General features: G+C 38.5%; 3 protein-coding genes and 2 long non-coding RNA genes across 36 annotated transcripts; 1 reads left to right on the forward strand and 4 right to left on the reverse strand.

The window, feature by feature from the left end:
* Nucleotides 1-1,240: 1,240 nt before the first annotated feature.
* npy2r (neuropeptide Y receptor Y2) lies at nt 1,241-5,282 on the forward strand. The gene is made up of 2 exons (XM_008404299.3): nt 1,241-1,624; nt 4,100-5,282. Exon 2 carries the CDS (start codon nt 4,114-4,116, stop codon nt 5,197-5,199), a length of 1,086 nt encoding a protein of 361 aa, XP_008402521.1. The 5' UTR covers nt 1,241-1,624; nt 4,100-4,113; the 3' UTR covers nt 5,200-5,282.
* Nucleotides 5,283-10,711: 5,429 nt separating this feature from the next.
* On the reverse strand, nt 10,712-36,611 carry LOC103461896 (PDZ and LIM domain protein 3). 2 transcript variants are annotated; one of them, XM_008404286.3, is made up of 7 exons: nt 35,864-36,279; nt 29,475-29,626; nt 28,693-28,777; nt 28,435-28,622; nt 26,007-26,134; nt 12,526-12,637; nt 10,712-11,098 (listed from the first exon to the last, which is right to left on the reverse strand). In XM_008404286.3, exons 1-7 carry the CDS (start codon nt 35,954-35,956, stop codon nt 10,909-10,911), a joined length of 948 nt encoding a protein of 315 aa, XP_008402508.1. In that variant the 5' UTR covers nt 35,957-36,279; the 3' UTR covers nt 10,712-10,908. The 2 variants fall into 2 exon arrangements, with proteins under 2 accessions (XP_008402508.1, XP_081468271.1); XM_081612145.1 differs by lacking the exon at nt 12,526-12,637 and having other exon boundaries at nt 35,864-36,611.
* LOC145553571 (uncharacterized) lies at nt 13,751-16,184 on the reverse strand. Its single transcript, XR_014089607.1, has 3 exons — nt 16,051-16,184; nt 14,936-15,007; nt 13,751-14,134 (listed from the first exon to the last, which is right to left on the reverse strand). It is a non-coding gene; the product is annotated as an uncharacterized LOC145553571 (long non-coding RNA).
* On the reverse strand, nt 19,752-21,982 carry LOC145553580 (uncharacterized). The gene is made up of 3 exons (XR_014089625.1): nt 20,962-21,982; nt 20,385-20,452; nt 19,752-19,990 (listed from the first exon to the last, which is right to left on the reverse strand). It is a non-coding gene; the product is annotated as an uncharacterized LOC145553580 (long non-coding RNA).
* Nucleotides 36,612-39,130: 2,519 nt separating the features above from the next.
* sorbs2a (sorbin and SH3 domain containing 2a) lies at nt 39,131-111,142 on the reverse strand. 31 transcript variants are annotated; one of them, XM_081611340.1, is made up of 31 exons: nt 110,648-111,142; nt 109,756-109,769; nt 91,501-91,651; nt 78,506-78,561; nt 77,477-77,566; nt 75,077-75,103; nt 73,706-73,830; nt 72,783-73,424; nt 71,087-71,515; nt 68,223-68,349; nt 66,792-66,967; nt 64,671-64,737; nt 63,584-63,634; nt 63,245-63,449; nt 62,441-62,555; nt 58,646-58,717; nt 55,736-55,792; nt 54,375-54,424; nt 52,796-52,971; nt 50,673-52,472; nt 48,834-48,913; nt 47,660-47,757; nt 47,246-47,360; nt 47,019-47,147; nt 46,721-46,909; nt 45,036-46,040; nt 44,104-44,571; nt 42,866-42,949; nt 42,567-42,604; nt 41,957-42,063; nt 39,131-40,549 (listed from the first exon to the last, which is right to left on the reverse strand). In XM_081611340.1, the coding sequence occupies exons 4-31, from the start codon at nt 78,513-78,515 to the stop codon at nt 40,488-40,490; spliced, it is 6,594 nt and encodes a 2,197-aa protein (XP_081467466.1). In that variant the 5' UTR covers nt 78,516-78,561; nt 91,501-91,651; nt 109,756-109,769; nt 110,648-111,142; the 3' UTR covers nt 39,131-40,487. The 31 variants fall into 31 exon arrangements, with proteins under 31 accessions (XP_081467466.1, XP_081467441.1, XP_081467414.1 ...); XM_081611315.1 differs by lacking the exon at nt 110,648-111,142 and adding an exon at nt 110,530-110,621; XM_081611288.1 differs by lacking the exon at nt 109,756-109,769.
* Between the last annotated feature and the right edge of the window lie 5,081 nt (nt 111,143-116,223).

Consider the following 116,223-nt stretch of genomic DNA (forward strand, 5'->3'; position numbering starts at 1 on the left):
CAGGTGAATTGATGCAGCATCTGCAGTGATGTGCTGGTCTGTTGTGGTGAAGAGGGAGATGAGTCAAAAAGCGAGGCTCTCAATTTACCGGTCAATCTAATTCCTACCTTCATTTATGGTCATGACCAAAAGAACGAGGTCACAGGTACAAGCGGCTGAAATAAGTTTTCCTCGTAGGGTGTCTGGGCTCTCCCTTAGAGATAGGGTGAGAGACTCAATCATCCAGGAGGGACTCAGAGTAGAGCAGCTGCTCCTTCACATTGAGAGGAGCCGGTTGAGGTGGCTCGGACATCTGGTCAAGATTCCTCCTGGGCGCCTCCCTGGTGAGGTTTTCTAGGCATGTCCCCCCCCCCCACACACACACACACACACGCATGGTAAACATAGCACAATAGAATATGGACAGTAATATTAGCTTGACTAGCTAGCTAGTTTCACAAATTATAAAATAGGAAAATTTGAGGAGAAACATGCTCTTTCTCTCTCACACATACACATAATGAACGTTTACATTGTACCATTCCTCTTGTAAAATTGTAATTTCATTGTTTTAAAAATGTTCTGTAAATGTTTAAAAAAAAATTTTTAAATATGAAATAATTACTGTGTAGAATAAAACATAGTAGAATATTATAGTAGTATAATATTTTTTACTGCCACTGCCTGTGGCTACAGCTGCATTTCTAAACTTTTGAAACTTCCTGGGAGCAAACTGGAGGCTGTTCAGCAGATGTAGCCTGGTGACAGCCACTTCCTTGTTCTAAGCTTTGCCTGCTTTCATTAAATATAATGAAAAGATGATATTTGCAATTAGATGCTACATCACACCAATAATAAAAAATAATTTTTAATACAGTTTTGGAGGTTTGTGAGGAACAATAACGTTTCCTTCTCTGAAATGTAACTAAACATTAGACAGATATTAAACTTTTGGGTTAACCAAGTCTCCATTTGAGACATTCTTGAAACATTTCAGTCTCCTTTTAAAGCACATTCTTAAACTGGGATTACATTTTTCTCATTCAAATTAAAAAATGGCACAATCAAGCATTTTGGTTTAAATGTTGGGATCTTCAAATCTGGAATAAAACATCTTTGATTTTTAAAATACACTTTACCACCACAGAGCCAGGCTGACAGATTTTCAATTATATTGCTCTGCAGCATTAAAATGTCATATTCTGCATGTATTGTCATGTTCTCAACCGGATGGGGCTTTACAGCGCTTTGCATCAGCTTTCCCTTCAGATTTTTTATATTGCAAACTTGCACGAAAAGGAGCGTATAGAAAACGACCCTTTGTGATGCAAAGAACTATCATTTCTCCATTCGTTTCCACTTTGTAATTCAGACAGCCTAATCTCTTCCCTCTCAGCGACAAAAGGCAGTGAAGGCACTGTCAATGCCAACCGGACCGCAGTGCGCACAAGGGAGACGCTGCGCGCCGCGGTGCTGCGCTGCTGCGCGCACCATGACCACCATCGGAAGACGGATGCGGATCGGTTGCTGTTCAATCAGGCTTATAATGTCTTATTCGCGTTTTTATCAGCTGTGGAACTAAGACAAAAGTTTACAAGAAGCGCAAACAATGGCCCGAGTCTAAATAGAATACCGCTTCACTGAGGTAAGTTCATTTATTTATTCATTGTAACAAATGACCACATGACTCGTACTAGTTTAGGGAGAAAACCTTTGGTTATGCTGGTAAGTTCCAGTATTTAATCCTGGTTATACTTTAACTTTATTGGGCAAAATTTTATTATATTTTTTTCGCAAATTTTGTGCTATTGTGAAGCTGAATCAATCGTCTTGATTCAGTATATAAACTGATTCAGTGTATAAACTGATTCAGTATATAAACTGCCCTGACCTAATTGTTGACGGGCTAATTACAATATGACCATTAATGATTATATCATTTATTAGAAGTCTTAGTGTGAGAATTTCATTGATTTTAAAGTATATTTTCCTCACATAGATTGTTATCAGCCTGTGATTTAGACCCATTTGAGATTTAATGACAACCTAAAAACACTCTTTGCTGTCCAGAACGGTGTTGAACAGGCAATTTGGGGTTTAAAATCGTTTTAACGATTCTTAATTTTGTGCAAGCATTAATCTTCCTATGAAATGTGAGATCATTAAAAGACAATTATACCCAATGACGCTTAAAACCCCTAACTGCTAACAATGTAAATCATTTTTGCTGTTTAACAACAAAATGATTATAATGACAACAGTTCTCTATCTGAAGCAATTTAGAGTAAATCACTGGAGAGTGGTTTTCACACTAAAAGCTGCCTTAATGTCAGCAGCTTTATATGATAATATACCTTAAATGTGTTTATATTTTATTATTTGTACCCCACAAGTAAAAACAAACAAAAAACACAATTAGTAATTTTGAAAAAAAAAAAATAGTCTGCTGTTTTTGGCTAAAGAGAAGCAGAATATTGTTGATTGTCATTGCTCAATTGTCATGAGCTAAAACAAAAATGTTTGTACTAAATGCCCTTTGGTGTCAAACAGAACTGTAACATGTACTGCAGTCATAATCTAGATCAGTTTATACTAGACATGCTGAGATGCAGGGATTTTCAGGTTCTGATCTAATCCTGATATCAGGTCACCAATATTTTCTAAAGAAAATGACTTTCACCAAAGTATTTGGTGTTGTTTTTAACATGTGGCCATAAGTGAACACATTAAGAATACAAAATGCCACACATATGTGAACTATGCAAATTTTGTCTGACTAATAATTGCAAAAGTTTCAGACAATCCTTTTGAGGTTCTCTTATATGGAGCTTCTAGATCCGTTTATCTCCTGACTTTTCAAACTAAGTAGCAGTTACTAAAACATCTGCTTCTGTCAAAACCTTTTAGGTAAATGTTTCATAAATGGTCTGAAAAGCCTCTATATCTAGAGACAAAAACACAGATAAGCTGTGTTGTTGTGCTGTCATGTTATTCATAAGCATAACTTTAACTAAATCATAAAACAGCTCACAACTTTTGCCAAACAAAGTGAAAGAGCATATGTTGGTAACATCATTAAGCTGTTCTTAACAACAGATAGCATACAGACGGCTAATCACAGCAGTCTTTGTGTAATTTGTTGTGTATAAATATTTATACATTTTTGTTCACGTCTGCCATAATGTGGCCATAAGGTTATCAGAAAAAACTTCCACTGCTCCAAATGTTTTACAATAAATGTTTATTTTGTATTTTTCCCATTTGGCCAAAAAGCTTTCATAACTACAACAGTTTAATATAGGGGCCAAATAAAAAAATGTTCATATTAAAGCTGCAGTATTAACTTTTATTCATTTTTCTACATATCTGTCAAAACCTATGTTGTGACAGTATAAAACAAATAATCTGTGAAAAAAAGGCACTCTTCTGCCTCTTCACCGTGGATGTGCTGTCATCTGAACAAATACACTGCTAAATCAGAAACAACCAATCAGAGCCAGGAGGCGGGTCTTAGTGCTGCCAATCACCCCTGCTCACAACTCCCCACAACCCTTTCAGCTTTCTGCTACGCAAAAGATGGTTCATCATAATGGAGTCTGATGTGAATGCTAAGGCTAGTTAGCATGGCCACCGATGACAGAGGATAAATTTTTTTTCCTCTAAAAGTAAGTTGTTTCTACACCATTAGCATATTTAGCAGCGCCTGCATGAGGGTGATTGACAGCGCTAAGCCCCTCCTCCTGGCTCTGATTGGCTGTTTGTGCCTGGAAGCGAAGCATTTCTGCAGATTGCAGCAGTGAGAGGAGGTGGAGGAGCTTGATCTAGTCACAGATTATCTGTCTGATAATCTGAAAATGTCCTGTCACTATGTCAGACCATTACATATTTTTTAAAATCTGTCACTATATAAAAAATATGCAAAAAACAGATTTTTGTAAAAGTTGCATACTGTAGCTTTAAAAGGTTTTATTTAGGCATGAATAAAGCTGGTGAGTTACTGTTATTTTAACTTCAAACTTCTCAGGCTTACAGTAAATTCTATTTTTGCCTGTATGTTCATTATAAAGATAGGATTGAAATCTTTACTGGTCCAACTAATGATTCACTATTTGTTCTACAGGCTGGCTGTTAGCCATGAACGAGGATGAACTAAACATGACTCAAAAGGAGCTCTTTACATTTGAAGATGAACATTTCGACTGCTGTATTGAAGAGAACCCCTGGACGTTGGATGACAGCACAAAGCTGGTTGGAGTTCAAGTTGTCCTCATCCTCTCTTACAGTACAATCATCTTGTTTGGAGTCACTGGAAACTCCTTGGTGATTTATGTCGTCTATAAATTTAAAAACCTACGCACAGTGACCAACTTCTTCATAGTGAACTTAGCTGTGGCTGACCTGCTGGTGAACACGCTGTGTTTGCCTTTCACTCTTGTCTACCTTCTCTATGACGACTGGCTGTTTGGTCAGGTGTTATGCTTTTTGCTGCCTTTCGCTCAAGGCATGGCTGTACACGTCTCCACCATCACTCTGAACATCATTGCTCTGGACCGCCACAGGAGCATCGTCCACCACATGGAAACCAAGATGTCCAGAGACATGTGTGCCGTGGTCATCGTCATCACGTGGGCGCTCAGCGCCTTACTGGCCAGCCCGCTTGCCATTTTCAGGGAGTTTGGGTCCTTTAACATTTCCACCGAAGAGACCCTGCAGGTGTGCGCAGAGAAGTGGCCGGACAGCAGCATGAATGGAAAGATCTACAGCTTCTCCATGCTGGTGGTCCAGGTTGTCATACCGTTGCTCATCAATTCTGTTGCATACATCCGCATATGGAACAAACTAAAGAAGCACATGATATGCGGCCGCAATGACAACCAGCGAAGGAAGAAGACCACCAAGATGATGCTGACCATGGTGGTGGTCTTTGCTGTGAGCTGGCTCCCCTTCCATGCATTTCAACTGGCTATAGACATTGATAACAGTGTGCTGAATATGAAAGACTTTAAGCTGGTTTTCACCGTGTTCCACATCATGGCCATGTGCTCAACCTGCGTCAATCCCATCCTGTATGGGTGGATGAACAACAACTACAGGACGGCCTTTTTGTCTGTGGTCAAATGTTACCGGCCCCTCGGTGTCAGATATAGATCCTCCAAAAATAGAGAGAAAGAAAAAGATGACGACAGGGACTGCACTGACTTCAGGTCAACAAACCTCTGAGAACAGGGGGAGTATTTATTTGCCGACTCAAAACGTACAGTCTCTCGGAACGTTTTTTTTTCCACTTTTACACATTTGTCATGTTACGGCAGATCAACAAACCGCATTGCATCAACTGGATGCATTAAGGTGTCTCGTGTCTAACTGAGCATTAGAATCACGGCGTTCTGAAGAACGAGTGGCCTGAAATGTTTGACTGGAAAAAGGTGTAGAGAGAAGGAAAAGACAGGAATCAAACTCAGGACTAAAACTTCTGCACATGGTGCACCTGCTCTACCCACTGAGCCACTCAGTACCTGACCAAAAATCATCCTTTGAATGTGGCAGTGCTGATAGTGCCGGATGGGTTTGACTGATGTACAGTGAATGGACCCAAAAACAGAAAAATGATCCGGTGAGCAGAACTTCAAATAGCTGTTGATGTCACAGTTAGAAGAAAATGTGCAGACTGCTTTGAGATGACAGAAAAGCAACAGTGGCTCAAACAATGACTTGTTACAATCAAGGTTTGTTAAATATAGCAGCAGCTCTGCTGGCTCAGTCATCTGAAGGGTATTTGAAGCAGCTGAATGATAGCTCCAATGAACACTCAATGTTTTTTAAGTTAAACTAGTAGCAGGAGTCAGAACGTGTGTTTTATTACATCAGAAATGTAACTATGTTAAATGTATTTTTCTGAAGATTACCAAACGTTTTATACATGTCCCTTAAAACTTGCTTTGCTGTTTGTTTGGGGAGCGTTATCTTAGAACCTGATTTCCGGTTTAAAGTTTTTTTGTTTTTTTATTCCTGTCATTGTAGCTGAATTTGCCTATTTATAATGAATGTGCTTCAAGGTCTACACTGTGTAAAAATCAATGCGAATAAAAATAATAAAACTGTAGTCTTTTAATACTTAAAAGCATTCGTGATATTGTTTCTGATGCATTTGTTGATCATTTAAACTAAGCTCGCAAAAAAAATTGCATGTTTTTTAATGCTTGAGGAGTTAATGATATTATTTTGTATTATTCATGTATTATTTTCATGAAGTATGGATTTTAATCTGAAAGTTCACATTGTAACTTTCATCATGGCTTCTTTTGTTCTATTAGATTAACACAAAATCTCAAATGAAAGAAGATTTATCTTAAAAAGGAAAAGTTTAGCATAAAAATGTGTAATCACTTGTCCCAATTACTTCATGTTTGTGGATGAAAATTACCCAAAACCAATCATTTACTAAAAATGAAGCTCATCAACAGTTTAAGATTATAAAAAAGTCAATTTAAGCAATGAGGTGTTGAGAAGTGTTATAAAAGATCCGTTTTTTTCCTCAAAAGTGGTAGAAAGGAACAGTGATAAGGTGCTGGGCAGCCAAAGTTCACTGAGGGAGTGAAGAAGAACAGGTTTGATCAGACAGATCATCTACTGAACCTCAACCTGCTGTAGAAGATGAATTAAAGCTCTGATAGACATCTGGATGCAGGATGTGAGGGACAAACAAGTAAAAGGAATTGCTGCTGTGCTTGTTGTTGACGTCACAGGACATTTAGGGCTCTTTTAAAAATGCCTTTGTGGCAGGAAGGAGGGGGAGGCTGCCCCTGCTGGCGGGGTAACTGCAGGCGAGCCAATGGCGCCAGAGGGCGCTCAGCATAAAAGCTGAGGTAGCTGCGGACCGACACGTGTTTGCTGTTGACACGTGTTGGGCTGTCCGTGTGCCGAGTACAGGTGAGGTTGGCTGCCTGCACAGTTAAAATTGCTCGTTCATTGTAGTCGTAAAACCTTCTACCAGCAGATTAGTACTGGCGTATTCACCTCCACGTTTGATCGTGGGTGGATGAAACGTGAAACTGCCGACGTTTGAGCGTTCCCGTTTGGGTGGGAGCGAGAGGAGCTGATCGGTGTGTGGACTTGGTGGTGAGCCTTATTTTTTATCTTTTTTCTCTAAATGTAACTTTTCTTATTAGGAGTCGCAGCCATCTAGCCGCAATAACCGCTGCTGCTTTGCCCGGATTGAGTTACCGCTTGACCTGACCGGTGTGTGGGACACGCCCCCCTGAGAGAAGAACGAGGAGCGGATGGTTTCGCTCAGTTCCGGATTGTATCTCCGATTGTGCTGTGCCTCATGAGCACAGGGACCTTTATTTATATATATATATAATTATCGTCTGTATTTTAACATTGTCTTTTATTTCTTTATCCTTTGTTTTCTCACAGGACCACCAGTGGTGGTTTGGGCCTGGATGGGGCGTCCCTTTTTGGAGTGACTGCAGTGATCAGCACAAATAGGTGGAGGGAAATTCAACGGGTGAGTGAGACTTCCCGGCTGTTTGTAGAAATTTCTTTTGATTTGGAGCCTCCTATCCAGGATCTGTCCGTACCCACTGGTAAGCCTAGTTGGATTTATTTAGTAATTTTCTTTCTTTCCTTTTTTGTTCTCATGCAGGCATTTTGTAATAAATTATTATTGTCTTGGTGTCTCTGGCTTATTGCGAAACTTACCTGTGTCCTTTACTGCTCCTTCCTGGGTGATACTCCTAGGTGTTTGTTGGCAAACAAATTTCATTGTATAGTTAAACCACTGAATGCCACCCTTTGTTTGGCTTAATGGGTCAGACAGTTTTGGGAGCAGGTGGGTGGGCCTAATGCCAGGTTAGCAAACTTTTTACATAAACACCTCACAGTAACACCATCTACCTGAGGCGGTGTGTGAACAGAGTGAAGTCCTCCCCTAAAATAAGTCTTGCTTTGGTTGAGTTGCAATGACATGGCATCCAGGAGTCTCTGCACATAGGCTCAATAAATGCATTTGTGTTGATGAAATTCTTCAAAGTTGTCAACAGGACATGTGTGTTTTTTCACTTGTGTCTACAGTAAAGGCAGTGTTCTTCTTATGTTTCAGCCAATCACTGGCTGCTTATTCATTCGGTCCAGTGGTCCGGTCCGGTCCGGTGCGGTGCAGGATTGGAAGGTCATGTTAAGCAGAGAACCTGTAAGAGGCTTTCTTGGAAAACCGAGGAACGCAGCCCCTCCTCTATCCTGCCCTTTGTTTGAGCGTTGTAATGGCTTTTACAGTGATTTTGCCGGCCTTCAGGTTTTGTAGAGCTCTTCCTGTTGACCACGTCCTCACTGATTAGCTTTGCATGTCCGTGAGGAGCTGAGGGATTGAGACATTAGATGCCCAGGTCTCCATTTTTAGAAAGCTATTGATAGTGCATTCAGCATCGAGTCAATAATTGTTTCTTTAGCTGTCCGACATTATTGAGCAGCTGCCCCTGACACAAAGCTAACCTTCAGGATGGAGCAGGCCACTCACTGCTCGAGTAAAATTAACAAAAGCTTGGAAAGTAAATTTAATTTACCCTTCTTCACTAATTGTCTTGTCTGTTGGCTTTTAAAGATGTATTGAAGTCGTCCTCCAAAAACTCCCTTGACTTTCAGCCCCATAAGTGGTATCATCTAATTCACCTCCTTTTAACAGTAATTAGATGGAGTCAGATGCAGAATAGAGACGTATTGATTTGAGATGGAGAAGCATCAGGAGGAGAGAAAGAAGACGGAGACCGGTGAACTCTTAATATGCAATGATAAAGTCTATATTGATATGTAGGGATTAGGAATATTGAGACTTAATTCAGTGAGTATTATGTAGAGTACTAGCCTGTTCCTTTACAACATCCTTCATGGCAGAAATGATGGAGCTCATTGAGATTGGTTTGTTAGCTGATATGAACCTGGAACAGTTCACACAGCCACCGCCTCAGTCTGCCGATGTCCAGCTCCAGTGTGTTTGGGATCGATTGTCCAGCAATGTCCACGTTTCAGCTAGCTACCTTCTAATTTCAGTTGCAGTCAAAGTTGGCTGTTGTCCCTCTTCTTCGTGCAATGTTCCAGAAGCGCTGCCATTTAAAGAGCCCCTCAGCATGAAGCTGCCACCATCGTGCTTTACAGCTGGTGCAGTGCTCTTAGCTCTGAAAGCTAAACGATTCATCCTAGCATGTGATTATGGCCAAATAGCTAAAACTTTCTCTCATCCACCCATAAAATGTGACGTTAGACAATGTTTGGCTTTTCCGTGTGACTAGTTGCTAATTTAAATTGAAAGTGTTGATTTTCATGCAGGTGATGTTTTCTCTTTAAGCACACACACACAGTCCATGTTGGTGGTATATTTGCTTCATTTAGGAGTCACTATGTCTCTCTCCGTCAAGCATGTCCCTTTAAGATACATACAATGTCAGTTTGTTGTTTCATTAAGGAAATGAACGGTTCGGGGATGAGGACACACTCCATTGTTTTCCCTTCTGCTCAAGGAGTGTTGGGTTGTGTGGGCTGAGAGAACACTTGGGTTGAATCAATGAATAAGGGGAATCTAATCAGCAACAACAACATTCACCTGTGGGCGGAGAAAACATTTTGAGACCTTACAGGTATGAGGAGGAGGTGATTTCTGCTCCGTCAGGGTCAACGGATCCCTGCTTCACCACAGCTGGTTTAACTAAGGGGTCATGTTGCAAAGGCATGTTTAGAACTTGACTCCTGAATAGTTTTAGGTCATTTTTCAGAGGTCATGAAGACCTGCAACTGCTATGAGTGTGTAAGAATAAAAAAAACATCTGTAGTTTTTGTTAACTTTATTCTTTAGCTATGTAGAAACAATGAAAAAAGATAGTTTAGAAATATCAATGTGTATTTCAGGGCTTTCTGCATTGTGAAAAAAATTAGTCTATAAATTTGGGATTTTTCTAACAGTAGATCTATGATGAACATTATATTCAATAAGCACATAATGGAATTCTATAATGTGGAGTTCTGAAAATTAAGAAAAAAGTAGCAGAAAAATGAATAGAATTTTGTTTCGATCATTTCCTTGTTCATTAATGCTCGATAAATCTTTATATATTGGCTTATTTGGTAACACTTTATTTGTAGGGGTGTGCATAAGGCTGACATGGTGTTATGACATAACACCTGTTATAAACATGAAGGAGTCTTTATGAATGGTCATGACTGTTGTCTTGACGTATCATTCCGTAAATAATGACACTTTTAGTTGCGTTAAAAGTGTCAACTTAGCATTTTCTGGTAAATAATGACAATTTATAGCAAAGTTACATTAAAATGTGTATAAAAATTTATTAAGTGTCATTTACCAAATAACACTTAATGACAATAGTCATAAATGTTCATGAAGACTCTTTTGTGTTCATAACGGGTGTCATGTTTATGACAGTATTTGCACACCCCTTCAGACAAAATGTTACCGTTCAGTTTTGCATTTAGTTCCTTTGGATTTATTTCCTACTTCTATGTTAGTCTTTTCCCCTTGGTTTACAACGTAAAACTTTGTAAATTACATACAATCACTTTAAATATGAATTTAAATGTTTTTTTTTACAGTTTGCAGGATAGTTTGACAACCTTGAAGCCTGGCTTTATTGCATTATTCTTTGCTTTGTTTCTAAATGTGTCAACATAGACGCTATGAGACACAGATTCCCTTTAGAGAACAAACAAAACTCTTTACCAGAAGATTTAAAAAAGGGTTTATAGTGGGATTTGCAGTGATGACCACCACACAGTGTTCAGTTGTCAGCTGCGAAATCTGGTTTACTGATTAAAAGGTTTCACACAGCTTTGGTTATTTTTGCACAAACATAAACAAAGTGCAAAAGAAAACTAAAACCCATGTAGGACCTGAGAGGAGGCGTTTGTGAGGGGAGGGATCTAGGAAGAGGGAAATGTGGTGACCAGATCGTGGCCCTCTGGTGGTCTCATTCTGGCTCGGGCGTGAACCTCACAGTACAGCTGGCTCTCAACGAAGAAATAGCCTTTCTGTTTCAGGTTGACGTCACAGTCAGCACACACAAAGCAGCCAGGGTGGCGATACTTGTCTCTGGCTTTAACCACTGTCCCGCTGCAGCATCAAAAATGGAAAAGAGGAGGTTATGAAAATATATAATAGTTTCACAGAAGTTAGAATTTTGATGCTTGCACTTTTAAACCCTTCAACTGACTAATTAAGCAGATTTACTTAGCAATAAGAGAATACAAACCACATAAAATAACATTTCACATTACACAGATGAGATTTCAATAGGATGAAAAAGGTTTTTATTAAACCAAAATAAGAGCTTTTCTGTTCCGAGGTGCAAACATTCAAGAATGATTTTTTTTCAAGGATTCTTCTTTGTTTCAGTCACTTGGTATCTCTTCTGTAAATCCATCCATCCATTTTCTTTACACCCTTGTCGCCCCCCTGGAGGGTTGCTGGTGCCTATCTCCAGCTAACGTACCGGGCGAGACCCTGGACAGGTCGCCAGTCGGTCGCAGGGCAACACAGAGACACACAACTATGCACACACACACACTCACACCTAGGGGCAATTTGGAGATGCCAATGAACCTGACAGTCATGTTTTTGGACTGTGGGAGGAAACCGGAGTACCTGGAGAAAACCCACGCATGCACAGGGAGAACATGCAAACTCCATGCAGAAAGACCGGGAATCGAACCCAGAACCTTCTTGCTGCAAGCAACATTCTGTAAATGTTTATGTTTATCTTTTTTCCTTTCCAAAACTTTACACTTTTCATATTTTGTGTTATTGTTTTGTGTTCCTGTCACACCTGACCTGTCACTGTCTGATGGAGCTATCACACCTGATATTCCTCTCCCTGGGCAAGAGAGCTGATGCACTTCAGTAGTTAAAGAAATGAAAATATTTTATTTTACTTGTTTAAAATATCCAGATGAACTGATAGATGAGGCACCCAATAAAGAAAAGACGAAAAAAAGAATTTGCAGCAAATTTTTCAGAAAGCCAGCAGTGAAGGAAACCATCCCACCCCCAGCCATCCTTTTGTTTTTCATTTCCTGTACCAACAAAAAACTCAGTTTTTAGCAGATGGTATTTTTTCCAGACAGCTTGCAGTAAAAGTGCCATGTTAACCGAAAATCCCAAGGAGTTTGCCCTGGCTGTAATGGACATGGATGTGCACAAATATGGTCAGGTTCCCCTCTAAAAACATTCCTGATGCTACAGAAACTGGTAGGACATCCATATCTTTTTTTCTTGGATAATGTTTAATGTTCATGTTTATTTGGATGCTTTTTGCTCCACGGGTCTTTTTGTGTACGTCCTCAACAAGTAGATTTTAACAATAAACTTGACTTTGTTAATCAAATACTTGGTAAATTTAAAACAAATCATCAAATATCCCATTAAATGTGTGTGTAAGCTCCTCTATTACAGCCGGATGGACATTCAGCTGATTCTTTTTGCTCGTGTTGTCAGTTGGATCTTAATGAGAACCACAGATGATCTGCTCTCTTTGTACTCACACAATGCCATTCCCACACTTGTCGCAGACAGGCAACTTCTGCAGGTTTCCTGAAGGCGCAGTGGGTTTAGTCGTGGGGGCTTTCACTGTGCGAGTCACAATGGGTCGAGTGCCTGGACGCATGACACAGAATCCTCTCAATAAAACAAGCTCTTGTGATCCGATCACATGAATTAAAACAAAACACTTAAAGCACACACTGCGGGAGCATCGAGGACCAGGGACTCTCAACGACCCCTTCAGTCCCATTTGATGCCTCCTTTGGCTTAAGTTCAACCAGGACTGTATTTTTCTGTGCAACCAAGGAAACGTGCAGGGAAGTGCTTTTGTATTGACAAAATATCCAACTTTAAGAGCACAGCATTTAATTAATAAGGAGAACACATTAGAGTGTGTCTTGGTGACGGATTGTTCGGCTGTCTGTGGTTCAGACGGTTGGTGTTCTGAGCAGCAAAACCCAGAATTACTCTTTCCAAAACCTGTTAATAAAGCTGCTTATCACATGTAAATTGGTTGCCACAGACATCCAACAAAATGGTCAAAAGACAAAAATAGGTCTAGCACATTATAAAGTTCACACAGTGTTTATAATATGACTCGGTCCAGTCTGACAGCATGCTGGTGTGGCAGTTGCACATAATTATCTTCAACACAAAAATTATTTCTTATTTTGCCTTTTGTATATATTTATATGTAAATGTCTCTATTGAGAGCGAAGTGGAACTGAAGTCATAATCTGGTTGCACCAAATTGGTGAATAAAGCTGATCCTAGTTCTGATCTTGTCAAGCAAACTATCCATCCATCCATTTTCTTCACACCCTTGTCCCTTGGTGGGGTCAGGAGGTGCTGGCGCCTATCTCCAGCGAGAGGCGGGGTCACCCTGGACAGGTCGCCAGTCTGTTGCAGGGCAACACAGAGACACACAGGACAAACAACCATGCACACACACACACACACACACACACACACACACACACACACACACACACACACACACACACATATACTGGTTTTGGTGTACTAGCAGGACACTTTTTTCAAACCAGTTTTTTGCAACACTAAACGGACACCCCTTTCCACTTATGCTAGAAAGACGTAGTAAGTTGTCAAAAATCTTGTTAGAGCTACACAACATAGATCTCACTTAAAAATTTAGATACACACTTCAGAACTCAAAATACAAGAATGTGACCCAATGCTGTATTAAAAGGACAAACGATAATGAGGTGCTTGGCTCCGCCCATGACACCAACAGTAATTGTCAGGGCCAATTTTATTTATCAGGACCATGGCATACACATACAAAAAACATAAAATTTATGTGCATTAAGAAGTCCAAAAATGGAAATATGGACTATAACTAGTCCATATTTCTGTGGAGTGCATTTGTCATCCCATGAGATGTCTGAATCATCTACGGAATCAGGAGCATACTCCTCTTCTGATGATATCGCTTCACTTGAACTTTGTTCTGGACAGACCTGTTGATTAAAAACATATTTTGTATACATTGAAAGCGTTTCAGCAAGAATATTTCTACTAAAAGCTTACCAGTGATGTCCTCCTTTTATTTACAATAACACATTTTGTGCAGGGACTGGTTGCAAACTAGACAGAGAAAAGTAAGAATTGACAAAGGGAGGTAGCATAAGTATTTAAAAAGTCAGTGCTGCACTATGACTCAATTTCAACATACAGCACAACTAGACATGGAAGATCATATTCAAAAGATGAACCCAATTCCCATTCTCAAAAAAATGACCTTTACATCACACACCACTCCATTTCAGAGGTGAAAACAGTCCTTCACATAAAACATTTTTCTAAACTTGACATTTCATCATGGATGATATCATGATCTCACACACAGTTAACCACTGTTAACCAAAAAAGTGTAATCTTAAAATAAGAATTTTATCCTGACACTTGTGTAGGTATCAAAACCAATGAATTGTTATGATTAATTGTTTTGAATCGTAATAACCATGTGTTTGAACAGTACTTAGTATTCTCATGACTATTTTAGAAAATAAAAAGGTCATTGAGATAAAACTTATGTCAGGTGAGTTGCCAGAAAATAATTTGCATGCATCCAACTCAGCAGCCTGACAAGGCATCTCTATGGAGAGCTAAAATGAAGGTATACACACTGAATGATTGTTTCTAAAAATAAAACAATGTCCACCTAATGTATGAACCTATCCAGTTTATTACAGAGGATCCATGTGTCTGTGCTCATCTGAACTTAACTTTCATTCTTTTCTACATGTAATTTCAAAACTCAGTCCTCCAAATTTCTGCACCTTACATGATGAGTATTACACAAGACCAGTGTGTTTGAATAGTACTTAATATTATTTCAATGACTTTATATAAGAAACAAAGTTGGTTGTCGGAGACTAAAATTACCTCTGGAGGGTTGGTTGAACAGGATCCGCATACATCCACGTCACCAGCCTGACACAGTTCATCTTTGGAAATCTGAAATGTAATGAACACTCACTAAATGTGAGTTTGTTGCCAATGTAGAGAACAGTCCTCCCTATTCCTGCACCTTACATTTTGAGTATTACACAGGACCTGTGTGTATGTGTGCTCCTCAATGTAACTTTCATTCTTATATACTTGTAATTTCAAAACTCAGTCCTCCCTATTCCTGCACCTTATATTTTGAGTACTACACAGGACCCGTATGTATGTGCGTTTCTAAATGTAATTTTCATTCTTTTCAACCTGTAATTTCAAAATTCAGGTTTCCAAATTTCTGCAACTTACATGATGAGTATTACATAAGACCTGTGTGTATGTGCACTCCTAAATGTGACTTTCATTTTTCTGTACTTGTAATTTCAATACTCAGTCCTCACTATTCCTGCACCTTATATTTTGAGTATTACACAGGACCTGTGTGTATGTGCGTTTCAAAATGTCATTTTCATTCTTTTCAACCTGTAATTTCAAAATTCAGGTTTCCAAATTTCTGCAACTTACATGATGAGTATTACACAAGACCAGTGTGTATGTGCACTCCTAAATGTGACTTTCATTTTTCTGTACTTGTAATTTCAATACTCAGTCCTCACTATTCCTGAACCTTATATTTTGAGTATTACACAGGACCTGTGTGTATGTGCGTTTCTTAATGTAATTTTCATTCTTTTCTACCTGTAATTTCAAAATTCAAGTTTCCAAATTTCTGCAACTTACATGATGAGTATTACACAAGACCAGTGTGTATGTGCACTCCTAAATGTGACTTTCATTTTTCTGTACTTGTAATTTCAATACTCAGTCCTCCCTATTCCTGCACCTTACATTTTGAGTATTACACAGGACCTGTGTGTATGTGCGCTTCTAAATGTAGCTTTCATTCTTTTGTACTTGTAATTTCAAACCTCAGTTCTCTCCTTTTATGCAGCTTACATATCAAGTGTTACGCAAGACTTGTGTGTTTGAACAGTACTTAACATCATATCAAAAACTGTATTTTAGAAAATAAGTTGGTCGTTGGAGACCAAAATTACCTCTGGATGGTTGATTGAACAGGACCCGCCTGAATCCACGTCACCAGCCTGACACGGTTCATCTTTGGAAATCTGAAATATAAAGAACACTCACTGAATATGAGTTTGTTCCCAATTTAGAAAACAGTCCTCCCTATTCCTGCTCCTTACATTTTGAGTATTACACAGGACCTGTGTGTATGATCGCTTCTAAAACAGCTTTCATTCTTCTGTACTTGTAATTTCAAAACGTAGTCCTCCTTATTCCAGCACCTTACATTTTGAGTATTACACTGGACCTGTGTGTATGTGCGTTTCTAAATGTCATTTTCATTCTTTTCTACCTGTAATTTCAAAATTCAGGTTTCCAAATTTCTGCAACTTACATGATGAGTATTACACAAGACCAGTGTGTATGTGCACTCCTAAATGTGACTTTCATTCTTCTGTACTTGTAATTTCAATACTCAGTCCTCACTATTCCTGCACCTTATATTTTGAGTATTACACAGGACCTGTGTGTATGTGCGTTTCTAAATGTCATTTTCATTCTTTTCAACCTGTAATTTCAAAATTCAGGTTTCCAAATTTCTGCAACTTACATGATGAGTATTACACAAGACCAGTGTGTATGTGCACTCCTAAATGTGACTTTCATTTTTCTGTACTTGTAATTTCAATACTCAGTCCTCACTATTCCTGCACCTTATATTTTGAGTATTACACAGGACCTGTGTATGTGCGTTTCTTAATGTAATTTTCATTCTTTTCTACCTGTAATTTCAAAATTCAAGTTTCCAAATTTCTGCAACTTACATGATGAGTATTACACAAGACCAGTGTGTATGTGCACTCCTAAATGTGACTTTTATTTTTCTGTACTTGTAATTTCAATACTCAGTCCTCCCTATTCCTGCACCTTACATTTTGAGTATTACACAGGACCTGTGTGTATGTGCGCTTCTAAATGTAGCTTTCATTCTTTTGTACTTGTAATTTCAAACCTCAGTTCTCTCCTTTTATGCAGCTTACATATCAAGTGTTACGCAAGACTTGTGTGTTTGAACTGTACTTAACATCATATCAAAAACTGTATTTTAGAAAATAAGTTGGTCGTTGGAGACCAAAATTACCTCTGGATGGTTGATTGAACAGGACCCGCCTGAATCCACGTCACCAGCCTGACACGGTTCATCTTTGGAAATCTGAAATATAAAGAACACTCACTGAATATGAGTTTGTTCCCAATTTAGAAAACAGTCCTCCCTATTCCTGCTCCTTACATTTTGAGTATTACACAGGACCTGTGTGTATGATTGCTTCTAAAACAGCTTTCATTCTTCTGTACTTGTAATTTCAAAACGTAGTCCTCCTTATTCCAGCACCTTACATTTTGAGTATTACACTGGACCTGTGTGTATGTGCGTTTCTAAATGTAACTTTCATTCTTTTGTACATGTAATTTCAAAACTCAGTCCTCCCTTTTTATGCAGCTTACATATCAAGTATTACACAAGACCTGTGTGTTTGAACCATACTTAACAGTCATCCCCAACCACAGGCCGCAGATCAGTACCAGTCCGTGAACCAATTGGTACCGGGCCGCACAAGAAAAATATTTTCGTGTTATATATTGTCTGAGTATGGAGGATCGTTTATTTTGAAAACCCTTTAACCGGATTCTCTCGGTTATGTCTTGCTCACTAACATTGAGCCCACAATGAGTAAGAAAGCGATATGTTTGGAAAGTTTCTTTGGAAAAGGGGAAAAGGACCAGAGACAGGAGAGTGGATTTATCCTGGACTTGTAGGTGACTCCCATGTTCCAAGCCCACTCTGCATAACATGTACCGGCTTACAAATGAGGCAATGGAGCTTCAAACTGCTTTGCCATTACACCCTCTGCATTGTGTGTCATCATTTCCAAGGTGGGATCATCTCATTGCAGAGAAACAAGCTCAGGACTCCCATTAATTTGTCATTGTCGTAAGTTAAAATTTTCATGAAAATAAATATTTGTTTTTGTGGCATTTTCAAATCTTATATTGAAGGGATGTGTGAACGTTAGCATAGCGACTAGAGTCAGAGAGCATTATGGCAGTGATCGAGACGAGAAACAAGGAGTATAGCTTGTAAGTCTTAAGTGTGGTTCACACGGCAAGATTTTAGGATTGTCAGACGATTTTCCAAATTCTGTGACCACAGAGCTGATAAAAGTACAACAGGTTTGTGTGTCCAGCCACATAACAGGAGCAAATCTTGCCATGTGAGCAGGCTTTAGTACAAAATGATGTCACAACTACAATCTACCTACAATGCATATAGCTAGTGTAAGCATCAAGCCTTGACTGAATGAATAGCCTTGTGTCACGTTAATTTAATGATGGATAGCTGAAAAGTTACCGGGTTTATCAACTGTGGTAGCAATTTTGCTCCAACTCCACTTGTCATCATTTCTGTGGATATTCTTTGTACGAAATGCTGAATAAACATTCATGCTGTTTCCACATATCTCCGATGTCCACCGGACTCATTTTGGGCATGTCAGCTCAGCTGTTTGGGATTCCCCTCCATGAGCTACGTCATAGCGCTTTCTGATTGGCTGCCTGTCAAATTGAACAGGTTGAGTTCTAGCTCCCAATCAAGGAAAACCCTACAAGCTGTGAGAATATGCCCGATTTTAGATCGGAGCAGTCCCAATGTTCCAACGACTGGATGCGATCAGTCTTAGCATGCCATAGATGGCAGGATGAACGGTTACGATTATCGCAAGCAACGTTCTAAGATTGTTGTAAGGGGAAATTCGGGGTAAAAAAAGAAGAACCCGAGCCACAGAAAAATGGCCAAGTCTTCACCGGTCCGCGGTGATAAAAAGGATGGGGACCACTGGTACTTAATATCATTTCAAAGACTTTATCTTAGAAAACAAGTTGGTCGATGGAGACCAAAATTACCTCTGCAAGGGTTGGTTGAACAGAATCCGCATGCATCCACGTCACCAGCCTGACACAGTTCATCTTTGGAAATCTGAAATGTAAAGAACACTCACTAAATGTGAGTTTGTTCCCAATGTAGAAAACAGTCCTCCCTATTCCTGCACCTTACATTTTGAGTATTACACAGGACCTGTGTGTATGTGTGCTCCTCAATGTAACTTTCATTCTTCTGTACCTGTAATTTCAAAACTCAGTCCTCCCTATTCCTGCACCTTACATTTTGAGTATTACACAGGACCTGTGTGTATGTGTGCTTCTAAATGTAATTTTCATTCTTCTATACTTGTAATTTCAAAACTCAGTCCTCCCTTTTAATCCAGCTAACATATTTAGTATTACACAACACCTATGTGTTTGAACAGTACTTAATATGATTTCAATTACTTTATTTTAGAGAATAAGTTGGTCGATGGAGACCAAAATTACCTCTGCAAGGGTTGGTTGAACAGAATCCGCATGCATCCACGTCACCAGCCTGACACAGTTCATCTTTAGAAATCTGAAATGTAAAGAACACTCACTATATGTGAGTTTGTTCCCAATGTAGAAAACAGTCCTCCCTATTCCTGCACCTTACATTTTGAGTATTACACAGGACCTGTGTGTATGTGTGCTCCTCAATGTAACTTTCATTCTTCTATACTTGTAATTTCAAAACTCAGTCCTCCCTATTCCTGCACCTTACATTTTGAGTATTACACAATACCTGTGTGTATGTGCGCTTCTAAATGTAATTTTCATTCTTCTATATTTGTCATTCCAAAACTCAGTCCTCCTTTTTATGCAGCTAACATATCTAGTATTACACAACACCTATGTGTTTGAACAGTACTTAATATGATTTCAATTACTTTATTTTAGAGAATAAGTTGGTCGATGGAGACCAAAATTACCTCTGCAAGGGTTGGTTGAACAGAATCCGCATGCATCCACGTCACCAGCCTGACACAGTTCATCTTTAGAAATCTGAAATGTAAAGAACACTCACTATATGTGAGTTTGTTCCCAATGTAGAAAACAGTCCTCCCTATTCCTGCACCTTACATTTTGAGTATTACACAGGACCTGTGTGTATGTGTGCTCCTCAATGTAACTTTCATTCTTCTATACTTGTAATTTCAAAACTCAGTCCTCCCTATTCCTGCACCTTACATTTTGAGTATTACACAGGACCTGTGTGTATGTGCGCTTCTAAATGTAATTTTCATTCTTCTATATTTGTCATTCCAAAACTCAGTCCTCCTTTTTATGCAGCTAACATATCTAGTATTACACAACACATGTGTGTTTGAACAATATTTAATATCATTTCAATTACTTTATTTTAGAGAATAAGTTGGTCGTTGGAGACCAAAATTACCTCTGGAGGGTTGGTTGAACAGGATCCGCATGTCCACATCACCAGCCTGACGGTTCAACTTTGGAAATCTGAAATGAAGGGATGTACACTGAATTATTCCATAAATAAAGTCCACCAACTGTATGAGCAAAGCACCTTTAGCTGAACACACCTCTACCTGTAGGTACACATAATAAGTAGGATAAACTTTAAACAATGCAGATATATCAAATAGTAGCAAATGAAATGAAAATTTTTCAAAATCAGTCAATTGATCTAAATGTATGTCTTTCTGTGGTTACTTAAACATTTTTTGTCAACTGAATGCAACTCATTATTTTGTAATTGTAATTTCAAAACTCAGTCCTCATATATATATATATATATATATATATATATATAATATAAGCTTTTGTATTTTGAGCAGTTGCTTGTCTCCTTTGGAAAAGAAAGGTATTTTGATTATAATGATCATCGAACATGATCTATGCTAATAATGTGTAGTATAAAATAGTTTAAAAGTGAAAAAGCAAAACAAAGGAAAAAACAATCCTTTAATAAACACTGGAATCCTATGCATAATAAAGTCACAACTCACCTTTAAATGAATTGGGGTATTTTACATCAAATCCTTCTTTATCTTCACCTAAGGAGCAATAACAATTGGAATCATGTTTGCTCTCTGAGACCTCTTTGCTGACATCTTCTGCAAAGATCAGAGAATGTGTTGCTGAGTAACAACATGATACTGTACACCAGGGGTGTCAAACTCCAGGCCTCCTGGGCCAGTGTACTGCAACTTTTACATGTCTGTCTGGTCTAAAACACCTTAAGTATATTACTGAAATAGCTTCTCAGTGCAGTCAAGTTGATGACCATCCCATCTGATCCAGCCATGTGACATCAGAAACACATCTAAATGTTGCTGGACACCAGCCCTCAAGACCTTGAGTTTGACACCCCTGCTGTACATAATATGATTTGGTGTTATTTTATGCGAAAATGATGTACTGAAGTACACAGTTCTACATAATTGACTTTCTATTGACAGGTTCTCAAAATCTTAAAAAAATTAAAACATCATCTTAATACTAATGATTACTATCTAGGATAATTTGTGCCTGTGAAACAATATCACTCACTGATGTACAGAAAATGACCAAATACAGTTTTATCTAATTCTGGAGTGAGCCACCTTCCCTTTAAACTCTGGTACACTGGCTAACATGGTTGGTAATTACTAGCTAAACTGCTGCAAATCAGATGCTTTGGTGTATCCAAGCATCAAGTAACCTACAACATTCTGCAAAATTACTAAACTATATGTACTTAAATGTCTTAAGAGATTCTGTATGAGTCTTACCTCTTTCTCCACGCAAAACAAATGAAACAAGTTAAATGAATACTAATGGCTTGCACCTGGACTTGTCGGATTGTACCAAGTTGATAGAGGAGGAGGGATATAACAAAAGGAGAATTCCATTTTGTTTCTGAAGCACACAAGGTCTGATTTTTTTCCAGGAACAAGAAAAAACTATTTGAGTAATATTTTGTAACTTTCATTCAATATTTCAAAGTTAAATAGTTTATCATACATTTTTCTTTAAGAGGCAACAGTTAGATGGTATCTCCCACCAGCAATGTTGTCACTTCTTTTAATCATGTTTATTTGTATAGCACATTTCAGCAGCAGGGCAGTTCCAAACACTATCATAAAAAGATCCAACATAAACTGTTGTCTAATGGCAGACACAACACCTGCAGAAAAAGGTTGGCTGATGTACCTGCCAATAGACAATTTAGACTACCTAGACAATCTACATGTATGCAGAGTAGCGACATTGAGATAACGACAAAATATACATTTTAAAAGTTTTGTGCTAACAGTAACATAAGTAATCATGATATTTTTGGCACTTTAAATATTTTTTAAATAAATGCTTTTTATTTTTATATTTGTAATTCTGTATTACTCCATGACTGGTTATCCCTTCTTTCAAATTCAAAAATACTTTATTGATCCTAAAAGGGAAATTAAATTTTAAAAAAAGCTTGGGTCCTCTACCACAAGCCTTGGAGCGTGAGTGGTCTTCACAGTATATTAGCAGTTCCCAAAGGTGTGCTTCTCTGTATCAAGAGGTCTGATGTATCTCCAGGTATTTGTTTGAGTCACTCTTCCAGTTTAGGGGTCATTACCCTGAGGGTTTCAGTGACCACAGGCACTACTGTTGACTTCAACTTCCACATTCTTTGTAACCACCTAAGACCCAAACTCTTGCATGGCATGCATTATTAATTCGTCTGATATTTGGGTTGATTGGGACCTAATGATTGCAAAAACAAAGAATTATCTTTTTACATGATATCTGGACATCATTTTTCTCAGAAAAATACTCATTCATTTTAAATCACCATGTTTAGCACCATGGTAAAGCTATACAGTTGCTAACTTTTGTAAACTTAAACAAAAGAAACACTGGACATCTTGAGTCTAACCTGTAATGTGTTATAATCTTCCACCACCACTAAGTCTTAAAATAATGGCCTAACGTGTGGACACCAGACCCCATCTAGAGCAAAATTTAGTATTGTGGACTAGACAGTCCAAAATAAGTCATCCACTTATGTGGACAAATTTTTTCTCAGGTTCTAGGAGGATGATGGTTCTTTTTAGTCTTTGGTATTTCTCTAGTTTTTTTCTGTACCTTCTGTTCATTCAGGATAGCTACATCATAACAACTGCTTTGCTCTGCTGCTCAATGATCACCATGTTCAGTTGGTTTGCTTTTCCTGTTTTGTCTTCCTGTATATGGAAGGCCCACAGAATCTTAGCTTGTTCGTTTTCTACCACCTTGTGTGGCATTTCCCATTTTAAAGAGGTGTGTTCAAGGTTATATTCCCTTCAGATGTTTCTTCACACTATTCTGGGTACTTGGTTGTGGCGTTCCATGTATTCTTATCATGCTACCATCTTGCATCCTGGTGTTAGCTACTAGATTGTCTCAGGGGACTCATTGCATAGCATTCACTGAATATCTTGCTTGGTATTACAAATCTGGGTCGTTATTGCTCTGGTTCTAGGGACCTGCTTATGTGCCATCATGAATACTGCCTCTGTGCTGTGGTTCAGTCTAAGACTTTGTCAAATGGAGCTGTCAGTGCATACCTGTTGATTGTCTGGACCTTGTTTCTGTCATTGGACTTGCCTTACTATTTGTAAGTACAGTGGCTTGCAAAAGTATCCATAGCCCTTGAACTTTTCCATATTTTGTCACAACTGCAAATATATTTTCACAGAATTTTATGGAAAATAAAAGCTAAAAGTCCAGTATTCAGCCCCCGTCCCCTGAATGCAACCAATTGTCTTCAGAAGTTGACTGCTAATGGTAAAAAATTCAACTCCTCTATGACTGCCACAAAAGTTGGCTAAGAGAATATTGGGGAACAAACAGCATGAAGTCCAAGGAACACACCAGACAGGACAGGGATAAAGTTGTGGAGAAGCTTAAAGCAGGCTTAGGCCATCTCACAGAGTACTGTTCCATTAATCATCTGGAAATGGAAAGAGCAAATCACACAGCTGTGAACCTACCAAGAAAAGGTCATCCACCTAAACTTACAGGCTGAGCAAGAAGAGCACTGATCAGAGATACAGCCAAGAGGCTCATGGTGGATCTGGATGAAATGCAGAGATATCCACACCTCAGGTGGGGGAATCTGTCCACATTATAACTTAGTCATGCACTGCAAAAATGTGGTTTTATGGAAGAGTGGCAATAGAAAAGCCATGGTATAAAGAAAACTATAAGAAGTCCCTATAACTATGAGAAGTTGCAGTTTGCCAAAAGCTAAATTGGGATACAGCAAAAATGATAAGACAAGACCAAAATGAACTTTTTGGCAAAAATGCAAAGCACTAATTGTGGTGGAGAACAAACACTGCACATCAATCTGAACACACCTTCCCCACTGACAAACATGGTGGTGGCAGCATCTTGCTCTGAGGGTGCTTCTTTTCTTCAGGGACAGGGAAAATTGTTAGAGTTGATTGTAAGATGGACTAAGCCAAATACAGGATAATCTTGGAAGAAAACCTGAACACACCTGAACCTGAAGTCTGCAAAAGACTTGAGGCTGGGGCAGAGGTTCACCTTCCAGAAGGACAACTACCCTAAACATAAAGCCAGATTTACAATGGAATGGTTTAAATAAAAACATATTTATGTTTTAGAAAGGCAAAGTCAAAGTCTAGACATAAACTCAGCAGAGATTCTTTGGCAAGATCTGAAAACTGCTGACAAGTCAATTTTATTTGTATAGCATATTTCAGCCACAAGGCCAAAGTGCTTTACATCAAAGAACTAAAAAGTAATAAAAATAACATACATTCACCATAAAAAGAAAAAAGAAATTAAATTCAAAGTAAAATCAAAATTAAAATCATATACATAAAATATATTGATACATCTACCAATGATTAAGATTCAGAAACAACTGTAAATTGGTGTGGTTTTAGCCTTGATTTAAAGGAATTCAACTGTGTTGCAGTTTTCTGGAAGTTTATTCAAGATTTGTGGTACATTGAAGCTAAATTCTGCTTCAAAATGCTTGGTTCTGGGGATGCAGAGCAGACCAGAATCAACAAACTGTTAGCAGTGGAATAGTTTGGTGAAAAAATTGCTTTATTATGGTTTATATTTATTTTAATCCATGCACTTATTCCACATATTTATTATTCATAATATTTTAATTAAACAAAATTTGATCAAAATATATATTAATTTCTGTATATTTTTAGGTGCCACATACATTCCAAGGTTGGGTTTAGGCATCCAACTAACCTTTATAAAATATTCAGTCTTATAGCACAGAGTAATCATATTGCCATCTCATCCCCAGTGTAAGAGTTGGCAATTTACACACAATTCATGTGTGTAAACAGCGACACGTGAATTAGAAAGACACTGTAGTAATTAGCAGGACCTTCCGGCAGACAACCAATCAGAATGAGAGGTTGTGTGAATATTCATGAGGTCCTGCTATTACACAAACCTGCCATAGGGGGCGCTGTGGTGATACACAGATTATACACAAAATCAGGTTTATGTGTATTAACCGGACATCTCGTTTTTTTTGCATTTTTGGGGTTATTAGACCAATAGAAACCTTTCTACGCTTTTAGATTTTTGTCAAAATTAGCAGGACACCGCTCCTGTCCCGTTAATTCAAAATGTCCTGCTAGTGTTGTGTGTATTCTGACGAAATGTCCTGCTAAACCACATTTACCAACGCACACACACACACACACACACACCTAGGGACAATTTGGAGAGGCCAATTAACCTGACAGTGACTGTGGGACTGTGGACTGTGAGAGGAAACCGGAGTACCCGGAGAAAATCCACCATGCACAGGGAGAACATGCAAACTCCATGCAGAAAGACTGGGAATCGAACCCAGAACAGGTAGCAGCTCTACCAACTGCGCCACTGTGCAGCCTGTCAAACAAACTAATCAATAATAAACAATAAACTGAATAAAACACATTGAGGAAACTTATTACATGCCACAATGAGTGGCAGTAAAGCTTCCAAATGGAAAAAGAAAAAGTTGCTGATTTTTGAAGGAAATGCATCATCTCACCATCACTGTCAATGAACTCCTGCAGGGCTTTAAATGAGCCGGACTGCCGAGGCTCCTGGGGGTCGTCCTGGTCTCTCTGCAGCATCTGGTACACATCAGATTCCTCGATGCTGGTCAGAGTCCTGGGACTGAGCAGGACATTCAGGAACATTCAGAGACATTTGGGGACATTCAGGGACAGAGATTTAGACCCCAATATAAAGTCTTCAATCAAATACGGAGGATGTGTTGAACTGGACACATAGAACATTATGTAGTCAGTTAATACATGTTTGACTTGCTGTATGTGGATGGAGCAGATTTAAAATATTATTTTACATCTTTAATTGGTTTTCAATTCCTCTAATAGGCTGCTAGTACAAAGGTATGCAGAACTATCCTTGTGAAGTTGTGACACGAAAATGTTAAACTACTCCTCACTATCTGCTGTTCTCACAGTTACTTACTGCATTCTAAATGACCAGATACGATCTGTATTACAATGTGGGTAATAATGGAGGACTAATATTGAATGACAACAATATTAACGTTATTATAAGAGAGGATTATGATCCATCATGTTTGATACAACTAACCAGACTTAGTCCTAGAGGTAGAGGGGATGGATGGATGGATGGATGGATGGATGGATGGATGGATGGATGGATGGATGGATGGATGGATGGATGGATGGATGGATGGATGGATATGGATGGATGGATGGATGGATATGGATGGATGGATGGATGGATGGATGGATGGATGGATGGATGGATGGATGGATGGATGGATGGATGGATGGATGGATGGATGGATGGATGGATGGATGGATGGATGGATGGATGGATGGATGGATGGATGGATGGATGGATGGATGGATGGATTATGAAACCAAACTATAAACTGGGTTTTTATAAAGTATTTTTCTTTTTTTGTTTTATTCAAGTTATGGGAATGCAAAGTTTGTCCTCTAGGTGGCACCAGAGCAGATGAGTTTAACGCTGAAAACAATAGACAATAACTCAGTTCTACACAGTTTTGGTCTAACTTCAAAGAATTCCTTCGGAGTCATTTTAAAGATCGAGTCCAAACTGAAGCCCAGTCTGCAGTTATGTCCACATTTTTAAAAATGAGTTATTTTCACTCTGGCTCTTTTATTTTCTTATTAATTACTATTAAAATCAGAGAGCAGCAGCTCTTCTCTTTTAAAACTCTAAGATGTGGAGTTTCAAAGGGTGATAGAGACTGAACTGAGCACTAAACTTTGAGGTCTTAAACAGAAGGAATGAATTCTGGATTCTTTTCAACATCAACGCTGTTTCCAAAATCTTACAAGATGAGGTTCAAACAGTTTTGATAACCTCAGGCATGCAATTAAAAATACAATGTGATAATATGCTAATATAATTTCTTCTTAGAGTATCATGAAGCTAAGCTCCCAGGATGTGAAAGCAAAGAGGATTCAGCTGCAGCTGAACTCCACAGTGAAGGTTTGTCTCTTTTTTAATGTACCGCCTTCAAACATCTTCAACCATAAGACCCAGACCCAGGAGTGATCTGCTACTGACACAAAAAACAACAACTGGAATTTAACAAAATGCACCCTGACACACTCCAGAGTTCCTGGAACAATGTCCTTTAAGCCGATGAGACAAAACCACAGCATTTTGGTCTCTTACGTCAGCTCCATGTTTCCAGAAGGTGATTTTTTTTTCCCTCTGCAGAAGAGAGGATGAGTTTTTGTTTAGATTTGAAGTTTTTATTTTGGTTCTGCTTTGCTGCGTCTGGGATGGAAAAACTTGGATCTGTTTGAGGCAGACTGACGTCCAAAGACTATCAAGATATCCTGGAGTTAAAAATACTTCTACTTCCCACTGTCAGAAAGCTCAGCCTCAGTGGCAGGTCAAGGGTCAATAAAAAGAATAATGACCAGGAATGTGGAGCTAAAAAAACCCAAGAATGAAGAATGTTTTAAAGTGATCCTGGCTGAGATCTGAGAAGATCATCATGCAGATGGTTCACTTCTAACCTGAGACGGGTCAGGATGAGAGGATCAGACTCCCACTTGGCACGTTATGAACCTGAATCTGCTGCCATAACATCTTAAACGGCAGGCATCATTTTTATTGTTATGAAATTTTATTTTGTTGTTGATTAATTAAATAACATGTTCACCTAAATCAATAATTAAAAGTAGTTTTTAGTCTGTGAAAATAAATAATGAGGAATTTTATTCGACTTGTCAGTTTCATACGACAGCGTATTAAGGCCTTTCATCCAAAAAGTCTTTTTACAGAAAATAATGGGAAAATTCTGAGTTTCAAAAGTTGAAAATGTTCCACTTTTTGTGAGTTTTTCTGAGATTTTTCGAAGAACTACTCAAACTTTTTAAATTATTATTATTATTTTTACTCTCTCCAATTGAAAATGATTTGTGATCTGTGGGCACCTCTCGGGTTTGGGAAGCACCAGGCCTCGGATCTGGCCCTGCATGGCGTCCTGGATGTTGCCGGAGGAGTACAGGCCGATGGGAGTGTTGTAGGACGTGCTGACCACCTGCCGCTTGTCGTCGATGTTTGCTGCTGCCACAAACGGCTGAGCTTTCCGGTTGTGAGCAGTACCGATCGGCTTGTATTCCTGCAGGAAGGAAAACCATTTAAAGCCGGACTTTTCCTTTTGTTGCACTGAAATAATATTTCCCACACACCTGCGGTTCTGATTCCAGGTTGAGTTTAAACGGATGAGCTCTTCCATCCTCCACAACCCGCGGGGACCACAGCCTTGATTCGTTCCTGGTAATTACACACAGATCTCCTTAGAGTTCACGTGTTTTAAAGAGGCAGTATTACCTGTTTTCCAGGCACATATGCCATTTATATCATAATTAAGTAACTATGCTACATACTAGTCTATACTAGCTCCTTCAGACAATACTAGTCTGAAGGAGCTGAGTGGGGGGGTGGAAGGAGCTGTGTCTTGAACTTGGTCCACCCAGGGGTTTTGCACAGCTGAATGGTTGCCATGGAGATTTAAAGATTTCTCAAACATGTATGAAAAAATAGAAGCAACTCTCCAGGCATGTTTTTGACAAGTTTTAATAAACTGTCAGAGCGCAACGTCTTTGAACCTTTGAAACACAGTTTAAACACATTCTATTGGCAGCTGAACATTTTTACACTTTAATGAAGAAATGTAGAAGACATTACCACAAACTATAAATAAATCCTTAGGGAATATGGAACATTTGCTGCAGCAACAGCTGACAAATCCATTACATCAAATTTAACTTAGAGAGTTTCAGCATATATGCTGATATAACTACTGGATGCAGGTAACATCCTGGACAGAGTTCTAGTTAACAACATTTCCAGACTCAGTTCAGTTTATTTTTATGGCCTCAACAACAAAAGTCATTCTTGGGGCTCAATACAAAGTCAGTAAAGACAAACTGTTAGTGTGTGTGTGTATGTGTGTGTTCATGGTCCTCACCTCTCCACAGTGAGGCAGAGCTGGTTGAAACACTCCTTGATCTTGCTCTGGGCCTCACAGTGCAGCATGTCTGCAGCCGGGGCCCCCTCGATGGCCAGAATGATGTCCCCAGCACATAAGTTGGCCCCTGATGCTTTACTGCCGGGAGTGATCTGGATGTGAAGAAGAAGAAGAAAAACAGGTAGAATTTATATTTCACCTTATTTTCTATTCATTGCGTCCCATCTAGATGTTGAGCAAACAGCATGGTGGGACCGGCTGCCTTTCAGTGTCGGAAGAAAATTTGCTCTACAATAGTGCAGCTGTACGATTGTAGATTTATCATTGGTAACATCAGATTTTGATTTAAATGAATTAATTCAACCAGGAAGATTGTTTCTGATAGGAAATCAGATTCAAAAATAAACAAAACAATGTAAAAGAAGTTTCCATTTGGACAAGAAATCTGCTGTTGTTAATGTTTTACATCAAAAGTGTCAGGTCAAAGGTTTTAACTCTTCTAAATAACCAGTTGATAAATTATTGATTGACATTACAGAATCAAACCCTTCTTATAATCATGGAACAACTTTTTGTATGTTAGTTTGGCTATTTTGGGGATTTATCTTTAGTGATGACCTCATTACCATCATGCTAACCTTTAGCTCTGTAGAAGATAGAAGTCAGGTCTCTGAAACATTAATAATGCTTCTAGCAGAAGAAACATGTTTATAAGATTCAAATATTACTTTCAGTCTTATTCTCCTATGTTGTGTGTGAGTATGAGTGTGTGGTTTGGCTTATTTATTCATTTCTATTATTTATAAGAATCTGACAATCAAAATAAAATAATCAAGCATCACTTCAGCATGTGGAGCAGATATTCTGGGTTACGTTTTTTAAAAGCTACATCACCTTATCATGCTTTACAATATTTGACAAATTCAGTTTTCATGAAAATTTGCTTCATTTCTGAACTTTATTTCAGATTTTCATATGTATTAGAGACACCGAAAGTCAGAGTAGATATTGTATGTTGAATGTGACTTCATGTACACACCTGTCTGTGTGAAAGTGGAATATAAATGAGTCAGAAAACACTTTGCTGTGCTAAACTAAACTCTGATGTTATGAGGATGAATCCTGGCTCTTTGCTGTTAGATCAGCAGAATTAATATTTAATAAATAAACATTTCGTTCTAACTATTCTGTAGAACAAGGCATTCAAGTGATTCAGGAAATGCAGATCTAACAATAAATACAGTTATTTACTGTAGATTATTAAGTCAGTGGTTTTACAGAACTAACATCCAGGAGAAGCAAAACTTTTCATCTTAAAATCCTTAAAAACTCTTTTTATGTTACTATACTTTGTCTTATTTGCAGTCTGTATTCTAAGGAAGCAGAACTTTTAAACCTAATCTTCATCTTCTGATTATTTAGCTTATCAATTTCAATCAATATCAATAAAACCCAACAACAACAAGTAATCTAGTCCATTTGAAGCTTCAGCTGCAAACAAAAACACAGAATCCACGACATTCAGAAAAGTGGCGACTGTCACTAGTTGGAGGGGTCATGAGAAAACTGTGACCTCTGAATGTTTTTAGTCTGATTGAGGAAAGCAGAAGGAGTTGCTGGGAGCAAAATCAGAATTTCTTTTTGTTTTGTGTCTTATTCGTATCAGAGGCTTTAATGTTGTACACATCCTCCCTCTCTCTCCTTCCCCCAAAGAAAGTTTATCTGCATAAAGATGACAGAAAGTTTTAGGAGGATGATGGCTCTGCATGTTTTCAATAACTTTATGTGAACAAATGTATTCATGTGTAATTCTAATTATTTAATGGAAACACCGCAATTGCGAAATTGTGTTGTTTTTTTCCTAACATTAGAGGAATACACACAAAGTTTTGTGCACATTTGTAATGGAAACGCTGCTCCTGTTAAACATAGTGGTGGTGGTGGCAGCATCATGCTGTGAGGAGAGACAGAGCAGCTGGTCAGTGTGGACAGAGTTAGATATAGAACGATCCTGGACAAAAACAGGACAGAGATAAAAAGGGATTTTGAGCGAAGCCTAGTCAAAGTAAAAGCCTAAATCCAATCAGAAGCAAAAAAATTCAAATTGAGGTTCAGAAACATTCATATAAAACTTTTCTTTCAAATTCATCTTTTCTTTACTGCCGTGTTTTGATCTGTCACAGGAAACCTGATGAAACTTTATGGACTGAAATCTGATACCTGCCTGCTGTAAACAGGACGACGTAGAGAGGAGGTGAAATGAAAACGCCTTTCAGTTTCATCTTTTGAAGTGAAGGTGATGGTCATTTTTGTCTTGTCTCATAATCCCAGATGCTTTCAGAACCCATCAGAACCTCCCGGTCCACGTTGGGTTCTGATCTCAGCGGCGCTCGTGTTCCTGTCAGCTGTTGTGATTTTGTTTTTGATGCAGGAATGTTGTTGTTTTGCTTCCTGTTCATGTTTACATGTCGTTTCTTTTCCCACATATGCTGTTCAAAGACATTCATTTTAGGTTAATAGTATATTCTACCTTGTGCTCACTAAGTACTGGGCTGATTTTGTTTCCATATTGCAGCAGCAAAGAACTTTTTTTGAGCGGTTTGTATGTCCATCCTCCTGATTATGTTGTTCTTCATACATATTGTTCTTCATAAATTCCTTCAAGATGGTGGAGACCTTTTGTCTGTTCTTCATTAGTTTCATGTCATCACTTTTCTCTGTTGTTGATCACTGGGGCTCCTGGTTCCCTTCTGGGAGAACACCTGGCCTAAATATGTCTCCAAAATACAAAAACCAGACTCCACCACAGAGCCCAACTATTCAGACAAATAACAGCAAAGACAATTTATTCATGACCTCAATCTGCATTTCAGTTCAGTCAGCAAAGCGGAGGCGTCTCACCAGGATGCTGCAGAGGCAGCGGCCCTGTTTCTGAACTTCATTGGCCTGCTGGGATTTAACGTGTGGAACCAGAGGAACTCGTCGTCACGGCAACAACAAAAGCATTTGCTGTGACAGCACACAGATGGAATATGTAATCTCATAACCAGGAAGTGATGAAGATGAGAAAGTAATTCCAGAGCAGCATCAAAGAAGATCTGAGCCAAGCGTTCCCACGGATACGACCCGGAGCATGACCCCGCTCTCTGTCGTAATGCGCTGCTGGACGTAGCAAGCTGAGCCACACTCAACTAAGACTTGGTCATCTGACTATAAATAACGGCGGATGAAAGTGCAGAGAGGATCTGTTGTCCTGCTGTCAGACCCCTCCACTGATTTAGTACCTGCAAACTTTATTTCTGTTCAGATATGATTTTTATAGATTATTATATATTTTTTTCATTTCATTACAGCTTGGTTCTGTGAAACGTCTTTTTAATAAAAGAACAACCCAGCTGGAGTGTGTTCATTTTGTGATAGTAACTTTTTCCTGGGTTTTCTGGGTTCAGTCGTCCAGATTTAGGTTTTCACTTTTATAAAGTTAGAAAAGAAACATAAATAAACAAATCCATCAGAAAAATAACAATGAAAAACATCCTGTGCTTTACAGATTGTATTCAGTGAGGGGAAGGCTGATCATGACATCATCACATCTACACTACTCTGCATGTGTGTGTGTGTGTGTGTGTGTGTGTGTGTGTGTGTGTGTGTGTGTGTGTGTGTGTGTGTGTGTGTGCGTGTGCGTGTGGGTGTGTGTGTGTGTGTGTTACAGGGATGGAGTGAGTTATAACATACCAAGGTTTTTTAAAAACACAGCTAAACTACTGGATGTGAATCCAGACTATAGATACACACTGCTCGTGGTTGTTCATTCACAACTCCAAACACCCCCAACAAACACACACACACACACACACACACACACACACACACACACACACACACACATACACACACACACACACACACACACACACACACACACACACACACACACACACACACACACACACACAGCTTCTTTTTCACCATCATGGGCTAAAAATACACAGATGGACAGGTGCTACATAGATTTATTGCCGTTTGGCAATAATCAGTTTGTGTTCCCATCTGAACAATTCAAATTTTAAAATTCAAACCTGAAAACATTTTTTTTTATTAAACCTGTTTATTTTCAGTCATAGTTCCTAATGTAGATTAGTCTACTAATTTAACTCCTTTTATTTTTAATTAATTGATTTATCTGTTCTGATTAAAATGACTTCTTCACGTCATTATTTCATCGTTATACAGATAATATCCAGAGTAGATGTCATAATTAATCTGTGTGTTCAAATCAAGCCGTGACTCTTAGAGCTGCAGTGGATTAAAATGTAGAACAGATCAGAAAATCCAACCAGCAGAAAAAAGTATTTCAGCAAAGAGTTTAATATCATCAAATAGCTGTATATATATTTTTAGCTTTTAAATGTATGGGTTTTGAAAGTATTCTAAGTTAAATTAATGCTTCGCAGGAAGGAGCGTTAGAGTTCATGCAGTAAAGTTAAAAGCGCAGTTTTACAAATAATAACTCCATTATTATTAATCAAGTTACTGATGTGTGACATGAGCTTCCCTGAACTACCAGCAACTTTTTCTCTGAGACACATTTCAAATGTTCCTGTTTCCCTCCACTGTCACCGTCTCATCCACGACGTGTCTCATAGTTGGAGAAAGTTTCCAGCGTTGGTTGTGAATGTGATCTGTGTGCGTGTGTGTCTGTGTGTGTATGTTCTGATGTTGCAGTTAACTAGGGAAAAAAAAAAAGATCCTTGTCGTCTTGTGTTTACTTTCCACCAGCAACTGTGAGGCCCTCAGAGCAGGATGTTCCTGACCAAACATGGCAGCGAGGGGAGCCGCTGCATTCAGTCATGTTTGACTGAAGCTGGAGAGTTCGCTGTAGGAAGAATCCCTTCGCTTCACGACTTTTAATCAGCCGCTTTCAGATTCTATGAGATGTTTCGGTTCTAATGTGTCATCTGACCTCCGTGTTTTCCCCTCTCCTCTGTCATTTCTTAACCATCTCATTCCTCTCTCATCACTGCTCTCACACACAGCTCTGAGTGTCCACTGACACAACAGGTGTGAGGTCACTGGGTCCAGCCAGCCATAGAACTACACTTTTATTTAGTTCCTGAGGTCTTTCCCTAAATATAGAAGAACACTAACCCCGGCAGAGACTGGGATTACTCATCTCTTCTCATGTTAGCCTCCGTAACTCTGGAATTAGCCTCGCAAATTAATCCAAACACAAGAGGAGATGGTGCCTCTCTGATTCAGACGGTTTGCCTGTGTGGTCCGTAGATGAGGAAAAACGTTGGATATGCTGGTGAAGATTGTCTCGTTTTTCCTCTAGGTTTTTCCTTTAGTTTCACTCTGGAAGATGAAGCATTTATTAGCTTTTTTAAAATGTTTTTGGAACTTGTTAGAAGGTCTGCGTCTTGTTAAATCTGTTGTAAAATTAACAGCATTTCAGAGAACAGATCATAGAGACATTCAAACACGGTGGTGGCAGTGTGATGGTCTGAGCTGCTCTGCTGCTTCAGGACCTGCATGACTCACTAGTCGTGTTTCCAGTGACTGTAAATTTGAGCAAATTGGAATTACAAAAATACATTTGCTTAATGGAAACACGCCAAAGTTTTTCACTAAAGAATTTTTGCGCTATGATGTGGTTTTTCAGCTGTATCCAAATTATTATATTTCTCTAAATTGTAATGGAAACACTGTTTTTCGCATCGCACAAAGAATATGATCAAGCATTGGTGGAAAAGACAACAGGAAGTAGCAGGAGAATGTTTTTGAAAGACTTATCGGGTGAACAAACTTTAATTACGTCGCAGACGGCATCAGCAGTAACAGGTTTTAGAGGGCAATTATTTTTTAACACAAGATTGTTTTTTCATTAATAAATAGTTGCACAACTTAAAAACTGCTTTTTCCCATTTACTTTGGTTTAATTTATCCTTTTTGAAAATCTGTTTGGTGAGTTGAAACATTAACATTAACTCAACATTTTCCTGTTTTCCATCAGACTTTCATTACTTCTAAAGATCAAAGTTTATTTCCACAAATATCTTCCACACTTTTAAAGAGACCCTGACATGCGAACGGGCCAGGCGGTGACATCAGCTGCTATTTGTATCTAAACCACATGCATCCACTGTGGCACAGGTGCAAGCCACTCAGGAATGTTTCTGGAATGAACCGTCCCGGAAAGAGAATGCTGACAGTAAACCAACCTGGGATCCCTCTGGAGCGACCCCCCCAGCCCCACCCATGCCCCGCCCTGCCCTGTGCCCCCCAAGGAGGAAACACAGGTACAGCTTTAGACTGACAATGTCTTTGATCACAAACCATCTGATGTTTACCACCTAACATGAACATTCTGACCACATCCCATCACTCACCCTGGAGATGGTCAGTGGCTGGTTGAAGTCCTTTCCTCCTGTCAGCCGAAACCCCCAGGGAGGGGGTCCGTCCAGGACGACGTTGAGTGGCATGGCCCTTTAAAATCTGCCAGCTGTTGGGACAACAGCACCCTGCTGCGGTCACGCTTCCAGAGCAGAGACGTTTCAAAGTGATGGAGATTATGAACCATGCTGAGGGGAGACTCAGAGGGAGGGGAGTGGACACTGTGAGCCCACCCCCACAGTGAGGTCACCGGTCAGATTTTAGGAACACAGTCTTAGTCTGCAACAAGTCAGGCTCGCCTAGGGACTTTAATTCTCCTTTTGTTTTTGCAGCCTCTCCACTTCCAACAGAAGCCAGAGTTTTACCTCACTAAAGACAGTTTTACCTCACTAACAACAGTTGTCTGATTATTTATGGTTTTGAACCCAGTCTCTTCCCCTTCAGGGTGACTTGTAAACAGTGCAGACGTATCCCAGCCTCGATTAGAAGCCGCCAGCTGCCAGCGTTTTCATCCACAGATGCTGGAGGTCTGACAGGCCCGCTGCTGCTCTGAAGGCTCCGGCTGCTCAGGTCCTTATTTGGTTCTGAAGGCGAAGCTCTCTGAGGTCCTGGAGGCCTCTCAGGAACATTCCACTCACTTTGGATCTGGATGGGACTGAAGCCTCTCAGCCTCATTAATAACAAACCAGTTTTATGTTGGTTGTTCACCAACAGCTGTTTTCATTTCTTTCTTTTTTCTCTTTTATCAGATTGTTTTTTATGTTGATTCAAGTTTTCAAAAAATGTCTCCTGCAGTATTCAATAACTCATACTAGAACCATCTTCCATGAATTTATGTTTTTATCATTAATGAAATCCCTGATGCTTTTGTGCATAAAGTTTTCCTGTAAACAAACAATAATCCACCTCAGATGTGTCCATGTGAAAGAAACAACGTGACATTTCTAAAGTATGCATGGAAGATGGTTCTAGTGGTTTTATAACAATCAGGATTAACTATATTGATGAAACATTTGGAGAAGCTGACTGATAATTAGTTTTAAGCTGAATGTTTAGAGTGGCTTTTATGCCGTCATCAGATCAGATCAATACTGAAAATAACTCAATTAAACTCAAATTAGGCCTTGAAAAATGTTGTTTTATTCATTCGAGGTTAAATATCACTAGCCAGCTTAATCTCCATGTCTAAAAGACCAAGATACAGCAAGCTACTGTGTGAGAATAACACCAGCTTTTTGATGCAAAGTAACAAAACAAAGATAATTTGCACCATAAAGAATGTAACACATCACCTAGCAACAGCACTAGGCTTTTAAAACTTGCTTACCAAAAAAGCTTCCTCTTTAGTTTACTGGTAAACACAACCTTTAGATATGCAAAACTGTATTTAATTGAGCAAATGTTTCTCAGATCATATTTGTGTCTGTAACGGTCAGCTTGTATAAATCAGTACTCATTAAATACTCTGCTTTCTTTGCAGTCAGCCAAAAAGCTGATCTATCAAGCTAATCGGTGAAAATGGTGTCATCTATCATCTGGATTTTATCAGCAATAAAGCTCAAAGGACCATACAGATGTGCTACAATATTGAAGAAATACTTAAATTAAGCATCATATACAATTTAATATTTTATCTGAAAACACCAGAAATGAATGTGTTTGGAGAGGAAATCTGTTCTGCTCTTATCAAAGGTAAACAGGAGGCCTAAACACTGAAGACTGTATCTTCTCAGCACGCTATCATATTTCTACGTTTTCTACACTACATACGCATAAATGATTTTTTGCATCACAGAAGAGGTTTACATGTACATGGCTATTAAAGTAGTGAGTCATAAATAAGGCAGCAATCCCCAGCTTAGCGTAACCTACAGGAACTTGAACATCAAAACCTCCTCGACTCTATTTAAATACATCTGATTAAAACTGCCTTCGATTTGTCTCAGAAGTCAGGTCTGTGAACAATGACATACTGGAGTCGAACACATTCTTGTCAGAAAACAGTTCTTTGCTTATTGTTATGATGTTAGCTACTAGCAACACAAGCTAATGATTTTCTTGCAGTTGTTTGGGGTCAAACATTAAAGGAACAGGCTAACAAATGCCAGTCGTGCGTGTTGACTCTTTTAGTTTGTTCACCCTCGATTGCTGATCAGTCATGCAATATAGCTAACTGCTAATAGGCTGCAGGAATAAAAGTTACAGTTGTTACAGCTGAATGAACACCAAAAACTAGACATTCTTGGTCTCAGCGACATGTTTGAAGATCATAAACATTAAACTGTAATGTCTAAGACAGCCAGGTATGCTTGCAGTTTATTCAGAAAACTTTTCATTGTCTGCCGACAACAAAAAGGTTGAACTGTTTCATCCTTTTGAACTGGATTCAGAATTATTGGCAGCTTTTTGAAAATCTCAGAATTAAGGTTCAGGTGTGTATTCTATCACTGTTTGTAGCTGGAAGAACTGTTGGTTACTAATTTAAGATGCAGCTTAAAATACAGTCACCAAATCATGTCACAGTTTCTGATGTCTGTGACAGCAATAACTCCATCACAAAAAATACATTTATAATGAATAACTATATTCATTTGTTTATGACACAGATTTTACAGTACTGTGGTGCTTTTGGTTTAAAGCAGAACTTCTAATCTGAAGCCAATCCAACGTAGAGCCACTGATCCAGTTTAAACTGCTGATCTACCACCAAAAATGTCTCTGAATGAAAAATAGCAATCAGCCTGCATTTGTTTTCTTTGACTGTGTGTGTATTAATCTATGGGTTGAATCACTAATTCAAATACAAAAAAGATTAACAAATCAGTCTAGAAAATAGGGTGTGATATTGGGAATCAAAGATAAAGGACATTGTTCACCAATAAGTCAATGTCACAAGCCCTTAATGTTTTAGAAATTCTTATATTGTTCAGATGCTGGAATAAGGAACAAAATCTGGACATTTTTCCATATTTAATATGCATAGTTTTGTTTCCAGATTTATTCAGATTTTAAAAATTCTTGGACCCTTTTAATGAGGCACAAACTATTGCAAGAAAACTTTTTATTCCAGCAACTTTGACTATGTTTTATAAACCTGACTTGAAAACCATGAGAATTTTGACCATATTTGACGATCTTCTAAATTTTCCCGACTCCCGACTTTAGAGAAATTCTGACTTCTGAGTACAAATCGAATGAACCACACGCGTCACACCTACAGATGAAAGACAAAGAAATTAGAAAAAAAGAGAAGGAACCAAATGTGATGGTGGGTGAAAAACAGCTGAGTTTATAAAGCATGTGGATGCTGGCTGGAGTGCAGCTCTCATACAAAAAGCTTACAAAAAACACAACAAACACAAAGTGTTCTCACACCCGCTGGCGAAGTGAATGGGGAGGAGTGACGTGAAGGACGAAGATGAATAACATATCTTAAGGTGCTTTAACAATGGTTTTTGATGTCAGTGTCCATCTGCTGTGAAATGATAAATGAGGAATAAGAAAAATGACAAACAAACAAGTGGTGTTCACTTCGCGTGACAGCTTAGCTAAGATGGAAAATAGCAAATATTCCATATAATATGCACACATGAACAGTGATACTACTACTCACTCTGACAGTAACACATATGTGAGCTCATCCTGTATCTTCAAATAAAATCCATATTAGAAATGTGATAATTCATTATATTCCACCCAGCATCAACAATCCAACTGCACAATGGTCCTTGAAAATGAAAGAACCATGCTTTAAACATCAGATGTTAAAAAATGTCTTCTACAAAAAAAAGAAAACAATATCACGTTCATCATCTCATAACACAATCTGATCAACAGTTCGTCTTCTAATAAATACCTAAAAAGGTAAACAACCTTCCTGCCAACATTTTCCAGACGACTGCCTCCTGAAGTGCTGCAGTCTGAGGAGCCGCTGTCATAAATCTGAAGGGGGAAAATGAAAGGAAGCACACAAGCTTGTGTGGAGATAAAGTTAAAGTGCATCAACGCTAAAGTGGAAAATGTTCAAAACAAAAACCAACAACTTGAAAATGTTTTATGATTTATGCTGGGACCCTTGGCGGTAAACTAAACCCCTACATACCTGATAGTGTGGTATTTGCACAGACTATAGTAAATGTGAAATGTTTGTTAAAATCCCCAAAATACAAGTCTAACACAATACTGCTTTCTTAACACTTTCTGCACTTCATTTTCTCAGGGATTCCTGTAAGTGAACACTGAAATAAACTGCTGAAGTGTTGAACATTTCAGTAACTGCAGAGCTGATCCTGGTACTCTGACTGCCCTTAAAACGGCTCAAATAGAGAGGAAAGTGTTTCTGCGGTCCTTTGATACCCTTCCTCCCGTCGTCAAACATTAAAGGAGCACAAATTTCGAGTGTCTATAATAGAAAAATAAGGGTAAAAAGAGAAGATTAAAAAAACAGCATTATCTTGTAGAAGTCTTTCATTAAAGATGGCTAGTTGAAGCTAAGATTCTGTCTGCAAAGTGTGCTGCAGCCTCAGGTCTCTGCTGACATCCTGTGGCGGGGCTGTGCTGCTGACAGCCATGAACGTGTCACAGAAGGGGGCGGGGCCACAGTGGAGTCTGGAATCATCATTATAGCTGCTTCACGTAGTTTCCCGGGAAGGTTCCGAACAGCTTGCTCCTTCGAGACGTCCCTTTATAAACAAAGCAACCAAAGGAGGCGGTCAGATCGAAACCAGTGGCTGCAGCAGGAGCAGGAGGGACATCATACACTAACATATCTCCTCATGTGACACTTTTCTATCAGCTAAGCATAAGCGGCGAACGTTAGAAACAGCAGCATCCGTTTGGAGAAGTAGGGAAGATTTCTGACACGAAGCAAACAGTTTATCAAACAGAAACACTGAAAGCACCTCAGTGATCAAAGGTGTCATAGAGGTGATATGCTCTGGACATTAACACAGCAACTCCACACCCTACCATCACTTTCTTTTTTTAAGTAGAGAATGTAACTGGAAATATTTTCCCACATTTAGTGCCACAAATATTTTACACAATTTAAAATTATATATAATGTAAATTGTATAAGTGTGCATGATCTTAAATATTTTGTTAAACAAATTTTGATTCATTTTTAATCGAGTTCTCAGACCAATATCTGAGGTTTCCGAGAGAAACAGTGCTGAACTGATTTAAACACATTTCTTTTTTTCATAAATGTACTGAATTACAAATTTATATGGTAACTTTGCACCAGTGCAGCTCATTTAAATAAACCAATACCTTTGTAACATGGTCAAACACGTTACAAAGGTGTTACAACTTTTATTTGTTCAGTCAGTGCAATCAGGAGTAGAACAATCAATGTGAAATAAATAATAAAGAAACTGAAACTGACAAAAGCAACTGGTTGAGCAACTGGTTGACTACATTGACACACCGTCTTTCAAATTATTCAGTAAGTGCAATTAGGAATTCAAAATATAATGCAAAATAAGTAATAAAACGGTCATGTTTTTGTAGTGTGGGAAGCAGCTGGACAGAGCACACACAACCACAGGGACATACATGCTCACTCCATGCAGACACTGTTGCTACAAAGCAACAGTGCCACCAACTGGCCAATCGATGCACGTGAACCTCTCAGACGCAAGGGGAATATTGGTAGATAATAACGGTCACACATGCAATAAGGTAAAGTATACATCTGGACGAAACAGACAATGTCCCAAACTTTTTCTTCCACTTTAGTAATTAAATGTATAACGTTATTTCATATCTTCTGAGAGATTTTGCAAATAAAGATGACTCTGTTGCATTGAAAAAAATCTACACATGTCTAATAATTGCTTCCTACATTCTTTCATAATTTTTTCTAATGATGAGTTGATCATTTTGTCTTTCACCTCTGAGATGTTCTGAGAGACTCACTGTGTATTTATCTCCAGGACAAAAGACAAAAGGGACACACTGGTTGCCATATTCAGAAACCACACCCTTTTGTTACCTTTATTTTTTTTTTGTTTTTTTTTTACAAAGTGATGAAACTTCTAAGAACGTAGGTGCTGCTATAAGTTTTGGTAGACAACACTGAAACCTACCAACAAACCAGCCGTCGTCACATTTCTCCATGACATCCACGACGTCTCCCTCCTTCAGCTCCAGCTCGTCCTCGTTGCGAGGCATGTAGTTGTACAGAGCCTGGTACCTGTGTTTAAACACTCACGTCAGAAACACAGCACATGACGCATCATGCAGCTCACTGCTATCGATGTGTGTTACCTCTGTTTCATTTTTTAGCAGATATTACTATTATTCTCTATATTAATCTTAGCTTCCTGTTTATATGCTAAAGAAATTAGCTTAGAAAAACAGCTTGATGTTCATGTTCACATTTTGTCACTCCGCAGCCACAAACCTTCATTTAGTTTTATTAGGATTTTATGTGAGATTTATTTTTATTTTTAATTAAATTGCGATTAAAAGAAGTTGAAAACCATGTGAAAGTTTTAATTTTACTTCTGTTGCACAATTTGAAAATACTTGGTGTTTGTCTATCACATGAAATCCTAATAAAATAAATTCAAGTTTGTTTCTGTTAAATACTTTTCCAAGGCAACAAGAGTTTTAATGGATAGGAGAAACGATTAACTTAAAAATGGGATAATTTTGAATTTATTTACAGTAGTAATAACATCAAGTAGTACTTACGGGTCTCCTCCACCATGGAGTGCATCCTGTACCAACCGCTGAGTTAGAGGGAGAAAGAAAGAAAGATGGACACAATTAAATTCAAATATGGTTTTATGTGCATCCTTTGAGTTCTCAGTTATGAAACAAGCATTTTATAACCAGATACTAAAAGTTGCAGTCTTAACATAAAACATGATGCTGCATTTAACTAAACAGCATAAATATGACAAACTCAGTCTTAATCAGTCATAAATAACGAGGTGGTTATGTTGCTTTCCTGCACAGAAACAAGAGCAGTGGGTTTACAGTCCCCCTACCCTTCGACCTCTAACTGGCGACAGATAGGACCTCCTGGACAAGATGGGGCTACGTGGGGGTTTACCGCCAACAACTGGATCCTGCTTAATGGGCAGAAAGACCAGAGGCAACACACCTATAAGCTCCAACACAGAGGAGGTCAGCAACCTTGACGATGAGCTGAGCAAGCAGGGTGAAACTCTTAACGACATGCTGATGTAAACAAAAACCGGCCTAATCAAAGCCACTTTCACAGACCCACGCAGAAACATTATAGCATTCTTTCTGCCATTTTTGGTTAATACATCAGGCAAGTTAGTATTTACAGCTCGATCAGGGAAAATTGAAAAATTGTAGAGAATCTCGTAATAAAACCAACAGCCCGAAACTCTAACATACTCAATTCAAAGCTGCAGTGCATAACTTTGATATATAGTATATTTCTTATATATATATATATATATATATATATATATATATATATATATTGCTCAAAAAAATAAAGGGAACACTTCAGTGTTCACTTAAATGTTAAAGTGTTCCCTTTATTTTTTTGAGAAGTGTATATATATATATATATATATATATATATATATATATATTTGTTGAAACTGTCACTATGTCATGACAGCTTGGTATGAGAATCTGAACATAATTGAGTTCCTATGTCTTTTCCCAGTGCTAACTAGAAACAACCAATCAGAGCCAGGAGGCGGGTCTTAATGCTGTCAATCACAAACTTATTCTCTGTTACGCTGCAGCTAGCAGAGCCTGTCGTGACTGCTAAGCCTAGCTAGCATGGCGACCGATGACAGTGGATAAATGGTTTCTCAGCCATTAACACATTTAGCAGCGAGTACATGATTGATAGACAGCACAAAGACCCTCCTCCAGGCTCTGACTGGTTGTTTTTTGTCGGAAGCGGTGCATTTCTTCAGACAGTAAATGTATGTCAGGAGATCAATCTTTTCATAGATGTGTCACAACATGGTGACAGTTTTAACAAATATGTAAAAAAAAAAAAAAAAGTACTTTTATTTTTTTATAAAAGTTACATACTACAGCTTTAACTAATAAATTACACAAAAACAAACATGTAATATTTTTTTTTACATTTTTCACAAAATTGTTGGAATCCATATCCAACCAGAGAGAAAAATGTACTTTATTCAAACCAAAAAACTACAGCTAAGCAAAGATTCTGTTAGAAGAGGGATGAGGTTGCTTTATAATCTTTATCTCTACATTCCAGCGTTACCTTCACTTTGGGGGACCTATGGCCTGCGTGCGATACAACGGGGGCAGTGTTGGGGGAGTGGGGACTAGAGAGAGGAGGAGAGGCAGTTTTAGGGGGAAACGGGGCAGGGGGAGGGAAAACTGACTCTGAGACAGAGCAGGACGTAACTGGGCTGGGTGGACAGGGAGAAGTGGAGGTCTGGGAGACAGGAACGACTGCAGAGGGGTCCGAAAGGTGAGAGGGAGGAGAGGGAACAGACGGGCAGCAGGAGACTGCAGGAAGTCCACAGGTTGTAAGGTGAGGGAGGCATGGGGGGGAATGAGGAAGGACAGGGGAAAAGGAGGAGTCATGTTGTTGGGATCGGGAAGATCTGGAGGAGGCAGGAATAACAGAAGGAGGGAAAGTGGATGCTGGGGGGGATGGAGTGAGGAAGGGAAGGCGGTCAGAGTGAGGTAGCTGTGATGAGGAGGAGGAGGAAGAGGTTTCAGCCTACGGGAACAAAAACACAGGTAAAGATACCAGAGCCACCAGAAATCAGCCTTTCAGATACTTAAATAAACCCCAGAAAGAACATGGAAGGATGAGCACATCAGAGTCCCAAATCTGACCAATTAAATGTTGAATTTCTTTTCAAACCTGTTGGTTTTATGGTAGCAGCTCTTCATTAAAGGGATTAAATCTGGATTCAATCATGTCCGATGTTTGAAAAATGGACTTAAAACAAACTTTGATTTGTAATTTAACACCTTGAAATTGGGCCTTCTTTAAGAAACTCCAGCTCTTTCTGAGTCTCTGCCTTCAGGAAGTCATTACAACATGGCTCCTCTGCTAACGATTTAACAACATTGTCACATCCTCATTTGGAAGTTTCTGTGGATGTAGATTTTTTTTTTCACTTCCAACGTTCCTTCCGGGGCCTAGTGAACCTGCAGACTGCTCACACCATGCTCTACCTGTGGACTTATCCGCTCATTTAACTCTCTAATGTTCTCCTCTTTGTCTGTCATGTCTTCGTCTTCTTCCTCTATGAATAACTCTGTGTATGTGTGTCCTTGTTCTGAAGGTGGCCTGTGAGGATCAACCAGCTCCTCATTTACTGATGCTGGCTGCTCTTCAATGAAAACAGAAAGAGGCTTCATGCTTAAAGGTTCATGAAATTGCGGTTTTAGGTGAACAGTGCCAGGTGAGTCACCAGCTGCTGCTGGAGGACTGGGTTGTTGGATATTGTTCTGAAACCATCTGCTCTTAGATTCACCATTCAACTTGGCACATATGAACTCTACTGAAGGCTCTTTTGAAATGTCAGTGTCATCTGCACTGAACTCATCTGGAGCTGCTGACAGCAGCTCATCATAAGGGTCTCTAACGTGCAGCTCGATGTCGGGCAGTTTGCTGCTTTCGTGCGCAGGAGCAGATGGTTGCTGCTCTGGGAGATGTGAGGGAAATGTTCCTGTCACTGATTTGGTGCAGGTCAAAGGTTGAGGCCTAGTAAAGCTGAAAGCACTGTCTGACTCAGAAACCTGTAGCTGCTTCCCGTTGCGCATCGATAAACGATCCGGCAGCACGAAGGTGAATGAGGAAGAGACAGGAGGAGGAAGAGGGGGAGGCAGTGGCGGGGAGGGCTGGGAGAGACAAAGAGCAGCTGGGGTGTGACCTAAACCCGCTCTCCTGTCAGAGGAAACAGGACTTCTGGAAGATGGCTGGTGTGAAAAGGAGAAACCTTTATGTGATGCAGCGGCTGAGGCTGAGGTCGGCTCCTGTGCCGTCAGGAGGGGGGTGAGGTCGGCGGGGAGAGGGGGTGGTGTGGGAGGTAAAGGAGTGGCTGTGAGTGAAGGGGTGGGGGTGGGGGCTGATGGGTCCAGTGTGAGCGAGAGCCACTCGCTGGTGATGGCCTGCAGGTCGAGCGTTCTCACAGAGGGCTGAGGGGAAGGAAGAGATGGAGGGAGGTGATAGAAGGACTCCATGAAGGTAAAAGTGAGAAAGAAAAGGATAGAGGTGAATATTACCAGTAGAAAACATGGCGTCAACTGTTCAGGGAGGAAAAGGACTTAATGGGAGGAAAGAGGCCAGATGTAAACTAGCACACAGTGCCTTGCTAAAGTATTCATACTCTGAGCTTTTTCCCTCATTTTGCTTCAACATGAACACAAATTGAAATGTATTTTCTTAAGATTGCCTATGTCCAGAAAAACACAAAGTAGTCAATAACTCTTAAATGTAAGAAATATTACACATTTCCACTTTTTAAAGAGTAAAAATCTAATAGGCTTTTCATTTATTACAGGCAGGGTGGAGAGCAGCTACAGCCTATGTCTTTTAGACCTTTACACATTTCAAAACCAACATTTCTAACAATTAATTTTTGAGAGTGAAGAATATTGGTTGTACTGGATTTTCCTTCAGGGTAAAAAGAAGAATGATAAAAATAACTTTAAATGAGTAAAAATGTGAGAACTAAATAATTTTCCTATGCCACTTTATGTTAGTCTATCACATAAATCTGAAAATAATACACTGAAGTTTGTGTTTAAAACAAAATATGAAAATGTTCAAGGGATATGAATACTTTTGCAATGCATTGTTTTATGAAAGAACTCAAAATGCTTCAGAAGGAGTAGTGCATCCCTCACGTTCTTACCTTGATGGGGGTGGAGCTTGGTGTCCGGCTGTAAGCATGCGGGTCTACATGATGGGCGGAGCTCTTGGATGGAGAGTGCTTGACAATTTCAACATAGGAAACCGGAAAGATGCCTTGCTTGGTTGTTCCCGGAATCTTCCCCTCATACCAGTTCTGGTCCACCTGCCTGACGACTACAATTCTCTCCCCCTGCACAAACGCAAAACATTCAAAACACGACCGTTAATATAAAACATAACAAAACATGAGTTGTGAAATTTTGCAAATCTGTAATCTGATCATATCACAGCAGAGCAACCTTTCTTAGTGACAGCTCCACGTTAGTGTCAGCATTGAAGTTATAGCGTGCCACAGCGTCGCCGATCTCCCTGACCTGAGCTGGAGGAGGAGGACGGATTGGCTGATGCTTCTCTGACGACGGCATCTTCTACGTGAGTGGCAAAATTTGTGCAAACAAGGAGGAGATGTGTGACTGAAGCAATCGAGACAACATGAGAGAGGTGCACACAACAGGTGCAGATTTACCTCAACGTATGCGATGGGGAAGATGCCCACTCGGCCTCTGTGCTCGCCTTCGTACCAGTTGTTATCTATTTGCCTGATGATGTTGACCGCATCGCCCTTTTTAAATGTCAACTCCCTGTAACACAGATGTCTCAGTGAAGTGTTGCTGCATGCACATCAAATCAAGCGGAAAGACATGAATGGAAAAATAATTTTTTTTAAATTTGTGACTTTTTTTGCACAGCCAGAAATGCACAATGAAGTAAAAATGAGAAGTGAAGACATCAGGTTTATTTGCACATGCATTAAAAAAATGCAAAATATTAATCTGAAGCCATAAAGATATGGTTAGTTGTGATGACAGTAATCAGACTGTGGGGATGCAGCTGAAAACAAAATGAGTCGGCCTCTTCATGCTAAATGTAAGATACTTACTTTGCCGTTTGTGCCTTAAAATCATAAATTGCTCTTGCAGGCTGTTTCTGATAGAGGAGAGAGAACAGAATAAGTTGTGTCATCTGTTTATGGGAGACCTGGAAGAGCAGTGAGAGAAAGAGAGGCAACAGCCATCACCAGGTTTAACATGACACCCGTCTGACATTTACAATGTGTGAAAAAGCGTGAGTACTCGTTGAACTTCTTCACATGTTTTGTCACATCACAGCAAGGAACCTCAATGTTTTCAAATCTGAAAAGTGTGGGCCACATTGTCGCTGTGGAAATTTTGTGAACCAAGAAGAATACTAAAGGAATATTGACAGGTTAGGCATAAAAGTTTAAAACGGTACACCAAACTTTGAATGCCTCACAGAGAACGGTTCAATCCATCATGTTAAAATGCAAAGAATATTTAGCAACGGCAAACATAGCTAAATGTAGTTGTCTATCTAAATTAAGAGAGTATTAATCAGAAAAGCCAAATGATAACTGGAGGAGCTGCAGAGATCTACAAGACTATACTACTATTAGTCCTGCACTCTGAACACCAGACCTTTCTGGAAGAGTTGAGAGGAAATAGACATGTACATTTTCATTTGCAGTTTGTGAAAAGCCAGTAAGGAGACACAGAAAACATGTGAAACAAGTTGTTCTGACCAGGGCAGACCGCACTGGGCGTGTCATGCTGTGGGAATGCTTGTCTGCAGCAGAGGCAAGAAAGCCTGTGATAAATGAATTGGAACACAGGGCAATTCTAGAAGCAAACCTGTCAGGAGCTGCTAAAGACACAAGATTCAGACAGAGGTTTACCTTACAACTGGTCAACAAACAGTAAGAGATCCATGAAACAAGTCTGATCAAAACTCACCAAAACTGACTGAGGTTTTTGCAAAGATAAATGGACAATCATTTTTGTTTTCTGAATGTGTAAAATGTGACAAAATGTAGAGAAGTTCAAGGGTATGAAGACTTTTCCACAAGACTGTATACTGCATGTCTATTCTATACTGACATCTAAACACAGGATTTTATTTAGCTTTTCAGTCGGTGAGTCTGGAAAGCATCAATATAAAATACACAACTAGTATTCCCCTCCTAACTGATAGTTTTTAGAAATATATCTTGATTCTTTGTGCAATAATTATACTAAAAACTGGTGTCAATGTTCTACCTCTTTGTCAGGAGTTGCTCTTCTGCTCTGCGGTGTGTGTCGATCATCCAGGGTGGAATAACTCCTCGATACATCCTGGTCTGTGATGAAAAGAAACATCAATGTTCGAGAATTACAACAGCAATCACTTCCATGTAACCTGAGTTTATTAGTGGGTTCTGGAAAAAACACTGAACAACACAGAATGATGCCATTCCGATGGGCAACACAGGGATTGACAGCTTTGGTCAATAACAGGTGTATTTTATTTCCATCACACACAGGGAATAAAACAAAGTGAGCAAAATCAAACACAACATGGCACAAATGAGACACATGCAATCCTACAAACACAATATGAAACCAGGGGAGTACAGGCCAGCAGAAACATGAGCAAATCAAAAATAAACATACAAGCAAATGGCTTAAAGAAAGACAATGATTTTGCAATAAAATCATAAAATAATTATGAATAAGAACATGGCTACCAAATAATAATCTGTCTAAAAAAACAAATCAGAAAATGTTTAATTACATTGATACACAACCCTGTTTTACCAAAAACTGAGTCTGTCACACAGCAGACACGAAAACCTGCTAAAAAACTGATCTTGCCATTAAAGAAAATGTAAATTTATTGTACAAACAAATAAATCTGGAGTGATCGAACAATGTCAAGACAAATTTTGAATAATTAATAGTTGGTTGTAAAGACTTTGGGATTTTGGGAAACAGAGTTGCATCCAGACTAATATACAGTAAATTCTCAAATATTTGCTGTTCAGCATTGTAAATTCAGTTTTGTTAATAACATAACAAAGTCAATTTCTTGCAGTAGAACCACCTTTTGGATTCTAACAACATTTTGTTCTCATTTTAACTACATACCAAGCAGAGTTTTACAACTCTCAAACTTGTTCAAAGACCACTATTTAACTTTACCAGCATAACTCCAATATGAAACATTTGCAAAAATATTTAGGTTTTTTGAAAAACTGAAATGTACCAACAGCGGATAAGAAATATTTAACTTAATAATTCACAGCAAAAATTTATACATCTAAAGTATACAGAAAATGTAAGTATTGGACATGGCTGTGGACCAACGAAGTGCCAAAATCTTCAAGTTGAAGCACAACTGAATGAGACATGGTTGAGAGAATAGACATGGGCTGGTTTCAGGATAAAAGTACAGCAAGGTTTTAAAAGTTCTGGTTTCAAAATCTACAAAAATCTTTCTTCACAGTGAGCGTTCATACGATTTAAAGTTCCATTAATGGGATAGCAAGGAAAATACTGAAGCAACTTTTCTGTAGCTGTTTGATTCTGAGATTAGAATAAATATTACTGCACAGTGCCAATCAGCTGGTTGAGATAACTGCATGTTCTCAATGCATACAAGAAAGAGAAATTTGCAGTGGAAATATTATTAGTGATGTAAAAACATTGTGAGGAAGCTAAAGCAGTACTACCCATCATTATTATTAGAATACTGCTGTTTTCAAGCTACAGCTGGGTTGCTGTAGCAGCAGGACTGTTATCAGCTACAAGCTGACCATCAGAGAAGAAAGGCCCAATAACTAGCAAGCCAATATAAGACTCTTCTAGTTGTGTTGAAGCATAAAGGAAAAACAACCATAATATTTTGCAGATTACACCTAAAAAGCACAACTGAACTGAGCTATAGTTTTTTTCCTGTTTTGCTTTAGAGTATTTATCAAATAATCAAACTGACAATAGATAAATGGTATAGCTAACATTTATATTTCTTATGCCAACTTCGTAGATGGTGCTTATATCTAATGACAGTATACAGTGCTGAACGCTACATATTTGAAGTAGAATGGATATGATCTCCACCTGAATAACAAAGACCATTTCCGTTGCCTTGCTCTTCCCCATATTCATTATTGTTTGACGTCTCCAAATGTCGTCCATAGCAGGCACTGATTGGCGACTGTAACCTTGGTGACTGTAGGCTTGGTGTGGATGGTTCTCCTCTGTGTGAAGCATACCCAGTCGGGCTTCCATCTGGGTAAACAGATGTAGAGGAGTGACCCCCATGCCAGCAACTCCTCCGCCCTCGCAAAGAGGAGCTTCTTTCAGGCACACTTGGCAACAGTTCAGCCAGGATCCGTCTCAAAATACTGTCATCAGGTGGCCTAGAGCTTCTGTGGCCTCTCTCTGCTTGAATGTGCTCATAAATGTCTCTCAAGGCTGCATCAAGTGCTTCATAAATGGCCTGTTTGGACTTGGGTCTGCTACCCCGTCCTCCTCCACCACTGCTTCTTCTCGAGGTAGGTGGTGAGCCCTTTTTCCTGCGGAAAGGCACTGGGCTGACCAAGAAGGCCAGCTTGGACATTGCTTGGTGAGACTGCGAGCCCTGAATTTGGAAATGGCTGTTGCGGCTCTGCTGTCTCTGGTTCTCTTGTCGTGCTCGCTCTCTCTCATGGCGAAGCATGGTCGTAAAACGAGTGTATGAGGCTGGGCAGCGGCCCTTGCAAGTGCTAATGAGGTGGCGGTGTTGGTAGCCCTGGCTCTGGCCTAGACTTTGGTGACCTTGATGATGATGGTGGTGGTGACGAAGGTGGTGGTGGAGGGTGGACGATCCATACAAGCTTTCAGAGGAAGTTAGGGAGCAATGGTCAAAATCACTCTCACTGCAAAATGAAGAACCCTCCACCTGGATGAAGTCACTGAGATCAGATGCGATGGCGTCTTGTTCACTATCAGAATAGTCAGGATTTGCTTGTGGGCCTTGAGGAACAGGAGGAGCCGAAAATGATTTCCCACGTCCGGGCTCGGGTCCAACACGAGGTTGTCCCTCCGGTGGGCTACGAGGTATATGATCCATGCTGTGACGTACAGTCCTGTTGTTGCTATTGGGATCTTCCTCTAGTAATGACTCAATGGAAAAACGACGTTTTGGAAAACTGGGAGTCACGCCACCCCCACTGCTAGCACGAGATGACGAACCACCCGGTGTTGTTGTGCCCGAAGGCACCTCACCGTCACCCAAGTTAGGCATGGATTTGGACTTCTGAATTAGACGCTCGTATTCGGAAATGCGGTTTGGCACCATGTCCCTTGGCACTTCCACACCCCAGGAGGGTATCCAAGGAGAAAGGTGATGGCGAAGCAAATGAGGCTGGCGCTCTAGTTCCAGAATGCGAGCACGTACGGAACGGATTACTTCAGACGGGATGAGCTGAGCTCGGTCAATCTGGTGCATTTTACGATAGAGCTGGAGGAAACCTGGAGAATCGTGCGCACGTCGTCGATGGAGAGGGGGCAGTGAATGAGTAGAGGATGATACCGTAGGAATGTTCCCATCACACATCAACGACCCAGCGCTTTCTGAACGAGTGGCATTTTGGCCACCAGAACCAGAATGTCCGTCGTTAAGCAAGTCATCGCAACTGCGGGATTTGAGCTTGCCAGAGGAGGGTGGTTCCTCTGAACTGCTCCATGTTTTATCATCCTGGCTGTTTGCCTGCCAGTTGTTTGTGCAGAAGACAGACTGTTTTGAGGAAGAGCTGCCTGCCTGGCTGGCATCCTCGTGGCAATGATCAGAGTCAGAAAGGAGAGGAGGGAGAGAGGTACTCTCATAAGGACCTGGGGTGCTTATACTGTTTGAAAACATGTTGCATGCGTCCCCACCTTTTAGATGTCCCATCAGAGCAGCATGGTAAAAGAGAAGAATGAGGAAAGACGGTTAAGCAGAAATAGCCAGAAACAGGGAGAAGGCTCAGGGGAAAATGAAATAAATAAGGAAGAAAAAGGTGGAAAATATTTTTTTAGATTCATTTTTCTTATTCAGATTTCCAGCAGATAAACTCACAAAAGTACCAGAAGAAAACACAAGAAAATGTTTCTGTAATTTGAAATATTAAACATGTATGTGAAAGAAAGAAGAAGAAAGACACCAACAGAGAAAACAAAATTGTAAGGCAAAAACATGATGCTTCAGTGAAAAGGAATACCTTTGGCTCTGGAGGGTGAGGAAGGTGAGGAACGTATGACGGGTTTCTTTAGGCTGCTGCTGGATCTGTAGGCATCCACTGGTCTAGGGGAAGTTGCAGCTCTGCTCTGGGACTGGGCATTCACTTGTGAACTTGATGGCTCAGACTTCCTTCTTTTCCTGTAGTCGCTGGCAGCACTGCAACACAAACATCGATGGCTACTTTCAGAACACTGCATCTCCAGGAATGCTGAGTAGAAGTGGAGACGGAATTTTCCAACTACCAAAGTCCTGTAGTTGCAGTTTTTTCTGTCAATATCAGCAGCTACAATCACTAAACATTTATAGTCAAATCACAAATAAAAAGACAATTGAAATTAAATTCAAATATTATGTAAATATTAATTAGCAAGGTTTGCACACTCGAGTAAATAATTTATCAGAGACCAGTTTGGTCCATTAACACAAAGGTTCAAACTGATTTGTAGATTCCAAATTCTTACTAGCTTAACATATTGTATTACTTGTTCTATCCCTTGTCCACTTCTGATTGGTTAATCAACACCTGGTGAAGCCTCTTTCTCCAGAAGCCAACATTCTGTGTTTTGACTCAGTTAAAAGGAGCAGAACCAACAAGAAGTCTCACCAAACCCAGTCATCTAGAATTGACTGTAATAAACAGTTTTGTTTTCATCATATGATTAATGCTATGTAACATACATGTGGATCTATTACATTTATATTATAATTAATTTATTTCATTGTCTTTAATTGAAAAAAAATATCTTAATCTCAGAACTATACAGAATCTGCTTGTTTCTTTAAATTTCAAATAAAGATTGTTCAACGGTAAGTAGAATAAGTCATCCTTTAGAATATATTATGTATAATAAATCTATACAATTTTTGTTGGTTTTGTTTTTTAATATTCACATTCTTTTACAACATATTGTATACTGATGCTAATAAAAGACTATTTTGTTCTAACTTTAGGGGATATCCTTATATATCCTCACCTGAAAGTCTGCATGGCATTTTGTAGACTCAAATAGTTTGTTATTGGTGTGAAATTGAACATAGATAAAGTTTATTAGAGCAAAAAAAACCCCACTTCAGACAGATTTTGTTTAGCAACTTCTTATGTCAAACTGGCTTAGAAAAGAAAGAAACCCAAGGCTCTTTCTTTCTTTCTTTGCGAGGGAACACACTTAATGTCACTGACATGAATAGACTATTCATTACATCCCTATTCTGCCCTTTCTGTTCAGCCTGCAGAATGCGACTGAATAACCAGGCTAGTGTTGAAAGGAAGCAGGAGAAGAGGGGGGTGAAGGAGGGACAGAAGGTGAATAGCAGAATCAATAGGTTTGCAGAGTTAATTTATTCAGTCTCAGTTGAAGCATCCTAAAACATCATTAACTAAATCACATTAAGAATGCTGCTAATCTGAGCAGATGATCATTAAAGAAAGCCACCATATATCACCAGCAGAGTCAGAGTTTTCACACTGCGCTGAATCACAACAAGGGGGGCTGCCGGTGAGAGGATGGGGGAGGGGGTGACGGGGGTGATGCGGAGGAAAAGAAAGAAACAACGGTTACCTTGCAGGTCTCTCTGAAGCCTTGTCAGCCGGGGCGATGTGGAGGGTCGTCTGAAACAGGCGCAGGACAAAAGAGAAAAGTCAGCTCTGCACAAACAAAGACTTCAGGCAGGGCAGCTTACAAAGCACAGCATCCATGCAGCTGAAGCTGTGCCACAGTCAAAACTGTCCCCCAACCAAAGGTGCGGCAGATGCTGGTTCCACATGGCACACCTGGCCAAGAGAAGCCTGACAGGTGCACCGAGTCAAAGATGAATTTATGATTCCTTTTCTCCACTGCTCTGAAGAATGATGGCAAAGGTGATATTGCAAAGGATGTTATGAGCTCAGCTCAAGGCTGTGGGGGGCAAATGATTTACTGCAAAATCTGGTATGGATCAACTGGAATGGATCTTGAAAGTACTCGAATGACTCCACTAAAAGCACCCATTCTGAGCAACAGAAAAATGTGAATATTTACAGTTTGAACAGAAAAACCAGTATATATTACTTCATGCAAAAGCAAACATACAGCATTTTAGTAGACCTGCAGCAATAGGAAATAAATCAATGAATAAATCAATTAAAATGAGCTCAGTAATTTCAGCTTACATGATTTATATTTCTTTTTCTCTCTCTATGAAAAACTGGATGAGAAAAATCTTCAGTCTGGTGCTTTCTGGTGTAGTCTAGCCCTTTTTTGAAGGACATGTTTTTTTTATACAGAGACTTCATAATTCATTTTATCTGTTGTTTCTGTTGTTTTGTCCATTTTTGTTAGACATTTAAAATGTCTTCCAGTTCCAGTGCAAAATGTTCATTAGAATTTAAAGTGTATTGATCTTTGAGAATGTGTTTTTGTGTTGTTATACCATTACCATTATATTACTTGATGATGGTCTCAAAACAACATCATAATTTATTGCAATAGCTTCTGGGACAATTTATCATCCAGCAGAAGTTGTTAGTGTGACAAGCCTACATTTCAGGTGACAAAATTTCACTCATTTGACAGATAATGGGTGCCATGATATTATGTAGAAGAAAGGCTGTAACTCTCCGATAAATCTAGCAAAGCAGCGGTATGTCTAAAAGTGATCCAGTCACACACAAAAATACCACGTTACAACTACAAACTTTAATGTATATCTTGTTTAAATGAAAACCATGTATGTTTCAACTTCCATCTTATATTTATCAATACTCCATGTTGCTCTGCCACCTGACATCTCAAAGCATATTGAAATGGATCTTTGCCTGGATGCATTTCACATCCAAGCACTGACCCAATGCATGTAAGACAGAAATAGTAAAAATAAATAAATAAATAGAAAACAAAAACAAAAAAAAAAACTCTTGGACAAACGATGAACTGGAGATTACCTCAATGCGCTGGCGGGTGGAGATGTCTGGATTATAATCCAGACGTTTTTTAGGAGGCTTCAGCCCCAAACAGCAGCAGCAGTAAGCAGGTAGGGGAGGACAGCAGGAGGAGGAGGAGAAGGAAGAAGGTGAAGATGAGGTGAAGGAGGAGAAGCGGCGGTGACATCATGGGGAGAAATCAAAAACACAGGAGACATGTGAAGAGGGTAAAACCTGTTAGAGAGTCTGAGGAACCAGAGACAAGCCAGTTAAAACTGGAGCAAATGAGCTTCTTTCACACAATGAACAACTGGGCGCCAATGTACACACGCTAACACACACCTACTGTACACACAGTCAAACACTAACACGTCTACACGCAGGACGCCCTATGCAAGTTCTCCCAAAGCACCAGCAACACTTACTGAGGTTACACTGGCACCGCTGCTAAAGATGTGTAAAAATTCTAAAATAAATCCATCTTTTACTGCAGCAGCAGCATCACCTAAAACTGAAATACTTTAAATTTCTGGATTAAATTGAATTCAGCAGACTGTTATCAGGTGTACAAGCACTAGAAATCTCTTTAAAATACACTTAACTGAGAGGTTAAAAAATAAGAATCATTAATAAAGAACTGCAACATAACCATGGCATGTAGATAGCAACATATCTACATGCCAACTGATTATTTGGGAATTATGTCACATAAAAATACATAAATACATAAACATGTCTTCCAGACACTTTAACTGGACCTGTGTGCTTCAGTGCTGCAGGTTTAAAACTTTCAGCATCTAAAACTGCAGGTAGAATTAGCAGGAAACAACAGAAACATTTGCTGAAATGCATTTCATGCCCACTGTTAGGTACAGTGGAGGATCTATGATGCTGTGGGCCTACATCTGCTCTATGCCTCTGGTGTCATTGAGTGTCTGAATTACCAAAACATTTATAATAAATGACTTTTGTCAGAAAAACTGATATGTGACATTGTGTTAAATAAAAATCTACAACCAAGCAAGAACTTCACCAGACACAGAATCAGCTGACCATGTCTGAGTTCATATTTACTTTGACAACTGACTTGGGCTTTATTTAAGGTTATGTTAACTTTTTACCGTATGTCAGAATTCACAAAAATACCTAACTACAAACAAAAATGAATATTACAAATATTAAAACAAATTTTTTAGGTCTATATTCCTGCATCCTATAATATCCTATAATATTAAGCAAACAGGTTGAGTACTGCTCTATTAGCAGCAGTCAACAGCAGACGTGGCCATAGTTCACATTAATGTGTGGATTGCCTGCAACTACATTTATGTAGTGGAATTACAGCTTGGAATTTTGGAGATGATGCTACCGGTATAAAATAAATGAATGTTTTTACACACCTTTACCAGAAATGCCAGAAAGGTCTGTATTTGTGCTATTTTTCTGCACCTAGCAAAAGTACAAACGTAGACCTGTCTATCTTCATTTTTCACAAACACACAGAAGTATCACACACATGCAGAGTGAAGATTGTGTGCAGAAAGCAAATAAAAACACAAGCCGCAGTGTTTATCTCAGAAGGCAGTGGACTGTGCAATCAAACGTGATTTTAGTGCATCTTAGCAAGCGTCCAGCTGGCACGATCATTCAGTGAAGCGTGAGAAACCTTCTATTTTGACGACTTATTAGATCATAAAGAAACTTTGGAAATTACAGAAAGAAATCTCAATACACAGATGAAATTTCCACGTGAACATTTTAAAAAAAGCCCCTGAAAGTGAACAACTGATGCCATGCACTGAAATCATATCAGATAGAGGCATATCCTCATCAAACAATAAAAATTAGTGAGAAAACAATAATTTGATCTCAGATAATCAACCGTCATGTAAACACCACCTATGTACAGCAGGGGCCATTAAAAAGCTTAGCTCATAGACAACCAGAGCGTTTTCAACTACTGCTAAATAAAACAAAACTACAAGCAGGTAGGAATAAATACATTCTTGAATAAGTTTAAATAACAAGAAATATATGCGTGTTACCTCACATCAGGTGTTTATAATAGAGATGTGCCGATCAGGTGTTTTCCTGCCGATACCGATTCCGATCACGTAATTATTTATTTTTTTTAATCATAAGCACTACCGGTTACATTATGTGGAAAAAGGAACCATAAATTCACCTTAATTTAGACAAAAACTTGTTTTTAATAACTTTTTCCAAGAAAAAAAAAAAACAGGCATTGTGCAAATTGTACTGCTATCAGTAATACTATCTTTAACAGACTGATAACATATGGAGGCTCTGAAGAGGCTAAATAATGCAAAAAGTCAAAATAAAACCTCTCAACATTGCCAAAGAAATTAAAGTATAAAACTTAACATTCAAAGGCGCTATAGTTACACATCACTTAGGATTTGTTGCTGCGCGTTTGCGCAGTTGAAAGAAAGAGGAGACCAGCTGCAGAGGCAGGCTGCAAAATGAGATGCAGGTGATCAGTTTGTGTGATCGGCAACAAGGGACCGTGATCAGCGATCACCGATCATACACTTTTTCACAGAAATCGGCCAATTATGATCGGTGGCCGATCGATCGGCACACCTCTAGTTTATAACAAGGAATAGTTTTTCTTTAAGCTAACAAAGTGAGTCAAAAGAAGTATTTTCCAAACCTGCTCATAGCCAGATAAACTAATAAATAAACTACTACATGGATTTAAAAACAGGATAACAGACAAATCACTGTCACATTTTTGTGTTTGTGTGTGTGTGAAGGGAGGGGTCACTGCACCAAACAAATACCACATGCCCAAACAACTCGCCCCACCAAGGTGGAACCAGAACAACAGTGTCCTGGGAGAGGGAGGAGATGGAGGTGTACGTCTATCGGCAGAGTTGTGGTTGCAGGAGCCATTGAGCTCCAACTTACCGGCCGCCCAAACTCCAGCTCGGAAAAGAACTTATACCAAGGCTCGTTCTCTAAATCTATGTCATCATAGGTCTGAGAGAGCATGACAGGGAGGAGAAATAGAAGAGAGACAGAAGGAAGGAGGCATGGAGGGGAATCACACATAAAGAGAGACACGGACCCCTTGGTTAGGAGAATGCAAATGAAGATGATCACAGGATGAAGATGTGGAACAGCAGTGCTGATGGAAAAAACCATCTCTGGCTTCTTTTTACAAAACTATAGTGACAGCATGGTTTCAGAGTCCGACTGCTTAAATCTGAAGTCAACATTTAGAAGACAGTTCTATAGTGCCTTTTAAAAGTGTGCATACCCCTGGTGCTGTTCAACATTTGGCACACTCCGACCCCACGCTTCAATCTATTCTCATGATAAACCAGGGATGGTTGCTGTCCTTCATGGTGTAGAGTCCTTGCTCCGACATAGCTGAATTAATGACTGAATCAACTCCTAAACGAGGCCGGGTTATGAACCATTCATTTACTCTGTGTTGGGTCAGGGGAACACTTAAAACATGCAGGACAACAGCTCTGGAGGACTGGAGTGACTCACACAAAGAACAGGTAAAATATAAATAAAATGAATTCATTTTCAAGTCTTACCATAGCTTCTCTTTTGGATTTAGGTGTGGACTTTGACTTAGCCACTCTAACACGTGGATATCTTAACCATTTCATCACAGTTTTGGCTGTATGTTTAGAGTTGTTGCATTACTGTAAGGTGAAACTCTGGCTTCCCTGTTGAAGTTAAAGTTTCTCCCACAGCATGTCGCTGCTAGCACCAGAGTAGGTTCATTTACATGTTTTGTGTACCTTCATCATCAGGTAGTGACTAACTGAAAACAGGACCCTCTCCCCAGCTCCCCCTAATGTTTTTCTCTCTAAATAAATGCACAGATATCTGGAATATTGAATTATGAATAGTTTTGCATCGGCATTTTTTCTTTAAATTTAAATCATTATTTATGTTCCCATTTATTTGGTTGGGAGAAATGTTTTAAACAAAGTAAATGATCACAAATTATCCATAATGCAAAAGTGGACTCAAGTACTGAAAGTAAAAATTTGAAGGGTATTTTTTTCACAGTATGCTCAATCATACTGTGCGAAAAAAACCTGGCTGTCCAACAGCTCTGTCTGCTCTTTCTAACCTTACTCCCACATAACAACTGGAGTCTTGCTGCCAAATGAAACATGGCCAAGAGATGCTTCATAGCTGCTGGAGTTGCAGCTCTCTTTCTCAATAGAGTTGTTGTTTTTTTTTTTTCAGAAATATGACTAATCTATAAAAAAAAGCCTTTTGTACAGAATGTCAGGGACTCTAATATAATTCAGGCACACTCACACAACCATTAACAACAAAAATCTTAACGAGTACTATTTTGTCTTTGGCCCATTGCCTAGAAATATCTTTCATGTCTGTTTTTCCCTTGAATAATGGAGAGCGGAGGCAGGGAACAGACAGCAGATCCAGTCAGTGTGGGCAGCGTCTGCAGCTTTCGCCTTTTATTGCTGCTATCAGGAGCTGACTCATACATCATTGCCCCAGGAGTGCTTTCTGCAGACATCACATTAAATGTCAGACCCTAAAAACTCTTTTCTTCTCACTTATTTCTTTGAAAAGGATAACATTTCTCATTATGGTGTTCAAATCTCAAACACTGTTATAATTATTTTGAACCCAGCTCTATCTACAATTATCATTTCTGTCTGCCCTGACATTCACAACAGAACAACTGACAGCATGCTGAGTGTTGCTAGGAAAAAACTGAATAGAAACCTTGAATTTAGATGCTTATATTCACTTGTACTCACCAGGTGTACTACAACACAGCGTAAAAAGCCACAAGTTAAACTCATCTATTTATTACTGTAACATGATTTTAACAAAAAAAATTTAAGCATTGAAATGAATTTAAAAACATTTATTCATGAGAGGAAAAAAATTCTAAATAGTAATTCGCTTTACAAACATCAGTGGTACCTCAGTTGCATCCCTACTAAAGATTTGTTCAGCTAAGACATTTTAAATTCTGAAGAAAAGCCTACAGACTTTTCTGTTGAAACACTGACTTTCTGTAAGGAGTCAAATACAATCCAACATGTTGTTTGGGAGGCATGTTAGCTAAAAGCCATTTCTGTCCATTCTTCACAAAGTTTCCTTCAAAGAACAAGGACTTTCACTGGAACAGTGTACTTTGGTAAAGCCTGACAAACGTGTGATTTCAAAAATAGATCAGAGCTGGTATGTGCCCAGCTGTGTAAGCTTGTGATGATAAACACATAACTGAGCGAATCCTGTTACACAACTGACACGGCAATAAAATCACTTAAAATAGTCAAAACCAAGGTTAAGCAAACTTATAAATAAAGATAAAAAATGTTTTAAATCCCTTTGGCTTTGTTTCAGTATGCAGACAATACTAAACATAAGTGACAATGCCTCTCTTGGTCCGGTACTGTGTGGTCACATATCTGCTGCTGATATTTTAGGCTTATGAGCTACAGGCAGCTTTTTTCTTCAGCCTAGTTTTTTTCATATTGTCATGTTTACATCTGCCTTCACATCGTTTCAGGTAAGTAAAATTATCTATAATCTGGTTAATGTAAAAAAATGCAATTGTAGAGCTTTGGTTTGGTTCACCTTTCTTTCTCCATCATCACATTAGCTAAATGAGAAACTGTGGTGTTGCCTAATGGCACATAGTAGGTTAGAGTGGCACATAGGTTAGAGTCCCTATTGTGAATTTTTTGGTACATCTTTAAGTCTGGACACAAACATTCTGCAGTGAAATACAAAACAACATTATGTAAAACAATACTGTAAAGGTTTAAATTACAGTATTCAGATTAGGCCTAAAGTAAAAGGTGCAGGTATTTTAGTGTACCAAACTGAAAGGGTTGAACCAGAACCCTTTACTACAAGCACATACTATTACACCACTAAGTCCTACCTTTGGTAAATTATGTTTACAGTAATGTTTTAATTTTACCAACACATATCTTCTGACTAGAAGCAATATTAACATTTTGTCGCAGTCAATAGTGCTGATAATCTAAAGGTTTGTGCCAAACAACTAAAAATGCATCATCACTGAGGCTTTTGGGAAGATAAAAATCCAAAATATATGGTTACGTCAAGACAGAAATGATTCACAAACAAAATCAACCTTCATCTCAGTCTCCAAACCTGAACCCAAAAGAAAACTTGTGGGCTAAGGTGAAGAACAGAGAACAGAAGAGAGTTTGCGCAAATAAGGAATGATCAAATGTCTTCCTCTGTGAGCTGTAACCTCACATGTCACACAAGCAAAAGAGCTGTGCTGTCGACCAAATATACAGTAGAACTGCAGAGTTTTTCAATAATGTGGAATGATTTATTTAAAAAATTCTGTTATTGCTTAAAGTGAGTTTTGTCACATAAGGCATAAACATGTTTCAATTAAATGGTGGATTTTTTGGTGTCAAATTATTGAATGTTTTTACCAGGAGTGTCAACAGGTGTAGAGGGGAAAAATGACATAATCATGTCTATTAAACCATTGAGAAAGAAATAAACAGTTGTTGTTGATGAGTTTGTTGGAATGTTGGTTGCACTGCATTTGTAGCTTAATTTAAATGGCGGTTTGCAACTAAAGTTGCTTCCTCTCATCAACTCAATCTTCTGCATGCCAAGATCACAGTACACTTCATATTTCTGTGATGCGGGCAAAAGATATTTTAGAGAAAAATTTGAGACATTAGAAAAATGACTCACTGGTCTTTCATGCTCCAGAATTGATGACTTGCCAGGCTCATACTCAAAAATACTCTTGGGCTCTGCGCGGTACTTTCGTGTGTCCACTTTCCTGTCTGGAGGACCCCATTCATTCCTGATGCACGGGAAAAAAAGAAATGTGTCTCTCAGGAAACAGCCTCAGTAAAGACAAAGATGAAAAGAAGATGGGTTTGGGTTTGGTGGCATAGATCAGAAGTATAGAAGACATTTTTATTTTGAGCCACATCAAGACAATGAATGTTCTTAAAGTGCCTGTTGTTCCAGAATGTATGTACCCATTAATAAACTGCTAAAATATTAATAAAAAGCTGTGTCTTCATTTGATAAGTACTTCTTAAATTAAATTATCCTGAATGTCTTTTTACACTGTTTAGTCTCTCCAGGTTTTCATGATCGTTTTTGTGATTTTTTGCAATAAATATCACTGATTTGGTGGAGCTAATTTGGAAATATTTGCCGTGATTATATTGAAATGAGAAGAAACTAGGCTAGTTTACTCCAGAGCAAGTAATGCAGGTGTGCATTGATCACACGCTATAAAAAATATTACAACTGCTTCTAGGACCCAGGACTCATATACCAACCATACACATTGTAGTGGATTTTCAATGCCATGGCGGGAGTTAATGCACTGCATGTCAATGTCTAGGATGCAGTTATGGAAAGGATATTTTACAACAATAAGCTTAAGACTGTGAGTCAAACAATTTCACACTGCTGCATTAAATCCAACCCAGTTCCTCAGTAACACCCAGGTGCTCAGTAAGAAGAAATTTCTCTTACATGTCTGTTGAATCTTTGTCCCGGTCGCTGTCTCTGGCCCTAAGCTGCAGGAGGGAGGGCATTGGTGGAGGTGGTGGTGGTGCTGGGGAAGGTGAGGGCTCCCGAGGAACCCGCTGCCCACCGTTGTCTGAGGGGCTTTTGGACAGAGGTCTATATGTGTGTGTCCGAGGAGGTGGGTGGGCCATGGTGGTGCTGTAGTTGTCGGCTGAGGACAGAATGGAGGAGACAGTGGAGGGAGAGGTAAGGAGGGCAGTAAGGCAGAAAGGAGGAGACATGCAGGTTGGGAAGAAACGATAAGAGTATGAAACAGTTTTTTGTTCCTTGGAGAACATGTCTCACCATTGTTTATGAAAGCATATGTTGCATTGTATGTGCCAGAGTAGTCATCATCTGGAGCAGAAAAGGTAAAAAGACGGATTGAGATACATGCAAACACATATTATGAAGCATAAACTCTAAAAGTAACTAGCAGGCTTCATAATGACAGTAACACAGTGATGTCTAGTATTTGTGTTTTGCAGAACCAGAGTGACAACTACTGTACCAATTTAAACATGATTTACACCATGTCTGTTCATGGGGAGGATGAATAGATATATTCATCTTTATGAACATGTTTGCCTTCCCCAATCATTCAATATTTTACTGGAACTCATGTGCCAACAAGGTTGACACATGAGTTCCAGTAAAATATATTTTCTAACTTGGGATTTGCATAAATATATTGAAATGAATGACTGGGTTTTTCTATTATTTTCTATGAGATGATGCTACTGCAACAGAAGAGTGAGTTCATTATTTTCAGGTCTTCAAAAATGTATCTTTTCCAGGGGTGGCAGGAACTGTGAAGTGGCAGTGATCTTTCAGGTGGTAGAAGAAATTTGTTATGAAACTGTAGAGGATACTTAGAAGTGAATGGCATAGCTTCACTGGAATGCAGTGGGAATGTGTGCGTTTTCCATGTGCTGTGATAAAAGAAGCCTGAGCAGATCAGAACAATTAAGCTTTGTGCTGACTGTGTCTTTCTGTCAGACCCAGAAAATTAGAGCAGATTTCCCAGGACAGCTCTGAGTCTATTAGAGGGCTCTCGCTATCCCATCTCCGTTCAAGAGTTTCCTTCTCATATCTAATGAGTTCTGGCTCTGAGATTGTTTAGGTCTTTGGTTTTAACAGGAACTGACAGGCAAAGATGCGCGCGCACACGCACACACACCCACACGCACACGCACACACACACACACACACACACACACACACACACACACACACACACACACACACACACACACACACACACACACACACACACACACACGCACACTTACAAACTGAATGCATACATGACCAACTCCTGTTCAAGCAGGCAAATCATCTGATCAAGGCACATAATGGGGACATTTTTCAGGCTGCTCTGGTTTGGACATACCTGCTTTGTGAACTTTGTGAATCTGTTTGAACATAGTTTTGTACCAATCTTTTGGCCTGTCAACTGTCTGTGGAGAAAAACACCAAGAAACATTTTAAACAATTTGTTATTAAGTGAAAAAATAAATCAAATGTTAACTTTAAGCAACACACAAAGTTATTCCCGACAGAGTTGAAACTGTTATTCTGCAAGCTGATTATTTTCAGGCAGTTGAATCCCAGGAAAAAACTTAAAGTGATACATTATTCATAAAAATTTAATTATGCTTATGAAAATGCTGCACTTGCTTGGTGGAAAATCTAATGAATTTAAAAATAAAGTATTTGAGGACTCAAACTGACATTTTACACAATTTAAAAAAACATTCTTTCCAATTCTTTTTTTTTTACTTTACCCTTGCAGTATGACCATGTTCTGTCATATTATGGATTAAAAAACATCAAGATAAATTTGCATTTCTACTTCTCTTGTATTACATATATAAATCTGACTATTATTTCCATTGATGTCAATGATATTTGTTATTCAAGTATACAAACCCTTATCTTTGTCTTTCTATAAACTGATACTGTGGCATATAGAATGGGAACCACTCAGGAACCAGAATGTAACCATTATTTTAGAAATGCTGAAAAATACCATGACATGAGAGTCAGAACTTTTTCCTTTTGTTCAAACATTTAAGCAATATTAAACATATTTGTATTATCTGACTAAAAACATCAGAGTAGTTACAAAACGTGGTTTTCAAAAACTCATTAATTTATAAAAGGTTGAAATGTATTCAAACCAACCTGGAACAATGTAGAAATTTAATTGCCCCTTATTAAATAACAAATTAGCAAAGTCTGACAACATGAAGCGTGTAAAAGATCACAAAAGTAACAAAATATTTTCTGATCTTACAAAATGCACAACAGACATTTTGATTGACAAACTGATGTCAATCAATCTAGTAAGGGACTCCAGTGAACCACAACATCAGGCATTAGCCACAAGTTGAGAACAAAAGAATAGTTTCAAACTTTAAATGACTGGTCTGGCCACAAAAATTACTTCAAGATACAAAACAATGCAGAACAACATCTATAGGAAAACTTAAAACTACAAAACCAACTGCAGATAAATAAAATCAGCAGTTGAAAATCTGAAACATTTAACTAAACAAAGATAAACAGTTATTTTTATTTCTCAAATATTCAAGTCAGTTAATAAATTATAAGTGAAAGACAATTTGAGACAATTTGATAGAAGCTGATAAATTGTATAAATACAGATAGATCAGCTGTAAACAATGCCTCTTGTCACTTGCAGACTGGCCAATAGTTTTCTAGAAATGCAACAAATCTGAGTGAGCAGGTTTAGTTTTACACAACAGAGTAAGACCTCAGATGCTGTTGATACAAAAGCAAAGAATGGGCTCCCGGTGCTTTGCCGGGACTCAGCAGGAGAAATGCTTGTCTTTGTGTAAACACTATAGATCCAACAGCCTCTTCAAATAAGAGCTATCAAACGGCAGAAGGGCTTAATCCTTTCGTTATTCAGTAGCACTGAGCCCTGGTTCTGGATTCTGGAGGCGGCGCATGTAGCATTGGCAGGGATAAGAAACAGACCAATTATAGCTTCATTCTCCACGGTTACCAAACAGAGTGGCCACAAAAATGTCTGCTTGCTCACTACAAGGAGCATCTGTTTTTTTTTCTTTTTCTATCCAACTTCCCTCTGCATCTTTTCCTCATGTCTGTTCCACTCTCCATTCTGTACCTCTGTGGTGCAGCATGTCAGCGATCAATGCTTCTTCTCAAGAAGCTGACAACTGACTGAAGTGTTAATACAAGAAAAGCCTGAATGGAGAGGACACGCTTTCACTAGTAAAGAGCAACAGAGTAAGTTCATCTTCATAACTAGCACACAGAGAAAGAGTAAAAGAGATACTTCAACAAAGATAGTTGGACTCAGATGGGGCCTTTAATAAGGGATCCAGTTCCAGACAGCTGAGAGTAATTCTCTCTATTTTAGCTGATCACATGAAGACGGCCCAAAATGGGTCAGAAGACACTAAGGTTACGTCTTTGGACCTGATTAAAATAGTCTTTAGGCTCTTTGCTCATGTGACCTCACCGTGCGAATGGCAATAGGGATGCCAGACTCATCCACAGGTCCAATGCCTTCGTAATGCGGGGCTTTAACGATGGACACCTTCTTTTCTTCTTCTGAGAAGCGAGCGAGGGGCACTGTGCTGCTGATGCTGGTGTGACCTGAAACCACAGACTCCCTGGTGACCGATTCACTGCCCTCTGGTTACAAAAATGGAAAGGAGACAGACATGTAAATTAGTCTTTGTTATAGTCAAGAAAATTCTTGTGTTTTGGTTGTTTGCAGTTTTTTGGCCAATCGCCGATTACCAATCTTCAAAAGACCTGACCTGCCGGTACTATTTTTTTGTCTGAAATGTCGCTAAGTATAGCAAGAAAGTCACTGGGTGGCTAACAGTGGGTTGACTATTGTTAATTGCAAATGTGCAGATATGACCTGGTGGGTCGGTATGTCAGTCAAACCTTTCCCACAGAGAAGCAAAAGAGAACAGTGGTCAATTTTTAGGCCTTTGCTAATAAGATTGGCTTCATATAAAAGTATCGGCTGACCACCGATCTAAAAAATTAAGGAAATCGGCACCAATAAATCGACTGGCTGATAAATCGACTTGCGGATAAATCGACTTGCCGATATACAGTATCGGTGCACTCCTAGTTTTGGTCTTCTACTACTAAATATATTTACTTTCCATGCGCTTATCAGGGACATAATGTCCTCTAATCAACACGGGTTCAAACAGAGGCTTACTTTCAATAAATGTGTCTAAACGTCATACAATGTCTTCAATTGACAGAATCAAAACCTGGTTCCTTTTCCTGAGTGATGGATTGCAACTACCAGTTTTTCTCTACTGGCTTAAAAAGGACTCATTAGAACGATGGACCAAAAAAGGGGAGACCTCTCCAAAACATACATATTTTAGGTCTAAATGCTTTCAAAAGAATGATCTAATGGTCAACTCAGACTGAGCTATCTGGCCTCAATAATAACAGGTATGTTTTCAGGAGTAAATGTGAGGATCTCAAGTCAATCTTATGTTTTAAGTATAGTAGCAGCAGCATCAGGCAGTGGGACTGCTTTGCTAACGGTGATATTGGTGGATAGAACAACGGCAGACAATCTCCACATTCATCAACTTCACTTTCAACTACTCAGTAGACAGCAGAATAACTAAAGAATTGGGGCCAAGATCCCAAACATAGCCCAAAGATGGTACCAGGTCAACATAAAGCTTGTGGAATGGGCTTCCTGAAGTCCCGATCAATAATAAATTCAAGTCATTAATTATTTACTTAGATCCGGATCATTATTTAGGCCTAATTGTAACTCTACTGATGGAAGTGTTAAGCTGCAGTCACTGATTTAGGCCTGACAGAAGGAATTTAGGTGAATCAATTTACCTTTAAGTGAACTGACTAAACATAAAAAGAAGCTGACCAAAAAACAGTGACTCACCTGAGCTCCTGCTGTGTCTCTGGAGGCCTGTGTGGAGTGATGGAGGAGGAGGAGGATATGATGGTGGAGACATGGGCCTCTGTGGATGGCTGGAACTTCCATTCATTGCATGAGAAAGAACCTGACCCTATGAGTGACCCACAAGCCAGAAAAAGAATTAACATGTTAAAAACCTTCTCAGCAATGTAAAACATTTTATTAAAAGTGTAAACTCATAGAATAAGAGTAAAACACACAAAGATAACTTCTAAAGGAAAAAAAAAACATGTTACACAAGAACAGTTGGACAAGTAACAACAGAAGAAATTAGATCTAAAGTTATTTACACAAATAACTAATTCAGTAACTCTCTATTGTTAGATAGGGAAGTCTGATTTCTTGGAATTTTATGACATGAAATATAAAAACACCAACAGTAAACAAAGACAACTCATTCACAAACATCTCTATTATAAATGAGTTAATGAAAGCAGGACAGCAGACATGGCCTGAGGAGAATGGGAGGCTTTGGTTAAAATAAATAAAAGTGCTCCCCCATTCAGAGACATTCAAATAAAATATTTTATCTGGTAAAGAAAGAGCAGTTAAAGTAACAGCACTGGGGTTTCAAATCAAGAAGGGAAACGTTCATATTCAACCGAGCCTTGTTTATGTCTTCTGTTCATCTGGATCTTTGTGGAAGGCAATCTAAATGTGTTAGTGCTGTGGACATTTTTCACTTCATTAACCTGATGGATGCTGCAAGTACGAGACTCAGAATTACAAGTGATGGCACAATGCAACTATGACCTCACACAACAGATGCAAACCTAATAGCTCGGAAATGTCAGATGAAGTAATGAAGCTAAATTCAAAATGACTGTTGAGTTTCGATAACTGCCTTTTGTTGTAGGACTGTAAAATGAACAGACTGTTTTACGCTACGTACAGAGCTCTGCACATTTATTGGCACCTTTAATTAAACACAACTGAATTAAATGTATCTGTTTTTGGAAGTAGCTTGATGTCACACTTAGAGACTCATGCAATGGCAGTACTACACTGCTGCCTCAGCTTTACTTGACGCCAAGTGATAGTCTGAGATCCAGAGGCGGTCCGCGCATCGTGTGAGGTCAGACGCCCCTCCACAAGATGCCGCCCTTGTCGCCCATATCAGAAACCATTACTGCTGTGATTGATAAAAATTGAGCTATTTGGATTCTTTAAGTACTACAAATATTTGTGTCCAATCAGATGCTTGTATTTTTTTCCTCATCTTGTTTCCTCAATATTTAGATTTTGGAAGAAAAAACATAGCAAAATATTGCAAATACATGCCAAGGACACTGAAGCCAATAAATATAAGAATACTGGCTAGAATGTTTTAATGTGAGGAAAGTGAGTTGAGTTTGTGACTAATTGCATGCAGGTGAAATAAAAGAATTATTGAAAACAGTCTGCTGGTAACAGCTTTAAATAAAGTGCTTCAATCTGCTTGATTTGAAAGGTCAGAGTAGCACATTAATAACAAGAGGCTCTTAAATTAACATTCCGGTTGAGCTGTATTAAAGAATATTTTAGGAATCAAACTATCACGACAGAAAATTACTTCTGCAATTTGAATAATAGTGTGAAAAAATGCTTCATCTTCAGTTCCAACAGCTGTAATGTGATCCTGTAGTGGTGTTTTTATGTTAACACAATGCACTACAATGCTCTTTTGTTTTGCTTAGTCTTTTGCTAGACTCAGAACGTTACGTTTCCCCAGAGAAACAGTAATTACTAAGAGCAACTGCTTTGCTTGGTAAATTATCACCATGTTGGGCAACTTGCCAGCTGACGTCGCCACAGAGATAATTGTCACATCATAGTCATCTGCTGTGTTTACAAGCTGGGACGAACTCTGGAGAAAAGCAGTTGTTAAATACCACTGTGGATCATCTCCTAGGTCATTATGAGGAAGATAATAGTTCATGTCAGTATCGTGGCAGGCCGCACATAATTCAAAGTTTTAAGTCAAAGATCATCAGGGAACTCCTTGGGTTCCTTACTGATAATTTTTTTCATCTTCACTCTTGCAGAGTGAAACCATTTTAACTAGTTTGCCAATGGATGATCAATAGAAACATGCAATAAATGGCAAATAAAGAATATTATTTCAGTAATCAGGACAGATGGCATGAGAGGACAGAAATCTCTGCTAAATTTAGGAAAGTGACTCAGCCACCCAGGAAGACAATACATCCATTAATCTGCTGTGATGACTGAAGTGAGAAGGTCACCTTCTAAAACATCAAGAAGGTTTAGAAGTCACAGGATCTAAAACACAAGTTAGAAATTAACACCTAAAACCTATGTTGTGCTTTTTGCCTCTTTCAGTGGGGGATGGCCATTTGATCTGTCATCTAACTTTTTTTGAAGCCGTTTGGCACGGGATATTTTGCACTGACTATAGGTCACTTCATACACACGTTTTACAGTTTTAGCTTTGGATATTCAGATTAACAGCACTGATGTCCATGTCATAGTTTTCCCTGTAAAAACATATTTAAATTTTTACCCCATTTGGATTTATTTTTTTGTCATAGCTGGCTGTGGTATTGGTCTTGCACACCAAATTTGCATGCAAGTTAAGTTAAGTTGACATTAACCTAAAGCTGACATGAATACATCCACATAAGCATAAAGAAACAACACTGAATTGAATTCTGACATCTGATAGGTGAGGAGCAGTTAATGGTTAGTGGAAGTAAAATAAAAATGAAAAAAAGACATGTAGTAATCACACATTTTTCAGTTTAGTCATTAAAATGATTAGCTGGGAGAGAAGGGACACTTTTTTAATGTAATGAAATGTTACAGAGGTGGCTTGTTCAGATAATTACATTAGTGACAGTAGCTGCTGCAGCAGTGGAGCCCACAGAGGTTGTTAGCACATCATCAGGCCCAGCAGTGGATATGTAGGTAGAGACATGGCTGAGCGTGGGCGAAGGCGTGGGTGAGGCGCCAGGTGAGTCCAGGCTACAGATGTGAAGCTCATCAAGCAGACCCGCCGTGGATGACGAGTAGTGGCTGAGCGCCGACACTGTCACGGGGGAAGTCGCTGGTGACACACAGCTACCAATGCTCATGTTGCTGAAAGAGGCGACGCTCTGCCCACTGATTGCTCCAGTTTTCATAACAGCTCTGCTAGGAACATATGGGGTGGGTGACGATAAGGCCTTGGGCATTAAGCTGGATGGGTAGTTGAGTGATTCAGAGCTCTGGCAGCGACAGGGGGAGTGCCGTGCTGAAGGGTCAGGGGAAGGAGGCCCCTGGTGTTGGAGTAAGAGCAAATTGGAGGAAAAGGAGGAAAGGAGGCGAATGCTTAGTTACATCACTTATTAGCCAACGAGTCAAAAGGCTTAGAGGTGGTGTGACAAAACAATTCACGGTTGGCTGATGGTAAATTCAAGCTGTAGCAATGACTTTCAAAACATAAAAAAGGCTGTAAATTAAAGACGCATCATTAGTATAAGTTTAGTGATGAACATTAAGTGATTCTTCCTGTCAATGAGATAAATATTTACTAAAAGAAATATTTGGTTAATGTCACACATACAATAAACATGATTACATATCGCAGTTTTGTTGGTCAAATGGAAGCATCAAGACTAGACAACTAAAGCGCAGCAGACAAGTTGTATACAAAACCCATCAAAATACATTCCATTTATTTATAAAGAATGTCAAAAGAAAAAATGTGACTTTTTACCTACTGATCAGAGCTCAAGGACTGGATCAGGATCCTGATCTAGGCATGTTCAAATGACTGGTATTGAGAGTCCTTGACAGAGTTAAACTACTGTTACCTGTTGCTACAATGTTTGTGAAGGTATGTCTGCTTTTATGATGTTCAAAGGGCTAATTTCCTTTTAACTTTGTTAAAGGCAAAATGCAAACAAGTCAAATTAAAATGGCGCTAAATGTTAACATTAGCCCAGTGATTCAACAAACAGCTCTATATGAAAATGTCCTCAGTAGGAAAAAATGGTGTACTTCTTGAGTCCTTAGAAAAATAATGGTAAGGCTATGAGTGTTTCTTGTCATGTTTTGTCAAATATCTGTCAGCTTACTTAACCAAGCTAACCCGTGTTGGAGCAGCACATTACGGCTGTTAACTGTAGAAGCTAAAAGGATACGGTGTTGTTAAGAACATCACATCACTGGTGAGTCAGTGGGTGTAATACTGATGAAATATGGTGTTATTTAATGCAATTTTGACATTGACTGTATTATTTTTTACAGGGTATTTGGGGCTCTGGTTTTGGCAAAGTGCTGATTGTAAATGACTTGGTCCACTATAAGTGACAATAATACTTGATCAGGATATCTCTACTTTTATCACATAGGCTCTAAATTTGGCATTTGACAAATGGTACTTTGACCACATGTTTTGTGTAAAATCATCTAACACAAACAAATGTGTAGCCATTTAGTCACTCTTGATGCTACCAACGTCCAAACACTCGTGCTTGACTGCAAAGACTAAGTAGTCACTGAGGATCTTGCTCTAATTACACTGCATAGTCAGGTATGTACCAACAGTTGTGCAGGCGAAGGTCTTGGTGGAATAGTAGGAGGAGGCATTGTCATCTTCACTTGCGTTGAGGTCTGATCTGGATCTTGTTCTGGAACCTTCACCTCCACTCTTGGATTTGAAGCCAAAGCTGCTGGATTTTTTAGATTTTCTGCATTTAAGTGGACATAAACTGAAGCCTTCTGTGATGGGGGTTGGGGTGTGTTTGAAGCCATTTGTGGAGGTGGAGAAGATGGTGAGAGGGAGCCTGAGGTCAGGATCTTGGAATGGGCTTCAAATTGAGGGTTAACGTGATCAGGGGGGTCAGGGATAGTGACTGGGGTTAGTTTAAGTGAAGAAACCTTACGTTTCTGTGTGCTGGTAGTGGCAGAGGCATTGAGGTTGCTCATATTATTTGCAGCTGTGGACTGATTAACCTGCTGGACTGCATTTCCACTGGTCTCTGAGTAAGAGTAAGAGGATGTGCTGCTAACTGTGTAGGATTCTTTTAATACAGCTTTGTCATTCTTTGTGAATGTTAGCCTTCTAGAACTTAAGTCATTAGGCAGCTCAATGATTGGGTTGAATTCCGGTGGATTGGTGCCAATGGACAAGAGGTTAAAGCTCTCTCTCCTGGGGGGTGGCTGTGGCAAGGGACTGACATCCTTGTTAGCCAATCAGAAGCAGAAGCCGGTGTAAGTTCAAACAACAAGAATAGGAAAAATAATCAGCACAAATAAATCCATTGCGACGTTGTCTCAAGAATGTGCTTACGAATCCAAACATGATTTTGCAGGATTTACTCATTTCCAACTATAATGGATTTTTACCAGGCAATGGTAAAAATCCATTCAATCTCCACATTAAGAGTCCAAGATAATTAAAAATGTTTTCTTACAACCTGTAGTTAGCTAAAATAATTCTAAAGCCAGTAAGAGCAGATTACCTGTGTGGGAGACTTTTTGTCCTGTAGGTTGGGTCTGACACTCCGAAATCCTTTGGCAGCAAGAGATGAACTGCTGGCATCTCCATTCTTCAAACCATCAGTAGCGCTGCGGGACCGCCAAGTATCTGCAGATTATAATAATATGATCTGGCGGGTGCTTTACTTTACGTCTGTTTAGTTGTATTAGAGACATTTAATAGTTTCTTTGATCATGTTTAGATCTGCACAATATATTAGGAATATGTTACCATTGCACAATATATTAGAAATATGTTACCATCATAATATCTGTGTGTGCAATATTCATATCATAAAGGATTGCTTGAAGCCTGCTGGACAGAGTCTAACAGCAGCAGAAGTTCACACTGGACACTTAACGATTTTACCCAATATGCTAAAGGTCACAGACTAATGGAAGCACAGATGTGAACAAGAGGAAAGGAGAAAGCAGGCGTTATGGCCAGGATGGTGGCTAGATATGGGCCGGTATGAAATTATGACAATATGATGATAATGTCATGGTTTTGCAGTATCGTGCTTTTATGATTACTGCTCTAAAATGTGTTATTTTGCATTTTATTTAGAATGCTTTGATGTGAATGCATAGATGATTTGATTCTTAAATATCTGCTGAATTGTGGGCTGATTTTCAGCCTTTGACATGACCTGTTGCTGCCAGAACCACTAATGTTCTAAAAGAACAGATAGGACAGACATGAATTTAACTGGAATTTCATATTAGCTTATTATACAACTAAGTTATAATTTCAGCAGTGATACAGGAAATTAGCAAATTAAGTTATACTGCTCAACAACAGTTGTCTTTATACTGGCTTAATGCATCAGGTTGGGAGTTCTGTGGGAAACATTCATGAATTGCCTGAATGAAGGAATTTGTCACTGTAAATGTGCAGTATTGCTACACTTGACAATACAATTTCAACCATTTGCAGACAATCACAGAATACATTGGGCTCAATGTTTTAGGTTCAATCACAGAGAATGTTGGATCAGTTTTATGTTTTGCCACCCTCCCCCATATCTGCCTAAAAATTAAAAAAAAGAACAGGGTAGAGTAAAAGGAGAAAATGAGTGCAACAGCATAAGAAGAAATTGTGGATAAGAAGAAAAATCACATAAGTTTGGCAGTATTTGTGATATTTAAAACAAAAAATAATCAATATTGACTATGAAATGCTTATAAGTTTTTCAGCCTATCAGCCAGCCATCCTAATTCAAGTTATGTCTTGAAAAATTCTGTGTATATCGCAGAGGGAAATAAAAAAAAACTACAGTATTTTTTCCAGTATAATGCAGCCCTACTCATGTTCATTAATGAGATTGTTTTTACCAGAAAGTCCAGTCACTTACCAAACTCTGATGAGTGAGAATCATTAGCTGGGAAACAGAGAAGAGTAAACATAATAAGTAATGTCTCTATGAGTGGCTGGGTTGTATTATGTCCCTAAAACAGTGGATGAATGAAATATAATGACATGTAAATAAGAAATTAGCTCACAAACTACAATAATGTTGAGTGCTTCATAGACACACACTGTAGTGAACGAAGTGATGTAATACCAGAACATACCATAGACAACAGAAAATCAATTCATTTTATATTACACTAATTATACTATTGTGATGCAGTTATATCCAATATAACAGTATTGGATATAAAGTCCATATTTAAATTTGGAAAACATACTTAATAATAATCTTATTGTCCACATGTGGAAATCTGTCTTTGGCTTGTTATGGTGGTTAAAACACAATATATGATAAATAAAATTTTAAAAAATGACACCAAATGCTTTATTTTATAATTGCAGTTTGTTTTAAATATCTGTGGAACAAGAAACCGCAGAACCCAAAATTCAATGTTTTGGGCTCAGAGTGGCATAGACTTGAGAAGATTAGTTCATGTGAATATCATTTAAGCAAAACCTCCTATGCCACAGACAACCCATCATCTGCCAATAAAAAATCTGGTTAATTCCATTTTCTGTTCTCAAATTCATAAATTACAGAAGATACAATGCATTAACATTTTCACAGACTCTGTTCACATCAGGATGAAGGCCACAACACAATACAAGAAATAAAGTGGAATTTGGATGGTCTTGACAGCAGCCATATCCAGCCCTTTAATGTTCTCAACCACACCGCAAAAAACAGGGTAAACTAACAAAAATTAAGTGTTAATTGTGGATGCAAATCCATCCACAATACTTTTATTACTAATATTATTTCATTTATTTTGACGCCAATATAATTAATTTCCTGGGTAACACTTTATTTGAAGGGGGGGTGAATAAGACTGACATGACACTTTCATAAACATGACATAACACCTGTCATGAACATGAATAAGCCTTCATGAATATTTATGACTGTTGTCATTAAGCGTCATTCGGTAAATTATGACACTTTTAATACAAAGTTGACATTATTCAAAAATGTCTTTGTTATGACAACTTGACATTAACCAAGAAATCATTACTGTTTAAACTTTACCTTTAATAACATAAAGATACCTAATTTTTAAAGTGCAATCAGTAATACTTTAATAACAAATTTATATCAGTAATGATTTCTTGGGTCATAAATACTCATGAAGGCTTTTTTATGTTCATGGCAGATGTTATGTCATGTTTATGAAAGTGTCATGTCAGTCTTATTCACCCCCCTTCAAATAAAGTGTTACCATTTTCGGATGCAGCCTCATTGTCCTACAGCTGTGCAGAACTGTTAGACTCTACCCCACTAAACATAGTTTTAAAGAAATATTGGCCAAAGAATTTTCTGAAGTCAAAGTTAAGACGATGTACTATGATTATGGAAAACAAATGGACTTGTCAGGAAACACAACTATTATTTACAGTTTTAGACTAAACATACAGTAAAATAATAAAGATCTTGCTCATATTTGATAATTTTTTTCAGTTATTTCATTTTATGGTTAAGGAGTAATATCTACAAGTGCCAGATAAAGCTAACAGTTATATTCAGTATTTATTATTAAATTTATAATTAGATCTCATCATGTGGCTGCAATAAACAATCCAAACTCTGCAACCCAGTACTAAGCTCAAACACCTTCCATATTAACACATGAACAAAATAGTGGGTACTCTGCTAATGAAAGAAAAAAACACAATGGTCACTGAAATAACTTGGAACAGACAAAAAAAATTCTAAAAAATAACCAATGAGAAACAGACATTACTTATGAAATGTGGTTCAACTGAATCATTAAAAAATAAAATAAAATAGGCCTTTAATAACAATGGTGTTTCTGATTCAAAAAGAGGGCACAAACTGATGGTGGAAGTGCAGAAACTGTGATTTTTTAAAAAATTATTATTATTTGCTATGATTCAACCATGTCTGAAAAGTTATGGTGAGGCTGTAAGGTGCTTCAAATATTAGAACTGCCACAGGCCACTAAAAGTGGAGCATATGATTACATTTAGCTCATTTCTGTTTTAACTGCACAATGTGTTTTACAAATAAATGGAACATGGCACTAGCAAGACATGTAGACTCATGTGACCATTTTAGTCAACTTTAAAAAATGTGTTATAAAAGTTTGAATTATAGTTTATTTAGAAAGCCAAGCATGCCCATAAAAACATAACAGCAAACTACCATGCAATATCTTAAACATATTTTTGCTGACTCCAACCCCTTGAAAAAGCTAGTTTTAAAGTGTAGCAAAACGTTTCCCACTCAAAATTCAAATATCTGTGTGGTTGCGAGTGTTAGTACCTGTGGCCAAATTTGGTGAGCTCTGGACCCTCTTCATTGGAGAGAGTATGAGTGACAAGGCCACGCTTTTTCTTGCAATTCCTCCACTATCTGAGAATTCCCAGCCAGGCCCGAGATCAATGAGCCAGAAGCAGAAGCAGAAGCACACATGCACATGCACGGTCGCAAAAACAACACACCAAAACACAAATATACACACACACACACACAAAAATGCAGTTAGAGCAAAGCACATGCATTTGAAGTGCTTACTTTATTTCAATGCACGCCAGCTTTTGGTTCTGCAGTAAGTATTTCTTGCAAGATTTAACATCCGTCGGTTTGTTTTGGTTTATTAGGTTTTGCTTACTTGCCAGGACATAAATTCAAGAACATGATTGGTTTATGTGCAGGGATCACAGATCCTTCTAAATTAAGTCAGCAATATCCAATGAGTGCTGAGAAAAAAATCCTGATCTTAATAATACTAATGCAGTTCTCAAACTGTTACTGTACGTAAACAGAAATATATTTATATTTACATGCTAAAACATACTAGGCTACCTTTTAATCTTTTGCTAATTACATCCATTAAACAACCTCACTTTCTACAAATAAAGATGGATATTGTATTTTCTTTCTCTGCAAAATCATTATGTGCAAAGCTATTTTACTGTTACCCTTTACACTACTAACAACGGTCCATTAATAAATGGAGTCAGGCCACCCGGCAGAACAGACACAGGTACATGTTGTGTTGAGACGTGTAGTTGATAGATTACTGATTAGTGGCTGACAGAGCTTTGAACAGTTATACTATGAAAACATAAGTTTTCACAAGTGTCAGACTGCCTTTACAAGAGCTCCATAAAAAGTAGTGCACAACAAAAAGGTACACTTTTTCTATTCATATTGACAACAATATTTATGCTTGCAAAGTAAAGCAAAAAACATCTCACAATAAAAAAATATTGATCCAACTTTGGCATTGGAAGTAGGTTGATTCCACAATCTTTAAAACTATTTGCATGTCTGTTTTTGTGTTCATACCTGTATTCATACTGAAGAGCACTTCTTACTGATCTACTGCAGGGGGACACACTGTCCTGCAAAACAAACAAGACTACTAAGGGATAGAGTCTCAACACAAATCATTTAGAAGCTTGAAAAACGCTGGTCTCTTTATTCAGACACACAGTCACAGCAAAGCATCAACTCCATCATATTATAATTTAATAATTTGGTAAGCCAAAGAATTTTATGGTCATATATTTTACCATGAAAGAGAAAACCTGTGACAACCCCCACCACTGATAGATGTTCTGAAAGGTACAGCCTTCTGGGTTCTTCTTTTTACAGTTGGATTTTGGCAAGACAGAATCAGCCAGAAGTACTGTGCACTCCTCCTGTCATAACATTGTTTTAATAAAAGTTACATACTGCTGCTTTCAATATATGGATTTATTTATAATGTAAATGGTAGCTTTACAACATTTACTACAACTCGTTAGGGTTTCAAAGTTACAAATTCCTGAAAATATAAATGATGACGACTGTTTTATACAGAGTGGAATATTCACAGGCAAATGTTGATTTGTATGTAAAAAAGTTGAAACAATGTTGCATGATTTACGTGATTTAAACCATTCACTATACTTTCTAAATCTCAATAAAGACAGTCATTATTCACACACGACATAACATCTGCCCTAAATACAGGTGTGAATGCTCTCCTAACACACCAATGACGGTTTCCCTCTGGCCACCTTCAGAGACGGCCATGGACATTAGTTTGTATTTTTGTTTCATAGTTTGAATTCAATAAATTCAATAAATCCTAAGACAAGCAGCAGTCATTACCGAGAAACATCAAAGAAAAAAAAACTTTTGGAAACAGCATTGAGCTAGTCTCAGCTAGTCTAAAACAATTATACAGACAAAAGATAAGGTTTATCTTTTAGTTGCCTTTTTTCTTTTACTTGCTGAATCGCCCCATTAATTTATTTTTTCTAAACTAGATACCGTTTGGGTGAGCATGTTTTCTCTGAACTATGCAACATATTATTTACAAAATCTCTTTTAATGTGGAAAAGCCCAAAATATTTATTCAGAAATATTTATTTGTGTAGGATATGTGCCATCAGAAGGATTAGGGGTTAAAATCTTTTGTCTTTAGTCAAGTCAAGATATTTTGAATAACACATTTCGAGTGATTTACATGATAAAAACAAAATACAGTAACATAACACAGTAACCAATTATGAAACAGTCAAACACTACATTTTAGTGACTAAGTGCTCAAACTGATGTTTAAAGTCCCTATCTTTCATACTGCAACTAAGCTTGTCATGTTTTGCAGATAAAATAACTCCACAAAAATCTGAAGCAGACACGTCTGCCATATTGATGTCAGAATGAAAAAGTAGTACAACTGATTACATGCATTTTAAGATGTAATGAAAGCAGATCAAGTTATGTCTTTTTTATCATTACAAAAGCTTTACAAAAAGTAATGTAGGACACATTTTTATATAAATAGTGGTAACTTGTGCTTGCAAAGTAAAACAAAAAACATCTCACAATAAAAAAGATATTGATCCAACTTTGTCAAGCATCAGTAGGATGATTCCACAATCTTTAAAACTATTTGCATGTCTGACCATCCTTCTCTGTGATGTGAATATTATCTGAAGCTTAATGCCAGGTGTGAATGGTGATTGTTTAGCTTGTCTACTCACATCTGAATCAGTCAGAGCATTTGCCAGTGTCTAACCTGAACTGGGTTAAAGAGAGAAATAATCCTAATTCAAGGTTCTGAATACTGAATGGTAAATCAAAGGTGAGCTGTAAGTAGAGCGCAGGTTCGAACCAGCAACCCACCAGTTGCAGGATGAATCCAAGCCTCCTGAGCCACAGTTACCACTTAGTGTCAAAATCACTGCAAAGTGTTTAAAGAACAACCGATACACATATAACCTAACTGGGGGTAATATTGATGCAGATTACTATGTTGGGTTTAGCTTCATGAAGCTATTTTCCTTGAACTGTGGTTGAAAGGCACATGATTAATGTGTGCAGGGTATACTTCAAAAGTTGAAGGCCAGAACACATAATGCATAAAATGGGACTCTGGGCTTAGGGCACAAACAAGCAGCATCAACTCTATTGGCTGCCTTGAGACACATATTTCTGTAAATAACATGGAATTACTGCTAACATTGCATTACCCTGACACAATAACACAAATATTGATGTAATGTTTGTGAATGATGAGATGAAGGAATTTCTAGTATTAATGTGTATAACCTCAGGTTCTCCAAACCATTATTTTCCGCTGTATGTTGTACCTATTAAATAAATATATTGTGGAGAACAGAGATTTTTTTAATGTTGTGCTTGAGCTTGCACACTTTAAAAAAAAACAACCGATACACGATTGTTTAAGCTGTCGTCACATATTTGATGTTACACTACAAATTACCTTCATGCCAATAAATAGAAGCAGCAGTGATTTTCTGTAATGATGACAGAATGTACTCAGCACACACTCTATGACAAAGAATGACAAGTATTTCCAGACATTTGCTCCAACACTATGACACCCTGGGGGCCTAATTTCACTTTGACAAGTAAAGTGCTAATAACCACGCCTGTCATTGGTGTTTATTTTGGAGGAAGTATGTAAACGTATCATGACATGAATGTATTGACCCCTAGTATTAGGCTGCAGCGATGAGTGGCACTGGATGGATGGCAAACCATTCTCATTTATTTGATCAGGATGACAACTGTCCAGACTGTCATCAATTAGACACAGGGGCCATTTCTGAGATACCACTTCTATCCTTCAGAACAATAAGGTATATTTATATACACTTGGAATGAAAACAGAAAAATTAGCAACACCTCTTTAAATTGTACATTTCCTTACTTTACATTACTTTATATACTTTTTGTACTTTCACACAGGGAGTGTTTGCAAGCTTCACTCTCAGACCTGGTTTCAAAAAGTGCCAGTGTAAGACACACTGATCAATGGAAACGTGCAAATGAGGATCACAAAGCATGTGGGCAATAGATGGTTCAGTTGGTAGAGCATGCACACCATGTGCAGAGAAGAGGTGTAACATTACCAAAAACTCACATTATGGAATGAGACACGATACCGACATCATGTGAATGAGATGGGATGACATTTTAATATTACTTTTTCAAATCAATATAAACTCAACAAAGTGAGGTCTTCCTTTTTTCCCTTTCTTGAGACCTTAGGTCAATGCTTCAACTATGCTGTAATAGTGATGTAGTTCAATGTACTCCTAAGATGTTCAGTGATGCTTTCTACATTTTTCAGTATCTGAACAACATGCAGTGCTAACATAATATTTGTGTCTTTCACTCTGTTGCCATTTATCGTTCATACTGGAAGCCCAAAATGCAGCCAAACAGATGATTTAAGAGTAGTTTTATTACAACTTCATCAGGCAAAGTCATGCTGATCATAACTGGCTGGTGCTCGCAACATAAAAGTCACCTCAACAAGAAACCTTGAGAAGTTCTAATATTGCAGGCTGTTACACGACAAGTTCTTGTTACACTACTTGTCCAGAGGCTGTAGTCCAGGGGTGGGCAACTCCAGGTCTCGAGGGCCGGTCTCCTGCAACTTTTAGATGTGTCTCAACTTCAACACACCTGAGTCAAATAATGAGGTTGTTAGCCGGACTCTGGATAACCTGCCTGCACTTAGGAGGTGATTCAGCTGTTGGATTCAAGTGTGTTAGACCAGGGAGACATGTAAGAGTTGCAAGACACTGGCCCTCAAGGACCAGGATTGCCCACCCTTTCTGTAGTCTTTGAATCCATTATTATCCTGGTTCAATTCCTGGCCTGTGGCAGTTTACAGCATGATTCACTTTCTCTTTCCTCCCTATTACCTGTCCAGTTGCTGCTAAATGAAGGTCACATGTACCTAAAAAATCTTCAGAAAAAAACCCCAACTCTGAAATACTATCACTTTTTTCCTCATTATGTGACATCTTCAAGATGCAATCAACACCCCAGTGAATTATGTTATTTCTAGAAATATTTTAGATCTGCATAAAGTCAGAAACAACAGGATATTCTCTGTTCTGGAAACCTGATTGTAACTCAGCCCAGTTAACTCCACAATAAAAAAATATTATCAAAGAAACAAACTGCATATATGTGCATGCACATACACACAACCCTAACCCTAAAACAGCACTTTTTTATTCAGGGCCTGGACTTTGGGATTCATAAGGAACAGCAGCTTCTCATAATGGAGTATTTGCTGGAAAAACTGGGTTTACAAGTTCACAAATGCTAAAACATGCAAACACACATATATTCTATTTCGACTTTAAGGGATATTATACTACCTTGGATTCATCGCCTTGACACATACTCTAAGCTTAACCATTTGCCAAACCAAATCCCTCACACTAACCTTACCTTCAAAACTTGAATGATTTACATTTTGGAAATTTACTTCTGACCAAAAAGATGGAGATACGTCTCCATAACATGGCTGTAACTGATTTAGGTCCCCACAACATGAGCAACCCTCAGCCACACACACCCACATACACGCACTCACACGGTCACACACACAAGAGTAAATCATGGCTCTGGCGTCGCAGGCTGTCTGCATTCAAATGATGGTCAGATTATGAGCAGCATCATGTTTCTTTGAGACAGATCCACGGCGACACAGCAGCTGCGACCATGGTGTAACGTTCGGGCAGCACACTTGAAGGAACCACTCCAGCTTTAGAGCGCTTCCCATTTGTCCACACAGACTTCTGAAAGTCTTTCAAGAAAATCTGCGCAACCCTTTATAGACTCAGTGGAAGATGTTTTCTGTAGTGCAAAACAATTTATTTTGCGTATCAGTGAGTGGGATAAATGTTTCATTATTATGCAGCTGATATATTGCCAACATGTTCATGGTATTATTTATAGGAAAAGAAGGAGGCACGAGTGTTGAGAGAAAAATTAAACTCTCTACCACTTTCAGTTATAAGATGCATGAAATGTATTTTCTAATGAAAGACTCATTCTTTTTAGTCTGCTGCTCCAAATCCGATTGGAATTGCAATGGTCAAAGCGTTTGGTAGGTCCACTTCCATGTCTGAAAGTTATTTTTTATTTTCTTACTTGGTTTATCCGCTGTCTATAATTTAGACATTGGTGGGCCACTCTGGAGACTTGCGTGGATATAATTACTGACTGTAATAGCAGAGGGGTTTGCAAATACACAAGTAGGAGCTTTAAGCCAAATAAATCTGTTAAGTGCAACCTCAAACCATCAAGATCCATTAATCTGCTGAGACCTGACTGCATATGTCTGTACTAAAAAGCTTAACTTCCAGTATCAGACCTCTTAGTAACTACGCAGGAGAAAAAAAATATATTTAGTGCCTAGCAGTCACCACAACCTCATACCTGAGGTTTTCCTGCTACAGAGATGTGTTTTTTAAACCATTGGAATTTTTGTTTTTGATTTCAACTAATCTCACAATGTACATTGCATGATCTGTAGCATTAGACACAGGTCTAATAGGTATAAACACATCTAATAATAGAAGAAGAAGAAGATATGCTAAAACAAACGAATCACAATAAACGAGGTTCAAAACATTCCCATGATGGGTTACCTCTCAGAATAAATCACAAAATCTTTTTGTCAGGATGTTCGAAGGTGTTCAGACTAAAGATGGTATCAGTTTCCTGACACTTGTCATCTGTGAATAATATCTGTCCTTGTGTTCTTAGTTTTTTAGTGATCAATTCTGGTATTTATCTGAAGGTGATGGGTAGATTTGACCAGCCCACAAGCCGCAGTGGTTTGTCTATTTTATGAACAGGAGAATGGCTTTTAGTTTTGACAGATGATTTATAGAGGGCAGCAATGCATTAAGTTGTGTAATATGTGTCATTCATCTAGCGTTCTACTGTAGTAACACATATTATAGTCATTTATGATATTCTTAGGAAAAAAGGAAACTAGCATTAGCCTGCCTTTCCTGTGAACCCCTCCATTTGCAAAGTGGAAGAGGGATGCACATTTACTCTTTATTATTAGCAGTAGTCCTTAAAACTGCTTTCACAGTGTTTCTTGTTGTGCCTTTTCTGCTGCCATTGTGAAAACCATCTTTGAGGTCTGTGGGTTACTTTTCATGCACTCCTGTTCTGAATAGTGCATGAGAACTGGGCTCAAGGGTGTGGAATTTAGTGTTTGGCTATGTCACGATAATAAAGATGTCATGCTAGCGCTGAGAAAATAATGCATGTTATGTTAGTTATCACGCTGTGTCATGATATTAGAGCATATCAGCTGACTAATTAGCCAGGCTAATTAGGGTAATTTGATTAAGTTCCGACCTGTACTTGGTTCCCTAACAGTTATACTGCCTATACATTAATAAAAAAGCAATCTTATATATATATCGTTGCAAAAACATGATTTGTGCGCCTTTCTTCAGTCAGCTTGTGGACTGTTCAGAGCCAAAGGTAGGAGAGGAAAGTGGCATCTGGTTACTAGGAATTCAAAAAACTAATCAACTTAAAATTAACTCTCAATTAATGGTTTGTCAATATTAAACAGTTGGTACAGAAATAGATGGCAGAGATATCCCAGAACAAGAAAAACAAAGTTCAGCGTGGGATTCAAAATTCACTTTATACGGTTCTGTTTTAAAACATAAACACTCAACAAGCTCACTAACTTTCGCCTTCACAGTGCTCATTCAGCCAAGCTGCAAGACGGAGCGGCGTCAACTTCTCAACTAGAAATTATTGATGTGCTAGGAAGGTGAAGAACTGATGACAGAAACAACTCAAGCTCAAAAAACTGTTAACTATAACAATGTGCTTCTCAACATATTATGAAAAAGGTTGCCCTTCATGCTATGGAAGGGCAACATTGGATACAAAACAAAACTCAGGTTTTTAAGAAAATGACTGCTTATCAATTAATTGCTAGTTGATCTATAAAATCAGTCAAGTTTAGATTATCTGATTAATCAAAAGCTTGAATCCAGACTGGTCACTCAACACTTTCTCTGGCCATTGACAAAAAAGACTTAAAATCATAGGAATCCTAGGACATAAAACATAAGCAGTTTTGAAAATGTAATAGAACCTTACTTGAAACAGCATAAAGATGTTAAATAAAGCTGCTGAACTCATCACATTATATTAGGTTTACTTTTATGTATGAATAGATCAGTCATGTTTACTGATACAGAATTCTGAATTTATACAAGATGGGAGCTGTCAATTACAAGTTTCCCTGACTGACTGTCTAACTATAGAAATTAATTTGGAGAAATTTTAAAAGAAAATTAATAAGAGAAAATAAATTGTGGCATGTACTTTAAAGACAAGATTAAGTTGATTTAAACACAAAATGAAGAGATTACAACATTATCTCTGTATGTGCATCACAGCATAAATGGGAATAATCCTCAGACAACGTTCACAAAAATGTTTTCACAAAAAGAAATCGTCATAATGGTCAGAGCCAATCAAGGAACAAATAGGCAACTTATTGATGCATCAATTCTTTCAGAATTACATCAATAAGCTTAGTTTACATAAAACAATGTTCGCTTTAAATGCTGTATTTAAAAATCTTCTAACTTATAATAGTGTTTTAGTAAATTTAGTAAACTTTTCAATACATCCCTTTTTGTTGAGTATTTGTAACAAAACAGAAGATATGAAGTGCTTATTGGAGATAACAGTCCAGGACCCTGACCCTGAGTGGTCACTCTGGCAATGACAGATATTTACACCATGTCAGCAGATTAAGCTCCTTAGAAAATCTATTTTAAGACCTAAAAGACTTTAAACTCATCACACAGACATGTTCTCATCATCCCTTCCTGTACAGAAGAAAAGCCTGTCAGCTGTTCAAAATAAATCTACGAGCATTAATGAACATTTTTTTCTGTAGTGATGGCACAGCGTATGCAAACATGCACGGAGCAAAGTAACACCATTTGTCATCGCTAACTGCTGAGATGTGGGAAGAAATTCCCCTTTAACAGAAAAAAGCTCCCCAGGAGAGCTGACATAAATCTCAGTCCAGACATCTAGTTTGAAATGGACGGATGGATAGAAGCAAGCCCAAAAGAAGGCAGAATGCAGAATTGCTGCATTCTTTATTTGCTGAACTGGAGCCAAGTTATTTTAGTGGTACATTTTTGTGGTAAAATGAGGAGGGTAAAGGGTTGCTGTGCAAAAAAACCCCAGAGGGAATGAGAAGAAGTCTGGCTAGATGAATTTATTTAATCTGAAAAGCTAGATTTATTTCAACAACAAAGGTAGAGATGCAGATAAACTGCCTGGTGACCAATCTGATTAGCCCTAACCAATGAAAAGTCTGGCATTCAGTGAATGCACCACAAAACACTCCCAGCTTGAGAAACAACACTCTTTGGTGGACAAAGTCAAAAATACTTGAATTTAGCTATTTTCAGTAACAGTGAGATATTTAAAAAAAAGCACAGAGATTACAGAAACTGTTAAAAAGGAAGTGTCCACTTTCTACAATCTACATAGGGAGATTTCTGTTTCAAAAATACTAATTGTTCAAACCAGTAAGAGAAGCTAAAGTCATATTACAATGTTAATTCTGTTATTATACCATCTTTGTTTTGAAATAATAATAAAGTGAATCTTCATCCTCAGTTTGAGATCACCTCTACTCCCAATACAATAATTAACGGTCACTCATGGTAGAAAGGCTAAATAAACCTATTTTCATTCCTGTTCCTTCACTTCTTTTATATTATAATATATCAAAGCTTTACAAAAAACAGATATTGCTACAAATAAATGTGTTACCTGTATTCTGTCAAATGTGTTTTTTTTCTAGGTGTGCTTAGTGCTCTGGAAAATGTGTTACATTATGAGTCACTAAGTGTTTTAACAGAAAAGAAAACTTATTTTGAGAAGCCACATCAATGTCTAATCCACAAAATTCTATACACAAGAATGTAGATGCAAGAATTTTTTAGCATTGAACTGAATCTGAAACCTAGCCACATTTTATGATTATTTTAGACATTTTCTACCAAGTTTAATAAATAAATGTTTGGCTTCAAAAGGTTCACTAACCATCTCTGTTACATAACGCTATAAACTCCCGGCCTGGAATTCAGTTTTAAGCTGCTTCACACTTGAATAACTATGAAATATGTTAAGAATTCAGTTGAATCAAAGTAAAAGCTGTAATTACTTTAATGCGCCAACAGACGCAAACATATCACAAGAGTTTATCCCAAACATTATTTCCTGCTCTCTCTCACACACAAGCACAAAGCTGCTTGTTGTGGGATGCAGGACGCTTTACAAGGAATGCTTTATGAGCGCGTTGTAACTGTTCAACCAGCGCATTACTGCCACTAGTTGAACAACAGCCACCTCCAACCACGTCTCCGTTATCGGCCTTGTTTGTTCAACCTTGCCACTCATTAGCAGACCCCCCTCTGGCTGTATGAATGGACACGGGGGGTCAAACACTGACCCTGCAAGCCCACTCACTGCCCATACAGCAAATAACAGAGGGCCGTGTGTTCTGCAGATTGCATCACAACTGCACTAACGAGCAGAGCCATCAGCCTGAGAGGACTAATGTAATTATATAACACAATTCCTCTTGCTCGAAGTCAGGGCAGAGGGTCGGGTGAATGAATAGGATGTGACAATTTGAGGGTTTATCATGTTACCATTCCAATATAGAACCCAGAATGTGGTTAGTTTATGTGATTTTGATGTTAATGGAGAGGAAGACAAAATAAAGAGGGAAAATGAAATAGAAAAAATAGGTAAAAATAGGAAAACATGAGGTAGAAAAGAATGGGAAAACAATCAAAGATGGCAAAACCCTTATGCACTTGTTTCCTTATAATCTATCTGGGGGAGACAGCATCACAACCAGACTCCTCATAGACTCAGCACTGTTTCATGTCAAACATGGGCAAACTGTCCTGTAAAATAACCCAAAGTGAATGAAATGTAACTACAATCTTTTTAAGACACCAAACTTTTACAGAGACAACCATAAGGAGGAAGTACTTAATTCTGAAACATGAAGATGTGTCACAGAGCTGAACATCTAAACTGCAAAGGTAAACTAAAGTGAGGTTTTTATTGACTTGATAATCCTGAGCTTCTGGTTTAGCTTTATTCTAATTGTAGAGAGAAAGAAAAAACAGATGCTCCTCAACAAGAAATGTAAAAAAATACTTAAGGCTGAAAACCTAAAAAATACTTTAAGGTTTTCAACTGCAGTGAGGCTCAACCTTAATTCTATACATCTTGTTATAAACAATGACATGCATACATTTTATTTCATTTCAATTTTATCTTAAAAGTTCTAAATGCATACTGAATATGACAAAATAGATATGGTAGAATCTGTGATAGTAGCAGCAAAATCAACAGATCTCCGGTCTGATATTTCTCAGAGAGCAGAGTGGAGCTCCAAGTGACGCTTACAGAGCAAAAGGGTGCTCTGAAATGCTCTGAAACGAGGCTGAGAACCAACCCCTCACTGTGTTCCCCAGGGGTCAAGGTGACATTCCACAACACCTCTGAGATTGATCTAATGGAGGGATCGGTGCATGGCTTTTGTTCAATGAGAAATAAGAGAGCATGAAAAAAAGAAGAGTGTAAAAAATAGACGGAAGTATGTCGAAGTGACAGGATGAAAATGAGACGACATGGAACTATGACCGGGTAGGAAGTCAGGAAAGGTTCAGGTCTGAAATATGCCTCCTTTTTATCATCTTTACCAATTCATTATTTTTCATATTTAGTTTTGACGAACAACCATGTTCAGAGATATACACAGGTAATATACAATTTTACTGAAATACAGTCTCTGTAAAGGTATTTATTTCCCTTGCTGATGTTCACATCTACCTTTTCAGTCAGCTTTGGTCTTTAATATGATTGCTTTCTTCCTTCCTATTGTCATATTTTATTTCTTGTGCAAGTCTATTCTTGTGCCTTCTATAGTTGTGTGGACTGTTTTACAACAAATCCATTCTTATTCTTAAATTTAAAGCTAAATTGCTCATCAAACCTTAGATTGCGAGCAGCTTTCCAAAGTAAAGTTATTCCCTGATGCTATTCCTGAGGTGGCTGTGGAAGGAAGCACTATTTTTATTCAGCACTGTTTTTCCTCGTCAACTGTCAGAAACAACAAAAACTCTAAACCATACTCTGCAATTGTGGCTTTCAAAAGAGGAGATAAATACAATTCCCTTCTGGTTTATAGATTGTAAAATCTATTCAGATCGCCTAATTTGTATTCTGTTACAGTCTTCATATGATTTACAACAAGCAAATATAAAACTGGTAAGGAGCATTGTTATTATGAGCTATTATGAGTGCGTCGTATATATGTGTGTGTGTGTGTGCGTGTGTGTGTGTGTGTGTGTGTGTGTGTGTGTGTGTGTGTGTGTGTGTGTGTGTGCGTGCGCATGTATGTGTGTGTGTGTGTGTGTGTGTGTGTGTGTGTGTGTGTGTGTGTGTGTGTGTGTGCGTGTGTGTGCGTGTGTGTTAGATATGTGCCGATCAGGTTTTTTCCAGCCGATGCCGATGCCGATGCTGATACCGATACCGATCACCCATGAGGGCCGATCACCGATACCGATCACATAATTATTATTATTTTTTTATCATAAACACTACTGGTTACATTATGTGGAAAAAGGAACCATGAATTCACCTTAATTTAGACAAAAACTTGTTTTTAATAACTTTTTCCAAGATGAAAACTAAACAAAACAGGCATTCTGCAAATTGTACTGCTATCGGTAATACTATCTTTAACAGACTGATAACATATGAAGGCTCTGAAGAGGCTAAATAATGCAAAGAACCTAAAAAAAAAACCTCTCAACATTGCCAAAAAAATTCAAGTATAAAACTTAACGTGCAAAGACAAATACAGGATCCATTACAATAAACAATCCTGAGTTACTGAATGAAAACTTCTTGATAGCATGGCGGCTAGCTGATTACTGCTAGTTCTGAGTGTCTGTTTCTAACTGAGCGGAGTAATTATGCAGAGCAGGGAGGAGATTGATTATTTTTTTAGAGATTATCTGTCTCATGTTAGGACAGCGAAAGTTTTAATACGTATGTAAAATTTATTTTTTAGGTTAGATGTTGCAGCTTTAAACAGGTTTGGTGTGAGAGTCACTACCAGGTGGAGAAGAAGCGGCGCTCCGTCTGTGAAATATTACTACCTGTAGCGCGTAGCAGCGGTTCAACAGCGAGAGCAGAACCAGCGTCTTACATCGCAGCTCGAAGACTTAAATAATTTTGCGGGTTATTTGTTTAGCTTTCTGACTGTCATGCTAATCCGGGTGTGTTTGTAGCTGTGCGCTGCTTTACCTGCTTTCTGATCCTCCATATGTCTTTTTTACTGCAGTGAGCCTCGATGTAGCCAAACTCCGTCAAGTATGGCATTGTTTTTATGTCGTATTAGCTTCGTCGTGTTGATGCATTTTGACATGCTTCAATTTTCCATCGCAACACGCAAACTTCCCCATTCACTCAGTGCGTTATAGTTCCACATCGCTTAGGATTTGTTGCTGCGCGTTTGTGCAGAGTGAAGGAAAGAGGAGACCAGCTGCACAGGCAGGCTGCGAAATGAGATGCAGGTGATCGGTTTCGGCAACAAGAGCCAATGATCGCCGATCACCAATCATGCACTTTTTCACGAAAATCGGCCCGATTATGATCGGTGACCGATCGATCGGCACACCTCTAGTGTGTGTGTGTGTGCGCGTGTGTTTATTTAAGAGGAAAATTGAAGCAGATATAATTAAAAAAGCATTGATATGAATTAGGTATGTTAACTTATTTGCAAAAGTTGAAAAGAAATGTGGGTTTTCTGGCATGAAAATACACAAAAGTACAAAAAAATAGTAGTTCGGATTTTTTATATCAGCAGAGCTCAGGTGCAAACATCCACCAAGCAAAGAAAATGTCACTCTTACCGTCATAAAACCAGAAGGCTGGGAACTATCACAAGTCAGATAAGGTTGACTGGTGAGTTATAATTCCTTCCTCCACTGTTTTTCCCCCTCTCAGGCTAAGTGTCTCCTTCTGGTGTCCGTCTTTATTCCCTGACTGTATCCCGTTTAATGCCTGGGAAGCACATAGACAACAGAGAAGGAGAAAGTTGGAGGGAGAGAGCCAAAGAGAGGGAGGGAGTGACGGAGTAAAAAAAAAAAAGAAAAAAAAAAAGAGTTCCCCATTCGGGCGAAGCAGTGATCAGATACGGCTATTTTCAGACTTAGGCATGCTCGTCTACGAGGCTGGAAAGTCACCCCCCACCTACCCCCTCAGTGTATACAGATGCGGGGGGATGGCTAAGTGACAGGGCTGACTATCTCTATTTTACCACTGACATATATATTATTGTGTACTCCTCACCCTATGAACATACGTGTTTACATAAAGCGATTACACTGAATTACGTTTTTGAATACAGTCCGAACAGACTCAGACACATAACCGGGTGATTCTGTGGTACAGATGCCGTCAGGTCCCGGTGCCTCTGAAAAGTTAAAATCGAACCAGCAGGAATCACAGGATGTGTCCTGGAGTGCTTTCATATTTGTGTCTTGTTGTGGGATTTTAAGTCACACAGTGCCCGGATGTAAGGTGGCCTTTTCCGCACAAAATCCCTGCTGGGAATGTCAAACTGTTCCCACACAGCTTCTTCTCTCAGGTCTTTGCTAGCAGATTTACTGTCAGTGACTGAAGAACTTACCTGGACAAATAGTTTTGACGAACAACCATGTGCAGATATACACAGGTAATATACAATATTTACTGAAATACAGTCTCTGTAAAGGTATTTACAGAGACTGTATATATATATATATATATATGATCTTTGATCACATATAAAACATGTCACACTACAAACGTTTGATATGCATTTTTTCCCTCTTTCTAATCAAAACAACAAGGCAAAGTAAATATTAATTACAAAGCAGTAAACATTAATACGTGTCAACTAAAGCGTGTCAGTTCTAATCCTCCCGCTGTGTAATCCATACAGGTATGTATATTTGGAAATGACCACACACAGGCTGAATATACACAGGAGAGAGGTCAGCCAGAAGCACCTCTAGACCACAGACTCCCTGCTATTCCCAGAATGATGATGTAACTACTGCTATTAGCATCTCATACCGAGTTCGAGCCTGGATACCTAAAACCAGTGAGACAGCTACTGTGCAACATGCTATTTTGCCCCTTCAAACTAAGCATTGGGTCAATATGAGATTCTCACGGTTGGATAACACTGAGTCAAAGTAACACATTTTCATGGTATCTTGTTATCACAGTATCATGTTAATCCTAAATCTATAGACGAAAACTGTAAACCGACTGTTATCATTTAAACAGAAAAATTATCCATATTTCTATTAAAATAACATGTTTATAATTTTCTAATTTAATTGTATCTATTATGTTATTGGATATAGCTTCATTTGTAGTAAGTGAGGATAAAGTCAGAAGACAGTAATTGAACTTTGGCAAATTTAGCTAATCCTAAATTTATTGCTAAGATTTATTTTTGAATTAGGACAAAGTGAAATAGCCATGAAAAATGTTAAAAATTAATTATCTGTGTTTTAAAACCCCTCAACTGCCACCCTGAAAACACTTGCATGTTATCCAAAGAGTCCCTGAGGACACCAGTGTCATCATGACAGTTAATGGGTGAAGATAGACAAAATAATAATCCAAAACTATGAATCGGTCTTGATTTTTTTGAATTGGGGTTTTAATTCATGACTGGTGATCGACCAGAAAACTGCAGCCAGTGCAGTTTTCTCTAAAATAAAGATCAATTGTTTTGGAGGTTATTCCAAAAAAAACAATATTGTTGCTTTGGGACTATTTTCAAGTAATGTATTCATAATAATCCAGGTTCGCCCTCCCAAAGACCAATAAAGTTTCATTTTGAAATGAATACTTAATACTGGAACTGTTATATATTTAAATATCCAAAATAAAACACAACATCCAAAAACAATAAATAAAACAGAAATAAAAACCGCTCAACTGAAACTGTGTACAAAATGGATTATAAATAGTATAATCCATTTTATACTTCCTTTCAAAACATATTAACAATCACAATGGAAATTATCCAGCTTACTTTAATTGATCATGCAATTAATTGATTAGTTTCTTATTGTCACAGGTTTACATCTGATTTCTAACGGTGCTCCTTGAAGGCCCACTTTATTCTGTTTATATACTGAGCTTGGACAGGAACTAACCTCAGCGATATGCTGATGACACAATCATTTCAGCAGTGACAGAAATCTTAAAATCAAATTGCAGAACGTTGTCAGAAAACTTTTCAGTCACTTTATGACATCAGGAACAATAATCACCACACTACTGCTGATAACTGAGATGATTCAATATGATTAATCCACATTTGCATGACTCTCTTCTGTCTTTACAAATTCACAATCCATTGTGACTGTTCACTGTGAGCTTCAGTATCTGAGCCACTAAAAACATACATCAGGTGTGGATGTTAACAGCAGTCAGTCCATCCAACTTGCACAAAATTCTAAAAAATATACAGAATTATTTGTGCATCATGCTTGCAATGTAATGTTCTCTTTAATATTAATTCTAATTATTCATTGTCCAAATGTGATTTTGCACACACTGATACTGTGATGGTGATAGAGATCCACTATATTGTGAAGCTCTGCCTCACTCACTCACAGGTGACCTTTCCATTGTGATATATAGTAGTGCAAGTAAGAAAAAGGTTAATTGATACAATACACAGGAATCTGGCTAGAGTAAACTTCATCGTATTGCACTATGTTCCATACAGTCAGAGAAACCTCCAGTCACTCTGGCGGTTTAAAACTATTAAGCCTTAGAATCCCTTCATGCCCATTCCTTCTTTAAACTCAGATTCAATCAAGAAACAAAAGACACAAAAATTAGGGAGTCATAAATTTGTTCAGGGAGAGCACAAAACCTTCAGAAATCCATTAAACAATGTATTATCAATGTATAACTACTTTCCACATCAAAAGTAGTTGGAAAAAATAACTTGTACTGTGACTTACCAAACAAAAACAAATTATCAATAATTTTCTATGACTTGAGATGCTTCTTATTTTATGGATCCTGCATCAGCTCTGTCTGGGTCTGCTATCTCTTTGCCCCTGAGGGTGTGATAATGTCAAAATCACATTGACATACGTGCATGAATGAGACTTAAGCAACACTTAACACTGAAGCTTGAGAAATACTTAGCTAGCCTGCATCTGACAAACCAGCATGTGGCTCCAGGAAACGTCCGGTCACGTGCAGCGGATCACCGAGGTATGGTGAAAAGCTGAAAACTGACAGGTGCTAATGACTGAACCCTGGAGCCGAACAGATCCGCGCTGCATCAGGGGACCAATAAAGTCCTGCACTGAAGTCTTGACCTAAAACCCCATCAACAACCCCGCTCTTTATCATCTCACATCAGCATTGCTTTACAACCACCAATAAGTGAGACTCTACATACATTTCTCTATTCCATCTACATAAACTTTGCAAATTTAGCCTTAGAGAAGAATACCTGGTTTTGCTTATAGACTGACTATTCACGATAAATAAACAAACTTAAGAATCTGAAAACATTCCAGAGCAGATTATTTTTGCAGCGACTGGCACAAATCTAAAAGCAGTGACACTTTGACCTATGAGCCACTCCAGACTACAGTATCTGCGTCGACGTGGTCTCACCATACAGTTTCAACACCCAATTCATTATCAGCTTCTGCAAGGCCCTGCCACTGCAGATAAGTAAGTGGCAGGATATAAAAAGCAGACGGAATATGTGTCGCTCAAAAATACTTAAATCTTGGAGAAAATAAAAATAAAAAAACAAGATTTGTTATAACATGATGCAATGGATTGTGAACCAAGATGATAAATATGTCATTTCAAAGCAAATGGATGATTATTTTTTTATTTATTTATTCCAAATTAACCTGCAACTGGTCAGCTTTCTTCCCATCACTCTCACCCTCTGCCATATGAACAATACACTTTCTCTCTTTATGTAACCCTAAACTGACAGATGTGAGTTAAAGCTGACGGACACTTCCCCTCGCTGACCATTAATCACGTCAAAGTTCTATGATCCCTCAGTGGGAGTGTGTATTTAGGCCTCTGAGAGGTTTATTGGTCCTGCAGCCCCTTCTGAGACAGACAACTGCCAACTGTTGCTCATGTTGCATCTTGCTGTGTTGCTTCCTCTCTGCCAGACGCGGCCATGTGGTCACAAACGGGTATAAACTACGATTTTGAAAACAAAGAGAAAGAGCAAAGAGAAAAGCAGGCAGTCACACAGGTAGGCCTCACCGGGAACAGTGAGGTTCCCGGAGTGATAGTGTTACACATTGTGCACCCTGGGCACCTCCCCACTCTACCTAGTAACACGGCATTCAAATGGATCCTGCAGATACCAGCCTCTACCGCTGGCCTTTTCAATCTTTTCCTCATGACATCATCCGTTCATACCAGGTAACAGAAGGAAACTGGAACATTATTTTTTTTTTACATCTGTCTCACTTAAGAGACTAAGGACAAAAGGGGAAAGTTAAAGTATTTTGAAGTCTTTGCATTTTTTTAGGATTTATTTTAAGTTGTTTTAATGCTTTATAAAATCCTCAACAGCTTAGTCCTACATAATTATGAGATTTGCTTTCATCGTCGTATAATTACCTCTAGCGTCTGTTATACTAATGCATTCTATAAGGTTTATTTTTTCATTTTAATTTTCATACTCTATAAAAAACAGAATAGAACTCCTGCTAAATGTAGCAGTTTTCAAGTGCTAAATGTGCAGCAAGTATCTTTAAAAGTATAAACTTGTAAACTGTAGTTGCCACACCATGACTTTTCATATTTTTTAAGATCAAATATATTTCCATATAGCTAGCAAGGAGAAAGTGTAGCTGCCTTCTTTCTGCCATGTGGAATTTTATTAAAATGACTTTAAACGCTGTGACAGTTTTTCTTTATTTTTTGCAAATTTGAAAAGACTATCTTTATTTCATGGTATGGTTTAAAATACTTGTGTTGCCCTCATTTTATATGACATATGCTAATTTGTTTATGATAAATTGATGCTGCTTCTGTAAAGACCTAACATTCTCTGGTAAGGTTTGAGCAAAAATATACTGAAATTATACCTAATTGGTGGAAAACAGCTGCATTGTTGGTTTTAGAAATGTAACATGTTTATCTTCCTTATTTACCTTCCACAATAACATTAGTTTTGTTTTCCCTCTTTCCTTTTTGGCTAAGAAAAAGCACAAGATAACCTTGCACACAACTGCATACTTGCAATGACAATGTAAGAAAGTCAGAATAGAGTCCAGCTCTGGTATCCATGCCACCACACTAATAGTCTGCACCATTGTGTGAATCCAAGCCAACATTACAGATTCCCCCCCAGGTCTCTGGGGTGTTGGTTAAGGGGGAATATTTCAGTTCATGTTTACAATCACCAGACTTGTTCAGTTCACGCCCTTCTCTCATTCTTTTACATTTTAAACTCAGTAATTATCTGCCCACATGCCTAGAAGCCTGTGCTTGCAGCTTTCACCATCTTCCTGACCGCATCTTCCCTTGATGAACAGGCAGCAGCAGCAGCAATCCACCGGAATGCACGTTTATGGAAACAGCCAACCAACCGCATCCCGACTGAGCAGAATCCCTCGGTTTGGGTCTATAATAGGGCAGTATTGTACTCAGTAACGCCTTTAAGCACACAAAAGTGTCCCGTCTAAGCTGTTTACCTACTATACAGCTGAGCCTCCATCGAGGCTGGTCCGTTGCGGCTTATTTGAGCGTTAACAACATAGTTGAAAACTGTGCTCACCTACCTTAAAACGACTGCCTCGCAGTCCTTAGATATGAGCAGGAAACCAGCCCCCTCAGCATGCGAGGTGATTAAAAGTTCTCACTTCGGCAGCAGCGGAGAGGCGATACGCGCGAGCTGGTGCTGCATCCGTGTGATGAAACCATACACCTGCTTTTCAACGCTGCTGAACGCTGCTCGGTATCGATCAGCTCAGCTAACTAAAAGGTAGTTCCTTCTCCACCGTTTCCTCTCTCACTCCCTCTCTCTCTCATGGGGGGTCAACAGGCCCAGGAAAGTGAGGCGGGGAAACCTGTCCCTAGTCCGTTTTCTCACCAAACAAACGCAACAGCAGCCGGAGTGGCGACACTATTACACCGAATGCCTCTTCCTCCTCCTCTTCTCTTTCTTCTCGACAGGCGCGCCAGCCGCACCGCGGTGCTGATAAACTCTGCCGAACCACCTACGTCCAGAAATGGTCAGAATCTTCCGTTTCCGTTTGGCTATTAAGTGAATGATGCCGCGGCTTCATGCGCAAAATGGCCACTGTTATTTTCATTCAGCAGCTGACAACCGCGAGCCTCTCATTGGGCCACTGTGTAGCCATGGCAACGCCCGCGGTTCAATCAGTGCTGGCAAAGGACACAGGCCTGTGTGCGGCTCCCTGACAGGAAAGTAACACTTCGCTTTGTATTCTCACAAAGGAGAAACAACAGCTGACCTCATACTTGTATGAGGTTATGTAGAGGTTAACAAAATATTATAATCAGTACAATGTTGGGGGTTGCTAGGAGTAAACACATGCTTTGAAACAATTATGCTGTCATTTCTGATCTTGTCATATTTCAAAGGAAGTGTGAAGATATAGTTTGATACACATTGGTCTACCAATATTCTCTTGGAGAATTGCTGTGAGTCTTTTTTTTTTATTGAAAGGCATACCAGGATTCCTGCTGGGTTTATATGTCAGTGAATTGTGTTCACCTTGCACCAGCTAGAAAGATTCAGTAGTTATTCAAATCCTTACAGCAAGGAAACATCTCTGTTAACTTATTAAACACATCCATCTGTGAGTAATGCATCCGTGTTCATTAAATACCCTGGAAAATATTTTACATTTCGTCACATTACCAAAACTTTGATGCATATGTGTTTGATGGAACAGCCGGTCTGTCACATGAAACAGACGGGTCTTGCTTTGTAGAATATCTTTCTGCTGAAGCAACAGCTGCAAGTCTTTTGGGGTACATTTTTACAAGCATTGAACATACTGTAGGTAGGGATTTACAAGGGTGTGGGCCCCTGGGCTGGGGTCAGTTTTGGTGCTCTGTCCACTAAAACATTGTTTTTACTAATGCAAATTACAGTACATTAGTAGCCTTTGATCCATAAAAATTCATTGGTAAAATAAATTTTTACCAAACAACTTACTATAACTTCGGTAAAAGTTATGGATTTATGTTGAGATACTTTGTTTTCCACAGCTTGTTATAAGCCACAACTGGCATTTTTGCTGTAAAGCCAACTGCGATGCAAGCTAAATGCTAAGTTAAATGCTAAGTTAAATTAGGAGTTATGTGTTTAATTGCAAACCAGAGAATACACTGCATTTGTTTTTCGTCACCCAACTGACTCACAATTAGATGTTAAATAACTTGATTATAAAGTAATAATCTTTTGAACCTGTCAGTCTGCTCACATTCACCAGCCTGTTAAAATATTTAGACTGGATCCAGGAGTGTAGAGAATGTTAGATGTCCTACTGTTATGACAGCAAATGCAGCCTTTACACTTCATTATATTGTATCTATAATATTGTGTGACCAGTCTATAAACTATGTCTCTCTCGTCCAGCTTACTACAAACTCTCAGTGTGAAAGTTAAGACAAAATGACTCAAACTGTATGCAAAGTGTTTGTAAGAAATCCTGTTTCTAAAATAGGAAATGTCAGATTAAGTCCAAAAAGGAAATACTCTCATCTGCAGGACACGATTCAGCCTTTGTAAATATTTGATGAATGCAATAATTGTCAGTGCTGTGCACCAATACTTATTGCATATATTTTAAAACATTCTCAATTGTTTTGGTAATTATTTTGTGTCGCAGTCAAACATAAACATACATCTTGGTCTGCAATTATTATTAATATTATTATACATTTTTTTATAAATTGTAGTTAATTCAGTTTAATGATATATTAATTATCAAATCCAAGTAAAAGTTTAATTCATTGCCCTGTCATTTTATATGCATAATAATTTGACAGACATCAATTCTAGAAATTCACAAGAAAAACTTACAACTATTAGTTGTACTAAAAGTACAACTATTATTTATCACTAAGAATTTTCTTGCTAAAACAGCTGAATTTTCTTACTAGCAAGAAAATTCAACTGTTTTCATTATCAATGAGATGTTTTAAAAATAAGGAAAAAGTACAAAAGATTTCAGAAAGTATTTAAAAGCAAACATATATGGGGCCATTAAAGCTGTTCATTCATTATTCCTTTGCCATTTTGTTAATTTTTTTTGTTTTGATCAATTCCATTATTCATACCTAATATTATTTTTTGAGTACAGAAGTACAGTAAGGGAGGTCTGCCACAAGAAGTCAATTCTTTCCTGCCTTAGGGAAGTTTTACTGAACAGACAAAGGGCAGAATTGATCTGGAATCGTTTAAATTTAAGGACGGCTATTTTACAGGGCAGGTCCATTTTAATCTCCTGAGGTTCCAAATGCTATCATATAAATGCTAGATTTAGGAAGGATAGCAGCCTTTTGAAAATCTCACAGTATAATAATGACTTCTGTTTTAGGAAATACACATAGAGGTTGATATTTATACTTAATGCTAACTCTGGTAAGGGCAGGTACATGATGCTAACATGGGCATTGTCTTCCTATGCAGTTCTACTTAATTCTCATCTCCCTTCTGTGCACCGTCGGATTTGTCCCATTGACCTCGATTTCAAGAAGGTTCATGATTAAGCTGGTGCATTACATACATCACAGCCTAACAATAGCAATTGGGTAAAATTTAAAACTTCAACAGAAAGCAACCGTTTCTCAACAGCCAAGAGTCCAGACCTTTTGCACGAAGCAAACATAAAACAAAGGGCTAGCAGGCTAGTGATTTAGTTTTAAAAAAATCTTTATTTTGAAATAGTAAGACCTTTAACACACAGAGTGTGATGTCACTTCTGCTCTTATATCAATAACTACAGTCTAGCCATGATAGTAAGGATAGAAACAAATATTATTTTAATGTTGTTAATTACATTTTTTTAAAGAAAACTTGTACTGGAGGTCAAAATTCTACAAAACCAGGAGATCAGAATTTGGCAAAAAAATAAAAAATCTCTGATCAGCAGAGATTTTTACAAACTACATATATCTGTTTAAACCTAATCATGTGCAGAATCAATTATATCCATAAAGAACCCTTTTCTCTGTCATCTTTAAAGGTCCACAGATTTAGAACTGCTGACCTTTTCCGCAGTGTCACCAAGACCACATCTGCGTGCGTGTGTGTGTTTGTGTGTGTGTGTGTGTGTGTGAGGGTGCACACATGTTTTTCTGAATGCCCATATACACATGCCTGCATGCGTTTGGCCTTTCATCGCCGACTCCTATGAGCAAAATATATGGTCTTTACTGAAACTTGTCAAAGGGATGCCTTTTATAGCTGGTATGTTATCCGTAGACATGCTATCAGCGTTGCATTTTGAGGGCCTGAGTATATGATGATGACACATTATGTCTGGTATGCAGAAATCTACTGGTGATAGAGGTGTAGACATACAGAGAGCAGAGCAGAAGACCATACACATGTACATTATTGGAAAAGTAGTCAAGTTAGCTGGGCCACCTCACAGGAATATTTTTCTATAGACAAGAAAGGGATGGAGGGCTCACCATCATGCGTCATTCATTTAGGGAAGTCCAGTGTTGACACCAAAATCTGACCTTGGATACAAGATACACACAGTTTAATCATGGATGTGACACTAAAACTTAATAGTTCACTCAGAGTATCTGTATCTGAGCAAGGCCTTAATTCAGCTACAGGCATGAAGTAGGATCCACTTCATGCCTGAAATTATCTAATGTTCAACCCTATCAAAGCAGACTCCAAGAATAGCGCTAGAATTAAGGACTGTGGTCTGGCACATAGAGCTTGTGAGAAAATAACTTATTTATCTTAGCAGTGGCACTCTCTCACATCTTTCCACTGATGCCTTCCAAAGTGAACCGCATTTGGAACAGCTGATACCAAGGCCCACTCGTCTGGTCAATGTTGAAGAAGCACTTCTGTGCTGAATGTGTGGCTGGCATCTGACTACAAGAGGACATTGTCAGGTAATGACATCATGGTGCTCCCACTTCCATTCCAGGCATACTTTGATCTCTTAGGGCCGTCCAGGTGAAAAGTCTAAGCAGATCTGAGTGAGGAGGCTGATGCTTCATCCTACAGCACCTCTATGTTTAGCACTGCCACAAGGTAAGGTATATATTTAATTGATCACTTTTTTTTTTGTTTTTTGACATTCTGTTGTCCTCAGTTCTTCATGTTCATGTCAGTAAGTTAGGGTATTAACAATAATAGATTTATTTTTGTAAAATTTCAACTCTGATAAATTTCTTGCATATTTAGCTGTTACTTTCATCCCCCAAATTCTGAATTTTGAAATCCTCAGTTCAGATTCTCACAAAATTAGGATGTTGTCAATACAGAAGTGATTAAATAATTTGAAAGTTGTACTTGGTACTTGATCTGGGTTTTGCTTGGATTTCTACATATTTATCTTCAATTAAACTTTAATAATATTGGATACAACACACTGAACAATGAGCTTCCATCCATCCATCCATCCATCCATCCATCCATCCATCCATCCATCCATCCATCCATCCATCCATCCATCCATCCATCCATCCATCCATCCATCCATCCATCCATCCATCCATCCATCCATCCATCCAACCATCCATCCATCCATTCATTCATTCATTCATTCATTCATTACATTCATTCATTCATTCATTCATTTTCTTCCGCTTATCCGGGTTCGGGTCGCGGGGGCAGCAGCTTCAGAAGGGATGCCCAGACTTCCCTCTCCCCAGCCACTTCTTCCAGCTCCTCCGGGGGAACCCCAAGGCGTTCCCAGGCCAGCTGAGAGACATAGTCCCTCCAGCGTGTCCTGGGTCTTCCCCGAGGCCTCCTCCCAGTGGGACATGCCCGGAACACCTCACCAGGGAGGGGTCGAGGGACACGGTCGAACGCCTTCTCCAAGTCCACAAAGCACATGTAGACTGGTTGGGCGAACTCCCATGCACCCTCCAGGACCCTGCTGAGGGTGTAGAGCTGGTCCAGTGTTCCACGACCAGGACAAAAACCACACTGCTCTTCCTGAATCAGAGGTTCCACTATCTGACGGACCCTCCTCTCCAGGACCCCTGAATAGACCTTACCAGGGAGGCTTAAGAGTGTGACCCCCCTGTAATTGGATCACACCCTCCGGTCCCCCTTTTTGAACAGGGGGACCACCACCCCAGTCTGCCAATCCAGGGGAACTGCCCCCGATGTCCATGCGATATTGCAGAGTCGCGTGAGCCAACACAACCCTACAACATCCAGAGCCTTAAGGAACTCCGGGCTGATCTCATCCACCCCCGGGGCCCTGCCACCGAGGAGCTTTTTGACCACCTCGGCGACCTCGTCCCCAGAGACTGCAGAGCCCAACCCAGAGTCCCCAGGCTCAGCTTCCTCAACAGAAGGCATGTTGGTGGGATTGAGGAGGTCTTCGAAGTATTCCGCCCAGCGGCCCACAACATCCCGAGTTGAGGTCAGCAGCACACCATCCCCACTATAAACAGTGTTGGTGCTGCACTGCTTCCCCCTCCTGAGACGTCGGATGGTGGACCAGAATCGCCTCAAAGCCGTACAATAAAGCTGAACAATGAGCTTATTTGGCAATAATCATTTTAGCTTACCTCCAATGAGGAGTGTCAATAGCTTCATTTCCATTCACCATATAATTGTGGAATTGGATATTCCAAAAAATAATTTTGTTTAGTGGAAACCCACCATTTTCAGTAAAAAATATCTTGTTTTTAGATTAAAAGTTTTGGCGAAAGGATGAGGTGGTTTTTGAGTCATGTCGAAATTGGAAACACTTTTTTTACATTACATGAGTCACATGATCAATAGCCAGATGTTGCCACTGGAACAATTCGTGAACAAGAATACGACAGGAAGTAGTTGGGGGATCATGGTTTTTAATGCCTTATAGTGTGAATAAGGTCATTTAAATGTCTTTCTTATATAATGGAAATACCACAGCTGCAAATTATTATTATTTTTTTTCACATTAGCAGAGTATTGATGAAGTTTTACGCACATTTGTAATGGTAACACAACTGATGTGCTTCTTCAAGGTAATGGCCCAGACAGTATTATCTCCCATTGTTATTGAATAAAGAATGAATTAATCTAAGCATGTATACATATAAATAGAAACAAGTTTCACATTTTCAATTTAATTGCTGATATTAACTATTAACAGTTACAATAGAGTTCCTATTGATTTATTCTCACACATTCTTTGACATCTGTCCTAATTTATTTTTTGATTTGCTTTACTTGGTCTGATCAGACAAGTGTTGTCCAGCATCTGTCACTCATTCCCAAAGTTGTGGCTCACTTTAAAATCCCAGCACTGTGGCCCTTGCTGCCCTTCCACATGAATCAAAGGAGTCGACATTGCCCTGTAAAAATGCCAGTGTCAGCCATGACTCAGTTTATGAAAAGCTGGTGCAGCAGTGTTGTGACACATGGCTATGAAATGATGACACAAGAGAAAAACGACCAAAAAATGTAGGACGAAATAAATTGAAGGGTAATGGAGTCAAAAAAGTCAAAAACAATATAAAACAATAAGTGAGACACATTGACAGGGTTTTTTTTATCCAAATAACATGATGATGTCATTGAGTATGTTTTTGGTAGAAAGTAGTGACAAGTCTCCTGTTTTAGACACAGAAAATCTAAACATCTTTAAAGTATAACGCATATGTTACAGTAAGTCTCGGCATTGTTTTTGAAAGCAGGAAGGCAATAATTAATGGTTCACATAATGTTGGAATTACTCACTCAGTATTGGATTAACAGCTTTTCAGTTTAGAAAATTATTCTCTAGTGAGATGATTTTGCTGGTCATAGTTTTTGCATTGGTAATAAGTGAAACATAGCAAAACTATCACACATTTCAACATTAACCAGAGACAAAAATAACTCAATATCCCTAAAATAATTGCAGTTTTTTTAACACCAGTTGTTCTTGGTGAAAATGAACAGTGAAAATACTAAAACCTTCTATCTAAGATGACTGATCAATTCTACATCTACAAGAGTAATAATGTGCCTTTAATACTTTACAAAGAGAATAAATGTATAGTATTTAGATGTATAATGAATTTTTGAGGCTGTCCTTCCTCAGCCATCTCAGTACTGAGACGTAAAATTACATGATTTGTTGTTACCCTTCTCTGAATGTAAAGAACTTAATCTGCCTCTGACCTCGCACACAATATCTCTCCTTATCAGGAAATGAAAGAAAAATAGATTGAATTGGGCTTCCTGCAATGTGGTTAGCCTTTCATGTTTCAAGCATAATGGAATTTATTTCTAATATTACTTTGAGCTTCATGCAGTGCCTTTCGCTGTGGGTGCACCAGCCTCCCCTCTATGTGAGTGAGTGCTCAACAGACCGATAAGTGGTGTTGTGACTGAAGAAATGTTGCACGACCTGCTGCTGATGCATTGTCTGCCACCATGCTTCTCAATAAAGCAGTGGGGCTTTTCTTGCTGACTTGTGAAACACCAAAGTGGAGCTGTCCTCCAACCTAAAGCTCGTTTAAATATGAGCAAGTTTTAAAAATCACTGTTTGCTCACTGTTTGGAGAACTAGGAAGCTGACTCTTTGTAATAATCTGTCATTGTAAACTTGTAATTTATTTGAGGAAAGAATTCATCTTCTCCAGACATTGGATACAAATGTACTACATTCTTCTTAATTTTATTTGTAAAAAAAAATAAAAAATTGAAGAAGCAGGAATGCAGCCCACTGCTGCAACGTCCCAGTCCAGCAGGAGTGAATGCTGCAGGTCAGGACCTGCATGGAATCTGCTGCATTTCCGCAGATAAAGATTTTTTTAAATATAAATTGAACTTGACTACACTGTTTGATAACTAAGATCAATTTGAAATGGATGTACTTGACTTGTATGATTGGATTGAATGAACCTTTTTGAAAATATCTTATGAGAGCATTTCAGAGATTTTCAGCCTGTGTGTAAACTGATTTATTTTTAAGATCTCAATTGGGATTTCTGGTCTTCATTTTAATCCCACAGCCTGAGATTACACTGCTTAATTTTAAAACAGGGTCATTACTTCACTTTAATTACTTAGGTTACTCTAATAAATATATAGTTACAAGAAGTAACTGTGCTTGGACTAAAAGCTGAATTGAAAGGGCTTCTTTTTTTACTTTACCTCAAAATCTAAACTTAACCTAATGGCTCTGAGCATTAAACATGCATAATATAAACTTAATCAATCAATAGATCAATCAATCAAGTTTATCAGTATTGTACATTTTGTTTACTGTGTTTTGGTGCTAATCTGTTCGGTGATTTAAGAACTAACAGCAGTATTTTAAATTCTATTCTCTCAGTGGAAGGACTGTAGAACTGTCCTTCAGTCAACTCACATCACCCAGTGATGTGATAGAGCACATCACTGGGTGATGCTGGTGTTTTAGTCAGAACACCAGCAGCAGCGTTCTGGATCAGCTGCAGCTGGAGGATTGACTTTTTAGGCAGACCTGTGACTCTGAGCATTAAGCATGTATAATACCAAGATGATAAAACCATACCATACCAAATTAATGATAACACAATGATTGTGATGTTCTATAACTTGGCATTGGCATCATCAATAAAATCACCAAGATACTAACAAGCCTGAACATGGGAAGCATCTATGAAGATAAATATGTACCTTGGATTTCTGTTTATTATCTAATTTATTACACTTATGGGCTGTAAATTCAATCATTTCAGATTCTTCTCGGGGCCTCTAATTAAGTAATGGCTCAATAAATCCCTGCACTCCCAGGAGAGAGAGCCGGGACATTTACCAGAAGCCTAACAGGAAGAGATTAATACAGATCGAACACACAGCAGTGGTGACACAGAAAAGCATTCACATTTAGAAAAACTATGCACATATAAACAGACTAAGTCACTGTGGGAGGATTTAAAGAGCAATAAAAATGTCCAAAAGCCCAGCTGTTTGTGTCAAATAAGAAAATGCTGAAAGGATTTTAAGCAGTTTGCAAAATGGTTTTTGAAAATGTCACTCTTATCAAACTCTAAATGTTCCTTTCCTCTGAGAATGGTTTGAGCGTTCTCTGCCTGTCCTCCCTCTGATCTCTTAGGGCCAGACAAATCAGTTCCATTTTTTCCCTCTATGTGGAATGTAGCTCCTTAATTCCTTATTTGGATAACAGCTTGGCACTGCTACGTCAAAACGATTTGATTTACTAAATTACTTTGACCCAGAGAAATATGTGTGCATTTGACTAAAGAGGATGTATATTTTCATTTCAAACAACTAACAAGTAAAATAAATTCCCATCAGTGATAAATGTGTTCATATGTTGATACGATTATTTTAATTTGTGTTCTAATAAGGATTTGTAAAAGGATCATTGCACTTTTATTACATGTTTGTGTTGGTGGATTCTGAGATGTTGCTCTAAGAGACAGTAACTGAGTCATATGAATAATTAGATGCCTCTTTTTGCATTTGCAACATATCAACAAAACCATTTCAAACTTAAATTTTACTTCTTTTGACGTGCTCTGTAAAAAAAAAAAATTGTAACTCGTATAACATCAAGTGTCCTTGCCAAAATGAGAACAAATATCCTTACTTCACTGTGTGTGTTAATTGTCCAATTTCACCAATTATAGGGAGGATGGATCCTGCCAATATCAGTGATAAATTCAGAATAAATGAATGGCTTGCAGCAAATATTGCACCTAAAAATATATTGTTGCATTTTTTTTCATGTCGTGTAGTTTATTATTTTCTCATATTTACTTCATTATAAATTGATTTATTTTTTCCTGTAATATTTCCTCTTTTCATTTTCATTCCTGTCTTACCTTTTATACATTTCTTTTATTTTTTCTCATGTTCTCTTTTCCTACACTGAACTAAAAAATATTGAAGAAATACAAAATATGGAAAACTGAAGAAAAATAATGAAAAAGTAGTAAATAGAAAATGTATTAGATATATAACATAAGAAATAAGAAAAATATAATAATATAAGTAAAAATATAAGTGATTAATTACAAAAGAAAGCTAAATAATAAAACAATAAGTTTGAAAATAAAATTTAAAAATAAATATCAATAATGTAGACTTAATACCGTTGACAATGGTTAATAGTAATTTATGTCACACTGTATAATCAAATTCTTAAGGAAAGTTATTTAGGAAAGTATTTGGCAATATCAATTGCTTTATCAAGACATTTATCATTTTTTACATATTTTACCAAGTTTGGCAGGACTCGTTCTCAATAAATGTCTGTCTACATAAGACGTCAAACCAACTGGGTTTACAAATCTAAGAATTTCTTTGCTACTAGTTCTGTCAACTTGGCAGAAGTATATTAACTGTCTACTTAGATTCTCTCAATTTCTCAATTGAGAGAATTTTCTCTAAATCTTTTGTAAAAGATGTTAAATTATTGTGCTAAAGAGTCATAAATAAAGTGGTTAAAGCTACTTTGAACAAATAAAATATATAAGATAGATTAGGACTACAGGAAAAGCATGTCCAGGCCCTCCTCATCTGATAAATACCAGCTGCCTGGCTGAAATTGACGTTTCTCTCAACAGCTGATGGACTCCCATGGAGGTAGCCTAGTTTTACCTTTTAGAGCTGAACCAGGCTGAAACAAAGAAGCCAAAACCCAATCACCCCATACTTGTTTGACAGCTCTGCCTCCAGTCCCACTATTCTACCCACACACTGTGACTGACACAGCCTTCAGTTTTAAATCCCCTCCACAATGTTAGGGTGGAGATTTGATGGAGGAGGCAAGGTGAATTGCTCCCTCATGGCCCAGGCTGACTATCTGCCTCAGGTGGAAGAGTTGAAGTATCTCTAGGTCTTGAAATGGTATTGGTCTGTTTTAGAGAAAACTGCCAGCTCCATTCAAACACACACACGCACACACACACACACACACACACACACATACAAAGATGAGAATAAAGTATCACACCCACACATCCGATCTGTAACTTTAGATAAACACACCAACCTGAGAGCAAGTTGCAGTTTGTTGCAAAGCTGCAAGGCCACAATGCCAACCACACCACAGCTAATACGTTCTAACAATCATCAAAGGAATCCTGACAAAAAAAAACAAAACATCAGTAAGTATTAGAAAAACTCTGAAGTTTGGATTTCTTAGCTCTTTTCCGATGCTCAGATCCGTAGCTATAACTGAGCCTAATGTGCAGCTATGTGAAATAAAGAAAGTAATCCAGTTGAATAGCCATGATTGATCTCTTGCAGCTCTTATATCCACAAGTAGTTGAAGAATGAATTAACTCACATTTAATTCTCATAATTCTACATGTTACAGCTGCTGTGTTTTACAGTGCTGGGCCTGTTTAGTGGTACCACCAGTAAAGTAGCAGGATGATCACATCATGAAAGATGGAATTTCTTACTTTACTCTAAAGTAAATTTATTAAAGTGAAGTTTGATTTTTCTCAAATTTTCACTGCAATATTAAATTAACAGAATAAAAGATTCCTCTATTTGAACGTTTTTAGCATCTTTTCATATGAAACAAAATGTGCCCAATCTTATATTTGGTCACATTGCTAGACAGAAGCTGAAGCCTCTGAATGTAATTCATTTATTTAACTAGCTTTAGCCTAAAACTGAAGCTACAGACAGGTTTTGCTTCGCATCCCGTCATCTCACTGCAGTAATTCCTGCAACATGTTTACACTCTTCGGTGCCTGAGTCGCACCCCTAATGAGGTCAACACTGGATTCAGAACCTCGTACACTCTTACCCACTACATTTCTCACTCCTTGCCTTTCACTAAGCTGCACTGCAGAGAGCAAACAGAACCATAGTAGATCCATGTTGCTGATTCCACTTGACTATTGATGTCCTGTCAGCCCCAAGGGGCCACTTATAGTGAGAGGAGACCGGAGTCAGCACTTACCGAGTCTCCAGGCGCTGAGGAAAAGCACACATGTACAAACAAAAAAAGAGAATCAGGAAAACAGAAAAATGATTGTTGTTGTACAGCTGTTGTAGCTCATATTAATTTTACGGAATGTTTTTTTTTTAATTTTCACTCTTTGGGGAGCTTCAACACCTAGAATGTCAGCTAGTCTTTTTGGTGGATGTGAGAAAATGTCACTTCCTGCCGTCTACAGAGATGTATGCTGCTGCATCCCCTCAAATGACCAAGTGCAATAAAAAAAATGCTCAGATGTTTCATTTATTAACATTCCCTTCCTTTTACACTCTGAAGTGTAACAGGCACTTTGTTCCCAAACATGTTGTGAGGCAGCAGCTCACACTAGTGGGAGATCTGGGATTCTGACCTCCAAACATCATTGGTCAGCATAGCGGGGAGGGGGAGAGATACTGCAGTGGGGTTTTTTTCCTGCAGAGGACTGAGGGAACATGCTACATATCGCCACTATCCATGTGCATTTGCACTCGGATCCTCTCCACTTGTTCCGCTTCACCAGCCAGGACGACCTAATATCCTGTTTGTCTGAAAAGATCAAGCTAATAAAGATTTTAACCTGCTATTTCACGTGTTTTCTGATTTCTTATTAAATTTTGTGGTGTTTGTCTCCTAGAACTCTTATAAAAGTCAAATCACAACTTCATGCATTAGATTTAATGCTAGGGTGAAAACAGACAAATCAAAAATAAAAAATAAATAAGTAAAGCACTCATCAGAAGTACTCTTACTGCTCACCTGTGTGCAAAACTCCTCAGTGAGGATGATGATAATAATGTTTCCATTTGAGTTAATGTGCTTGCTTATATAATCTAGGTTCCCACACGTCTTTATGTAACTGGAAGGGTAAACTCACTGCTTGTGTCGAGGCATCCCAACACGCTGGAGATCCGCTCTGCAAATGAGGGAGAGGAGCTTTACCCGGTCCAGTGGGATGAAGAATGTGGCACACACGCTCCTGTTGACGAGGCTGCTGCCTCCTTCCATTTATCCATTTTGCATGAGTGCATTCAGTCGCAGGCAGGCAGGCAGGACACACCGGCTACACTAGGTGAAACGTGTGGATCAGAGTCACCTACTTGATCCACTTCCATCCAAATTGAAAGCTATTCTGTAGAGAGTCTCGCCTCGTCCTGGTTGCTGTCACCCTCCATGCTTCAGTTCTCCCCCTTCTGTCTCTGAGAGCACCCTATATTCAGCTGGACGTCTTCTGGCACACCAGCTCTCTCTGCATCATTTCCTGCTTGTGATTTATGTCTCAGTTCATTTCACTATCATTGTCTGTTCTATAGAGTTTGCATATACAACCACAGCCACAAAGATGACAGTAGAAGTTAGCCCCGTCTTTAACAGCACTTGGGTAGTTCAGTCTTTGGCACAAAGCCTTGTAATGTAAGCTGCTTTAGCATAAACCAATCAGGTGACCTAAGAGCTGTCCTAACAACAACCTGCTGATTATCAGAAGGAGGAAGGAAGGGAAAAACAGGAGGTAGGACGGTGTTAATGTAGCTTAGTGTGGTGGAAATATGGGGAAGGCATTTCTTAATTATTGTAAATCTACATGGTTTAATTTCACAACTGAAGGATTATATTACAATAAACACAAAAACGATCTTTAAAAAATCATAAAGGGGAAGTATTGTGTATTTTCCAGGCACATAGTGCCATTTCATAGCACTTGTTAACTTCAGTTTTAATAAAAATGCTGCACATATCAAATAGGACTTAAAAGAAGTTTGACTTTGTAGTTTAATGACTTCAGATTGGGCCTCTGTCTGCCTTCAGGAAGTCATCACAACATGGCTCCTCTATTAACCCTTTAACAATGTTTTCATCAGCGATGAACTAGTAGAAGCTCCTATAAGGTGTTTGCTAATTGCTGCTGGCTAGTCTGAAGGAGTTGAGGAGTCATGGTGGAGGGCAGCTTGGAGACTGCAGCTCCAAGGAGGAGCTGAGTTCTTACAGGCGGTGCTAGAGCCACGCAGGCGTTTTGCACAGCTGAATGGTTGCTACAGGAGATTATAAGAAATTTTAGACATGCATGAAAGAATCAAAGCAATTATAGGTATTTTATTTATTTATTTATTTGTTTAATTTTATGTTTTTTTGACAAGGGAATAACATTATAACAGAATATAATGCTCAAAAAAGTTAATTTTACTTAAAACTGTCCTTTTAATTCATTTAGCAGACATACGAGCTCTTAGATGTTCACACAGGGTCGGTGTCCTCCGTTCATCTGTTAGTGGATGGAAACTTTGGAGAAAGTCAATAAGATGTGCCACAGGGGAATTAGGGATAAAATGCACTCACAAAAACTGGTCTGAGCTTGTTCTTGTTAGATACACACAGAACACTATTGGATAACATGCTGAGCAAAAGTATGTCCCCTCAAAGATTTATTCTATTTTTGCCACTCAGAAGTTTTCAGAACATTTCTTCAACCTTATTTGTTCTCCCTTAGCATTAGCAACAACCACAAACGTGGGTTTTTTAAGTTGCTGTGGAGGAAGTTTCCCCATTGTTTTCTTTGTTTTTGTTTCTTTTTTATTGTTTAAAATCAGACACATTGGAGAGGGATCAACAGCCTCCTTTGGGTTACACCAAAGCATTAGAATAGAATTTAAGGGCTTGGAGTAGGCCACTCCAGAATGTCCTTTATTGGACCCATTGAGAGGAAGACTTGTTGGGCTGATTTTGATAACTGATTATGCTGCTTAATCTAACTGTCCTTCAACTTGAAATCATAAACTGATTACCAGACAGTTTCCTTCAAGTTCTTCGGTAGAGTGAAGAACTCATGGATCCATCAGAGATGGCATGTCTTCCAGGTCCTGAATCAGTAAAGCAGCCCAGATCATCACACTACTACCATCCATAAGATGTTCTTTTCCTGAAATGTTCTCAGTTTTATGTCAGATCTAACACTGAATTGAACTGAAGTGAATGTATTTGGTAATAGTACAAATGAGAGCAATATTAGTACAATTTCATAACAGGACACAAAAACAAAAAAAATAATTTCCCACAAATATAAAACGAACACAAAACTATCAAACCAACAACACTGGAAGTTAAGAATCACAGGTAAAACTAAAACAAAAAGTGGGGAATATAAACAACAAAAAAGATGCTACACAGAACGTACATAAAAATGGATTATAAATCATATTAAAATACTGAAGCAAAATGACACATTTAGGATTTTTCTTGTTAACACTACATTACATGTTACATCCTCATTCAGGGAAATTATAGCACAGATAACTGCAACAGTCACCTGGTTGTCAGGGACCATTTTCAGACTGGTGTGACACTTACGAATTGCATATTAATACATGTGAAACTGTTAAGATGTTACTGGAGACTAGATCAGTTATTCATTGCAACACATGACATATGGTTCTTTATACTTTGCAGTTTGGGTAAACCTGGCAGGTAACCCAGATTTTATATTTATACAGGATGACGTGTCTGTGTAACATTACATGGGCTGTTTGAAAAGGACATCATTAAACATGCTAACTACATCCGTTTGGGAACAAAGCATGTACTTTGCACTTAGTTACTTTCATTGAAGTCAGGGAGAAGGTACATGCTTTCTTTTGTTGAAACACAACCATATGAAACATTCGTTCATTTTTCTTTTAATCAGAAGATATCAGTGTGTGAACAGAAATAAGAATACATGGTGGTATCTGTTTGTAAAGATACTTTTAACATCTATTTCATTTTGCAGTTGATGTAGCTTGTTTTGTTGCATTTCTGTACCATGTTACATCACTGCCCTTTGTTCAACACAAATACAACACCATGACCAGTGTTAATGTTGCTAATCTTAAACTGGGTTCATGACTGTTTGAAAAGGCATTGACATAATTCTTGTGTCAATTCTTTTTTGTTTTATCGGCATAAAACAAAGTAAAAATACACTAAAATTGGCATTGTTGAATAAATGCTTAGTTTTTTCAGACTTTGAGATTTTACAACTTTAAACTTTGGAGGATCTGGTTTGATTGATGAGAGTGTCATCAATCAAACCAGATGGAATAACATGGAAACATGAAATATCCACTCTGTAGGATTACAGCTGATACTCTTTTAGCCACCTTGCTGTGATTTTGGACAGCTAACTAAAATGACTTATCATTTCTGGTGAACAATCTCATCAATCCAGGACTCTAATGGTGATAGAACAGAACAGGACAGCTGTGTCGATCCGTAGTGGCTAAACATTACTGGGACGCCTTCAGCACCAGCAGCAGATCATTTCTGCTGTTCCATCAGTGCTGACCTTACAAAATGGACTTGCTAATTCCATTATGTTCAGATTTATTACTATTTTAAATGTCAACACTAATGCACTTACTTACAGTCTAAAACTGCAAGGACAACATGCAGAGAAGAATAAATCTACTTCATCACATTTACTCACAACCTTTATTAGGCTATGCTGTACATCACTGTAAAAATGTTTTCCGATAAATTATGACCTTGGCCAATTAATGATTGCACACAAAGAAGATTAAAAGGAAAGTTAGCATGTCAACAATGAACTGCTAAATAAACATTATTGTGTATATTTTTAATATTTAATTGGACATTTTCATTATAAGCAATAATGCTGAATCATGAATAAAGTAATGGTTGAGATGGACTAAAAACATTTTAAGTGTCCTTATAAGTGAAAGTTGATGTTAGAGGGAGCTAAAATGGCCCCCAGATTCTCTTAAATCTGTCTGAGGTAGCAGGGGCCACAGTCAGTTTTTTATGGTCTCCAACATGTTATTCATCTGTGCAGAGCGCAGCTGAGATTTTCAGTCAGTTAGAATCGGCCATCTGAACACAGAACAGCAATGGAGGAGACAGTGAAGAGCAGCCAAACATTGGGAGGTTGTATCCTAGTTTTTTATTGTTTGGTTTTCTTTTGGCGATGGGATGTTGAGGAGAATAATCTTCATCTCACTCTCCCCCAAACAACTGGGCTACTTGTCCTTCATCTGAGATAACACAGCTGAACTATTCCTGTTCAAATGTTCCCACATTACAACCACAAGTTCTAGTGTCATGTATTACACTTGTGTAATAAACAAGTTGTGGTTAACTATGAAGTGGAGCAAACATTAGAAAAGCTTTTAATTTCCATTTCATATTAAAACCTGGAAATAGTGATTTGCATGTCTTTCTCTTTACTTTACTACCAAGAATAACATTTTATTTGCCCCCAGAAGTCAACTAATTAGTTGTCCACCTGTTTGTAATTTAATCTTACTTTAAAGCCTGTTGACCTGTTTCACATCTGGTCTTTGTGGAAGAGCAGCAAGAAGAAAGCTGACGTCCCATTTAAAGTTTGCTCAAGCAATTTAAGGGACACAGCAAACATGTGGAAGTTGGTACTCTGGCCAGATGAGTTCAGGTTAAACTTGTTTCATTTTAACTTTGTGGTTGAAAACGAACAACTCCCTTCAGCTGAATATGTTATCCTCCACAGTGAAACATGCTGGGGCAGCAACATGCTACGTTCTTCTTCAGTGAAACTGTTCAGCTTCCAGGACAACAATAATCCTCAACATCCAGGCAGAGTTATAAGAGAACAGATCGAAGCATAATCACATTTTGCATCAGTCCTAGTCAAAGTCCAGATCTAAATACAACTGGGATTTTGATTAGGACTCAAAGTTGATGATTTTAGACATATCAATCTGACTTACGTTGAACAATTCTGAAAAAAAGGGTAAAAGTTTCAGTCCATAAATGTGTAAAGTTGACAGATATTCAGCTTTATTTTTAAAACATTTTCTGTTTGTCACATAAAATCCAAATTAAGGTTTTTGTTTTCGATGGCTGCTTTGGAGGAAACAAAAACTTTGAAAAATTGAACCAACTGAAAAGTTAAGGAAACAGTGCAACATTATCTTTACTAGCAGCTACTTGTGTCTCCACACCACGACAAAACATTCAGCAGAGATGGTTACTGCAGAACAAATGATCTCATTCAAGCAAACTGAAGAATTCCGTATGGTACTAAAGTAGTACTTTGGCGCCCTCTAAAGGTTCCTTTGTGCAAACTCGAAGTTTATATTTTAAGTAATTTATTTACGACCATGTGGGACATTAAAAAATGATCAGAAAACAACAGATGCATTTTTTGGTACATATTGCATTTAAAGAAAGAAAGCAACAACAAAGAAATAAAGAAAGAATTAAAGAAACAAAGAGACAAAGAAAGAAAGGTATGGCGGATCTGGGTGCGCCCAAACCCGGCCTGACCTTTCATTTAACCATCGAAGCTGAGGAACGTGTTCACAGGACAACATTTATCTGCCATGAAAGAACTGAGCTGACTGTGGACAGCAGCTGTTCTTCAGTAGATGAAAACTGTTCCATCACGTTCACTTCAGTGGTCATATTTAAGCTCTTGTACAACAGAGT

Source organism: Poecilia reticulata, chromosome 1 (genome assembly GCF_904066995.2).
Source record: "Poecilia reticulata chromosome 1, P_reticulata-male-v2, whole genome shotgun sequence".
Classification (NCBI taxonomy): Eukaryota; Metazoa; Chordata; class Actinopteri; order Cyprinodontiformes; family Poeciliidae; genus Poecilia; species Poecilia reticulata.

What these genes read in the sequence shown, in the direction of transcription:
- LOC103461896 (XM_008404286.3), bottom strand. Translation starts at nt 35,956, where the DNA reads ATGCCACTCAACGTCGTCCTGGACGGACCCCCTCCCTGGGGGTTTCGG. An exon ending in CTCTGCCTCACTGTGGAGAG is followed by an intron (nt 28,778 to 29,474) that starts GTGAGGACCATG and finishes TGTAATTACCAG; the next exon opens with GAACGAATCAAGGCTGTGGT. An exon ending in GTGCTTCCCAAACCCGAGAG is followed by an intron (nt 26,135 to 28,434) that starts GTGCCCACAGAT and finishes TGTCCTGCTCAG; the next exon opens with TCCCAGGACTCTGACCAGCA.
- sorbs2a (XM_081611402.1), bottom strand. An exon ending in CAGCAGCTACTGTCACTAAT is followed by an intron (nt 68,350 to 71,086) that starts GTAATTATCTGA and finishes GGTCACTCATAG; the next exon opens with GGTCAGGTTCTTTCTCATGC. An exon ending in TCCCTATTGCCATTCGCACG is followed by an intron (nt 64,738 to 66,791) that starts GTGAGGTCACAT and finishes TTTTCTCCACAG; the next exon opens with ACAGTTGACAGGCCAAAAGA.
- npy2r (XM_008404299.3), top strand. Translation starts at nt 4,114, where the DNA reads ATGAACGAGGATGAACTAAACATGACTCAAAAGGAGCTCTTTACATTT.